The 144,179-nt window shown below is 37.2% G+C and overlaps 4 protein-coding genes across 4 annotated transcripts; 1 reads left to right on the top strand and 3 right to left on the bottom strand.

Moving 5' to 3' along the window:
- Positions 1-23,110: 23,110 nt before the first annotated feature.
- Positions 23,111-36,597, bottom strand: LOC140154482 (uncharacterized). Its single transcript, XM_072177050.1, has 6 exons — positions 36,558-36,597; positions 35,713-35,912; positions 34,125-34,307; positions 30,978-31,160; positions 27,907-28,098; positions 23,111-25,954 (listed from the first exon to the last, which is right to left on the bottom strand). Exons 1-6 carry the CDS (start codon positions 36,595-36,597, stop codon positions 23,111-23,113), a joined length of 3,642 nt encoding a protein of 1,213 aa, XP_072033151.1.
- Positions 36,598-57,801: 21,204 nt separating this feature from the next.
- On the bottom strand, positions 57,802-78,482 carry LOC140155331 (D-beta-hydroxybutyrate dehydrogenase, mitochondrial-like). The gene is made up of 5 exons (XM_072178123.1): positions 78,094-78,482; positions 64,815-64,949; positions 62,872-63,024; positions 61,509-61,642; positions 57,802-60,156 (listed from the first exon to the last, which is right to left on the bottom strand). Exons 1-5 carry the CDS (start codon positions 78,371-78,373, stop codon positions 59,767-59,769), a joined length of 1,092 nt encoding a protein of 363 aa, XP_072034224.1. The 5' UTR covers positions 78,374-78,482; the 3' UTR covers positions 57,802-59,766.
- A 2,758-nt stretch (positions 78,483-81,240) lies between these two features.
- LOC140155330 (tolloid-like protein 1) lies at positions 81,241-117,387 on the bottom strand. The gene is made up of 16 exons (XM_072178122.1): positions 116,997-117,387; positions 103,412-103,699; positions 102,985-103,099; positions 101,405-101,618; positions 99,967-100,153; positions 99,202-99,351; positions 97,622-97,828; positions 95,839-95,988; positions 95,173-95,418; positions 94,525-94,647; positions 93,719-93,844; positions 85,334-85,459; positions 84,220-84,355; positions 83,185-83,438; positions 82,411-82,606; positions 81,241-81,689 (listed from the first exon to the last, which is right to left on the bottom strand). The coding sequence occupies exons 1-16, from the start codon at positions 117,181-117,183 to the stop codon at positions 81,560-81,562; spliced, it is 2,835 nt and encodes a 944-aa protein (XP_072034223.1). The 5' UTR covers positions 117,184-117,387; the 3' UTR covers positions 81,241-81,559.
- A 2,632-nt stretch (positions 117,388-120,019) lies between these two features.
- LOC140155328 (lariat debranching enzyme B-like) lies at positions 120,020-135,799 on the top strand. The gene is given in 10 exon segments (XM_072178121.1): positions 120,020-120,145; positions 124,462-124,596; positions 125,344-125,427; positions 125,430-125,457; positions 125,877-126,001; positions 126,262-126,428; positions 128,132-128,356; positions 132,103-132,180; positions 133,223-133,365; positions 134,117-135,799. Coding segments are annotated over 9 exon segments (1,713 nt in total). The 5' UTR covers positions 120,020-120,145; positions 124,462-124,514; the 3' UTR covers positions 134,898-135,799.
- Positions 135,800-144,179: the final 8,380 nt, after the last annotated feature.

Genomic DNA, 144,179 nt, shown 5'->3' with positions numbered 1-144,179 from the left:
TTTGGTTTTGTTTGGAAGCAGTGGTTTAAAAACTCTGAAAAGTGCCCAAAGTTACCCCATTTTACGGTATCAGATAGGCCTACTGATCGATGTATGTAAATATTCAAGCATGCCAAAATACCATCAGATGAAACATCAGATATACTAATGACAAATAAAAATTATACAGAAAATAGACCTACTGTGGCTTTTATCATTATTAAACATGCCCGAAGAGAACGATTTAAAAATAAGCAGATTCATAGGCCTAAATACATTGATACAGAATGTGTATTACATATGTAGCAATGTTGCCCAAAATATGACAAATTATACGTAGGGCCTAAGTCACTGAAAACGTATAAAAATATAAAGAAGAAAAAAAATGTTATAAAAAACAGTAAGCGTAGAAAGAAAGGTCCAAATAAATAAATAAAGGGCCTACGAAGTAAAGCCTAAATAAGCATTTTCCAAAGTGAGGGTAAAAATACATCTTGCATAATAAGTACAACTTAGCCAACAATTTAACCTGCCCGTTTTGATCTTGACTTGCTTTTCACAGATTGCATTGTAAGGGCTCGGATAGCGACGTTTTTACGTATTTTTTTTGTGGCACCTGAGAGCAAATCAGACACATCCTTCTGATATCAAATAATTTAGATTTTTATTCGCGATACTATACACATTTTATGGCAAATTATTAAAAATTGATATTTTTGAAATTTAACAGTCCTCAAAGTAAATTGTATAAATCTAACGATATGCAGTAAATAGTAGGAAGTTGGGTTGAACAGCCGTCAATCATATGAAAATTGTGACCTTCATTATTAAAGATATAGATTTTTTCCTCAAAACACTTAAAAATGTAGGTCTTTTTGGAAAAAAAATTTTAAGTTCAATATGAAAGGTCAAATTTTCAATTGAGTCGGCTTTTCATCCCAGCTACATAGGCCTATAGTTTAATTACATATCATTAGATTTATAAAGTTTACTTCGAGGACTGTTAAATTTGGAAAAATATAAAAAATATGAAATTTTAATAATTTGTATTATATCGCGAATTTCACAAAATCAAAATTATTATTATTTTTAGATATAGGGACAATCCTCGTATTCAGCATGTAATTCGATGTCTGATGTGCTCTCAGGTCCCATAACAATACTGTGCAAATGTTGCTATCCTCTTCCTCAATTTATTGTATTAATGAAAATCATTTTCTTCTTGTTTTTTCGTATCATTGTTTTGCATGAATGAAGTGATGATAACAATACCGCACTTTTCGCAAATACTTGCTTTTCAAAAGTGCAATTGATATTAACATACATTCGTAAATGCCAGTACTTTTTCCCTGAAAAGTATTTGCTTTTCAGAGAAAAGAGAAAGGCATTTACGAATGGCGTGTTATTGTGATCATCGCTCCATTCGTGGAAAATAATGGAGCGGTAAAACAATAGCGCGACGTCATAGGTGTGTATTAACATTGTTTAGGATTCAATAGTTTGTCTCTAAGCCTCCATGCGCATTAACAAAGTCGCTCGTTTTTTGTTTTGTTTTGTTTTTTGCGAGCGCGCGTTACTCCAGCTGGATTGAGTACATTTCAATTTTTCCGCTGAAAAAAACGCATTTCGCATTAGGGTTTCAACTTGGGGAGGGCTTTGAGACAAACTATTAACTTAAGATGGCCTTATATACACGTTCTGAGTTATTTATATTTACTTACTGTACTCGTAGTCTAAGGGTAGAAATGCCACTTCGCATTTCTCTTTGCCACTAATGGACGCAATTTGCACCAAGTTATAGTCATCCAATCGTCGTAATGAGATGACGGGCGTGAGATGACAAAATCTTGTCGCGGAGTTTTGACAATTGGGTATATCAATCCACTGACCATTATTGTAACTATAGGAGAATAAAATTAAAATGAACCACGTAAAAAGTAGACAAGGGTTGTAGAATATCACGAAATTTACCCTGGTGATGCTATACTCCGACATACATGTATCAAAAGACAAAGGGGCAATTATTACTGAATAGACCTCTTTCTCTCATTGACAACCCAAATGATTGCTAATTTTGTGTCAAGTGGTTTGCTTTTGGCTACTAACAATAGTCTCCTTAATAAACCTATTCAAAAATATAACCTGACGTTAACTAAGCAAAATCGATGGCTCTGAAAAGATCTGGGCAACTAGCACAATTCGTTATGGCAGACCGCCGAATCTTTTTAATTCATGTTACGCATGATTATGTTTAATTACCGAACAGGGATCAATCAATGCTTTATAGCCATCGGGCAGAATATCACTTATTCAACGGTAATTCAGCAATGATAGTTAGCAGAGCAGTGCCACGCAAATGGTACCATGTTTGCTATGGGACGCATCATTTGACTTCGCGGGGGGGCTGAAAGTTTTGAAAAAATCCCCCACTACATGAGCCTTTAAGGTTATACGAGGTATTGTTGGTCAAAGCAGCCAAAAAATCGATATTTGAATTCTTCTACACGCTCGCTATGAATTGAGCAATGCAATATTTGCTAAAGCTCACTACCATTCGCAAGATACTGTGAACTACATTTATTTTTTGCGGCTTCGACCAACAATACATCGTATATCCTTAATACAAATAGACGCAGAATCAAAAGTTTCACTAAAAGCTACTCCAGTCCCGGGCTCCAGTCAGTGTATCATTACATTTTCTACATGACAGCGTCACCGTGGCATTATATTGTTGGATATTAAGACAAATGAGGCATCAAACTTTTGCCGAACGCAACTGGGTGTCTTTTTGCTATGGGCTAGTTAAATTAAGAAAAATGAAGGAATAACCCACCACTAATTGCAACAGAATCCATTTAATCACCATTCATTTCAGAAAAGTACATTTAAAGCAATATTATAACATTTTCAAACAAAATAGATTAGCATTTCTTTGTCATAAAATGTTAGCTTTTACTGTCAGATATATCCCTTTTATTTTTGAGCCGAACAACTACGGCAAAGCAAAGAAAATTGGAATTTACTACCAGCGCACATGTCGCCAATACGTACCACTCCTTCGGTCATGTTGTGGTACGACCCTTTGTTGTGTACATCACCGTCGCGCACGCCGTACATACTGTGTGTTATGAACATCGTGTATGCGTTCGACTAACAATTCCATCGTAATAATAAAGGGCTGAATCAGCCTTTTATTCAAAATCTCTGATTTTGACAAAACTACAGCACCTAGAGTCTTGATTTTTGCAGGCTATATTGGTTTAATAAAGTACAATTTAATCGTGTAAAAAAATGAATTAAAAAATTCAGTGAGGGCGTCCTCCTCAGCAAATGTTATAATATGGCTTTAATAACACGTCAAAAGTCCCCAAAAATCCAAGTAGTGGAACAGTGCCTAATTTGAATAAATCCAAAATGGCCGCTTATGCAGGGGTGGAGTTTCAAAGTAGGTCAAATTTTGTTAACAACCATTCCAATGTATTGCTCTCATCGTAAGAATTCAGAAAAAAAGTATAGGTTGACCAGTCTTTGACATATAGTCAAGGTCAACAGGGCTCAATGGAATTTGATCTTCTTTGCCATGTTACCAAGGTAACAAACTACCTGAGATATGGCTAACTATTCTTTTTATTAAATGCCTTTGCAAGCGGAACAATGAGACAATTTTTCACTTTTTGTCCCCCGTGGAGTCAAAATTTTGGACATTTGACCTTTCCCCTATAACTCAAGAAGTGTACATCGGAGATAGCTAGTCAAACTATACTTTTTTCTGAATCCTTATGACGAGAGCAATACATTGGTATATGTTTTTAGCAAGATTTGACCAAATTTGAAATTTCACCCCCTGCATAAGCGGCCATCCATTTTTGATCATGCAAATTAGGCACTGTTCCACTGCTTGGATTTTGGGGGGCTTTTGATGTTTTTGTGTTAGCTTTTGGGAGATAGACGCATGCGAAATGGATTCTATTGCAATTAGTGGTGGGTGATTTTCAATTTGACTAGCTTACTATATCAGTTTTAAAATATGAAGCACATTTTTTTTTTTAGTTGGCCTATTGTTTCGTAATGAAGGGGGGGATAATTAATACATTTTCGGATGTGTGTATTATGATTCTTGTGCAACAACGGGTTACTGCATTTATTGGAGAATGGATACTTACTATAGAACATTATAATTGATTGCATTAGCCGACAACGACTCCCATTCCAATGTGATATTAAGATTGGTGCTATCGAGTTTGTAAATTTCACTACTACATTCTTCTCCTGTACAATCAATAAATCAAAATTAGGGTCAACCAAAAGCTGTATAAGAAATACAAGATAATCCCAATTTGGTACTTCCTTTAGCTGTTGCAATTCAGAACTGTATTTTCCCCCACAAAATTTTACTTCAAAATTGTTATGGGTATTTTGTCAACTAAAATCACACACTATTTATACTTCGATTTTTTTTCGGAATACGAAGAATGTCCTCCTGATATCAAATTATTATTTTTTTTTTTTTTTTTAATTCGCGATATTATACACATTTTATGGTTTATGATTACAAATTGATATTTTTGATATTTAACCGTCCTCGAAGTAAATCTACTGATATGTACGTAAAGTGTATGTAGCTGGGATGTAAAGCCGACGATCAATTGAAAACATTGACCTTTCATATTAAAGATATGGATTTTTTTCCCCAAAACACACAAAAAATGTAGGTACCGGGTAGTTTTTGAAAAAAATGTATATCTTCAATATGAAAGGTCAACATTTTCAATTAATCATCGGCTTTTCATCCCAGCTACATAGTTCATATCATTACATTTATAAATATCAAAAATGTTAAAAATAACAAATTTTAATAAATTGTCATAAAATTTGTATTATATCACGAATTAAAAAAATAAAATTGAAATTACTTGATATCAAAAGAACATTCCTCGTATTCAGAATGCAATTCGATGTCTGGTGTACTCTCAGCTCCAACAAAAAAATACTGTGCAAACGTTAATGTCCGATTCCTTAAACAGTTAAAACGATATTTACTTACCAGTAAACACAGGAACACAATCAACTAATAACAGTACAGCAATATAACAAGATAAATTTAGTAATTTTATTAATCTCATCATTTTATCAAAACGTAAAACAGGCACAAAGTATTTTGCACTCCAAGGTAATATTGACATATACTGTAATACAACAATTATAATGCTTTATGTAATGGAGTTAAAGAGCCTTTTATACCTACCAATACCATGATTACACTGCTTTATCTGATAACAAGTTCAGAAAATGAGTTGATTTCAAAACCAAAAATGACAAGATAGCGTGCAACAGAACTAATTAAGAGAACATGAACCTTAGTGCAAACAGCATTCAAAAGTTCATCACATGTCATTGAATACTATTAAATTTTGCTCTTAGAAATATAACTCATATTGCAGAACCACTCCTAAAAGCAATTTTAATGAAATATGCTTAAGGAATCGGATAGCATCGTTTGCACAGTTTTTGTTGTGGGACCTGAGAGCACATTAGATACAACAAATTGCATACTGAATACTAGGATGATATCAAATAATTTGATTTTTTTAATTGATTTTTTTTTAATTTGCGATATAATACCAGTTTATGGCAAATTATTAAATGTCTAAAATATAAATTTTTAATAATTTGCCATAAAATTTGCATTATATCATGAATTTCAAAAAATCAAAATTATTTGATTTTATTTCCCATAAAAAATTCTGTGCAAACGTTGTTATCCGATTCCTTAACAATGTGATTTACTTTATACAGTGTAAAAACAAAAGGCCTTAGAACACAACTTTACAACAGGCTCAGCACTCTTCACCAAGGCTTCAGTACATTTTACAATTACAATAAAGAGTTAGAAGACACACAACTTTAAAAACGCTTATTGTTAAACATTCTAATTTATTACGGTGGGTAAAAAGTTGGCTGAATACTGATACAATGAATATTTTCATTATCAACTTGATTTAGGAAGCACCATATTTGGAGTTCAGTTATAAAATTATTACAAATCTTGGTGATAAAAAATCATGAGTAGGCCCTAGAGTCATTTTGAAACATTAGTAACATTTCCCAATTGTCAAACATTGAAATTTCTTATTTGATAACTTTTAATACAAAATTCTTAAAAACTTCTTGAAATGGAAGAAACTCTATGTCAATATCACAATATGCAAGAATGTTAAATGTTTAACAATCTATATAAAATATACCGATTATATCGAGGGGTCAGAGCCAAAAGGCCCTAAGTGCAAAAACGACATGTAATAATACTGGCGTTTTTGTACTTGGGGTTTTCTGGCTCTTATTACACATTTCATGCATAGTGTTGCACTTAGGCCTTTACATTTTTGCTGATAGTGATAACAGTTTCTTTGGCTATAACTTGTTTATGGTATACAATCATAAGGTGCCCAATATTGTGAGCATTATTTTGGTACCAGAGAGCCCGATTTTCAAAAATGCCATTTTGAGATACAGGTATTTTTGTACTTAGGGCCTTCTGGCTCTCACACATTTCATGCATAGTGTTGCACTTCTAAAAGGGCTTTACATTTTCGCTGATAAGTTTCTGTGGCTATAGCTTGATTGTAGCTATACAATCATATGGTGCCCAGTGTTGTCTGGATTCTTTTGGTACCAAAATCTCATTTTAAGGAATTTTGGCTCTGACCCCTCGATATATTTTCAGGAAGTATGCAATATGGGTTAATTCAATTTTTGTATCACATGAACATATTTACATAATAACTCTATACCATAGTACTCATAAAGGCTTGTTGTGATAGTTTTGCACCCGATTCGACTTTCTGGAAATATACTACCACTTTCAAACGCAGCCTCAACATGAGCCAAATTCTGTGCTTTCATTCAAGAACCACTTGGCTCTTAAGGAATCGGATAGCAACATTTGCACAGTATTTTTCGTGGGACCTGAGCACATCAAATGTAATTTGGTGTGTCCGATGTCTCAGGTCCCACAAAAAGTACGAGGCAAACGTTCCTATCCGATTCCTTAATTCTGATATTCCAATAAAATGCATCATACCGTGGAACTCTGCTATCACAAACAATAACACAAAGTGTTTTTAAAGTCAAGCACAAGCCCATATCAGGTTTGTTACAAAATGGGAATTGGATCCAATGTGATCACAGGTGTTCTGAAAATACAAGAAAAGGGACCTGTGAAAAGGCAAAGAAACTTAACAGAATGCATTAAACAAATGAGCATGTCTTATTGCTGATGCACTAGCAACTTATTATCGCAAGAAGTTAGTCAAATCACAGACGGAAACAATTTGGGGTCAACAATTTCATCAATTCTGTCGGCCAAAAAAGGGGACCTGTGTGCTCATGATAACCCCGGCATGTAACACCTCTCATTGGCTCTGCATATTTCACATTTCATTTATTGGATGAACAAATTATTTCATAATCTAACATATACCTACATAATAACAATATGTTTACTACAAAAACATTTTATTACCAAAGCATAATTGAGCAAATTGAATGAGCATTTAATTCATCAACTTGCATACCTACATAATAAAAACCAAGTTTAAGTTACAAAAACAATTAGATGTAGCTAGCAACAGCTTCTTGACACAGACTTTGCTTCACATATCCTGTAAAATATTGAGGCACAATTTTTTAACAAACTGGTCCAAGTAAACATTTCCTGAGTATAAAAGAACCCTGTTTTTCAAAAACATTCAATGCACTTCTTGAGATATAAGCCACTATGGGGAAAATTTATATATATAGGTCCGATGAGCATAAGTTCTTTTACCTCTATGTTTGAAAGACAAATTTTGAAGGTTTTATTTGAAAAATAAAATGCTCATTTTTAATTTGTGGCCATTTTACATGCAAGTCCATGAAGAGGGTGGTCAATATGTACTGAATATAAGACTGAATTCCTCTTGTATAATTGTGTTTCAACTATTTGCCACAGGAAAGGATGGAAAAAGGGCAATCTGTACCATTTTTTCTTCTCAAATTGGGCCATTCCGTTTAAAATCAACAATACCCTGTGGAAGATTTTGAAATATCTGCCACAGGTGGAGTATGAATTTCAAATGGAATTAGCACATTAGGCAGCTCCATTTGAAACTTGCCCTCCCTCTGTAGAAGATTCAGGTTAAATCTTTCTCAGAGGGTGTAGAGTTTCAAATGGAGCTGCCTAATGTGTTCATCCCATATGACATTCATACTCCCCTGTGGCAGATATTTCCAAAATCTTCCACGGGTAATGTAGGTTTTAAATGTAATGTACATGTATATGAAATTTCTTCTAGATCTTTAGGAAATTTTACAATTTCTCTACCTGACAAAATTGTTTTATATCCATGTGCATCTGTGACAGAATCATGCTTGCTAAATGTTTTGTTATGTCATGCAATATGAGTTTCTTTATAAATTCTGGCCCCATTACTTCAATATGCTACAAACTCCACCAAGACTTATGGACGGAAAACAATGAAATACAATCAAAATTAACCACTTCATTTAATCATATCCAAGTTTCAATTTTAGTGACAAATACTAAACTAAAATAGTAGGTGTCATGATCAACCTAGTAACTATCAAAGGTATTTTTTTGGTCCATCTTAACTGAAATATTATATTTTATTAATAAATTTTATTATTTTCTGTGATGTGAACATTATATCTTGAGAACCACACATCCAATTATGATGGTATTCTGCATATACATTGTAGTAGCCAGTAACATGGGTGAGATTGTGGAAGATTTTATAAAAACTTGGCTCAACAAAATAAATGATAATTTTCCACAATTGCCAAATATATTTACATTTGTATAAATTATTTTGTTTTTTTCTTGCACCTTTACTGTTGTGTTAATCCTTTGGCAGCTTTCACCTTATAAATACATGTTATGAGTACAACACTATTCTACTACCATAAAGATGTGAAAATAAGCACATGAGCCTTTAACAAATTGCTCGGACAAGAACAAATTTTTACGCTAGTTTGTTAAACTTTTCAATTTTTTTTCTTTTAATTTACAAATATCAATGTTACAGATATTTGTAAATTGAAAGAGAAAAAGTTTAACAACCCTAAAATTTTGTTCTTGTCCGAGCAACTTGTTAATAGGCACATGTGCTTATTAACAATTTTTACGGTAGTACTTCAATTAATGACTTCTTTATCATACACCAAAATGACTTTGTAACCTTGTTGATACCTAAAAACAACTAGCTTCATAAATATATTTTACAACAGAATAACTGTAACTACGAATAACTGACTGATATAAACTCCTCAACAAAAGTTCATATCGTGTTGCATATCAACGGATAGCTACAATACTCCCCTTTACAATGACACCCCATTTGAAACAATAACATTTTTCACGGCTGAGTACACGCCTTGTGACGGTAGTAGGGTCTCAAACAGAATTTGCCAAATTGACCATTATTCTGTGCAGCAAGCTGCAATCCCATATCTTCACAATCTGGGACCTAATGCAATCCTCCAAGATGACACCGCTCGCCCCACAGAGCCACGGTAGTCAACGACTACCTACAGAATATGGGAGTAGCCAAAATGGCCTGCCATCAGGCAGACCCGGGGGCCAGACCTCAACTCGATTGAACACTTGGGGGACTAGCTTGATCGTGCTGTACATGCCAGAGAAGCCCATTTGAAATAACATTGAATGACCTGCGATGTATCCTTGTTGAAGAATGGAATGCCATGCCACAGTAACGTGTAACCAGGTCGGTGAGCAGCATGAGGAGAAGGTACCTGACTATTGTGGCTGCCTGTGGTTTTTCCACCAGTTATTGAGGTTAGTGGCTAGCGTTGTTTGAGCACAGAATTTGGCAAATTCTGTTTGAGACCCCACTACATTCGCAAGGAGTGTACTCAGCCGTGAAAAATGTTATTGTTTCAAATGGGGTGTCATTGTTAAGGGGAGTATTGTAGCTATCCATTGATATGCAACACGATATGAATATGTCACAAATAATTTGAGATACAGATGCTTGAAAAAACTTTCCAAACTTTTGTTGAGTTGATAATTAATAAACATTGAAGGCACAATACAATAAGTTTATACAAATATATGTGACCGTACACCACAAATGACTAATTTATAATCAAGCATTGTGTATTGTTAAATGTACAAATTAAGATTTAATTTAAATCTGGTCAACCAGACATGCCTATTTTTGATGTATGAATTAATAATGTCGTGACTGAAATTACCTTCAGTCTTCAGCTGCATGGGTTACGATTGTTTTCAGTCACAATGTCGGTTCGTTCAACAAAAATAGGTATGGTACGTCTGGTTGACCCGATTTAAAATAAAATTGAAATTTTACATACTTCTCTACATGGGAGCACGGTGGCCGAGCGGAACGGGCTAGGACTCATAATCTGAAGGTTGCGGGTTCGAGCCCGGCGACGCCATCGTGTTGTGCCCTTGAGTAAGGCACTTTATCTCGATTACTCCTCTCCACCCAGGTGTGAAATGGGGAGCTGTTATGAATACTGTCCATTGAGCGCCGCCCAAAGGTATGAGCATGCCTTGGGCATTGTATGGCAGCTGACATATTCTAATGACGGCGGAATAAATGTAAAGCGCTTTGGTACATGTTCACATGTGAAAGGCGCTGTATAAATACCAACATTTAACATTTATTTACACAGTTTGTTATGTACAAATTTCATAAAACAATTTTTAACCAATAACACTAGAAAAAACACCCAACTACATGTAAAGGCGATATCTTGGGGTTAGCTTAGTGGCCATCAGGAAAGTATACAGAACATCGACACTTTACAATCAGCATGATGAGGGGATTGCGCTGCAAACAATAGTTGTTTTTACAAAAGGCAGCTATTACATTCTACTGTACTTACGATAGTGTTACATTCTGCCAACGATTTGTTATCAAAATACAAAACGAACCAACAAAACAGTTAGAAGATTCTATCCACTGCATGTATTAAAGAAATTGTATCTTTGTTACCTCACCAGGTATAACAAATGAATTGCAACCAAATAATTATATATGTGACATGATCAAGGGGAATAAGTCACATGTCACATACATATGTTTCTAAAGAGGACATTTGGAGCTTTCAGAACCTGAAAACCCCATGTTGATACGACTTTTCATTGCCAAGTTACGTCAATTTATCAATCGCTGAAAACAATATAAAACAAAAGAATTTTAACACTTTATTTGCCAATATCTCAAAATCAACATTAGCGACATCCCACTCATTTCCCTTGATCGTGTCACATATGTCCATAATAGACTAGTCATTCTAAGTAAACCACTGGACACACCTGGACAAAAGTGGTTTATTCTTACTGTCCTAAACATATTTCGTTGGCAGAATGTAACACTATCGTAAGTACAGTAGAATGTAATAGCTGCCTTTTGTAAAACAAGTATTGTTTGCAACACAATCCCCTCATCATGCTCATTGTAAAGTGTCGATGTTCTGTATACTTTCCTGATGGCCACTATAAGCTAACCCCAAGATATCACCTTTACATGTAGTTGGGTGTTTTTTCTAGTGTTATTGGTTAAAATTAAGTACATTTATTGAAATGTTGCAAATGGCAGCTATTGCATTCTACTGCACTTACGATAGTGTTGCACTCTGCTGACGATTTAAGAACATAACAAATGATTTGATCAAAAACACCAGAACAGGAAACATAAAAAGTACATTAAAATATAATATAATATTAATTGAGACAACTTTTTACAGAATACATAAGTTAGTACTTTTGTACAGAATCGAAAGAATTCAATTTGGCAATTTTTGAAAATAAATATTATGCATATTTCATAGCATAATACATACTGAATACACCTTAGATAAAAAAAACACAATACTTCTACAAACAAGGTGTGAAATTCTGTCTCCAGTTTAGGGCTGGATTATGTTAAGCTTTCAATTAAAAAACATAATATATATGGCACTTTTTAAATAAACATTCCAGCTTTCGCAATACTTGCTAAAACCCTGCAAATTAATACATTGTCGCTTTTTAAAAAGGTCTCTTTACTCAGAGAAGGCAGAGTGAGTCACTCCAGATTGCTCCCATGCACTATGTTCTGTGGCAATCTGCAGTAGTATGCTATCTAACAGAACTTTTGGGACATCAATTTTTAATCAAATTTTATCAAGTGCTGAAAACATATTGTGGTCTACCATGTGATGTGAAAAAACTTTTGAGTGGGTTGCATTGTAGTAGTACTGTATTGTAGTATGACATAATTTACTTTCTGTGGGAATGTTACCATTTCTGGTGATTTTTGTGCACTATACTGCCATAGATGTACATTACAGATGAAAATAATTGCTTTGTATAATATGACAAGAATGATCCCAATATTTTTAATATGACATACCAATGTAACTTATAAGCACCAGATCACCTACATGTAAACCAAATTTGTTTGATCTGTGGATCAACTGTCGATGCTGCTTTGATACTAGTTATTAATGAACAATCAAGTAATTAATCAACAGAATTAATATTAAATGTGTTGGTCAATATCATTGCATGCAAAAACACATTCTCATAATTATCTACCTGGGAACCAAAGGAGAACAGTGCCAGTGTATTGATTGGTCACCGCAGGTTAAATATGAAATCATTAATTTCATAAATAATAAGGAACGACTAAGCATCGATGGTCAATCAATCAAACTAATTTGGTTCTATTGCCTTACATCATTCACAACCTCAAGTTACTACCTACATTGTATAGTCTGTATACCTTCCTCGAGTCAGTAAAGTAAAATCAAATTCTAAGTTTTCTCAAAAACTATTAAATTTGCAGGAATCTGTTACGCTAGTTGGATTCCTTGCATATTTCCTTTCTGAAAATGTAACTTTTATACACTTCTCATCATTACATTTAGTGGTAGAATAAAAAACAATATCTAAATTACTGACTGATTTGAGGAAGGTATACAGACTACAGTCATCACGATTGATTACAATGTTTCAGGGTTTCAATATTTTTTTCATGAGTGTATAAAGGGCATATCATACAAGCAGTTGCAGTGGTGCGATTCATAAATCGTATCTCAAAGACCGCAAATGATCTAATGCTTTCAGCGTTTTCACAATCGCCAGCAGCATGTAATTGCTGCAAGCGTTGAAGGCAAACTTGAAGCGTCAAAGTTGCCTTGAAGTCAACTGCCTTGCGACTTGACTGTCTTGACATTAGGACATGCTAGCGACTTATTAATCAGATATCCGCAGTCCGTGGAAGTGAGGTTATAAAAGAACACTGTGCCTTTAATAGCAATTCTTAGTATGATATGAACTATAGGGCCGGTTTCTTGTAGCATGGCTAGTGGTCAGGCTTCATAAGCCATCAGGCTCAAGCCCAATTAGTCCTATATACCAGTGCTCACAATTTCACACCTTATCACCTAGAAAGATAAATCAATAAAATTGATCCACACTGGTAGGGCTATCCTGATGGCTTAGGAAGACTGCCCACTAGCCAAGCTTTGAGAAATTGGACCTTAGAGCCTTACAATTACAGTTGGGATAATCTTTCTATATTGCTTCAGAAAATGCTCACAAACATTATACATGATTTTAACAAAGAAATTAGTACAATATTATGATAAGCAGGGTTTCTTCATCATGGATACCAATGTACATTGTATTGTGCACCTGTACCAGATTCAATTACTAGGCACCTGAATCAAATGTGTTTGATCTTTGGATCGACCGTCGATGCTGCTTTGATGCTTGTTATTAATGAACTAGCAACTAATTAATCATAATTAATGCTAAATTCATATTGGTCAATATCGATACAGGCAAAAATTCATAGGTTATCACAATTAACATTCATTTTTTTCATATATAATAAGGATTGATCAAGCATCGATAGTCGATCGAAAGATCAAACTATTTTGTTTCAATTGCCTTATGGTTACCACACCATAAATATTTGCAGGTCTCATTTTGAGATAAAGGTCTTTAAAAATTACATACAACAAAATTTGTCAGTTTTTAAGAGTCACTGGTTGTGTTACCCGCAGTATTTATCAGAGCACAAAAGTATTCAGACAAAAGAGGGTCACTACAATACATGTATTTACGACTACAAATTGTGGGATAGGCTTTTACTACGGGAGTTCATAACAATTGGTAAGTTTTTAGCGGATTCACCGTCGGACAAGTATCTAATCTTGTCCAACGGCGAACCCGATAAAATCTTACCAAAGAGATTCGACCCATGTTTATTTGTGGCTCATTGAGGGCAAACTAGTGTACCTTAAATTCTGATATTTTGCAATATAGTTGACAAATTTAAGTACATTTATATTTCAGTGTGTAACACATATTATACACGTAACATGTCGTGCCAATAACTCACACTAAACGTTACACACACAAACCTTTGTAATGCTCATGCTAACAGGACCAATTATCATTCAATTTTGGACTTTAACAGATAAATGCTGCCGGTACACTATTTTACCAATGAGCAACAAAGTAATATGGTGGCTTTACCATCTAGCAGTATACATGGGGTTGAGTTGGTACTCTTTGGGTTTAATCTCTTTGAAGATAACAGTGGTTCACAACATTATATTGCTTTGTTTTCCTCAAACTGATGAATCCCACATAACTATCAACCGTTCATTTGTATTCTATTGATTTGAGAGGGCAACATCAGCACATTTCTTGCAATGCAAACTGTCTTTGGCATGATCCAAAAAGCATTCCACAAATCGTGTGATGACACTCCAGAACTTCCTGATCTTGGCCTAAGCCTGTAATGTAACTGTAAACTGCAAAGGAGTGGTTAAGCTTCTTATCTGTACACAGCAGGCCCAGAAATGGCGGCTTAATGGGTTGCCCAGCTCGATCTACTAGGTATAATGAAAGACAAAGATAAAGACAATTTATCGCGTCTGACGTCACCTGTCAATCAAACTCAAGCACGGTTTGTTTACAAAATGTTGTGATGATGACTTGCTGAACGCGGATTTATAACCGGGCGCCTTACTGTTAGTTTTGCACCTTTCGACATGCAAACCATCTCAAAAGTTAGGTCTTTATAGTGGGAAACTTTCTTTGGTGAAGGCACCATGTCCACAATGCCTAGAAAAGCTGCTTTTTGCTGATTAACCTGTGTAAACCAATCAAGGATCGTAATTGACAGTGACATCAGACGCGATAAATTGCTTTTATCTCTGTCTTTAATTATAGGCAGATTGTATCAATATTGCAGTGTGGTAGTACATGATTATAGACCAAAATTCTATATTTGATGCTTCATGAGCAACTGTCCATGTAAAGTCATTTTGAAGCAAGATTGACCATGTTTATAGTCTAAAGTCAAGTCACAAATTTATATCAAATATGAATGGGACAAAAGTGTTATTTTGCAGCGGGTGAACAAGAGACTGGATATATGTACACACCTGGTCCTGATGGTATTTCAGGAGAGCTAGACCTGATGGTATTCCAGGATAGCTAGACCTGATGGTATTCCAGAACAGGACCTGATGGTATTCCAGGACATGATCTGATAGTATCCCAGGACAGGACCTGATGGTATTGACACAGAAGGAAACTGATGAGCAGATTCCACCTGCGATGACATAACTCTTCCGGGCTTCTGTGAAATATGTGTGTGTTCATCTCCAAGGTTATAGATCTGATGCTAACTATTGCCTGTATGTTCTGCAAACTTGGTGATTAGTTCATTACGTCATCATTCACCAGCTGATTGAAAAAATAATCCTATTTGATGCTCAATATGGATTTGGGAAGCACTCATGTGATTTGCAACAACTGCTCCAGAAGTGTAGCTCAAGTGATTAGATAGGGGGCACCAAGCCTAATTGAGGGGGAACCAGCCATTTTCAGCAATTTTCAATGAGATTTTTCAAAATGTTCATTCAATTGGTGGTCAAGGACACTGAAGAATCTGGAAACCTTGGACTGGTATAAATCTGCCTCAAGTAAGACTTTTTGAGTGAGTACTGTCAATGAGAAAGATGTTTCACTTGAGTGTGTAAGCAGACGTTTATGGGCCACTGTTGATCCAAATTCATGCTTATGTCATTAATGCTGAGCAGTTCAGTGGTGTTGTGTTGCATGCTCATAAACTGCTTGCCAGACTTATAAACACATCTATAGGACATCTCTTTCTGTGTTGTCATTGCTTAAAGATTTGCCATTGTAAGACCTATGGAGCTTCCTTCCTCCACAGAAAGAGCCATGCTTGAAACACTCTCCATGTTCAATCCGTTCTGCTTGGATGCATTTCAAGATTGTGCACAGTAACTAAGTAGTCACATCAGCCAAGGAAGTGTCTTTTTTCAGCATACCATAATGTTCTTAGCCTGCACCTTTCTCTGGGCAATAGAGTCCACAGCTTGCGCACAAATGTAGCGTGATTATCTTCATGGAATTGAAGTGGTATTCACTGTACAAGTCATGACTGTTTGGTTGGTATAACAGTATATTTTGCTTTTGAAACCCAGCTACTTGAGTTTCTTTGAGACAACCTTACATGTTGCGTGTGTTTTGATTCCATCATCGTCGATCATCATCATCATCATCACCACCATCAACAGCACCATCATCATCACTATTAATGTGAGCAAGCATTTTGCTGCTTACAGTGCAAAATTACATGTGAAAAATACCACATCATGCTTTCAAGACTTGCAACTTAAGTTTGTGATTCTTGAAGTCATATACCATTCTATCCATGCTTTAAATACAACTGGATGTTACACATCTTCAAACTTTTCTGGGTGAAGTTTACCACCATTCTTTGTCCACTATTTCTTCAAAGCATCCTTCTTTTTGACACAAGTGCCCTGCCTCTTGTGTCTTAAGAAGCTACTCACACAACTGTAAATTGTTTTACAATGTTTACATGGTATACTTCCTTCTCCCTGCAGTTTCTTACGCTTCACAGCTGGTTGACGTTTGCCTTTCAATTTCAATGGAGCGCCGGACCTCTTTGATGACAATCCTTTTATTTTTACAGGGCGTTTCGGATGTTTGCTTATAACATGCTTCCGACAGTTGCTGGAATCTGAATATTCCTTTTTGCAATAAGCACATGAATATGGTGTTATTCCACTGTGCAGTCTCTCATGTCTTAGAAGGCTATATAATTGGCTGGAGACTTTCTTGCATGTTTTACACTGCAAGTTTGATACTCCTTTAAGGGGACTGGGTTTCCTCACTTCTTTCTGGGGACTGGCTTTCCTTACTTCTTTCTGGGGACTGGGTTTCCTCACTCCTTTCTGGGGACAGGGTTTCCTCACTTCGTTCTGGAGACTGGCTTTTCTTACTTCTTTCTGGGGATGGGCTTTTCCTCACTTCTTTCTGGGGACTGGGTTTCCTCACTTTTTTCTGGGGAATAGCTTTCCTCACTTCTTTCTAGGGACTGGCTTTCCTCACTTTTTTCTGGAGACTGGCTTTCCTCACTTCTTTCTGGGGACTGGGTTTCCTCACGTCTTTCTGTTTTGGTACTTCATAAGCTCTTTCCAAGCAGCTCCTGCTGTTAGCATCTATATTTTTGACACAAGTATCCTGCTCTCCTATGTCTCCCATGTCCTGTCTCCCATGTCTTTGAAGGCTATTTTTATGGGTGTAAACTTTCTTGCACATTTTGGGTAGTTTACCCATCTCATATATTCAAACTTTTTTGGGGTGAAGTTTTCCACCATTCTTTGTCCACTATTTCTTCAAAGCATCCTTCTTTTTGATACAAGTGCCCTGCCTCTTGTGTCTTAAGAAACTACTCACACAACTGTAAATTGTTTTACAATGTTTACATGGTATACTTCCTTCTCCCTGCAGTTTCTTACGCTTCACAACTGGTTGACGTTTGCCTTTCAATTTCAATGAAGAGCCTGACCTCTTTGATGAAAGACCTTTTATTTTTACAGGGCGTTTCGGATGTTTGCTTACAACATGCTTCCGACAGTTGCTGGAATCTGAATATTCCTTTTTGCAATAAGCACAAGAATATGGTGTTATTCCACTGTGCAGTCTCTCGTGTCTTTGAAGGTGACATGATTGGCTGAAGACTTTCTTGCATGTTTTACACTGCAATTTTGATACTCCTTTCAGGGAACTGGGTTTCCTTACTTCTTTCTGGGGACTGGGTTTCCTCACTTCTTTCTGGGGACTGGCTTTCCTCACTTCTTTCTGAAGACCGAGTTTCCTCACATCTTTCTGGGGACGGGGTTTCCTCACTTCTTTCTGGGGACATGGTTTCCTCACTTCTTTCTGGGGACTGGGTTTCCTCACTTCTTTCTGGGGACTGGGTTTCCTCACTTCTTTATGTTTTGGTACTTCATAAGCTCTTCCCACGTAGGTCCTGCTGTGAGCATCCATCTTGGTTTGACACAAGTGTTCTGCTCTCATGTGTCTCCCATGTGCTGTCTCCCACACCTTTGAAGGCTATTTTATGGCTGTAAATTTTCTTGCACATTTTGGGTGGTTTACCTATCTCATATATTCAAACTTTTTGGGGGTGAAGTTTTCCACCATTCTTTGTCCACTATTTCTTCAAAGCATCCTTCTTTTTTTTTTTTTTTTCCTGCCTCTTGTGTCTTAAGAAGCTACTCACACAACTGTAAATTGTTTTACAATGTTTACATGGTATACTTCCTTCTCCTGCAGTTTCTTACGCTTCACAGCTGGTTGACGCTTTTCCTGTCAATTTCAATGAAGAGCCTGACCTCTTTGATGAAATACCTTTTATTTTTATAGGGCGTTTCGGATGTTTGCTTATACCATGATTCCGACAGTTGCTGGAATCGGAATATTCCTCACTTCTTTCTGGGGACTGGCTTTCCTCACTTCTTTCTGGAGACTGGATTTCCTCACTTCTTTCTGGGGACTGGGTTTCTTCACTTCTTTCTGTTTTGGTGCTTCATAAGCTCTTTCCAAGCAGGTCCTGCTGTGAGCATCTATCTTTTTGACACAAGTGTCTTGCTCTCCTGTGTCTCCCATGTGCTGTATCTCATGTCTTTGAAGGCTATTTATATGGCTGTAAATTTTCTTGCACATTTTGGGTGGTTTACCCATCTCATATATCCAAACTTTTTGGGGTGAAGTTTTCCACCATTCTTTGTCCACTATTTCTTCAAAGCATCCTTCTTTTTGATACAGGTGCCCTGCCTCTTGTGTCTTAAGAAACTACTCACACAACTGTAAATTGTTTTACAATGTTTACATGGTATACTTCCTTCTCCCTGCAGTTTCTTACGCTTCACAACTGGTTGACGTTTGCCTTTCAATTTCAATGAAGAGCCTGACCTCTTTGATGAAAGACCTTTTATTTTTACAGGGCGTTTCGGATGTTTGCTTACAACATGCTTCCGACAGTTGCTGGAATCTGAATATTCCTTTTTGCAATAAGCACAAGAATATGGTGTTATTCCACTGTGCAGTCTCTCGTGTCTTTGAAGGTGACATGATTGGCTGAAGACTTTCTTGCATGTTTTACACTGCAATTTTGATACTCCTTTCAGGGAACTGGGTTTCCTTACTTCTTTCTGGGGACTGGGTTTCCTCACTTCTTTCTGGGGACTGGCTTTCCTCACTTCTTTCTGAAGACCGAGTTTCCTCACATCTTTCTGGGGACGGGGTTTCCTCACTTCTTTCTGGGGACATGGTTTCCTCACTTCTTTCTGGGGACTGGGTTTCCTCACTTCTTTCTGGGGACTGGGTTTCCTCACTTCTTTATGTTTTGGTACTTCATAAGCTCTTCCCACGTAGGTCCTGCTGTGAGCATCCATCTTGGTTTGACACAAGTGTTCTGCTCTCATGTGTCTCCCATGTGCTGTCTCCCACACCTTTGAAGGCTATTTTTATGGCTGTAAATTTTCTTGCACATTTTGGGTGGTTTACCTATCTCATATATTCAAACTTTTTGGGGGTGAAGTTTTCCACCATTCTTTGTCCACTATTTCTTCAAAGCATCCTTCTTTTTGATACAAGTGCCCTGCCTCTTGTGTCTTAAGAAGCTACTCACACAACTGTAAATTGTTTTACAATGTTTACATGGTATACTTCCTTCTCCCTGCAGTTTCTTACGCTTCACAGCTGGTTGACGTTTTCCTGTCAATTTCAATGAAGAGCCTGACCTCTTTGATGAAATACCTTTTATTTTTACAGGGCGTTTCGGATGTTTGCTTATAACATGATTCCGACAGTTGCTGGAATCGGAATATTCCTCACTTCTTTCTGGGGACTGGCTTTCCTCACTTCTTTCTGGAGACTGGATTTCCTCACTTCTTTCTGGGGACTGGGTTTCTTCACTTCTTTCTGTTTTGGTGCTTCATAAGCTCTTTCCAAGCAGGTCCTGCTGTGAGCATCTATCTTTTTGACACAAGTGTCTTGCTCTCCTGTGTCTCCCATGTGCTGTATCTCATGTCTTTGAAGGCTATTTATATGGCTGTAAATTTTCTTGCACATTTTGGGTGGTTTACCCATCTCATATATCCAAACTTTTTTGGGGTGAAGTTTTCCACCATTCTTTGTCCACTATTTCTTCAAAGCATCCTTCTTTTTGATACAGGTGCCCTGCCTCTTGTGTCTTAAGAAGCTACTCACACAACTGTAAATTGTTTTACAATGTTTACATGGTATACTTCCTTCTCCCTGCAGTTTCTTACGCTTCACAGCTGGTTGACGCTTTCCTGTCAATTTCAATGGAGCGCCTGGCCTCTTAAGACCTTTTATTTTTACAGGGCGTTTCGGATGTTTGCTTATAACATGCTTCCGACAGTTGCTGGAATCTGAATATTCCTTTTTGTCAATAAGCACAAGAATATGGTGTTATTCCACTGTGCAGTCTCTCATGTCTTTGAAGGTGACATGATTTACTGAAGACTTTCTTGCATGTTTTACACTGCCATTTTGATAGTCCTTTCAGGGGACTGTGTTTCTTCACTTCTTTCTGGGGACTGGGTTTCCTCACTTCTTTCTGGGGACTGGGTTTCCTCGCTTCTTTCTGGGGACTGGGTTTCTTCACTTCATTCTGGGAATGAGGATTCCTCACTTCTTTCTGGGCACAAGGTTTCCTCACTTCTTTCTGGGGACAAGGTGTCCTCACTTCTTTCTGACGACTGAATTTCCTCACTTCTTTCTGTTTTGTTGCTTCATAAGCTCTTTCCAAGCAGGTCCTGCTGTGAGCATCCCTCTTTTTTACACAAGTGCTTTGCTCTCCAGTGTCTCCCATTTTGATTTGTCTCACTTTTTTGTGACTTTTTTTCACTTTGGTTTGTTTTGGTGCTTTATAACCTTTTCCCATGATGCAATTCAACCTGTGATAATACATTGATCCCCTGGTTCTGGCGGTATAGGCACAGTTTGGACATCGGTAAGGCCTCAATCCAGTATGTATATTAATATGGTCCATAGCATCACTTCTCCGGAAGAATTTCTTCTTACATTTACCACAATGGAATACTGTTCTTCCACCATCTTGATTTACTCTTAGTAGCTTTAATGCATCTTGTACTTGTACTTTCCCTGTTTTGGGAAATTTACGACTCTTATTCACAGGCTTCACCATATTCGACTTCCTGCAGATTTTCTCATGTGTCTGCCTCTCCTTTTTTGCTACAAAGGACTCAGAACATTTGCTGCATTGGAAGGGTTTCTCAAAGGTGTGACTCCTTCTAATATGCTCCATTACTGCAGCCTTATCTGTTGTATGCTTTTGCTTACATCTAATGCAATTATAAGCTTCACTTTTCTTGTTCTTATTCAAGTACTTGAGAGTCAACGGTGTTTCTAAATTTGGTACTGGCGGCTCAGAAGCTGATGGCAGCTTGCATGGAGAAAGCACTACCAAAGGAGATCCAAGTTGTGGTGTGGATGGCTCAGAAACTGATGGCAAGTCCCTCAAAATAGTCAAATTGCATGGAGATAACACTACTAATGGAGATACAAGTTGAGGTGTTGAAACACTGCTGGTCTTCTGACACCTAGTTCCATGCGCATTTCTGTTGGATATGTCTGAAAACCTTTTCTTAGATCCAAGTTGAGGTGTTGAAACACTGCTGGTCTTCTGACACCTAGTTTCATGCGCATTCCTGTTGGATATGTCCGAAAACGTTCTCTTGCATTTTGAGCATGCATATGGTTTCTCATTGCTATGAATCCGCTCATGTCTTTTTAAATTTGTTTGTGAAAAAAATTTGCCACATGTTCTGCACTCGCCCTTATTTTTACTCTCGCAAATTTGAAGCGAGAAACATACTTCTTTTTCTTGCAAAGTTTTTCATGCCTTTTGCAAGCACCACGGTGTGAAAAACGTTTTTTACATGTTTTACACACATAGCTGGTGGGCTTTTGCTTGCGCGGTTGCTTGCGCTCCTTGCATACAGGCTCTTTCTTAAATATCAGTCCACTGTGGCTGTTATTCTCAGTAGTTCCTACAGCACCTGTCTTTGGTATATGTGCTTCATGACTCTCTGACATGCCACATTGCCTCACATGCTCAGCACACTCCTTATCACCAATAAAGCATTCCGTGCACTTGTCACATTTATATGGCTTTTCCCGGGTATGAACTTTTCTTATATGTTGCATGACAGCCTCCTTGTCAGATATAAGCGTCCTTTTACAAACTGAACATCCGTATTTCCGAGTCTCTTACTAAAATGTAAATATTGCATCGTCAAAGGCGTTTCCAGGTTTGGAGTTATCGATTTGGGCACCTCACTTTCACCTGTTGCACTTGACATACTACCGTGATTAGTGGACACAAGAAATCGGAGGTACTTTTCAACCCAACACTTCTTCTCATGTTGTATCCTGATTTGCTCATCTGGGAATGTACATTGGCACTGACTGCACTGGTTGATTTTGACATCCTCATGGGTTCGTTCATGTCTAATTGCTTCACATCTGGCAGGAAAAGTTTGCCTGCAAATTTTACAGCCTATTTGATTTTTCACGATATATGTCAGGTTCTCGGTGAATATATGAAGCATACGATCTTCGATGGCCAAATCTTCATTTTTGTCTTCAACGATGATGCAATACTCACATTGACACTTTGTGATAGCTACGTTAGCTGGGGAAACCATCGTGGGAGGATGTGATCTTTGTGACACGCTTTTCTTCCCTGCTCTCACACTCTTTGTCTGCCACCTGTCTGAGATCCTCATGCTGTTTTAATATGCCTGGTTGGGATAGTCGATTTGATGTTTGATCAACAAGACTACATGGTTGATTTGCAGTTTCATGAACGTGACGAGATGGTTGTTTTGACGCTTGATCAACGAGACTAGATGGTTGTTTTGTCGCTTGATCAACATGACTAGATGGTTGATTTGACACTTGATCAATGAGACTAGATGGTTGATTTGACGCTTGATCAACGAGACTAGATGGTTGATTTGACGCTTGATCAACGAGACTAGATGGTTGATTTGACGTTTGATCAGCAAGACTGTCGTCAGCTGAACCTTCTGAAATTCTGGTGGAATCCTGTACCATCTGTGCATCAGGTGTTGTTGGGTCTTCCAATGTTGATAGATCCCAGTCCATAGCATTCCAATCTATTGCATCTAGTAAAGGATCTTCAGGTATAGAAACCTTTCCCGTTGGCATTTCATATACACCTTCATCATCTGATGTAATATCTTCCGGTGTATCCCTTACCATTTCCAACCCATCATCATCATCATCGCCATCATCATCATCATCATCATCATTATCAGGTGTCCCAATATCACCATGAGGCTGTGAAAAACTTGGCAGATCTGCATGAGCAAGGCGGTGCTGTTTTTCCTGGTCTGATGGGACCATTTCATTGCAATACTCGCACTGGTATCTTTCCTGCTCATGTGTCTGTTCATGCATTTTAAGATACTTGTACGATCGCCAAATCGAATGACAGCTTTTACATTTATACCCTTGTGGGATGGCCTTGCCTGGTGATGATGTCAAGTGGCCTCTTTCATACGGGCTTCCTAAATGTTTAGCTTTAAGCTTGCGAGGACGTGACTTGGTTTCACTTTTGGAGTTGGTAGCATTAGAATCATCATTAGTTTGTAAACAAGCTGATTGATGCTTGCGCAAACTCTTGGCATCAGCATACATAGCACTACAGCGTTGGCAGCGATACTGTACATTACTATGCAGCTTCTGATGCTCCCATCTACTCTTACTCGTACAAACTTGTGCACATATTGTGCACTTGAAATGAGACCTGCCGATTTTCTCCCAATATGGTTCAATATCATCTTCCAAGTTAGTACCGACATGGTTGATATGTTCATCACTTGTTTTAGTTTTTTCTGGAATTTGTATCTTTAGGCGCCGTTTTACGAATCTTGCAGGCTTTTTCCTAACACCAAGGAATGAGTTTCTAGAGAATCGAAACTTGCTGTAATTTCTCCTAATATTGTTTCCCTTGGCACCTGCATCATCATCATCAATGTCAGTCCCTTCATCATCATCATCATCATCATCAGCCACATTATGATCATCATCAGCATCAGCAACATTATAATCTTCACCAATATTATCATCATTGGCAGGAACATCAAGATCATTATCAAAATCACTATTTCTCTTAATACTATTTCCCTGAGAAGCTGCATCATCATTATCAATGTCTTCATCATCATCAGCCACATGATCATCGATATTATCATCAGCAACATTATAATCTTCATCAATATTATCATCAGAGGCAGGAACATCATGATCATCATCAAAATGATCATCATCAAAATGATCATCAGCAGCAATATAATCATCAAAATGATCATCAGCAGCAGCAGGCTGAATGGTAGCATCAGAAAAACAAGGAGTACTGCCGGATGGGTGGCAACCAACTGCATCAGATAAGGTTCTGGACGGCGTTAATTTATGCATAGTCACCTTGACATTTAGGTTTCTCTCTAGAATTTTAAAATCTTGACGGCAGATGTAAAATCTTTGCCCGTAAAGAATTTTACAAATCCTCTCTGTGCTTCTTTCATGAGATGAAACACCACTTTGTTGCAAAGCTGTACTTCTTTCAACTTCTTCAAACTTCTTTCCTTCCACCACATCATCATTTTCCACCTCCATGTTATCATCATTATTAAAGACACCATTGCTTAGGTCACCAGCTCCTTCCTCCAGGTCACCAGCTCCTGCCTCCAGGTCACTATCTCCTGCCTCCAGGTCACTATCTCCTGCCTCCAGGTCACCAGCTCCTGCCTCCGGGTCACTATCTCCTGCCTCCAGGTCACCAGCTTCTTCCTCCAGGTCACTATCTCCTACCTCCAGGTCACCAGCTCCTTCCTCCAGGTCACCAGCTCCTGCCTCCGGGTCACTATCTCCTGCCTCCGGGTCACCAGCTCCTGCCTCCAGGTCACAAGCTCCTGCCTCCAGGTCATTATCTCCTGCCTCCAGGTCACCAGCTCCTGTCTCCAGATCACTATCTCCTGTCTCCAGGTCACGAGCTCCTATCTCCAGTTCGTCAGCTCCTGCCTCCAGGTCACCAACTCCTACTTCCAGGTCGCCAGCCCTTACCTCCAGGTCACTATCTCCTGCCACCAGGTCACTATCTCCTGTCTCCAGGTCACCAGCTCCTGTCTCCAGGTCACCAACTCCTGCCTCTAGGTCACCAGCTCCTGTCTCCAGGTCACCAGCTCTTTCCTTCAGGATGCCAACTCCAGCGACATGCTTGTCAGCTCGTACCACCTCTTCATCACCATCATCAGCCACTTCATCATCTTCTGCTTCCTGATGATCACCTTCTGGTTCAGCTCCTCCCTCTTCATCAGCTACTTGTACTGCCACCTGCCCACGTCTTCTTATTTTCTGTTCACCATCCACTTTTCGTTTCTTCCGGTGCCGTGGCTTCAAGTCCTTGGCTCCTTTTGGTCTGCCCCTCTTTTTCTTCTGTTTAACAACCTGTGAAAATCAACATAAGGTATAATGGTCACATAAGGTATAAAGCATATACAGTCATTTCCCCAGCAAATAGAATTCCATTTTGACAAACAAACCCCACAGCTTTTCACACTAAAAATTGAATTCTACGAGAATTGTGAACAATATTATAAACAAATTGCCCACGTATGATGGCAATCCTATACGAGGGGTGGTCACTGATGCATGCATTCACACATTCATGCATTCACACATTCTGGACTGATATTTTCAGATTCACACATTCTGGACTCATATTTTCAGAAATTGATGTGGGAAAACAAGTAAAATACAGACTAGAGTGTATTCAGGGGTGACAAAAACAGCAAATGTATGCATTAGAAGTAGGTAAAGTTTGATTGCCAAAAATTACCAGTTCCAAGGCCTACAGAAGTGCTAAACCTGCAAAAAATCAATGGGAATTCAAGTGCACTAGAACAAGTCCATCCCCATTTTTAGTATATCGCACATCTAGGCTTACACCTAGTTTGTTAGAGTACTATTATTTCATTATTTTGGATAAAGAATGAAAAAAAAATTAAAAGTTGACAGAAATCGTACCCTATGGCTTTAAAAGAGCTCTCTCTCAAAGTTCATTACAAGTATATGCCTTTCATTTATTTCAAAGTCCATTTTTTTATATGCATGAAATACTTCCAAGTACTAATAATCACATTGGGTCTGAAATAGTTATGCCTCAATCAATGTCCTTAATGTAACGAATCAAGATTTTCTACTCAGAAGCATATTGTGAGTCATTAAATAGGGAGCATCAAGCCTGATTGAGGGAACACCATGCCTCAGCAGCTATACAAAGTCCGAATCGGTAATTTCACACGGTGCTTATATTATGTCTCATATTTTAATTTTTATACATTTTTTGTCTCTAAATTACTGATGCCATATCTCACAAAAGTTCCCCCCAAACAAAAAAAAAACCTCTTTTTTTTTTCAGTTCATATGATTTTACTTTTCATTTACCTGAACGGTAATGCTGGTTTGAGAGCTGGTGGTATGGTTAGCATCAGGTCCCTGTTGGACTTCTATTTCATGTTTTTTCTGTAATATCTTCTTGATCTTTCTGGATGGAATCATTTTCTCACTTTGCTGCTCATGGTTTTCAACAGGTGCTTCATTCTGCTCTTCACTTGGTTGTTCAGGTAACCTCATTTCCTAAATCATGAAATATAAAAACATATTATTTGTGACATATCAGAAATGGGTGTGTCTGTGTTTTAACCTTTGTTCTACCTTTAACCCTAACACCCAAAAATCTTACAAAATCTTACGATGAAAAATTCTGTGCATGCATGAATCCCAGGGTCTGCGATGATGCAAGTGTTATATGCGCACGGAATTGCTGGCCGGGCAACAATAACCCGTGTAGCTACCGGTCCGTGATCGTGTGGTTGGCATGCGAGGGGGTCAAAGGTTCGAATCCCGGGGGTGACAAGTCAAAAATTATTCTTCTTGACTTTTTTGTATCTTCTTTGACTCCCGATATCAAAAAGCAGGGTTCAGTGTTAGGGTTAAAGGAGCTCTCTCGGAGTTCATTACATATGTGTCCTTCATATATTTCAAAGTCCATTTTTGATATGTATGAAATACTTTCAACTACTAATAATCACAATGGGTCTGAAATAGTTGTGCCTCAATCAATGTCCTTAATGTAATGAATCAAGATTTTCTACTCAGAAGCATATTGTGAGTCGTCAAATAGGGAGCACCACGCCTGATTGAGGGGACAGCATGCCCCAGTGACACTGCGCTACAGCAGCAACACAAAGTCTGGATCAGGAATTTCACACATCACTTACATTATGCCTCTTATTTTCATTTTATACATTTTTTGTCTCTAAATTACTGATGCCATATCTCACACAAGGCCCCCCCCAAAAAAAATTTCAGTTCATATGATTTTACTTTTCATTTACCTGAACAGTAGTGCCGGTTTGAGAGCTGGTGGTATGGTTAGCATCAGGTCCCTGTTGGACTTCTATTTCATGTTTTTTCTGTAATATCTTCTTGATCTTTATGGATGGAATCATTTTCTCACTTTGCTGCTCATGGTTTTCAACAGGTGCCTCATTCTGCTCTTCACTTGGTTGTTCAGGTAACCTCATTTCCTAAATCATGAAATATAAAAACATATTATTTGTGACATATCAGAAATGGGTGTGTCTGTGTGTTTTAACCTTTGTTCTACCTTTAAAGGAGCTCTCTCGGAGTTCATTACATGCATGTCCTTCATTTATTTCAGAGTCCATTTTTTATATGTATGAAATACTTTCAACTACTACTAAGGCAAAAAAAAAGGTTTGTCTCAAAGCTCACGCTACAGCATTTGTAAAATCGAGAGATTTGGAAAAAAGAAATGCGGAATGTTTTTTATTTCACTTTTTCTTTTTTTTTTAGTTTTTCCAGAAACTTTCGGCAAAAAATCAGTTTTTTTCTCCAAATACCATGTAAAAAGTCGGGAATAAAAAAAATTGCATTTCGCATTTGTTTTCAAACCACTTGTGAGCTTTGAGACAAACCATTATTTGTTTTTGGCCTAATCACATTGGGTCTGAAATAGGTATGCCTCAGAGTCCGAAGTTTTCTGTTTTGCGGAAAACTGAAAAAATCACGGAATCGGAGGTACAACACGGAAAATGACATTTTTGTATGATGTGACAAAAATTGTTAAAAGATAAGAGAAATAAATGTTTAAAACAATCATGAGTTGTGTCTGTCGATTTTTATGATAAAAATACTTTTTAATAATACCGAAATTAAGGTGTATTACCAAGGCATTAGCCCCCTATATCCCTCCAACATCGTAACAGTCGGCCCATTATCGTGACAATATTCCAATCAGAGCATATTGATCGCGATATTGAACACTTTATTGTGACATTAATATTGTTTTTTATACATTTTAAGCTTTATTCATGAAACACGGATTTGCAAATTTTACAACACGGATTACAACACGGAAAATGGATTTTAGAAAACGGTAAAGCATATTGTGAGGCATTAAATAGGGAGCATCAAGCCTGATTGAGGGGACAGCATGCCCCAGTGACACTGCGCTACAGCAACTACACAAAGTCCGGATCGGAAATTTCACACAGTGCTTATATTTTTTCTTTCTTATTTTCATTTTGATACATTTCTTGTCTCAAAATTATTGAAGCCATATCTCACACAAGCCCAAAAAAAATTTCATATGATTTTACTTTTCATTTAGGGGTCAAATCAAAACTCGACCGCCGGTTGCCCGCCGGTTCCGGGCAGTTCCGTCCGGTTCTAAATTATACACAGTAATGAGGTCAGTCGTCACACCCTGGTTCATATGGCCGGTTGGTATCATCGAGTGAATAAGTGGAGTGATTTCAAGTAGTTTCTTTTCAAATTGTGTACAATAGGAACGGGAATAGGAATAATCGATTTTCCTTCTCGGAGTTCTTCTCAATCAATGTAGCTACTTTAAGCATTTTGTTTTGATAAAATATAAGCAGAGACTTGGTCTATTTATTTCTAATTATTTTACATCGTGACAAGTTAGACAAAACCTATTTTAAAGTTTCATTTCCGAGGGGATAATCGCGATCACGCAATTCTGCATGTTTTAAAACACAAGGGTAATACATTTTTCATAAACTGTGTTTATAAGCGAAAGAAAGAAAGCAAAAAAGAATCAAAGAAAGAAAGAAAGAAAGAAAGATCGAGTAGGGAGTCATAAGATGACCAAAGAAGGGGAAGCGAGAGGGTGAGAGGAAGACGGATAGTGAGGATGGGGAAAGGTGGAAAAGGGGTGAGAGTATGAGATGTGTCGCTCACATCACATGGGAGAGAGAAGGGGGATAAAAACTACACTAAGTTTGTAATATAGGCAATATTAGGCCGGTATATTTGGCCTACAATGATGTTGGCCAGGCTCGTTGAGGTGATGTGCCAGAAGAAATGATTTTGCAAGATCGACAAAATATATGCGAATCCCATCACCCCTCAGCACCGAGCCCTTCATCAACAACAATGGAGATTAGCCAGGGGGCAGGGTGGCAAGTCATTCCCCTCCCATACTCAGTCGTCAGAAATGTAGTGACAAAATCTTTCTTTCGGTCTATTTTAGACCCAAATTCAACCCCATTTTGGGCTATCATTTTTCGGAGGGGGGAAGGTAGGTGTCCCAAGTATACCGGGAGGGGAGAGGTCATTAATGTTTGCAAAGAAAAATGGGGGGGGGGTCATAAAAACTTTGATGACCAAAATGTAGGGAGTCATAAGATGACCACAGGTAGTGTGTTTGTTTTCTTCAAATAGATTCAATACATTTTAGCTTGTTTAGGGGTGTGTCGGTGGTGGGATCATAAAATTGTCGTTGCCGAAATAGATGGAATCGTAATTTTATCTCGGCAATGCCATTCTGTGAGTAGATCTGCGAGAAGTCCCCTTGAAAATTCCTTTTTTTAAATCTCGAACTTGAACACGAATCTCAAAAATGAGAGCCTTCTGGAGGCAGATTTAAACTAATGACGTATATTATATGTCCATCACCAATACAGGCCTATGTGATTCATAAAATAATAAATTCACAACTTCTAAATTACTTAACCTATAGAAATCATTGAAACACTGTTCTGAATTGAAATTAACTGATCTAAACAATGGAGATATATTCAAGCAATTTTAACCATGAACAAGAAATCATTTTCAAAATTAATTTGCTTTGGTGGCAAGCCAATAGACACAAGACTAAGAAAAATCGATCATCGTGTAATACTTTCAAGTATGGGCTATTGTGACCGTGAAATTTCAAGTATGCGCTATTGTGATCGCGAAATAAACATATCGACATTTTGTTAATCTCTCCGGTTATGTACTTAAACCAACTGGCGGTTGCTACTCATGCATTCTTGAATATTCATATACAAATGACCTCTGTCAACCGGCCGGAACCGGCCGGAACCGCCCGGAACCGGCGGGCAACCGGCGGTCGAGTTTTGATTTGATCCCTTACCTGAAAGATAGTGCTGGTTGGAGAGCTGGTGGTATGGTTAGCATCAGGTCCCTGTTGGCCTTCTATTTCATGTCTTTCCTGTAATGTCTTTCTGGATGGAATCATTTTCTCTCTTTGCTGCTCATGGTTTTCAACAGGTGCTTCATTCTGATCTTCACTTGTTTGTTCAGGTAACCTCATTTCCTAAATCATGAAATATAAAAACATATTATTTGTGACATATCAGAAATGGCTGTGTCTGTGCATGTGGGGGTGTGTTTGGTGGGACATGGGCGTTTGTAACCACCCCCAACCGGGGACATACACATGAAAAACCACTGTGGAAATGCGGACACACAGGAACTGTGGTCGTCCTCGGTTGCTAGGACGTGCCCGGTTGGCCAGTTGCATGTTAAAGCATATAAAAAATGAGTCCGCAGTTACCCAGTCCCCGGTTGCATGGTGATTTCTCAAACGGTGGCCCGGTGATTTCTCAAACGGTGGCCCGGTGATTTCTCAAACAGTGGCCCGGTTAGTAACAAACTAAATGTGTGTGTCACCGGTTGTATATATTGTTTTCTCACATGCGTGTGTGAATGTCCCCGGTTGCCTGTGTTTACAAGTATTAGGGGTTGGGCATGTACATGTATGCTTGTTTGTGGGGGTGTTTGTTGAGATGTGTTGGGGTGGAGCAGGGGTGGTGCATGTGGGTGTGTTTGTCAGGGCTCTTATGCTATATAGATAACTTTTTGATCAATCTGCATGGTCAGGACACTAGTATCTCTTGGTCACAACTTCCCTGCCCACTTTTCAGCTTATAAACAGATATAATCATATTTTTTGAAAAAAGAAATTCAATTATCGTATGACCATTCAAGTTTTGTGAAAATTAATGGGTACCTACATGTAATATTTATAGATACTTTTCTGTGCAACACACCCAATTTATAAAAACAAATTGGGAAGGTGGCTCCAAATAGGTCGTCTAAATGTATGAGTAGTGAACACATACATGTGCATATAACAAAAGAAATGTAGAGCAATGCTGGTGACACCATAGACCCTGATCATGGCCTACTTCTAAGATTTGAATCAAAGTATTGCATGACAATACTGCAGATTATGAATACTAGGGGGTTACCTGTATTTCACGGTTTTCGGCTATCAAGGGTATTGGCTTTTGCAGATCTCAAAATCAGGGCGTGTCCTTTGGCTAGGATCACTTTCCTCACAGCTGAGCTCAATTGCAGCTTTTTGCAATTTGACCTGACTTTCACCCTCAGTTTGAAATTTGACCTGACCACGGATGACCTAACAAACGCAAACCTGAGCTTCCTTGGCCAAAGTTACACCCACCCACAAAGTTTGAGCTCCATTATATGAGCGATTTGAAGATTACAAACATGCAACATTTACCTCTTCAGTTTCTGCCACATTTGTCAATGATATAGGGGTTGGAGGTGGTTGTAAGTCCCATAAGCTTGTAGCATCATCACTTGGTTGACTGGACTCTGGTGGGACTGTTTGCTGCTGCAGAACATCTTGGTGCTGCTGAATATCTTGGTGCTGCTGAATATCTTGGTGCTGCTGAATATCTTGGTGCTGCTGAATATCTTGGTTCTGCTGAATATCTTGGTTCTGCTGAATATCTTGGTGCTGCTGAATATCTTGGTGCTGCTGAATATCTTGGTGCTGCTGAATATCTTGGTGCTTCTGAATATCTTGGTGCTGTTGAATATCTTGGTGCTTCTGAATATCTTGGTGCTGCTGAATATCTTGGTTCTGCTGAATATCTTGTTGGTCATTTGTAATCTCCTGAGATCTAGGTATCTCGTTATGAAGACATGTGTGACTGGGCTTATAATGCAGAACAATACTGGGATCTTGTGGTTGGGTCATCACTGGAATGTGCGAGTCTTTAGGGTGTGTGAATAGAAGGGTAGGCTGGTGTGGCAGTGGATTTTCAGGTTGATATCTTCTACATGTATGAATAGGCAGACAATCTTGTTGAATTTGCTGGTTACTTTCTGAAATCCTTTCACAAACTTGGTTGATTGTAGCTTCTTGCCGAGTTGGCTTACGCTGCACAGGGATTTGTGCTGGTCTATGAATTTGCTGGTTACTTTCTGAAATCCCTTCACAAACTTGGTTGATTGTAGCATTTTGCCGAGTTGGCTTACGCTGCACAAGGCTTTGTACTAATTTATGATTTTGCAGGTTACTTTCTGAAAGCCCTCCATAATCTTGGTTGATTGCAGCTTTCTGCTGAGTTGGCTTATGCTGCACTGGGATTTGTGCTGATTTATGAATTTGCTGGTTACTTTCTGAAAGCCCTCCATACGCTTGGTTGATTGTAGCTTTTTGCCGAGTTGGCTTACGCTGCACAGGGATGTGTGCTGGTCTAGGTTGTTGAGTACATTCAGATGACACTTGTGTATTTCTAAGACAATCTTCTAATCTTCTAATAGCTCCACTAAAAGGATAATTTGCATGTGCATGTATGGGAGGTTGCACGCTTGTACTCCCTGACTGATGACTGGACTGTGGCTGTGAAACTAAAATATGCTGTTGTCCTGAATGTTGTGGTGAATGCTGAAGCATTTGTGGCAATTGTCTTTGAGCTTGTATCCTTTTGCCATGAGCAACCTTTGATTGCTGCTGGTTCATAGACTGCTGTTTTCTCTGCTTAGACTGTGAACTCTTTTGAGTAACTTGTGACATTCTTGCAGCAGCTTTGACTGCAAGTAGAGTTTCTGTAGATGCCACTGAAGAAGTCATAACAATACTAGCATGACTAGTGCCCATTTGTGATGGTGGTGATGATGATGGTAGCAGTGAGGACATTTGTGGATGACTATGTGATGGTGGTGATTTTGCAGCAGCTTTGACGGCAAGTAGAGTCTCTGTAGATGCTGTTGAAGACATAACGACACTAGTGCCCATTTGTGATGGTGGTGATGATGATGGTAGCAGTGAGGACATTTGTGGATGACTATGTGATGGTGGTGATTTTGCAGCAGCTTTGACGGCAAGTAGAGTCTCTGTAGATGCCGTTGAAGAAGTCATAACAGTGCCCATTTGTGACGGTGGTGATGATGATGATGGTAGTAGTGAGGACATTTGTGGGTGACTATGTGATGGTGGTGATGTTGACAGTGCTGTACCTACCCAATGGGCAGATTCGCTGGAAGAAAACTGAGTTGTCATGCCCTGAACCACCTGTCCTTGTCTTGGCTGTCCTTGTCTTGGCTGTACAAGTTGTCTTTGTCCTGTCTGCAGTGGTTGAAACCCAATGAAGTCATTCTCACTTTCAGATTCTCCTGAGGAAGTTTGTCTTATACTTGTACCAATCTGAAATGATAAGACATGAACAACATCATGATGCAATTGCAATTATGACCACTGGACAATGAAATTTGACAAGATTGACAGATTCTATACCAAATGCCTTTAATCAGTGATGGTACATTATTTGGTACATTACCATTTCTACCTATTTTTTACTTAAACAAAGCTGAAAACCAAATAGCAGGACATGAATGGCTGCCTATCAAGCTTCCGGAAACAGCAACAGACTTTCAATCTCTCAAAAGCAAGCAAAACAATGTACACTTCCTAATAGTAGCAAATTTACACTTTTATTCTATGCGCATTGCAGGGGCATAGCCAGCTTTTTTGGTCAGTGGGGAAAAATACAAAATTTTGGGACAAACACAAAAAAATGTCTCAGTTTGTCATTTTGACTTGGTATTATCGGTGAGATATATACATATACTATTTTTTTTACTGAGAGACTACATGTCAAGTGTTTGCGCTTCAACAAAAAGTATCCATTTGGGATCATGTGTGCGCGTAGCTCTCAAAATTTAAGTATTTTACACTATTTTGGCCCATAATTGGAGTAAATTTTGGTGGGGTAATGGGCTACTTCAACCTTTTTTTTCCTTTGCCTTCTCAATTTTCTCAGGGGGCACTTTTCTCTCTCATTTTTTGTCAGGGTGGAACTCTGCCCCCTGCTGGCTACGCTACTGGGGCATTGTGTGTTACAACTTATTTTCTGCTGCTTTTTTAAGCGATATTTGGCAGGCCGAGAGAACGGCAAGCAATTTTGGCACGCCAATTGAAAATTGGGAGATCATAGTTATTGCACAGCCCCTTAAGGTCATCAATTCACAATAGCTGCAAAAACAAAATACTGTTTTTACAAATCAGTATCATGTAGGGCCGGTGTCCGCACCGTCTTTTGATGTCGACATACATTTGGGTTCCGAAAAAATACCAGGACTTTTTTTTTCATGATTTTAGGAATATTTTTTAAATGTTAACCTAAAAATATCTAGAAACACCGGCGGCAATTTCAGCAAATTTCCAAGATCATAGCGAGCATGTAGCGATGAAGTATACAATTTATTTTTTTACACCGAAAAACAAGGCATAATACTGCCAAAAGTTTGCCCCCTGAAGGCAAATAACATGAAAAATTGGCGAAATAGTAGGTAAAAGATAAGATTTGGCATTGCATTTTGTTGAAAATACATTGGAAATGGCCAATATTTTGAGTGAAAATGAGCTTGCCTGACGAAGTTTTACTGGGCCATTGCCTTAGCACTATGTCGCCATGGACAAAGTTCTGTCGATATGTTGACATAATTCACTTTGTCGACAGGATTCCGGCCTTAGTATCATGCAAGTCATTTTAAGCAGCAAACGGTGGAGAAAATTACTTTGAGAAACCCCAAATACTAACTGTTTCTACCTTCTGCTGTACTTTCAAGTACTGTCTGTTCAAATCTTGGAAACTCTTCACAACATTCTTCGATGCTGGTTTTGTGTGTCTATTTTGTTTCTTCAGTCTGGTTTTATCCACCTGCATACATGATGATGGGGATTTATCAGGCTGCATACATGATGGCAAGTAGTAGACTTCTCCCCCGTCTCTCATCTTGCTGATGATGCCTGTATAATGATAATGATGATAATGATAATGATAGGGCAAAAAAAAAAAGGTTTGTCTCAAAGCTCACTCGTGAGTGGTTTGAAAACAAATGCGAATTATTCCCAACTTGGTATTTTTATGGTATTTTGAGAAAAAAAATCTGATTTTTGCCGAATTTTTCTGGAAAAATGAAAAAAAAATATTTTCTGCATTTCCTTTTACAAATCGTGTGATTTTACAAATGCACGCACGAGCTTTGAGACAAACCTTTTTTCTTTTTGGCCTAATAATAAAATAACAACAACAACAACAACAACAACAACAACAACAACAATTTACTCCTAATGATAATGATAAGGCCCATAAAAATATGTTTTGTTCCTCAAATTAGAAATCTTCGGGGTTTTGTTCCAATTACTTTAAAAGAAACCTTAACTTTTGCGAGTATCAAGGACATTTTATTCACTAATTTTGCGTATTTGATTAAAAAACAAGAAGTACTTCCATTTAAATTCAGTCCAAAAACACATTTTTTTACCATAAATTCAAGCAATTGTCAATACTAGCCTTTTCAAAATAGAGGAAGAGTCCAAAAAGGATCAGCCTACCGACCCTCCAAATGTTTGTCTTGGGAAGGCAACCAAACAATTTTGAAAATAACTTACTTTTGACCCAGCAATTAACGTGGCTGTGTACTCTAGACATTGTTTCTTTCGCGAAATTGAGCTTTTTTGAAATGTATTTACTTTGTTATGTTTTTCATAATACAAGGAAAGAAAATCCAGATTTGTTAACTCCAACTGCACTATTTTATGGATTTTATTTCACTATTTCACTTGTTTCCGCAATTTAAAAGGAAAGAAAATCTTTGTTGTACCATCAGGGTACACGCGGTCGCACGCAACAACGCATCGCGTTTTGTAGTCGCGCAATTTGTTAACGCACAGATGCGCTATGCATACATGCAACGCTTATCTGCATGCGCCGGCGCATCTTATGGAAGCACCACGAAGCAGTGATTTCACAATAAACTAGCAGTCAAATGGCTCGTTTTAGCTGATTTAAACATCAAGATATGAATAGATTTACCCAAACTTCTTAAGAGCTCTTAAGGGGCTGTGGATTTACCCGATGTTTACGTAATGTAAGGTAGAAAAACGAGAACTGCCGCATTCTCCTGTGAGTAGGGTGGCCACAATGCTAGCTATTGTGTGTACCCCTGCCTACATACACAAATGTATGGTGGAAATTGTAACAGATTCTGCAGCAGTTGGAAAACTTTTGGGCATTTTGAATTCCATATAATTTGTCTCCTAGTAACTTTTGTGCAAACCCGACTACCTAATTAGATAATGAAGGTGAATATAGCATTTTTGTACGGTCACGCATAAAAAAGTTACGCACAAAATAAATTTTTGTCATCAAATAAAACTATTTTCCTAAAGATGTACAATTATGCTATATTCAGTTTTACAATCTAGACCCTCAGAGCAAAATCCTGTGCAAAAATCAGACAATTTGGTTGTGTAGTTTAGGAAATACAGGCCTTTGAAGGTCATAATTGGCACATAATAGCGCCCTCAATGGTGAAAATCACACATATTTACCTTAAAAGTCCTGGCAAAAGAGTTATTTTTGAGATTTCAGCATTTTTAAAAATGTTGTAAAGAAGCAAATATAGCAATTATGATCCTGGATTTTTAATATTTGCATAAATGAACATTAAATAAACAAAAACAATACATCTCATGCCTTCTTTGGCTTTATTCCCACAATTATCGCTTCATGAATATGCAAATTTATGACAAAATCAGGATTTTCCTAAAAATGGGGTAAAATGGCCAATTTTGTGAATCTTTAAAAGGCTGTATCTTCATAACGGATTGTCCGATTGAGTTGATTCAAAAGGTTTTTAAATCATTTTGCAGAAGGAACAATCCTGACAGAAAAAGTAATTCCAGGGGTGGGTTTGAAATTTTCATGTGACCACCCTACTGTGAGCTTCGATCAAAGTGCAAAATGTGACCATTTTAACTTCAACAGCCTTTATTTCAATGTTCATTTTCTCGGTAAAATGACGATTTAGGTACACGATAACTCAATAAATACAGCATCTATAGGTAAGCAATTATGCTCATCATAAAAAGCATAATCGACTTACATGTAGGGGCTGTGCAATAATTATGAGCCCTGGGGAGGGTAAAATTGGGGGAAGAAATTTTGGCGAGCCAAAAGGGGGTGCAAGCAATTTTTGGCAAGCCGAGAGGGGGAGCAAGCGATTTTTGGCACACATTCATGGGGTGCCTTTTTAATAAAATGCTCTACAAAGGCTTCGGAAAACAGTATGGAAACGTTTAAATATGCAAATTTTCCTGCTCGCTGCGCTCGCAACATACATAGAGACCATTTAAGGTTTGCAAATTGGGATCCCAAACATTTGGCATGTTCAAGGGGGAGGGGCAAAGATATCCCAATATCTCAAAAAATAAGGCCAATATCAAAAAACTAAACAAACTGTTTTTGAAATGGTGCCTCAAGATTAAGAAAAAAACTAATTTTGGGGAAGAGTGTTTTTTTGTTATGATGTACCGAACAAAAATTGCCAAAATTTTCTTCATAATTGTTGTTTTTACACCAAATCTGTATTTATACTGAGATTCACTGATGTCTTGCCTTTATAAAAATGTAGGCCTATACTTTTATATGTCTTGCCCCTGTGTTTTTGCCACCCATCAGTATACCAATTTTTCAACAAAAAGCACCCAAATTTGCCCTAATTGGGCGCTTTTAGGGGCACTTTTGCATTGGTCTCCACTGAAAAAACACCCATTGATATACCCAAATTGCTGAAAAGGTACCCCAAAACCGTGGCACATCCCCATATACCTTCAACCAGGGAGAACCCCCTCCGGCACTTTTACTACATGCATGTCTGAGAGTACACAGCTGCCTATTTACTTGCAAAGTGTTTGTCTGGTCCAAATAGGACTTGACTTGTCAAACTCACGAAGCATGTCCTTCACTGGCAAATTATGCACAATCACAAGGATGACACAAAAATCAGTGAGTCATTTGTTAATTAAATGTGATGCAGTGTGTGCATTCCTGACATGGCAGCTGGTCCTTCAGTTTAATACCATTTGATAGAAAGATCTGTCACCATACAATGACATTTGGCTTTCTGCCCTGCAAAATGGACAGATGAGTTTTACAGGAGATTTTTGTAAACTTTTGTCTATAACGGATGTGCACACCATTAGATACCAAGGGGGGCTGGGTAGTTTTTGAAAAAGCCAAAAAAATTTGCTCCACCTCAGACTAAAAAAAAAAAAATTTGCTCCACCTCGGACCAGAAAAAAAAAAAGATTTGATGTCAAGGGTGAAAAAAAAAATTTGTCACAGTTAGTGAAGAAAAATTAACCTCATAGGCCTAATAGGCCTAGCTTTTATATTGCAAAAATTTTCGCGCTTCACACAAATTTGCTCCTTTTTTCATCAACAATATTTATTTTAGCTTCGAACTGGTACATATTTTTTGCACAATTGTTTGTGAAAAGTAGTTATGTAAGCTGGGTCTGTGAGTGAAAACACTTAATTCACTCTACTTCACAGATTTTCACCAAATTCCATCCCAAAGTCAAAATTATTATAGAAATATGTGCCACATTCCGGGGCCACATGACTGATTGAGAGCATAGGCGTAAATCCCCCCAATATTTGCTAGGGGTGGTCCATACAATCATCCCCAATGTTGACGCTTTATGTGGGTTTCGGACGAAATTAACCTAAAAAACCCAGCATTTATTCCACATTGTACCGAATTTAACCAGTTTAGCTTCAATATGCCAAATATTTTCACGCCAAAAGAGGTTTCAAGAAAATTTTTACACATAAAAATAATGATGTTTTTTGTGGCACTCGAAAAATTTAGGTGCTACAAAAAATATGGACAAAATTTTACAACTCGACAAAGAAATAATTGAAAATTATAGGACTTTTTACGATTATGAAAAAAAAAAATTTGTCTCTCAAGGTGTTGAAAATTTTTTTTTGCTTCATCCAGGGGCGAGCCAAGAGGGGGGGGGGGCAAGCAATTTTTGGCACATTCATGGGGCGCCTTTTTAATAAAACGCTCTAAAAAGGCTTAGGAAAACAGTACGGAAATGCTTAAATATGCAAATTTTCCTGCTCGCTGAGCTCGTAACATACATCTAGACCATTTAAAGTTTGCAAATTGGGATCCCAAAATTTGGCATGTTCAAGGGGGGCAAAGATTTTTTTGGCGGGCTGAGAGGGGGCAAGCGATTTTTGGTGGGCGAGAGGAGGGGCAAGCAAATTTTGGCGAGCAGTTTGGAAATTTTACTCATAATTATTGCACAGCCCCTTCTTTCTCTTTCAATTTGACACCCTCAAGAAAGCGCACTTTCTTGGCATTTCAAGATATGAAAGGACCCAAAATATGTATATTGACCCAGGTCTTATGTATGAGGAGTGTCAACCCCGGTGGGGAAATTATTTTAAATATATTTCTTTCTTTTTACTCTTTCATTTAATACCACTCAGGGTCATACCTTCTTAGCATTTTGAGATATGAAAAGGACCCATATGAATATTGAACCGGGTCTTATATATTTTTATTAATTTTTATATTATTTACTTTTTCCTCTAAAGCCTTTTTCATTACAAACCGACTCTCAATTTAATACGCCAATCAAACCATTATTGTTAGGCCTAACCCCCATGTTTTTTTGTCCAGCAAAATGAACAGGGTATACATGTAGATTAAACCCATTTTCACCAACAAAATTGTACATGCGAAATCTTGAGCTTGAGGAGGGTAGGGTCAGAATTCCCATTGACTCCTGCATAAGAACTATAATACTGACCTCATTCAAATCCTACCAGCAGTATTTTATAGCCCATTCATCATATTCGAGCACCCACAAGGCTACATGTAGTGCTTTGTATTTTAGCCCATCTGGCTATTTGTGACCATTCAACTAGAAAAAAGTTCAATAATAATAAAATGACTGTGGTCAAGTGATCATGAGTTTTGATCTAGGTGCATTTTATACCAATTTGTTGGTGAAACCCCTTTGTCACAGAAAACAGTGTGACCTATTTAAATTTATAAACGGTCTCATCAACAGTCCCACCCCCATTTTTCTGACATCAAAATGTGGAATTTTGTTCTGAGCGTTAGTACATTGTACTTAGGACCATTCACAAACACTTGTTAGGGGGGGCCTGATGCAAAAAAAAAATCGCTCGCAAAAATTTTTCGGGACCCCTCCTTTTCAGATCTCAAAAATTTCAGGGCCCCCTTTTTGACATGAAAATTATGGGTCAACACCATAGAAAAGCATATTATAAACTTAATTTTACTGGGAAAATTTGTGGTCAATTTTTTCAGCCCCCCCCCCTTTAGGAGGGTCAAAACTTTCGGCCCCCCCTCATTTTGCATCAGGCCCCCTAACAAGTGTTTTTGAAGGGTAAAATGCTTAATTTTGTAATCCAAAATGTGTCTCAAGTGGAATAACTTTGTACTTATTTTGCTATTTTGCAAGGACACATTACCGTTATAATAATTAATCCATCCAGAAGGGTACATGTAGTCATGACGGAAGTCACTTGTATATCACCCCCTCTTTAGATTCTTGAGCACCTTGGTGAAAACAAATTTGGGTCAACAATTCAGTAAAATTGAGACACACATTGTTAAAAAAAAGTCTTCAAAAATAAAATACCACGTACCCCTGGCCAAAGTGTTATACCTGGTCCCCTTGTCCTTCAGTCCTATACTATGCGCTGTATCTGACAATTGCCATATTAGGGACGCACCATTAGACTTCAAGGGAGGGGGGAGGAAGTTTTTTTTTAAAAAAACCAACTTCCCCCACTACAGGAGCAAAAAAACTTTCCCCACCTACACTAAAAAAAAAAAAATCCCCAACTAACTGTATAAATGCATGAAAATTAAAAAAAAAAAAAACTTGCCGCTTTGGCAGCGAAAAAAAACATTTTCCCTGACCCCAACTTCCTCCACGCCCCCCTTGAAGTCTAATGGTGCGTCCCTTATCGCTGAATAGCAAAAGGAATGCTAATTTACTAGTGTTTCATTTTCCACTGCAAATGTCATGCAACTTAACGCTATTTATCCCCTTCAAGAAAATGTCAAAACTCTAGTCCCACCACATTTCTCAATGGAAACAGAATAGAATGCACACGTTAGCACAAAAGATTAATCCCCACAATGTTCATTTGGAATAACTGTCTTTCGAAACTGTTAAATACATGTAGGCCTACATACAGCATGGCCTTACTGCTATTTACATTGTACCCCCCCCCCCCCAATATCTGAAAATGTCAAAAATGGAATTATCTAGTTGTAAAAAATCCATTAACTATGTGTTGTGTCATTTTGTTAACTGTTGTCATGCAAAACAAGTAGGGTGTTATACTGTTATTAGGCTGAATATCAACAATGGCACAATAACTTACTGTCATTCACAGCTCAATAGGCTGTGCATTGTGCAAATTGATGATGTAAGAGGAGACACCATTACCTAAATCATAAGTAAATGTCCAATTGTCCCAATTACTTGCTTTGTCCTCATTTGATATTAGGCATGTCCACACCATGGCACACAGTGGGTTTTAAAAGCAACATGGTTCTTTTTAATTGCAGATTCATACGTAATGGTAATAACAATGAAAATTATTAATTTAAACTTCAACACTACTTGTTTATTTCGTTTACCGGGAGCGTGTTTATTTCGCTTACCGGGAGCGCTTTCGAGGAACTTTCTCATCATCAACCTGATCAGGTTGGTCTCTAGCCATTTCCAAGAAAACGTCAGAGTTAACAACATCGGCTGATGACGAGAAAGTTCCTCGAAAGCGCTCCCGGTAATCGTAATAAACAAGTAGTGTTGAAGTTTGAATTAATAATATTTTCAACATGATTCTTGATCAAGCAAAAGCTATGTGAACTGTCTCAAGGATTCCAATCTCCAAGTTTTCCCCCAAATTTATCCCAAAGAAAGTTATGGGATTTCATGATTTCCACAAGTGATCATGCTTGAGTGGTTCTCCAGTGCTACCTTTGTGTGTGATCAATACATTTTGCAATTTTCAAGTGCTATTAATCAAAATTTATGCTTAATTATGCCATACCACTGGATGGGTATAAGTATCCTGCTGTAATTCCAGAGCTGATGTCATCCCGGGATGTCATCAGGCATTGCAAAACTCTAGGATTCCAGGCTTGAGTCATTGTAGCATGGGGCTGACTTTTAAAAGAATCATTATTCTTGTGCCTGCCAATCCTTGAGCATTCTATGACCGTCTGAACACGACTTTTAAATGTTTCAGGCATGTATACAGAAGAATCAATAATATATTGATCACATAAAATGTCACCAAAGATGAGAAGACAAAATGCTGATAATTCTGCATTGAATGTGTGTATAGTGCTAGAACTCATTTATACCACTATAACAACAAGAGACTGGAAGGCACTACCTCAACACATCACCAGTAACAGCGCCAGCAACCTCTTCAAGCAAGCAATAACAAATCTCTACCTCAAATAATTCACCTCATAGCACAGTGGTCATCCGGTCATCCCGAAGCCCAGATTTGCTGGCGGATGACCAGAAATTCACTGCAGGTTATCCGTCGGATGCCCATACTTTTTTTTTTTTTTTTAATTTAATATTTTCCCTTTTGGAGTGTTATTTGACCTACAGCTAATTGCTAGGATCATTCATGGTTGATTTTTAACAAAATATGTTTTTAATATGCAAAATTCCAATTTAATTTTTTTTTAATTAAAATTTTAAATTTTAAATAATATACGGATTGACCAAAAAATTTGGCGGATGACCAGATTCAAGTTACTTAAAATGGGGGAAATGCCCTTAATGTTTCAGTGCATGAAATCAAGCTCTTAACCCTAATGCCCCAAGGGCCTTTGGGCAACTGGAAGGGAAAGAAGGAAGGAATGAGAAAAAAATAAAGAAGTTGTTTGCTCTAGGTGGATATTGAACGCGAGACCCGTCAAATGCCAAGCACTAGGTTGGCGATAGTGCCGTACTTTTACGATGACTTTCGTATTCGGCGAGGAGGACGATTTCGACCTCCTGGTTTGTTTACAAACAGAGAGGTAGACAAAAGACCGCTCCGCTTGTCCAAACACTCAAGTATCAGAAGGATGGTCCACAACAGCGTGATTCACGTAACATGAATAGGGATTAAAAAGCTGTCACGTAGAACCATGTGCTTCTATTGTCCAATTTGCCATCAAGATTTCATATGGAAACAGTTCAGACCCAGAACAGGATCATGTCAGAAATTAATATTTTGTTCTGGGTCTGATTATTCGGACTAGGTTGGCGACACTTACATGTATACACTGGTCTTCCACTGGCCTGGCCAACAAAAGCATGCCTATATATCACTATAGGTGATCATCACATCACGTTGGGATGCACATACGCCCAGTGCATATGGATATCAGTGTTAATAATATTTTGTAGAACCTGGTAGTGTTAGATTGATTAAAAATTAATAAATATCAAACTGATCATCTGGACTTACTGTTTGAGTTGGCTACAGTATCAAGTCTCATTCGAGACGCATCGTCAGGCCGAGTCACGGGTCAACACTTCAGCACCAGCCCATTAGGCCTGACGATGCGTCTCGGATGTGATCATACTGTAGGCAACTCAAAACAGTAAGTCCAGATGACCAGTTTGATATTTCATTTTTATTTTATCTATCTACCTGGAAGATTCACAAATATAATGGTAGCAGTGGCGGTGCCAGGAAATTTGGGGGGGGCATTAGGGGACAAAGTGAATTTCAGCGGGGGAAAAATCAACAAATTTTGCGCAAAATTACTGCAAAAAGTGACATTTTTCGTAATTTTGGGTTTTTTCTGGGGGGGCAACAGGGGGCAAGAGTTGGGGGCAAGAGTTGGGGGCATTCCCCTATGCCCCCGCATGGCGCCGCCACTGACTGGTAGTGTTAGGGTTTTATACATGTGTTGATATAGGCCTTAGAAAGATCACATGCCGGATAACAGACTGTCTGTATTAAATACATGTAGGTCCAGATAAGGGAGGTTGGACTGTACATATGTTGGTGGAATGGTGGTGCAAGAAATATGAACCATGGGATTTCCTTACTTTTTTCTTCTTTTCTAAAACCCTAGACAGAAAGTCCATAATTGTAAACTTATAATCAAGTTATACAAATTGCATGTAAATGATGTACATATGTACATGTTCAGTGGCGTAACCAGGGTTGGTAGCGCCGGGGCAAGAAACAAAATTGGCGCCTAACCCCCCAAAAAAAAAAAAATATATCTTAGAAGCACCACCACCCCCCAATTCTTGAAACAATTGTGCTTAGAGACTCTATAATTTTCAATAATTTTGGAATAAAATTTTAATCGCGATATAATACAAATTTTATAGCATATATTATTAATATTTGATATTTTTTATATTTTATATTTTTGATATTTTATAACAGTTCTCGTAAACTCTATGAATCTAATGATATGTACAATGTACTTAAAAGTATGTAGCTTGGATCAAAAGCCAACCATCAATTGAAAATTTTGATCTTTCACATTGAAGAGGTACATTTTTTCCACAAAAGACCTATTACCGGTAGATTTAAATACAATTTACTGTGCAGATTGTTAAATTTCAAAAATATCTATAACCTTTCCCCATAAAAATGTGTGTGTCTGATGTGCTCTCAGGTCTCACAAAAAATCTGTGAAAACGTCGCTATCCGAGCCCTTAACTGTTTTTATGTTATGTTTACAACAGTGTGATAACTTCGACTCAGGGTTTATGCTTGAAGAGGAGAGTTTATGAGTAGATGATTGATGAAGTATATCCAATTAGCCTAAAAACAGAGTCAAGATGCAAGGAATACATCGTAGAGATTTCCATAATATATCTTCATATAATAATATCAATGCATGTAAGCATTTATTCAATGTGTATATAATACATGAATCTTCAACATTCACTTCAGCTTATAAATATATGACTGCTCTCTCTTAACCCGAATCAAAGAATGCCCTTTTTCTTTCCCTCAAAACAATTTATATTATTCCAGTCGCGTCTCCCTTGTTAGACTCGCGTAAGCTTAGACACGCTGGACGCTGAAAGACCACGCAACAAATGGCGCGATTAAAAACGCTTGACAAACAGAGCTTGATAAATTAAAAATTAAGATCTAATGATCAATTGGATTGATCATGACAAACAGCAACACCAATTAATACAGACCTTCCAAAAGCAAAAGCATTTTTTCAAGAACAATGTTAACCAAAATAAAACTAAGTTACTAACCTTCACTAAGACAAACGTCCAGCTGTTTCAGGACTTGATTTTTACTGTAGACGTTAATGGCTCGTCGCAGGTCAATGCAGATGCGATTGAGTGTAGCATGTAATCCCTCCCTTGCAATCTTCTGTATGCAGTCTATAATACATTGATTATCCATTCAACAAACTTGTACAGCTGTTAGCTTTACAATGTACAGAACTTTAGATCCTGAAACAAAGCAGACAAAAGTGTTTCGAGTTTGCTTCCTGAATACTTACTAGAGTGCTCCAAAGCCAATGCCAACCTATATTTTGCCACCCAAACCCATCTGACACTAGTCCGAAACAGTGGTGGTGCCACGGGGGGCATGGGGGCCCCCCCCCAGTCAGAACTTTTCCCCCCAGTAAAAATCAAAATTAGCGAAAATGTTCACTTTTTGCAGCAATTTTGCGCAAAATATGTTGATTTTGCCCCCTGAAATTCACTTTTCCCCTAATGCCCCCCGAAAAAAAAAAATCCCTTGTGCCGCTACTGGTCCTAAAAGCAATGGAAGGGGACAGAGTGGGGTTTGTGGATAATGTTTGCCTGCTAAATTCAACATTGTGTTACATAACACCCTGCTCACAACCCGTAATAATTTTCTGTCGCATAAAAAGAAGTCAAAGTTTCCGTCCTACTGTATAGTAGGTTTTTTCCAATATGATTTCCTAATTAATGCTTTTCACAATTTCCTGAATATATCTCCTAATTATAATTAATTTTGTTCTGTGAAACAAATCACGTTTAATATTTGATATTTTTACACATGACTATAGGGTAATGGACACACAAAATATCCAATTATGGAGTATAATGGCTTCTTATGCAGCATACACGGCCAATTCGTTCCACGAAACCAATCTTGAATTAAAATAAATACAGATCATAGGGCCTTCTTATGGCATACACGGTTAATTAGCTTTTCGTGGCACGAAACACTTGTCAGAGAGTGTACAAAAATTGAAGTCACTCATCAGTCAATTTGGTCAAGAGCCTCATCCCAATGGCATAGTCCAATAACCTCAATTACATAACCATAGTGCAAAATTTGACCTCAAGTTGCAGAGTATGAGTTTTTGTACCCAAATCTTCAAAGGTCATTCAATGAATGTACATTGTACAAATGTATTGGGGTTTAAGAACTCTTCCCCTGATATATGAGCTTGTTGTGGATCATAGTGTTGCCAAAATGAAACCAACCATACAGTGGTTTCCAAATTGGCTCTGGACTGACTGATCAGGAACACATGATTAGATATCAAGGGGACTGGGTAATTTTTTGAGAAAAATCTTGTCTCCGCATTTGAGCAAAAAAAAATTGCTCCACCTTGGACTAAAAAAAAACATTTGCTCCACCTTGATGTCAAGGCTGAAAAAAAATTTGTCACACTTAGTGAAATAAAATTATCCAAATATTTGACTATTTCAGATTTTAAATTGCATGTTTTCTTGCGCAAAATTGTTCATCATATTTAATTTTTTACCTTCAAACTGGTAATATGTGCGCATTTGTTTGTGAGAAGTTATTCTGTGAACAAAAACACTTGATTCACTCTACTTCATGGATTTTCACATGCTCAGACTGATATTCTACAATATATTGGGATGTCGATATCAGGTCTGATGACATAAACACTCGTGAGGGTTTTGAAGCCCACGCTAATCAATGACATCCAAATCCAAACGACATGGAAAATATATGTGAAATTTTTTTTAAATCAATCATTAAATAATAATCTTTCTAATTTATGGAATCGATGCATACCAACAACAGCTTTCTTCTCCAGTATTAATACTGCATTTTGCAGGAATTCAGCTACATGTACCCCCCCCCCATGTCAAATCAAGGAAGCCATACATAATAGGAGGGGAAATATAATTTCATGCCCATATCCCCAGTGGGTTCAGTTTGTATTTAAAGGTAGGACGTCTGACCATTCCGGGATTTGAAAATGACCCCCTATTTCACAGGGAATCAAGGACATTTGCAGCAATGTTACCCCCTATTTTGCGCGAAATCAAGGAAAATTTGCCCCCAAATACCTCCCCTATTTTTATAATTTTGAGGATGCATTTTTATTTCACCCCCTTATCACGAGGAATCAAGGATATTTTTCACCACTTCAAGGACGCTTTTGAATTTTTCCCCTATTTCACGGGGAAATGAGGAAATAATTTTTTGAAAAAATACCCTTTCAATTTTTGTGTGGAACTACTAAAAAAACGGACAGAAAAAAAATACAACTAGACTTAGCTGTGGTCTAAGACCATGAACACAACAAATTTCATGACCAGGGGAACATTTTGCAGGGGTCAGATCAAAGGTCATGCAGAGGTCAAATTTTAGAAATGCATTTCCTGGACAACTGTAAGGGGTACAGGGGCTCAATCTTGGTGACAACAAACTTAATGATCCAGGGAATATTTCAGGGCTGTCAACTTTTTGGAATTGCTTGGTGTGAGACACAGGCGTACCGGGATATGCCGACTCCAATGTTCAATTTGTACAATGATTATTTGAGCCACGGCGCTCGGGAATGTGAAAAGCCGGGGGGGTGGGGTAGGAGCAACAAATTAATCATGACGATGCATGAGATTTTACTCATTTTCCAGCTTTTTGCGTGAGATTTACTACCTATGCATGAGATTATACTACCTTGGCGTGAGACCGTGAGAAGGTGACCCAAGCCGTGAGACTCACAGCCAATGCATGAGAGTTGACAGCCCTAATATTTTGGAACACTTTGCAGGGGTCAGGTTAAATGGGGTCAAATCTTATAATTTCATTTTCCGGATACCTGTAAGGGGTATGGGGTTCAAACTCAGTGACAACAAATCTCATGAACAGGGGAACAGTTTGCAAGGGTCAGGTCAAAGGTCATTCAGAGGTCAAATTTTTCAAAATGCATTTTCTGGACATCTGTAAGGGGTATAGGGCTTAAACTCTGTGACAACAACCTTACTGACCAGGGGAACACTTTGGAATGCTGTACAGGGGTCAGGTGAAGGGGTGAAAGGTTATCTGGGTCAAATCGTAGAATTTAATTTTCTGGGCATCTGTAAGGAGTATGGGACTCAAACTCGGTGACAAAAAACCTCATGACCAGAGGAACATTTTTTATTGAATTTAGTGGATGTTTTAATGTTGTAATTATTTCCAGATAAGGCCCTTCGCACTTGATTATTAGCTTCCTGTTAACAGCCCGTGTCCAAAACTGAAAATCTCAAGATAATTAATTACTTTATTTTTATTTTTTATTTTCTCCTTTAAAATAACTTTCAACTACTTCTACTTGCCAATGTTTAACTTTAAATAGATGTGCTATAACACTGCAGGCTTTCAAAAAAGGCAAACATGTAATAAGTTATGATGCTAGATGCCTATACTGAGAGTCTGAGATACAGGGTGTTCAAAAGTTGTACATAATTTTTATGATTTTTACAACATTATCAATCAAAATCAGACCCTACACAAAAAACAGTGACATATTTGAATTCCTCATCAAATTTCCATCAAGAAAATGCAAACTTTCACAGCAGTATGATAACTCCTTCAAGAAATATGATATTCAGAACTTTCGGAGGATAAATGAAGTATTATACCTAATGTACGGTATAGGAAAAGTCTAGAACCGGTCACATAATTTCAAATTTAGACAGAAATACCAAAACAATGGTACATACATTTTGTAATCCATCTCAATACATAGCTGGGTTAGGAAAGCTTCTAGGAAGTTACAGTAAAAAATATATTTGAGAGGCACAAAAAAATCAATATTCTGTATATATTTTAACCCCGGACTTTATGCCTCATCTGCAGGATCCTCATCCATAGGATCCGCCACCCCTGACTTAACATCCTTTGTCTTTGATTTGCAATATCTCAAAAAGTAGGCCTACAACTAGGTACAAATAGACACCCTCGACTACCACTTTCTGCAAAAGAAAATCATATTTTTTCCCTACACCACGGGTCCACGGTCATGTTGATACATCAGGGGCTGTGCAATAATTATAAGCCCAGGGCTCGCCAAAATTGCTTGCCCCCCCTTGGCCTGCCAAAAATAGCTTGCCCCCCCCCCCCCTCTTGGCCCACCAACAATTCTTTGCCCTCCCCCTCCCCTTGCACATGGCAAATTTTTGGGATCGCAAAATTTTTTACAAACCCTAAATGGTCTTGATACATGTTGCGAGCGCAGCGAGCAGGAAAATTTGCAACAAGCGTTTCCGTACCGTTTTCCTAAGCCTTTTTAGCACGTTTTATTTTAAAGGCGCCCCATGAATGTATGTGTACTCTCAGACATGCATGTACTATGTAGTAAAAGTGCCATAACTTTGTAATTATTCATGCAAGACACTGGGGCAAGACATATAAAAGTATAGGCCTATATTTTTATAAAGGCAAGACATCAGTGAATCTCAGTATAAATACAGATTTGGTGTAAAAACAACAATTATGAAGAAAATTACAAAAAAGTGAATTTTTGGCAATTTTTGTTCGGTACATCATAACAAAAAAACACTCTTCCCAAAAATGTTCGTTTTATTTTTTTCTTAATCTTGAGGCACCATTCAAAAAACAGTTTGTTTAGTTTTTTGATATTGGCCTTATTTTTTGAGATACCGTATTGATCATATAAGGCATCAAAATGAACTTTTTAAAATTCACAAACGCCTATTTGCACAAAATGATGCCTAAAATCGGAAATAGACCAAAATATAAAAAAATGAGAAAACCGTTTCTTAAGGGGCTGTGCAATAATTACAATGTATGAGCCCCCGGGGCTCGCCAAAAATCGCTTGACCCCCCTCTCTGCCTGCCAAAAATCTTTGACCCCCCCCCTTGAACATGCCAAATTTTTGGGATCCCAATTTGCAAACCTTAAATGGTCTCTATATATATGTATGTTGCGCAGCAGCTTAGCAGGAAAATTTGCAACAAAGCGTTTCCGTACCGCTTTTCCTAAGCCTTTTAGCACGCTTTTATATTAAACTTAAAGGCGCCCCATGAATGTATGTCAAAAATATTTGTAATTTGGCCGCCCCACATTAGTGATGGCCGCCCCATATTTTCAACCTTGCTACGCCCTGGCCCTGCCTCCCCCCACCTTTTGGCTCGCCAAAATGTCTTCCCCCAATTCTACCCTCTCCTATTGCGCAGCTCCTTCTTGATACATTGGCACCCATATAAAACATTAGTCCGAATAATCAGTCCCAGAACAAATTATTAATTTCTGACATGATCGTGTTCTGGGTCTGAACTGTTTCCATATGAAATCTTGATGGCAAATTGGACAAAAGAAGCACATGGTTCTACTACTTGACAGCTTTTTAATCCCTATTCATGTTACGTGAATCACGCTATTGTGGACCATCTTTCTGATACTTGTGTGTTTGGACAAGCGGAACGGTCTTTTGTCTACCTCTCTGTTTGTAAACAGACGAGGATGTCGAAATTGACATCCTCTCCGAATAGGAAAGTCAGCGTAATAGTACGGCAATAAATAATAAAACATCATCATTCACACTGCTTTTGCAGTGCCCAAGTTCTCTATTGTTGTACATGGCATGCTGACTATGCTGTAGTATACCTGATCTCATGTACCAATACCTTGTGTATTGGTACATGATTCGGCGGGTATACTTCAGCAATAGCGAATAAGTGGTCGTTTTTTACTCTTTTCAAAACGTCACATGTACACCAAATACAGCCCCGAAATGGTCTACTTTTAGCGTGCCTTAACTCCGAAACAGTTTAGTCAAAGTTAAAATGCGATCCCCAACCCTTTGCTTACCTTGGACGAATTTGCAGTATTTTCCGCTAGCTCCGTGTTGAAAAATGTCCGGTACTTGCCCGGTACAAACATAGAAATGGCCACATTTGCTTCAGTCCTGGTATGAATATTTCTTCCGTAATCCAATGGTTCCAACGTGGGCATCACGATGATAGTCTCCTACACAACCAGATTGTGTCGGCCTGACGCTCGTCGATCCTAAAGGTGAGGACAGCGTGAGCTCTTACCTGCGTAAAAGTCTGTTCGACAAAGGCAATAAGGATGATTGACAGCGCCGTTCATTGGGCGGAGCCATTATATTACAGCAGACAGGTTGCGCTGTTCTCTGACCTTGACTGTTAAATCACGTGACATACCGTGACCTGGGTACACGATACAAAGCTGGGGGATGCGACTGCGGCCGCCATTTTGACACGCGGTATCTACTCTTCAGAAAAATTACTTTTGGTGACGTTTTATATCAAACAATTTTTCGATAACGGTTTCTACTAGGATTTCAATTTTTATTAATGAAGGTGCATGTAGTTTTGAGGAATAACACGGGACGTTTGAGTTTTATTTCAACTGGTGGTGTAGGAAGGTGAGTGAATTCGTGAATGAGGCCGGGGATTGAGGTTTCGTTGTTTCAACGATCCGATAGTAGGATCTGAAACGTAGGCTAAAATGTCTAATGACGCCATGTTTACATGAAAACATTAGCTGTTGCTTGAGGTCAGTGTCGTTGAATTAGTTACCTAAATTCCTTTCAGGATATTCTGATTTCACTTATTTATGATGTGTACGAAAATTCACCATATAAACTCAAAAGTGTGAATGCAAGCTGTTATTGCTGACAATAGAAACATTGTTGCAAAGTCATTAAAAACAGGTATGTATTACAGACGACTTTGGCCGAAACGAGATACAGGCCAGTTAGGCAGTCTAATGCTGTAGTACAGCCCATTTTATTTACTGCACAGCACACAGTCACACACACACACACACACACACACCCGTGAGTCAATACTATAACTTTTAAAGAACAAGTCATACCTAGAATTTTTTTATATGTTGAATTGTATCCTTTCTTGACACCCCATATTGAAAACAATCAACGTATTAGAATAGATTTCTAAAATTGATATTGTAATATTTTTTTAAGCTTACCGGGCCGAGAGGTCACGAAGTCAACCGGGATTTGCAGTGTTGATTTGCGAGTATGTCTATCGCCAGTTCGCCACAGCTCCATTTGCTGCTATTCCATGTGGAAACAGACCTCCCAAATAAAAAAATGTGAATCAAGTTCTATTATTTATTGTTTACACGTAGTTTAGACAGAAGGAAGCACTTGCTCGGGTCAGCATTCACACCTCCACTCCAGTAGGCCTACAGTGACATCCTCTCCGCACTGCTCCGCTAGCTCTCTTGTCATGCTTGTCTAGACTTGACCAAGTCTTTTTTGACATCAGGCGATCAGGCGATTGAGCTATCTTGGTCTTTTTTTAATCAAGTTTTTTCAAGTTTAGACCAAGTCTAGGACGCTCGCGCGCTGGGGAATGCAAAAATTTATGCGGGAGTCAAAGGAAATCTTGACCCTCCACGGCGTTCCGCACGGCGTGGTTTCAACATGCTCAGGGCCCAGGCCTTTATAGGGGCGCAATATACCAAATCACTAGATGCAAAAGGTGCAATGGAACAGTGCAATGGTAAGTATATGGCTACTGGTGCAGACCTTTTTCGTTTGAAAATATTTTGAAAATGGACCATTGATCCTCGCCATTTTAGCCTTCAGTTTTGAAAAAAAATACCTTTTTTGGTTTTACACAGCATTTAATCCGCAGGTTTCTTCTTCTTTTTTTTAGAGAAGAGTATGGACACATTCTCAAAGGTTTTGAAAATTTGCAAGAATCCTGATACATGTGATACATTTAAAAAATCAACATAGGTTAGAATAACTATGGTTAGGCCTATCGCATTTCGGTAACCCCGCCGTGCTGAAAAAGCATGATGGGCAAAAAAATTAATGCAAAATCCATTTCTTCTTCTTCTTTTTTTTTTTCTTTCTTTCATTCTTTTCTTTTCTTTTTTCTAGGACTATAAAAAGTAAATTTTGAGTCAAAATAAATTTCAACCAAGGTAAACGATTTTACTTATTGCTTTTGTGTCAAACGATCTGCATTATGTTAATACTAAATCAAAGGCATAGCGATATTAATCATACTAATTACTATAAGCCTTCTAAATTTTGAAGGCCTAATGCCTTTCACTTTTATAAACTTTGAGTAAGGATATTCAAAGTTAAGTTATTTAATACGTGGATCACTTTTGCTTTATTCGACATCCCGGCGTCATATTATTGACTATAAGTTTGTCAAAATTATTTCTTCTTCCCAAGTTTTATTTTATGACAATACAAATTAACTAAATTATAATGCCCTTTAAGCACGTAATTATTGTTCCAGAAGACAACTACATGGCACCAAAAAAGTTCCATTGTAATCGCTTTGCTTATCACCATTGAAATGATTTTGATGTCGACCTTTGCTATAGACTATATGCCATAGTCGATTTTTGATAAATAAAAATATGTTATTATTCATGATGAACGCATTCAGTTGAACTCGAAATTATACTGATATTTATTACATCAAAATACTAGTATAAAATGGTTATGAAAAAGTTTATATAATTATATTTGTGACAGTAAAAGTTAAGTAGGCTTATATTATTGAATGCAACATAAGCTAACATATCATAATGGCATAACTATAATGGTACTTCAATACTGAACAATTCTAATTTTAGAATCTGCCAGTTTATTAATCGCGAAAGCCCGAGTTAAAAATCACTTGGGAAGCTAACAAACAGAGGGAGTACGGTGACTGAAAAGATCAGATGTGCACGAAAATCTATCAATTATTACCTAAATAATTACCTGTCCTTCTGTGTTTGACCAAATAGGCCAGTCAAATTAAAGGTGGGTAACCTGATTGACAACCTCATCCCCCACTTTACCCCCATCAAAATGCAGATTTTTCTCATTAACATATTGAAATTGGGCGTTCCAAATCGGTATATTTCCGGAGAAATCCTCAAAAAACTGTCGAATTCGTCTCAAATGTGATACCACATTTGAGACGAATTCAACGGTTTTTTGATCATATCTTCGGAAATACACTGATTTGGAAACCCTTATTTCAGTAGGCCTGTGTTAATGAGAAAATAGGATCTCTCATTTGATACCAATTTATTACATGATCATGATGAAACACCCCGGGGGGGGGGGCACTTCCATAACAGATATGCATCATGTGCCTCGGGATAGACCCCCTTTTTCAAACCGGCTTGTACCCAATGACCCCCTTTTTTTTTTATGGTCCTTCCTATTACTCAATGACCCCTTTAAAAAAAAATTCATGTACTCAATGACCCCCTTTTTCTATTTCCTGCTACCCAATGACCCCCCTTTTTAATTCCCAAATTTAGGTGGTATTTAATTGTGTTCTCCTTCAGAAATAATGAGATTTCTCAAATTTCCAAGGTGGCCAAGTTGTTTTTCGCAGTTTGGCACTTATTTATGTGTACTTAATGATACTCTTTTGGCAATCCTGTACCCAATGACTCCCATTTTACAATTTGTTACCCCAATGACCATTCTTTTTCAAAGTTTCATACCGAATGACCCCATTTTTTTCACTGTGTGTACTGAATGACCCCATATTTTTGTCATTGTACATTTGACCTGAATGCCCCCTACTTTTAACATGGCCGAGGCACATCCCTGCCATTTCAGATAGGGAGTGCCAAAATCACGCTGTATAAAATGTCAGTAATTCCATAAGGAATTAGTCACAGTTACAAGGAACATTTATGTGGGTTTTTTTGCATGAATGTTTGAAAGGGACAACATTTAGGCATGTTTAGGTAAGTTTTAAAGAATTCGATTTTCCAAATATATCAGGTCACCTTCCTTAAAGAAAAAATAAAGGGGTTAAGTCAGCATTAATTACTATAAATTAATTATTACTATAAAAATATTATCATGATTTGCCAAATGAAGCATAAAACATAAAAGTCCAATTTTAAAATTTTTGCAATTTGACGGGAAATGGTCCAAAACATGCAATTTTGCATGTGGAGTAATCCAAAATTGCCGCTTATGCAGGGATTTTGTGTGCACCCAAATGAAGTATAAAAGGATGGTGGGTAAGTTTCCACATCACACCCCCTGATCAACTTTATGACTAATTTTGCATTTTTCTCAAAAAATAATAACACACTGGTAACCAAAATTATGTATATTATAGGGGCAAGGAATCCAGTTACTACAAACAAAAAATCAGGTTCCCCCTCAAGAGCCCCCAAAAAAATCAGATTTCATTCAAAATTCCCACCCCTGGTGTAATTGTATTGCGCCAACATGTAAATTGATTATTCTCGTATACCCGGCACACATAGGGGTCGCTGTAACGCACACAGGTGTAAATCAGGCTGGTGTAAATCAAGATGTTGTATGACACAAACGTTTTATCAGGGGGGAATGTTAATTTTTAAATGCAGAACATTGGATGACTTTGAGGACCAGGATTTTGACACCTTTGATATTTTCCTCAAGTAATTTAATACTGGCCCTCAGGGTCCCTCGTTACACTTACAGTATTTTGAAAAATAAGTCTCCCCCTGAGAGAACATTGGGGAAAACAAGGGGGAATCCAACACTTTTGAACGGATGCGAGGGGGAACGCAAAATATTCCGGGAGGGGGCACTTTAATATAAAAAAATTTTTAAAAAAACTTGCGTAGCATGATCGGGAGGTTGTGGTCAATAATAAATAAATATTATTACATGTAGGCCTACCTAAATTATAGAGGAAAGATTTTAAGTACGACAAAATGAGCTAAAATGGTGGAAGGGCAAACACTTTTTGGAAAGGAAGGGGAAAAGCATTTTGGCAGTTCACAATGGGTGTAACCACAGACCCAAGAAAAAGGATCTGTGATGTAAGCTGGTATTTTTTGGGTAGGGGTTGGCACCGTTTAGATAATAAAAGTTATAAAACGATTTAGAAAACGCTTTAAAATGTTCAAAAAGGCTTTAAAAATTTCCACTTCGCTGCACTCACATCACATTTAAACAAAGTTTTAATTTGGGCTCTCCATGTCTGGCAAAACTTGGGGGTGGGCAAGAAGATTTTTCGACCACGTCGAGAAGAGGGAGGAAATATCTTGGGACGGCCAAAGAGGTGATCAGCGATTTTTGGCAGACCAATTTGAGGATAGAACTGATAAACTGATAACAGGACAATTACCCGGGCAATTACCATTAGATCATACTGACCTAACTGATGCCATATAGCTAGGCCTACACACCTTTTTCGTACAATTGACCACTTCGCTGCGGGCAGCGCCGTTTGGATCTGCTAAACTCCGATTAGGCCGGAATTAGCGAAGTGGAAAACTGAAAGCGAGGCCAACTTGGTGTAATTACATACGCCCAACATGCAAAGTTAATTTGCCATGTAACTATAATGACTTTCTAGCTGAGACTTGGTGCATATGTAATACAAGCACAATAGAAGTATATTGTATTAAGCATTTTGCTAATTTTAATCTGAATAATTAATTAGGGTTAATTTCTTGACAAATTAAAATGAACTCTAATAGCCTCTCAAATGCTAAACGTAATTTACTTCTATTTTACGTGCACTACTAATGTATCAAGTCTCAGCTAGAAAGTATAGTTAAACGTACTTGCTAAATTAACTTTGCATAGGGCCTAATTGGAAGTAATTTATATCTTTGGCCTCGCTTTCAGTTTTCCGCTAAGCTAACTCAGGCATATTAAATTGGAGTTAGCTGAGCCAAACGAACGAAGTGGTGGTCACAAGTTACGAAAAAGGTGAATATTCCACATAATTTCAACAAAAAAAGGCTAAAATAAAAGACACAGCATCATACGTTTTCCCTAAAATTCGTTGCAATAATTTTATTTTTCCCATATTTTTTTTTCAAAATCAAAAAAAAAGATCTAATGAATTCGACTAGGTTCCTATAGCGAAACCAGATCTCTTTGATTTCCACGTCAACTTAAAGCAAAAACTCACGTATTTTTTAAATGAAAAATTTAGCAAAAACAAACAAACAACATGAACAAGGAAACAGCAGGATTGACAACTAGTTGAAGCCCCATTCAAATGCATATAGCTAATTATTTCTCTAGGTATTGGAGGCATATTGGAAATGCTCTAAGCATGTTTACAGATTAATTGAGTAGAGCAAAGCACACTCAATATGCCTTTTGTTTGAAGTAATCGGACATACGGTTTTCAAAATATATCAATTTATATTTTCTTTGTACCTTATTGTTTTTATCAATAATCAATCAAGTTAATGAGCTAAAATGACTGGAGAAGCTCATTAATATGTAATTTTTGCCAATATTTTGCTAAAAATCCATGCATAAATGTTCAGGGTACTTTTATTTTGCATACTTTTGCCTTGAAACATGGTCAAAGTGTTTCTAATAATGTTCTAATGTATAGTGAAACCGTCCTCTAATTTGCATATTTGCATAATTAATTAGCATTTATGCAAATTAGCTCATAAAAGTACCCAGTCATTTTTGCTTATTAACTACACTGATTATTGATTAAAAAAACCAATAAGATACAAAGAAAATATAAATTGATGTATTATGATGTCCGATTTGCTTCAAACAAACGGCATCAGTGTAGGCCTACTTTGCCCTACTCAATCTATTGAAATCATGAGCAAATCCTGATCTCCAGAAATATCCTCATATACCACCTTATGTAGAGATATCGTTTCATGTTGTCTCTCGGTTGTTTGACGTGATCATTTATTAAGTTTCATTTATTAAGATTTCTTACAAGAACATTATATGTTCAATTCTAGACTATACTTCCTGGACAATACCAACAGCTATCACACTAAATATACACACATATTTTTTTAGCTATTTTCAACATATATTTTCGTTTCTATATCAAATTAAATTCACTTTTATCTGCTTTTTTGTGGTACTATTTATTCTATAAACAGTTTGTGTGCAAAGTGAGGGCGCTATTTACAAATTCTAAAAGAGTTTAAATTAGCCAAATACATTTCATGATTAGCAGTTTTTTGAAAATGTCCTTGCCATTTCTTCATCTTTTTCTGACATTCGAATACCATTAAATAAGAATACCATTAAATAAGTGTCTACTCCTTGTAAAGATGCAAACAAGATTTAAGATAAATAGCGCCATCATTATTAAAATTTACTATAAAATGACTACAGTTTTACAAGCCATCAAATAACCACTTTTTCGTCGGGCTTTCGGCTTAACCACAAGCAGGCTGTGTTAGCCACTACTAGGCACAAAAAACGAATTTGACTTTTTACTTTTTCCGAAAGAGCAGATCATTGAATACGGTATGTCTTCATTGTCTGCATAAATACTCGTTTGAAAGATCAATTTAAGGCCGATCAATTTAAGGCTGAACTTGATTCAAAATTAATCGGTGGTACATGTATTTGTGTACGTGTAAATGTTCGCGCGCTCCGCGCTCCACTGTTTCAAGAATGGGCCGCCATTTATGTCCCCTTCATAGACATATCACTTGTACTTGTTTGTCTGGGGTCCCCTTGGCCCCGGGCGCCACAACCCCTTCCACCGCATATGCCTAAATACAAAATAACCATATTTTCAATTTTGCTTTATTTTACTAAGGATATCCGGAAGTGGAAGACTGTCGAAATCCTTGATCGCTCTGTAATCAGTAAGCCAACTTGGCAATAATCTATAGGAATAGGTAAGATAGTACGTGGTCCACGTTATCATTCCGCCCACTAAATAACGGTGCTTTGGACTCGATGACGTCACTGCATCCACCATGGCATTCACAACGGGAGTACGGTCCTTGTTTGGTGAATTCTTCACGTAAGTTGTCATTTTTTCGACAAATTTGTGGATGTAATTCCGCCCATAATCTTGTCTGCTAACGTCATCCATGTTGTCCCATATCTCACTTTCGATTGTTACCGAGTCGCCCACGTTTGTAGATCCCGTGAAATTACCCGGTTCTATCATTATTACCTGTGAAAAAAAACACCAATCATTGATACATTTAGCTCAGTTTCTTCTTTTTCCCTCGCTGCCTTACCATGCAGAGGATATTTGATTCGAGCGAACATGAGACTTCATCAGAAAGTAACACGGTCCTAGGAAATGATTAGAGCCTTCTTTATCTGAACTTTATACCGAATTTTATTTGTGAGTTTTAAGAACTGTTTGACATGAAATCAAAACTCGACCGGCGGTCAACCGCCGGTTCCGGGCGGTTCCGTCCGGTTGGAGCCGGTTCAGATTGTTCTAAACAATGTAACGCGGTTCAACCGCCGGTAAACGCCGGTCAACCGGCGGTCGAGTTTTGATTTCATCCCTTGCAGATTTACTGAAATGTTGATGTTATTGCTTGTTGAATTTATATCATGAAAATTGATTTATCATCACTCGAATAACAAAATTTATTCGATATGTGTTATAGTATACATCGCACACCGACATCGCCTGGTTAATAATTACTTTGTACAGCAGAGACACTGAAATCAATACCCGGGATCGATACACGTGAATGTGCTATGCACGATACCGGGGTAGAAAATGATGAATATCTCCCGTAATGTTTTTATTCTAAAGAAGCCATATTTTTTTGCTTGCACTTGATTATATGTGTTGAAAGGAAATTATAGTCGTTAGCTTGCGTATTGAGAAAGAACCGTGCATATTGAGCTCAAAAACTGAAAAAAATTCTGATTTTATACGTGCCGAACTATAGCGCAGCGTAGACCACTCGTGGAGGCAGTCTAAAAGCAGATGATCTCATGGCATACCATGCTCACTCACACACAGAGAGGTCAGTCACCAGGCTATTGTCAATAGCCTTAGTCGGATGTCCCTCGACCCATTATGTGTCTCAAAACTATTAAACAGGTCGGAACAAAATGGCCCTGCGAGGCTGTGGATTCAACCTACCATGGCGATTTCTGCCATGAAGATATCGGGGCGATGACACTGTGCATCGTCAGCGTTATAAAGAACGATTATCATTGGCTGGAGTATACCAATATAATTATAAGGTTAATTACCTCCAATCGAAATGTATTTTTATTTCCGTATTTAGAGGGAGTTAGCAAGGACTGTTCTAAAACGGTCAGTGATTGGATCATTTTCGCACGTGGCTCTGATATGATGTGTGACATAATTTATTAATTTTACCCAATACAAACATTTTGCACAATTTTATAACATTCTGTTTAGAATGTTTTGCATCAAGTTTTCAAAAACAATTTTTGAGTGTTATTAAAATATTTTTTGATACCCTTTCTGTAAAACGCTTTGTGTTTGATGCATGGTTACCGTCCATCATGCTAGCTTATGCCCCTTACCTTAACACCGAATCGATACATTTCATAACGGAGTGCATCAGAAAGCGCTTCTATACCATATTTGGTCATACTGTAAGGTCCTCCTGAAGGACATGTCCATATGCCGGAGATGCTGCTCACACTGATCACTCGACCTGTTTATAAAACAATCATCAAATTAGTCAATGTCAATGTCACATCTCTGGGCACAACGACAACGACTGGTAAATAATTTTATTGTACAGACAGGGAAACTAAATCAATACACGTGTATTGATTTTCAGACAATGAGATCTTTGGATACCGGTGTAGAAAATGGTGAATACGAGTATCTCCCAACATTTTTGGTTTCTAAAGAGCCCAATTGTAAGGCTTGCACTTGAATATATGTGTTGAAAAAAATGACAGCTGCCCTCATTCGTAAACACTCGGGTTATGGAACATAAACACGGTATAGTGGAGACCAGTGGTGGGGGCAGTCTAAAGCAGATGACGTACCAGGCTCACTGGTCTACAGTCAATATCCTTATTCAGAGGTCCCTCGGCCCATAGTGTCAAGACTATTTTAATAGTCTTGACACTAATAAAAAAAGGGTCGAAACAAAATGGCCATGCGTGGCTGTTAAAGAACTAGTGGATTCATTCTACCATCATGGCGATTTCTGCATGAAGATATCGGGGCGATGACACTGTACCGGCACTACCGGGTGGCATCCTGCGCAAAACGCAATTTCATCTGGAGGGGAACGGGAGTTTGGGACGGGTGGTTCAGAACTCAAAATTGTAATCCAATTGAAATGATAGTCGGGTTAAGGTGGGCGTACACGAGGCAATTTCAATTGCAAGGCCCATTACTTAGTGGGTGAGATTATGTGCTTACTGACCATGAAGCTGAGCATGTGTTGTCCTGAAAGCAAAAGATTGCCATCCTCTCCTGAATATCTATACAATTTTCCATAAAGAAAAGCTAAGGAAAACTAAGATTAAAAGGGCTAAACACCACCACCAACAACCACATAGGCCTACAAGTGTATAATGTACATTATCATGTTGTGGATGGTGAATCAAGCTGGTCCCTACACATTCCCAAATGAATGCAGTGACCAGCCGGTGTTCACTCAGCTGATTGGCTGGAGGAGGTTAGATTGTATGCAACAACCTTGAAAGTAGAGCATGTTTCTACCTTTTTGCCTGTTGCTTGGGGGATTAATTTGCCTGATGCACGGGGGATTAATTCCTTGCAAATCCAAAATACACGGAGCAATCTTTTTACAAGGTCTGTGCAACAGGCAATTGCTTGGAAAATTGCCTCGTGTATGTCGGCCTTTACTGTATTGAACCAATACAACCTGAATTGCTGTAAATAATATTATTGATTTCGTACCTTTGGATTGACGAAGCATAGGCAAAAACGCCTTTGTAATCCTTATAGCACCATAAAGATTGACTTCCATCAGAGCTTTCAACTGTTTCATTGAAGTCCACTCGATTTCAGCACGCCGCCATATTCCTGCGTTATTCACAATTGCCCATAATCCTTTTAGTTAAAAAAGAAAAAGAAAGAAAGAAAGAAAGAAATAGCACATGTTAAGTTGTTTGGTTATCAAAAACTTCCTTCACCCAATAGAACTTGAGGAGCTGCAGAAAATGGGTGGATCCATGTTACAATGTAAGTGCGGATATTGATGCGATCTGATTGTGATGATTCACCACGCAGCGAAATTACAGCGCTTTGAATCCTCTGGAAAAATGCGCTATATAAAATCCAAAATTTATTTATTTTAAGGTGGTATATGAGGATATTTCGGGTAATTAGGAAATGCTCTGAGCATGTTTTAAATGGATTAATTGAGTAGGGTAAAGTACACTGATCACTATAAACCTTTTGTTTGAAGCAAATCGGATTATTCGGTTTTCATAATAGGCCTACATCCATTTATATTTTCTTTTCATTATATAGTTGATGAGCTAAAATGACCGAAAAGGCTCATTAATAGGCCTATTTAATTTTTGCCAATGTTTTGCCAAAAATACATATGCATTTTTTTTAAATGTTCATAGCACTTTTATTTTGCCTTGAAACCGAAGTGTTTCTAAAAATGTTCTAATGTATAATATTTGCATAATTGCATGGTTAATTAGCTAATTTGCATAAATGCTAAAGGGTCAATCCCAGCTAACACATTCGCGGACGTAACACTTAGGTTTTCATCTACGTTGTAAATACGTAAATCTGTGAACTCGTATTCGTGTTGTGACTACGTTATTTTCGACATTGACTTTTGGACGTTAATATAACGTCATTATGACGTTGTAATGACGTTGTTTTGACGTTGATGCAATGTGTTTGACCAGACCTGGTGACAACGTTTGAATAATACGTTCAGAAAACGTTACAAAAATACGTATCTGAAACGACATGGAATAGTTTGGATGTTGACACCATGGAATGTAAATTCTTCCATTACAAGGAGATGGTTGTCCAGCCATCGTGTCGTCTGACGATTTGCCTTTAGGCGTGAAACTCAGAGTAAAGACTTCTATTCCTGAAGTTCTTAACTTGAATTTTCATAAGCTCTCCCTTTTTGGATTGAGCATCATTGTTGCCGGATGTTAATATAATATCATAATCAAGTTGTCTCGACGTGTAAAGCACGTGGTTAAAACGTGGTTAAAAAGTCATGAACTGACCCTGATACAACGTAATCTACGGACGTCAAAATTACGTTAATTTGTGAACTCGTATTCGCGTTGTGATAACGTTATTATCGGACGTAGCTGTAACGTCGTAGTGACGTTGTTTCGACGTTCACAACTTGACGTCGAAACAACGTCAAAATGACATTACATTAACGTCCGTGAATAACGTTGTCATTACACGAATACGAGTTCACAGATTTCCGTACTTACAACGTCCATTATGTTACGTTTATTCCACTTTATATAACTTTTAGACGACGTTTTAACAACGTAAAATTGTTAGCTGGGATTCAACAATTCAACAAGGGGCGTAGGCCTACGCCATACCTCTTAGTTTGGGTATTGATAGATATGAATGAGAAATAAAAAATCTGAAAATCTGAGCCTCTAATTCCGTTTCATTTTCGCACAGTGTCAATTTGAAATTTAGGGGGTCGGCATAAAAAACATGCAGTGTTTCTGTATAGAAATCATTGAAAATTACTCGATCTCTGCCATCTGTGGTAGCGTGGTAGGCTACACTTGCAGGATTTCTGGTAATGCTTAATTTGGGGTTTTTTTCTGAGAACTGAAATTATGGGCGTACAACCATAATACTGAAATCATAAGCTCTATCTATCATCTCACCTAAACTTTGTTGTTGGCAGATTTCAGCTACACGATTCCTGACGTCTTCAACACACTCATCGGATGTGATGTCGCATCGTAGAATCGTCACTCTGTCGGACGTTTCCTTGCAAAGTTGTTGAGCTCCATCCCGCTCTTGAATGAAAACATAATAGACGGTTATTACATAATTCAAATGTAGATAGAACTTCACCAAACCGTGCCAACGACAGTTTGCTGAAGTATTCCCTATAAGAGCAAGTAGGCCTACCCTAGTAAGCAAAAATCATAACATTAAAGACCATTTAAAAAAACCGGAGAGGTTTTTACTATTTGTTTATAGGTTTTAACCACTGTGATCAAAGCCGTAGCCAGGGAGTTGGGGTGACGCCCCATGCCAATAATGTTGAAGGTCCACTTTTTTCTTTAAAAACGGCAGCCCTTTTTAATTGAAAGGAGATATTCTGCAAGAAAGCGGGAGAAAATCATAACTTTACGTACTTATTTGTAGTTATAGACAGTGTTATCAAGGACTCTCGACCAAACAGCTATATGACTTCCATGCACTATCTTTTAAAATTATGTCGTCACTTATGTTGTCATTTATCTCATCATCTCGAAATTATGTTGTCACTTATGTCGTCATTTATCTCATCATCTCGAAATTATGTTGTCACTTATGTCGTCATTTATCTCGTCATCTCGAAATTATGTCGTCATCTCGAAATTATCTCATCTCGAAATTATGTCGTCACTTATGTTGTCGTTTATCTCATCATCTCGAAATTATGTCGTCACTTATGTCGTCATTTATCTCATCATCTCGAAATTATGTTGTCATTTATGTCGTCATTTATCTCGTCATCTCGAAATTATGTCGTCATCTCGAAATTATCTCATCTCGAAATTATGTTGTCACTTATGTTGTAATTTATTTCATCATCTCGAAATTATGTTGTCACTTATGTCGTCATTTATCTCGTCATCTCGAAATTATGTTGTCACTTATGTCATCATTTATCTCGTCATCTCGAAATTATGTCGTCATCTCGAAATTATCTCATCATCTCGAAATTATGTCGTCACTTATGTTGTCATTTATCTCATCATCTCGAAATTATGTTGTCAGTTATGTCGTCATTTATCTCATCATCTCGAAATTATGTCGTCATCTCGAAATTATCTCAACATCTCGAAATTATGTTGTCACTTATGTTGTAATTTATCTCATCATCTCGAAATTATGTCACTTATGTCGTCATTTATCTCGTCATCTCGAAATTATGTTGTCACTTATGTCGTCATTTATCTCGGCCTCTCGAAATTATGTCATCTCGAAATTATCTCATCATCTCGGAATTATGTCGTCACTTATGTTGTCATTTATCTCATCATCACGAAATTATGTTGTCATTTATGTCGTCATTTATCTCGTCATCTCGAAATTATGTCGTCATCTCGAAATTATGTCGTCATCTCGAAATTATCTCATTATCTCGAAATTATGCTGTCACTTATGTTGTAATTTATCTCATCATCTCGAAATTATGTTGTCACTTGTGTCATCATTTATGTCGTCAAGTCGTCAACTCGTCATGTCCCCTCAGAGCTCTATGTACTTTAGACTTAATGTAAATACATAAGCGCATATATGCGAACAATATTAATTTTGAATTTGTTTTCTCGGAATTCATACAATTTTACCCCAAGCCAGGTGTAACATACAAATTTTGCTCTGTAAATAAACACCTTTTTTATAATATTGTTATAATCAATGGGAGCTAATATGATTAGGGGCGCACCATTATGTTTTGAAAAAAACTTCGCCCACTAGTAGGACGAAAAAACAACTTCGCCCACTAGTACTAGTGAGATAAAAATAAAAGCCTCACTGATGAGTAAAAAAAATTCCCTACTCAACTCTGTATAGGCCTAAAGGTAAACATTAAAATTGAAAAAAAAAGACAGCTTCGCCTGACTGACCCTAACTCCCTACCCCCCCCCAATAATTTCTAGTAGTCCATCCCTTACCTTTCATGTCAAAGACATACAAAATAGTCAGTTGTGCAATCAATCAATCAATCAGATTTATTTTATTTCCATCAAAAATTACAACAAAATACAATAATTATAAAAAGTACAACACGATGGAGGAGGTACAACGATAAGCGAAGCCTGTAAATGCTGCACCCCTGTATAATTAAATTACACAAATTAAAACAGAACAAAAACAAAACGAGGATCTGTAGCCAAAAAATTTAAACACAAATATAATGAATCAATCAATTTAAATATAATATTGTACTATAATCATGAGTATTTAAGGGGTATAATCCACGCGTCTAGAACGCACTCATTTCTAACTGAAATTTCTGTGAAATCTTGTCCGCGCAGTTCTTGCCGCCACGCGCGCGTCAAACTAAAAACTGCGTGGAGTGTGCGCCAGGCGCTGGTAAGTTCAGCTACGCGAGAGTACCGGTTTTCATCGCCATTTACCAATGATTTTTGTAAAAGAAAGAAAGATAAACAAAAAATAAAAGAAGGAAAGAAATAACTAAATAAATAAAAAAAAAAAAAAAAAGTTCAGGAGTGAAAGAAAGAAAGAAGGAAAGAAGGAAAGAAAGAAAGAAAGAAAGAAAGAAAGAAAGAAAGAAAGAAAGAAAGAAAGAAAGAAAGAAAGAAAGAAAGAAAGAAAGAAAGAAAGAAAGAAAGAAAGAAAGAAAGAAAAAAGAAAAAAAAAAAAAAGAAAACTAATAAAAGGAAGAAAGAAAGAAAAGAGAAGGAATAAAAGGAAGATAAACAAAGAAAGACAGAGTGAAATAACGGACAATTTAAGAATAAAGGAAACTGAAAAATTAATGTAATCAATCAAATAAATAACAATGACAGATCACAGAAAGAAGTGAGAAAGAATAAAAAGAAGAAAGGAAACGAAAACAAAACAAATACAGAAGAAGGAAAGGTAAGAAAGAAGGAAGACAGAATTAAACTAGATGGCGCAGCTGTGTTTGAGCAAACACGAATATCTATTCCCGTGGCCCACTTTCCATGCTCACAAACGAAAACTTGGTGACCATCATGTAGAAGCCCTTGTTAAATGCTTTAATTGATATCATAATCATCCTCATAGCTCTATTCCAAAAAATTGGTAACCATCATGTGAAAGCCCTTGTTATAAACTTTAATTGATATAAGTATTATTCTCATAGCACCTAAAATAAAAAAGCGCCCAATTGGGAGCCAAATTGGGAAAAAGAAAGAAAGAGTGTGAAATGATCATCAAAGAAAGGATGAAAGCACGAAAGATTGAATCATCAAAGAAAGAAACCGTAAGAAGGAAACAGAATGAAAGAATTAAATGAATAAATAGATAGAAAAAGAAAGAAAGAGAAAAGAAGGAAGAAAGAACGTCAGAAAAGCGGGGCTGGACAAATTGAAATGCAAATAAAATTGTATTATAACAATCAAGCTATCATAAGACGTACTTTTTATAAAACCATTATTATGAAACATTAACATTATTATGAAGCAATAAGGCTTAGAAAAGAAGGTTTGTTTCTTGTAATGAGAATGATGATAATGATAATAATTATGATCCAATGTTGATAAGGTTGCATTGCAACTCGAACTCGAAATTCGAACTCGAACTTGACACTCGAACTCGAATGTGAAACTCGAACTCGAAACTCGAAAATTGTAACTCGAAACTCGATAAAAAGTAACAATCAGCGACAGGCAGTGCTCATTGCTAGCTGATAGTAATTGCTCTAACATACATCAGGGGCTGTGCAATAATTATGAGCCAGGATGTAAAATTTGAAAACGGCATGCAAAAAATTGCTTGCCCCCCCCCCCCTCTGGCTCGCCAAAAAGTCTTTGCCCCCCCCCCTGCACATGCCAAATTTTGAGGATCCCAATTTGGAAAGCTTAAATGGGTCTAGATATAGACCTACAGTATAATGCAAAGGTAGCGAGCATATTTCTGTACTGTTTCTTCTTTTTAGAGCATGTTTTAGGTGCCCTGTAAATGTGTGCCAAAATTGCTAACCCCCCTTCCACCAGCAAAAATTGCTTGCACCCCCTTTTGGCTTGCCAACAAATTCTTGCCCCCCAACTTATGCTCCCCAGGGTTCATAATTATTGCACAACCCCTAATTGACTTTGCAGATGTAGATCATTGAAGGACACTCAGTGATAAAACTAGAGCGATAACCGCACCATAGCTGAACCATGTGGCTTCGGCAGTATATTGTGGTAGGCCTATACCACTGTCACCCTGAGTCTGTAATGGACATAATCTCGAAATGCTACGAAGGTATGACCGCCCGAGTGGTGTTAATGAAACAGGAAAAGTAAAGAATATAAAATAAACTAGAGCAACTGTGCCCTTTGCAAGGGCACGAGGTAAGTTAGGCGGATGACTGTGACGATCTGATCAAGCAGCAATACTGTGCAGGATAGTATTAATTTTAATAAGATTGTTTCATTAATTGCCGTTTTAATATACCTTGATCGTGAGAAGCTGGCATTTTGAAAACTTGACTTTTGACCTCTGTATGACCCCTTAATGACCTTAAAGGAATTTTAAAATATTTAAAACATGTTAAGAATGTCATAAGGATCATTGCATTTAAATTTCAGCTGAATTGAAGCATTTTGAAAACTTGACCTTTGACCCCTTTATTGCCCCTTAATGACCTTCAATGAATTTTAAAATATTTTCAACATGTTGAGAATGTCATAAGGATCATTGTGTTTAAATTTCAGCTCAATCGGAGCATTTTGGAAAACTTGACCTTTGACCCCTTTATGACCCCTTAATGAACTTAAATGAATCTTAAAATGTTTTTAAAATGTTTAGAATGTCATAAGGATCATTGCATATAAATTTCAGCTCAATTGGAGCATTTTGAAAAACTTGACCTTTAACCCCTTTATGACCCTTTAATGACCTTAAATGAATTTTAAAATATTTTTTTAATGTTTAGAATGTCATAAGGATCATTGCATTTAAATTTCAGCTCAATCGGACCATTTTCGGTTAAAATGACCTTTTTTGACCCCTGTGACCCCTGGATGACGTTCGACGTTTGGAAATATTTTTATTATATTCTTTATGTTTTCCTCTTTCATATGACACCACTCATGGGGTCATACCTTCGTGGCATTTAGAGATATGTCCATTTCAGACCAAATGGTTAGTCAGTTAGTAAGCTAACATTCACTCCTATAGGCTGATACCATTTCATGGTTCAGCAACAATATGTATAGGAAGTTAGGACAGATGTAAACCATGAGATAAAATCAACCGGATGAAATGTTTCTGTAGTCTTTTATTGGATTTTGTCTATCTGGGCCAACGATCAACAATGATATGCCATTTCATGTCTATGTTGTAAAGCATAAGTATTAAAGTTACTAAACTCTGAAGTGTAAATGCTCTGCAGTGTCGACTGCTAACTATGGTTACTCAACTCTGCAGTTTAACTCAGAGATTGAGTTGAAATTTTTTTCACCAAATTTTTTTTAACGTTAAATTTAACAGGTGTCACACCCCCCCTAATAACCCAAACGGCGCCTTGCCGCCCACTAATTACAGCAACCGCTCATTGCCGCCCCTTGTCGCCCATTAAGTCCCGCCCTTTTTTACTTTTGTTCATCTTTTTGCCGCCCCTTTATTTTCCGCCGCCCCTTCTTTTTTGCCGCCCCCTGCTTTTACCCCGGGGGGCTGGCGCCCCAAAGCCCCCCCCAAATACGCGCATGATGTTTCACCGTTGTTCATCACCATTTAAAAATTAATCTGGCATGTCTGCATGGTTTACTTAGCTGCCCTCGTGAAGTAAATCACGCAGACTATGCAGACACACCATTGTTGAATGGTGACGTACAACGCCGGTTTAAAAACATGATTGAATCCCTAAATCACTGTTCCAAAAGCAAATATCTGAATTTTGATGATTTTCAGGGTGTTTCTGATTTGGCAAATCATAATAATCCCTTTAATATAGCGGGTGGGTGTATCGAAACTTTCTTGTTTTGACTTGTTTGAAACATTTCCTTAATATATGAATGTAAATATATTTAGAAGGAACCCACATCCTGTTTGTTCGCACAATAACCTTAGTTCATTTCTTTTTGTTAAAAGCCCACTTATTTCCGTCTCTCTTTACATGCATCATACACCTCTACTTGTAAATTGTGCCAACTGTGGACCCCCTACAATTTGTTTTGTGCAAAAATGTTCAACCGTGAACCTTTTTTTATTAGTCCAGGTCTGGATCTTCAAAGTGCTCTAGTTTTAAAATTAATCAAAATCAAGAATAACATCAAACAAATCCTCCTTCTTGCACATTACACTTGATTCATACCTGTATTGTGGTTATAATAATAAGCCTAAACAAGAATGAATTGTCTTTAAAAATGACAAAGTTCATGGATCAGGTGTATTTGTTTAACTTTCAATTTTCATATCATAACCTACTCTGCACTGGTTTTACAATTAGTGATTTGAGGCATAATGATACCTACATCCTGACTCTGGAAATATATTTTTTTGTAAAAAACATCATTTTGCATTTAGGTTTTTAAGCCTATGGGGAACAAATTTGGCATTTTAGCACTTTAATTTATTCATGGTGTGCTACTGGTCCAGAGTGACACATTCTGTGTCTATATCACACCCATGATGCCCATAAAGATTATTTTTTGACCTACCATCTTTATTCTTTCTTGGGGATATGGTCAGGGCCATCACTATGGGGGAGGGGGGTATGGGAGTGAGACACCCACCAATTGTTAATTTTGTCGGTAGAAAGAATGTTGTTGGCAAAAGCATAGGATTGTCAGCAAATTGCAAGAGCCATATAAAAATACAGGTAGCTAACAAAATGCTACCTAAAGCGCTACATTGTGTTAATAGGTCGTACCCCCGGTCGTACCTATTTTGCTTTTTAGAACCTTCGAACTTTGACTTGTGGGGTTGCTGCTACCATAGAATACATCTAAGGACATGGACCATCATTGTATTAAATATAGACCCTGAGGGCCGGCGCCGTAGTTCGTGAGCTAGAGCTGTTTGAAATTTTACACATATTGCTCCCTGTAGCCCATGACCTTTAGCCACTGGGGTCGATGTTACTGCAGGAAATATTTATGGGTCATGGGCCATCATTGTACCAAGTATGAACCCTGAGGGCACTACAGTCTGAGCTAAAGCTATTTTAAAAGTTTACACATGATATTGCTCCCTGTAGCCTATGAACTTTGACTTTTGGGGTCGTGGCTACCATAGGCCTAGAATACTTTTAGGGGTCATGGGCCATCACTATACTAATTATGAACCCTGAGGGCGCTTTAGTTCTTGAGCTAGAGATGTTTCAAATTTTAAACATATTGCCCCCTGTAGCACATGACATTTGACCTCTGGGGTCGGGACTACCCTAGGAAATTTTTAGGGGTCATGGGCCATCATTATACCAAGTATGGGCCCTGGGGCTACTTTAGTTCTTGAGCTAGAGGAATGCAAAGGACTGGTCTTGAGAAGGAGGAGAACCTGAAGACTAAACACAACGAATACAATATCTATGGCCCGTTGCACGGGCATAGATAATAATGAGGGAAAAGAAAGATAAAATAATAACCAAGATAACAAAATATATAGACCTAGGCCTAATTAGACTAGGGCGAGCCCATTTCAGAAATCCAAAAAATGTATTATTTCATGGAAAAGAAAATTATGATGTAATTAGCGTTACATGCACATCTCTCATTTGGTTACCTATAAAGTGTAACTTCGTAATGTAATGTAACACAATTTTAACTCAATTTTGGTAAAGGTTGGGCAAGAGGAAATCAATAACACGTAAAAATAATATAGGCTGTAGGTTTATAATTTATATTATATTAATAAAACTAGGTCTATATTTGGTTTCTTAGGCATACTGTCCATTTAAACAGGCACAGTAGGCCCCGGGCAGTAGGCCTACGAAAAACTTACTATATAAAAGGGTAATATCAAACGGCCTTTTTTATTTGTCTTATTAACTATATAACTTATTTATTTTAAAGTAGTTTCTTATTTTACTGATGAAATTATTTCAATAGTATTTTAAGGTAAAATTCTGTAATTTGAAATATATATTACATGAAGTCAATTTTTTTTTTTAAATAAAATGCCTATTTTCACATCTGACTTACTTCGCGTGCAACTGACTTTATAACTTAATGATAAAACAAGAATGATATTAGATCGAACCAAGTTGTCCCAGCAAACACAAAAAACGTTAAAACGTTTTAAACATTTGGGTTTTGATTTAAGTAAATTAAATGTCGGGTTATATAAAGGTTATGAAAACGTTTTAATACGTTTTGTATGAAAACACACTACAATCATATTTCTAAAGTGTTTTCAAAGTGTTATTGTAAAAATATGTTTTGCAAATAGTTTTTACCATATATTTTGTCAACACTGAAATAACATTATGTTAGAATGTTTACAGTATAACGTTTTTGAGTGTTTTGAAAACGTTTTATACCCTTTATAATCCTTTACATAACCCGACATTTAAACGTTTGCAACCTTTTCTAACCTTTGCGAATGATGTCGAAAATGTTTTGTGTTTGCTGTGTACATGCCTAAAATGAGATGATATTTGAGTAATATTAATATCATTCTAAACATGATAAATAAACGGGATCCGCTAATATTTAAGTTAATAATTAAAGGCATATTAATTAAAAAATTAACATTGTTTATAAATCGCATAGCTGGAGTGAAGGATAAGTCATTAAAGTTGTCATAGGTAGACCTACAAGTATTTTTGCTATATGCAAAACAACGAGAAAAAACAGCAGTATTGACAAAGTTCAAATTCAATTCAATTTGAAATTACAGATTCATGTAAAATATCTCATTGTTTGTTGGCTTAACCACTTTTGGTTTTCGATTTTTGAAGAACTTCATATTGGGTGAAACTATGTAACTTAATGGATACTTTGGAATCAAGAGGGTTAATAAAACCGAAGAAAATCACCCCACTGTCATGTTGCAGGTGTTTACGATATCACCCATAGACATACCACCTAGACCTATTACTGCCCATCCTTTACCACAGCGGGAGGTGAAGCCCCGTATCCAAGGTGATATTGACGGATTGACGGGGTTACTAGGCGCGGAGAAATATCGCATACATGTTTGACGCGCTCGTTTGCGTGATTACTGCGCCGTTATAACCGCGTCAAATGCAACATGTTCCATAGACGCGAACTTGTCTGCTTGTTGCGTCCAGGTATGCGTCCTTGTCAAATTCGTTGCTAAGCAGTGTCGGCTTCACTACGCGAGTCAAAGTTATTGGTCTAGGTTCTCGTTTGTCTGGGATATCACCTGCATACGCGGACAATTTAGCGCGTATGAGCTGCGACAAGTTTTTGCGAGTGACGCGCTATGATATCGCACTGGTATTTTGAACCAAAAAATATGCCATTTCTGCTCAAATTGTGAAAAAAGTAACTCGGTAACCCCCATTTTTTATTAGCTTTAATGAAACATCCTATCAGTGCGCATATTATATATAAAAATCAGCAAAATTGTTGGGGTAGTTTTTTTGGTTATAATCGAAAATATGTCTAAATTTTCCATTTTTCCATAGACGCCTGTACTAATTTGTCCCAAAAACAGCCTTTTTAAAATGGTTATTTCTCAAAAACGAGCTCGGTGACCCCTCTTTTTTATTTTAGATATTCGCAGTATATCGATGAAAGTTAATTGGTACGAAATTTAAGAAAAATTGTTGGACGGGATCTTGTATGGACTATACCCCTTAACATTAACTTATAGCAAATTACAAACACTGATATAAAGCATAAAAGCAATGATAAACAACTTTGAGATGACATATTAAGTGGAGGCAATGATTTAACAGAATGATTAACAGAATTACACTATAATAATGAAGCAAAACATGCTTGGATCTACTTGTCATTCAGTAAGGCATGTACTCCTCTCTTAAAGAGAGAAATGTTGGTAGCCTGTCTAATCTCATAAGGTATTTGATTCCAAATTTTTGGACCATTTGAGACAACAGTACTTGTTTTGTGCAGTTGGTAATTATGCTTATTTCTAGTATTATAACTGTGAATATCCTTAAGACTCTTAAACATAGCATCAAATGATTTTGGTAACATACCTTGGGTATACTTATACATAAATATAGACAACTCTTTCTTGTACATATCAAATATATCAAGAACATTGTATTTATCAAAAAGTGGTCTTGAATGGCTTAAATACGGACTATGAGATATTATTCTTAAAGCTCTTTTTTGTAGCTTAAATAATTTGTTCAGATATGCCTTGTTTGCATTTCCCCAAAGTAAAATACCGTAATTAAAATAGGGTACAACTAGTGAACAGTAAAGCAATTAACCAATAAATACCGCCCTTATGAATAAAGCGGCCTTGTCACTTTTTTGAACCCTCTAAAAATGTTTAACAATGCTACTTGAATATTGTTTTCACCAAACAGTAGAATAAAGACCACTCTTTCAATACAGTACAAAGCATAGACCCTGGCACCTTGACCAAAGCTCTAAATAGTTTAAAGACATCCTGATGGCATAGGACTACACGTACCAGATGAGAAATCGTCAGCGGCAGCAGTACAAAAATGTACTAAGGCCTACGCTATTGAATAATTGCCCAAGTCATTTTTTCAAGTTGTAATTTAGTACATGTACAAAATATGTTAACATGCATTTAAACATTTATTCACCAATTTTTGCACAAGAACACATGATAATGGGTCAAGTTAGAGGGAATAATCAAAAATAATTTAGGGTGATTACGTAACTGATGCACGCTTGAACCATAGTTTACATGGTTTGTAAAGTACTTTGTTCTCAAAATTACAAAAAATGACTCAAGCAATTATCGTAGTATTGGGCCATATACTATAAAAAAAGGTTACGGTTCGCTATCTCTAAGGTTCGCTATCTCTAAGGTTCGCTATCTCTAAGGTTCGCTATCTCTAAGGTTCGTTATCACTAATTACGAAAAAGGTTCGCTATACCTAAGGTTCGATATCACTAATTTTGAAAAAGGTTCGGTATTTCTAAGGTTCGATATCACTAATTTTAAATAAGGTTCGCTATCTCTAATTTTAAATAAGGTTCGCTATCACTAATTTATTGAAGGTTCGCTATCTCTAAGGTTCGCTATCACTAATTTAAAATAAGGTCCGCTATCTCTAATTTTAACAATCCCGGTATCCCTAAGGTTCGCTATCTCTAATTTTAAATAAGGTCCGCTATCTCTAAGGTTCGCTATCTCTAAGGTTCGCTATCTCTAAGGTTCGCTATCACTAATTTCAAATAAGGTTCGCTATCTCTAATTTTAAATAAGGTTCGCTATCTCTAATTTTAAATAAGGTTCGCTATCTCTAATTTCAAATAAGGTTCGCTATAGCGGTCCTTATTTAAAATTAGAGATAGCGGACCTTATTTGAAATTAGAGATAGCGGACCTTATTTAAAATTAGAGATAGTGGACCTTATTTAAGATTAGTGATAACGAACCTTAGAGATAGCGAACCATAATTAATTAGGGATAGCGAACCTGAAACAAAATTAGTGATAGCGAACCTTAGGTATAGCGGACCTTTATTGGAATTAGTGATAACGAACCTTAGAGATAGCGAACCTTCAATAAATTAGTGATAGCGGACCTTATTCAAATTTAGTGATAGCGAACCTTATTTTAAATTAGTGATAGCGAACCTTATTTATAATTAGTGATATCGAACCTTAGAACTAGCGAACCTTATTCTAAATTAGTGATATCGAACCTTAGAAGTAGTGGACCTTTTTTTAGGTATAGCGAACCCTTTTCTCTATTAGAGATAGCGGGATTCTGATCTCCATAGACTTTACACGTTAGTGATAGCGAACCTTAGAGATAGCGAACCTTAGAGATAGCGGACCTTAGAGATAGCGGGATGTCACCATGGGGTGACGATATCCGAAGTAACTGTAACAGCTGGGCAGATTCTGATGTTCAATGTTCAATGTAGACTTGCTTCAAGTCCTTTGGCGTCCATAGTTAGTGAATGTAAAATTCATGGAAGCTTTGCCACATCTTCCAAAAATGTCTATTTCTTTCCAAAATTTTGAAGTTATTCTTTCAAAATAATTATTTACCATCATAACTTTGTAAAAATCTATTTGACATTTGAATTGCTAGATAGTGGACTTTCTTATCATACTTTATAGGCCTACCGCTACCCCATTCATACTTGGCACTAAATCTCTTCTTTTTTTTCTTTTTTTTGGTCCGAGGTCAGCTGGTCCGAGGTGGAGCAAATTTTTTTTGGTCTGAGGTGGAGCATTTTATTTTTTATCTCAGATGGCGAGACAATTTTTTTTTCAAAAAACTATATACCCAGCTCCCTTTGATATCTAATGGTGCGTCTCTTAGCCCAGATATAGCTGTACAGCCTTGACCATGCCTTGAACGTTTTATATAGACCTACCCATTGAAATTTTTTTTGTCTGTCAAACCATGGAAATGGTCAAATAAAATATTCTTTTATCCCCCTTCCCCCACATTAATTCGTAACTGTAATGTAACACCGCGTGTGGCCAGTATAAAGATTATCTTGTATGATGATGAATGTGAGTTGAAAATTACATTGTCTGGGTTTTAGTTGCCAAATACATGTAGTATTATTCATTGATATCCAATAATATAAGTATTTTCTTGAATTGAGTCACTGTCCCGGATTCTGTCGCCATATTAACCATGATGAAGGCCCATGATAGCAAATAGGCATATACGCCTTATACTAGTCCGAATAATCAGACCCAGAACAAAATATTAATTTCTGACTGACATGATCGTGGCCTTTATAGGCTACCCCGGCCTTATACGGGTACTTCATAATTCAGTATATGTGTCTGTCTCAAGTTGCACAGTTGCCCAGTCTCCTTTTGTACATAGTTCTGTCGCTTCTTGATGTCTCTCATTTCTGTTGTATTAATTCTATTATTTACGTAAGTTTAGGCTTTTCATATATTTTCATATAGGGTGGCCAAAAACCTGTACGAGTACGAGCCTTGTGCTCTTTTTTGGTCAACCCTCGATCCATTGCATTATCGTACAATTTATGTATTGGGACTGATTACGGTCTCTGACTATGATATCATAAACTGAAAGTGAAACGATCTGAAACAAAGAGATGACAAAACATGACAATCGTGTCCATCAATACAAGCCTATAGTAGGCCTATCATATTGTTTTGATACATACCTGGAAAAAGACAGCCAGCAAAAACCCAATATCCAAGTTTGTCCAAAGAAACTGCCAATAAATGTCCGAATCCAGTATCACAGCCAGAGATAAACACCGCTTTCTCTTTTGGATTGAGTCTACTACGAGGAACTAATTTACTTCCAATGTAGATAGCACATAGAATCAATGTGGAACCAATAATATTAGTCACAAAATAATGAAGGAAATTCAAATCTAGTAAAATGATTGATCCTAAAAGGAATAAAACCAAAGCTGATATTAAATTCGGGTCCGCCATAATTATGATTTTAACGGCCGCCGCCGTGTAAAGCGCCTTTAATTTCGTGCTCCGTGTATGTACGTGTATGCACAGTGCACTATCGACCGTGCATGCCTTGGCCGTGCAATTCAACAATGTTCAAGGAAAACATTATTTTATTACGTAATATCTGAATACTAGTATATCATTACAGCAGTACTCGCCGTACGCCAGAGTTTCTAGAATGCTGCTAAAATAAGAAAAGTCTTAATGCTAATTTATTGCACATTCTAGGGAAGCGTGGTTACCTTTTTGAAATCGCCGAGTGGGAGGGTTTTCAATGAAATATTTTTTGTGTTAAAACTGAAGCATCCTATGTATAAAAGAATATATGAATATTAACTGCACATCATATATAACGATTCGTAATACCCAATCGTGCTCAAATTTATATGGTTTAGGAGACAGAGAATTTTAATTCAATTTTATATACGCCAAAATATTTTCTGATATTAGTCAAAATTAACACTCAATTGATGGCAAAAACTTTATGTAAATTTTACGTAGGTCCCGACTAAAGATTACTGTTTCGTCTTTATGGGAATCTAATCTCCAATATCTGGAAGAAACTTTTGGGGACCTTGTTGACATCATCGTGAAAATATAAACATAGCAACAACTTCATTACTTCAACATACCACGTGACAAGCAAAGACAGAAAACGTACCATATTTTGGAATTTTATTTGTTTAAAAACATTAATGTGTATTAATAGCGCTCAATTGTTGATAACTGCGTGTTCTATACCGGGTTTCTATATACAGAAATCCGACAATAAATGATCCTATACATGCACAATAGTTTTTTCATACATTATATCGATTTTGACTCGCCCGTGGCTATATGCTACTCGCCGTATATGTCGGTCAGTATGTGGCCTACCATTTTCTTGTAGCTTCTTGTATACACGTCGATGTTTTTATCACTTATACAAGAAATCCACATTAGGCCCCTAATTTTATTTCAGGAAATAAAAGATTAGATTACCATAAAAACGAAACAGTAATCTTTGGCGGGGTCTAATGTAATTTTTACATGAATTTTCAATGTTTTTTCTATCGCCATTCTCGCTCAATTAAAAATATATATTGGCGTATATAATGATTGAAATAAAATACAATTGGGTATCACGAATCTTTAGATAATGATGTGCAGTTAATATTCATATTTTCTTTTATACAGAGGATGCCTCAGTTTTGACAGGAAAAATATGTTATTGAAAACTCTCTCACTCGGTTATTTCAAACAGGTTACCACGCTTCCCTAGAATGTGCAATAAATTAGCATTAAAAATGTTCTTATTTTAACAGCATTCTAGAAACTCTTGGCGTTTGACGAATAGAGGAGTAGTAGTTCAAGTAGTAACCTTGGTTCGAAGCGACTGGTTAGCATGGTTAGAGCGCTGGCGCCCTGCGGTCGCCCCCCCCCGCCTCCCCTGCGTGCGGGCCTGAAAGTACCAGTATAAATACCAAAATAAACTTTCTTTGGTTACGCACCACATGCCTAAAAGACCATTTTGTCAGTTTAAATTCAAGAAATTGGAGGAAACCAATTATTAATGCTATTATTTTGCTATCTTCGGTAGACAGCAAGCGGTTTTCCAAAAGATTTGAAATACCAAGTAAACTTTCCTGTTCACCTCCCCTTTTGGTGAAATTGAAAAAGACACGTAGCACACAAATTGCCTATTTTATGTCTGGTCCAACTTCGAGAAACCAAAATGGACCTTTCCTTTGAAAGGAACTTAGTTTATTCATTTCAGAAATTATAAAAATTAATGAACTTTTCCCTTTAATATAACTTTATTCATTTTAGAACAAAATAACGTTTTATTACCGTACATACCGGAAAAATTAATTTTATTCCGCAAAGGAACAAAGTTGGTACTAAGTCTGCAATGTATTTCCTTAACAGGATAATTATATTTCAATACATAAAGGATATACCTTAAATATTCCGTTTCCATGGCAACGGTCACGCTATTTAAGGAATTTTGTCATTTTTTTGCTCACATTTTTTGTCACATTTGAAATAGCCATTTCCATAAAACTAAATGATGTAGAAACTTATTCAATTTATTTATGGGTGAAAATCTCATTTGTTGGTGATTTGTGTGTAGTTTGTTGACTTGGTCCCAGACCCATACTGGCTTGTGAAAATCACTGCGGGCCCACCGATACAGGGCCCGTCGTATTTTGTCACTAAAGTCAATTGCGAGTCTCAAGTCTTATATAAAGTGATTTTTGTAACATTTAAATTTTCAGCTTTTTCAAACTAAAATTTTACACAATAATTGGGTCCTTATTTTGCAAAGTTTTTAAGTTCTGAGCCCTTTATTTTGGCTAATTGCCCTGCACGATTAATTACGAATATCGTGTCAAAGTCCTACCTAGTTCTGAAAGTCTTTTTAAACAAACAATACATCCAAACCCAATGAGAAAAAATTGAGCTGTAGTAAATTAGACACGTCAAATAGTCATGATAGTAAGCTACTGCTCAGTGCCAGTGCCTGTGTGTATATTGTCAAATGTTCACAGGGCAGCTATTACACTTACGCAAGGGGCAGATTCCCCCTGTGAGAAGTCTTGCCCCTCTCTTGCCTCTTGTGTGATGCTTTTTTGAACTTTTTAGCCCATTTTTGACAAATTTTCCCCCTTAGAAGTTGCCCCCCTTTGACTACCCTCCTGGCACTGAGTAGTCAAAATACGGTAACCACAAGAGTCAGCCGACCATGCTCAAGTCACAGCTATTGTTATATATTTATTAACATCTTAAAAATTAAGGTATAAATATTATGCCCAAAACACCCCCCACAACCCTCAACCAATCCATCCCTTCCCCCCCACACACACACAATACACACTACACATCGAATGAAGAGTCTGCATCGAAAGCGAGTACAATTATGGGTAGTATTCCTCACATATCTGTGTTTTTTAGACGATTTTCACCAGAAAGCCAAGAAAAGATCTTTGATTTTGACTGTTAGCAGCTCAAAAAGACCCCCTTTTAATGCTTTTACTGCATGGTACGCCGTCAGCTCCCAACGACCCGGGGCGCATATGCCATCAAAAGTTTATGATCCTCCCCACCACCCCAACATCCCGGGCAAATCCAGTGTTTTAATAATTTAAAAACGATGAACGAGTATTTGCGGCTGATAGTCTATGCATTTTCTACTTCAAATACAGCACGAAAGCCTCTACCCTGCACGGTAGCGTCAGATTGGAATTTGATATACAATGCTCCAGTAGATGACCTCAATTCTGACGGTGGTGATGCATCGCCACAAAACCTACAGAAAAAGTGGAATAAAAATACAAATATACGATGAATATCAAATTTAGTATCTACAATGTTTCCACTTAGGGCAGGCCCTCTCTGACATTACAAAATACACAATTCCTAGCCTCATTGGCCGCTTTGCGCGCACCTCCAAGCGGGACCCCCCCCACCCTCGAGGAACTGGGACTAGTTCTAATTTAGGGGCAGAATGCCGAAAAATTAAAGGCGTTCAAAATGCGAAATAATGGATTTATAGACGCTATAAATGGCCCAATCACAACGGTCTCATCGTATTAACTATACAAACAACCTCGCCAACCCATTCCCCCATTTATGCAGTTATATCTATTTTAAAGGCAAAAAACAAAAAGCAAGGTAGCCCGAAAGTAGGCCTATATAATATAACTTACTTTGTTATAGGCCTACATTGACAAACAGGTAGTATTGGTATAAGGCACCACATTCAATTTGGTCCTATAGAACTATCGGTGCCCGGGTAGGTACCGATGACTCTTAACATCGCTCCCTGGAGAAATAATATATTGTATCAACTATCAAGCATAGTAATTAAGAGTTGCATAGTGTTATTGTTTTTCATTGAAATAAAAAAACAAATGCACTGTTCAAATGTTCAAGGTACGATAAAAAGTGTCATCGGTACCTCTTCGGGCACCGATAGCGTTATAGGACCCAAAACAATGTTGTGCCTAACTGCTTGTCATCTGACTTACCGTCCTATATGCCTTGATGATGGTTCCCGATGATGCCCGTCCATAATATCTAAGAAATCAAACTGACACCTTTCTTCTTTCTCTAGATCAAAATTCTCAAAGGATAGTTTGACACCTTTACCAGTGATTTTCCATATGCAATCTACTTTATTTGGATACACGTTTGGATATCCAGGGGATTCAAGTGTGCCTGTACCTGTAAATAAAGACAAAATTATATCGTTACCACCATAAACAGTGATTTTAACCAAAACTACTAAATTGCACACTTAAGTATCCAAAGGAGCCAATAACGACGAACAGCCCTCCAAGGAAAGGCGATGATCGATACCACCCTCGCATTTCAAGAGTCAGGAAGAGCAACTTGAAAATGTGTGTGCCTTTTTAATACTTTAGTACTTTTTAGTATACGTGATAGCGTCCTCAATATACTATTTCTAATGAGCAGGAATTATACACTGTTAGTTTTCTGTATATATACGAATTGCGCTTTGAAACTGATTTAGCCATTAGTGCATATTAAATATGATAATCCCAAAACCGAATTAATTGTTGTATGGCGCAATTCTGATCACGATTTTGTCTACCGAAACACATAATAAATTTGGTGATTAAAAAACATGCATGCTATCGAATACAAAAAAATATAATATTTCATTCGCGCAAATGCGTGACCTAAGGCCTGTTTAGTGTTTACGATACAGCCCTTCCTACGTTTGATCCTTGCGGAACACATTATCATTTTACCATAACAAATATTCATTTTTGTCATACCATTAAGTTCACCACCGCATTCAATAGTACTGTTGTCTTTCATTTGTGTGTAATAATCAATTTGGAATATCCCTTCATGGGCAGCTTGTGAGTGATAATGTACCCAGATAATATTAGACGTTGTGCGGTACATGTCCTCTGTGTTATCACTGTCATCGCAGAGTCTAAAGTGTCCACTTGTAGGGCCTCGTCCTTCTAACACATCAATATAACTATGGCAGTAATCGGTCGCCGGCCAATAGTCAAAGAAAAATCTGATGATAAAAACAAATAAAATTAAATAGTCAACCATGCAGTAGGCCTACACTCCATGAAGTAGAACTACACTCCATGAAGTAGAACTACATTTAAAGTATTACCACACACCAACATCGCCCGGTTAATAATTACAATACACAGCAGAGACATTGAAATGAATATCCGGGATCGATACACGTGAATGTGCTATGCACGATTTGATATTCAGACGATAAATCTTTGGATACCGAGGTAGCTAGAAAATGATGAATATCTCCCGTAATTTATTTAGTCTAAAGAAGCCAGATTTTGTTCCTTGCACTTGAATATATGTGTTGAACAGATATGATAGTCGTTAGCTTGCGTCTTGAGAAAGAAGCTTGCGTCTTGAACTCAAAGACTTACAAAGATTTTATATGTGCCGAACTATAGCGCAGCGTATATAGGCTAGCTCCACTCACTCGTGGAAGCAGTCTAAAAGCAGATGACCATTGACCTCATCATGACGTATACATGCTCACTCACACAGAGAGAGGTCGATTACCAGGCTATGTCAGTAGCCTTAGTCGGATGTTCCTCGGCTCATTGTGCGTCTCAAAGGTCGGAACAAAATGGCCATGCGTGGCTGTGGATTCAACCTACCATGGCGATTTCTGCCATGAAGATATCAGGGCGATGACACTGTGCCCCGGTAGGGTATAAAAGCTCCTTTAAAAGTATCAGCCCATGACCATCTTCACTATCATTTCCAGGTGAATGAATGATAATCTTCTTCAAAGAAAATATATTAATACATACCGAAGAGAAATTATGAAGTCTTCATCAACTGAAATTTGCCACACACAGTCGAAACTATTGTTGTTGTCTTGTGGAACGACTGGTGACAGAAGACTATCTTCATAGTCATTTAAGTAACCACCGCAGTAAGATAATTCTGACAATAAAAATTATTATGGAATATATTAAGGGATCTGGAATGAGCGTTTCGACAGTATTTTTGTGGGACATGAGAGCACATCAGACATATCGAATTGCATTCTGAATACGAAGAATGTCTTTCTGATATCAAATAATTTTCATTTTTGAAATTCACGATATAATAAAAATTTATGACAAATTATTAAAATTTGGTGTTTTTCACATTTTGATATATTATAACAGTCCTCGAAGTAAATTTTATAAATCTAATGATATATTCTTAAAGTGTATGTAGCTAGGAGGAAAAGCCGACGATCAATTGAAAATTTTGACCTTTCATATTGAAGATATGGATTTTTTTCCCCAAAAGACCTATTTTTGTTGGTGTTTTGGGAAAAAAAAACATATCTTCAATACGAAAGGTCAAAATTTTCAATTGATCGTCGGCTTTTCATCCCACCTACATACACTTTAAGTATAAATCATCAGATTTATAAAGTTTACTTCGAGTACTGTTAAATATCAAAAATATCAATTTTAATCATTTGCCATAAATGTGTATTACATTGCGAATTTCAACAAATCAAAATTATTTCCCACAATAAATACTGTCCAAACGTTCATACCCCATCCCTTAAGGAATCGGATAGCAACGTGTGCGCAGTATTTTTTGTGAGACCTGAGAGCACATCAGACACACCAAATTGCATTCTGAATACGAGGAATGTCCTTCTGATATCAAATAATTTTGATTTTTGGATTAGCGATATAATACAAATTTGATGGCAAATCATTAAAAAATTCATATTTTTGATATTCAACAGTCCTCGAAATAACCTTCATTCTTCATAAATCTAATGATATGTACTTAAAATGTTACATGCACTGGGAGAAAAAACCGTTCATCATTGACCTTTCGTATTGAAGATATACACCCCCCCCCCCCAAAAATCCTATATTTAGGTCTTTTATCTAAAACTATCAGCATCCTTACCTATGCAACTCATGTTGTCTGTGTCCAGGATAAAACCAGAAGGACACGAGCAAGCGTACCCACCGAGTGTGTTGTGACAATGCTGTTGACATCGGTTACGTGCTGGATCATCGCATTCATTTTCATCTAAATAAGAGTTAATAAAATATATGTAAGATAATATAATTAATTAATTGGATTTGATACAGCTACATAATGCTTTACAAATCTGTTTCGTAATAATTTACCCATAATTTGAAATCCGGAAAAAGTGAAAAATGTCTACAATTTTATATACGTGATCCAAATTGGCGATCTATTCTAAAATTAACGGTTATATTACGGTCCGCCTTGGTGAAATATCTTCATGCTTCATTTCGTCAGCCTACTGCGCTATTGCCTAAGTCATTTTTTGTCATTTTGAGACCAAAGTGCAAAATATGGTTCAAGCATGCATTTAAACATATTTATTCACCAATCTTTGCACAAGAACAAAATGATAATGAGACAAATGAAAGGAATAATCAGAAATAATTAGTAATGATTACGAAACAGATGCATGCTTGAACCATGTTTTGTACTTACAAAAATTACAAACAAATGGCTTTGGTAATTATCGTAGTAGGCTGACAATATAATACTGTTCAGCTTCTATAACGTGTCAAAATTTATACTGCGGATAAGATCAAAATTATCCGATGTTATTTCAACTTAATATAAAAATAGTCCATAACCCCACAAACATATAGTCTACTATTTGACCCAAAATTGTGGTTCTAAAATCAACCCTGTTTAAAGTGACTATAATTATTATAAGTCAAATCTCTTTTTTAAAAAAGAACCCTTTTTAGGTCAAAAATTACTATGTTTAGGCTAAGGGTGCTAAAATGGGGACGATAAAGAAAATGACCCCTTTTGGGGTAAAAAAAAAAAATGCCTAGGCCCTATAGGAGCCTACTTAGGGTAATTTTAAAATTATAATTTCATTTTCGGGGGTCGTTTTAATATGATGCATACAGACAGGAAAGGGCCCGACCGACCAATTTTTTTGTCGCCTTATTGGTCATTTATACGACTTTCTAGCACTACATAACACGACGACATAATGTTCTCCTATTACTGTTCTTCTTTGTGTAATTGAGTCTAGAAAACGACCTCCGCAAAGATCACGATGTATTTTTGTTTTGGGTACAGGGTAATGTTTCATGCACACTTGGTCATGGCGGTGTTACTTAACCCTCAAGATAATTAAGAACCCAGACTGCTCAGATAATCGTGTTGCTCGCATGAACACAAAATTATCTCTTTTGTCCATGGCAGAGACTACTACCAAAACCGTCATTTTGCGGACGCATTTGAGACGCGTCGAAAACGCGAATCTACAGCAACACGCGCGTACGCCATAGTAACTGTTGCCTCCTCGACACACGCAAACTAACCGGTTGCTGTGACTTTAAAGAGTTGTCAACTTGAAAGTTGAAACATTAATCTGTGTGTGCATTGGAAATTATTCCAGACTATAAAGTTTGGGTCATGATCAAATAGTTGTTTAACATTGCTTTTTCTTTGTGAACAACATCATCTCAACTAGACATTGTTAAATTCAGAAAATCAAAATGTCGATGTCACGCTTCGACTGGGACGAAACTGAAAAACATTTTGAAACCGCTAAGGAACAACTGGAAAATCTTGTGAAGGAATGTGCATCATTTTGCCGTGCTCTGGAAGACAAAGGTACATTCTTAGATAAGAGACAAGACAGACTCAAAGGACTAAGAAGAAATTTTTCTTCCATATCAAAAGACTGTGCAAAGCTTCAACATGATCTGAAGGTAATTAAAGCTAAAGTTGATGCTGAGACGATTCCAGACACCAAGATTCCGCCAGATGGATGGTGGTCCAAGTAACCAGTACTCAATCTATACCACATTGTGACATTGAAACGTTTCTTCTTCTTCTGGGTTTACCGTTTAGTCGGTTTCGACGACAGATGATATGCACTTCAACGTCTCTCCTATAATAATGGATTAATAAAGTTCTATATTAAACAGTTAAATAAAGTTTTTCCTGAATTTTCAAACTTCGACTCATGCAGTTCAATTTCGGAGTTTTTTTACCATATATGTAGACCTTTTTATTGACCGTGTTTGATCACGATGAATGTGAATTCGGAATTTTTAAATACGCTTTGTATAAAGACTGCGACATCTTTGCATTTTGATGCATTTTTTGTGTCCGATGGAATGTGACTGTGTAATTTATCTGTAGGATAATAAATGCGCCTCACTTGTTATGAGTGAAATAATTGAACAAAATAACGTACTCAGATTTTGATGCGTGTAGTGCATGCAAGAGCCCCGCAGGGAGAGTGCATTAGAGACGTATATAATCTCAGTACTACAAGTGCATGCTATACAATTTCTTTGAGCAACAACAAAAAATCCGTAATATTTACTATTTTAAAACAAAATTGTCATTAAAAATGTTGGAAAGTGCGAGCAAAGTTTGTAGAAAATAAACGAAAATAAAATAAAATTTATAAAATAATAAAACAATAAGTGTGTGATCAGCTTATTTTTTCACGTTATTACTTCAGTTTCAATAAATTCAACAGTCTATTTTCAAGCTTCTGCGGTCAAGTATAACTTCTCAAAATGTTACTGACATAATAACCTCCGTGCACATTTCATAAAAATTCTCAATTTGATTTTTAGCAATTTCTTTTTTTTTTAAAAGACTTTCAAATGTGCAAAGCTTAAAAGACAAAGCTTCTGACATCTTTGGACTTTGGACCTCATTATGCAGAAACCATCCATAGCTCATTTTTCTTTGTTCTTAATTACAGCACATACGGTATATTCCAAAGGTTTCAGATGAGAATAGAAACCCTACAAGAGGTAGATAATTATGCGATTATTTTGGAGCAACCTTTTTTCGACTGCCTCGCGACCGATTTTTTATATATGTATTTCTGACGACTTCCGCAAAATATTTAACCTGAAAAAACCCAAGAAATGCAGTTCAATGCAAATTTCTAAAGCCATGTGTGCGATCTTCTGAGACAACGCCGATTTTAACCCGAAATATTTTAAAGGCGTGAAATTTTTCATAAATCGTTGTGCTTTAGAACTTTTGAATTAAAGTGATAACATTATAGGTCACAAAAGTACACTTTAATACACACCTCGTAATTCGCGTAAATTACACTAAATTTTGGAAGATTTTGTGTAATTGACGTGAATTACGATTAAATTTAGAGATTTAAAATAAATCTGAAAAAAGTGTTTATATTAAATCAAAATCTACTAGTAATATATTTGAATTGAAATACATTTTTCTCTATATAAATCTTAAATTCATTGGTCCTTTTGCAATCGCTTATGATTTATTTTAATCTTCCAAATTAACCTTGTAGGCCAATGCAAATTGTTCATCCGAGGTGTTGCGGGTTATGGAAAGCTAACCATGCCAACGCTTGTTGCATCTAGTTTGTGTACATGTATACTCCTTTATACGACGTATGTAGCAAAGCGACCCTGGAACGAACGGATATTCCCTGTCGGTGATTCATGGTGATTTCCGTGTATCTTTTGAACTAGAACTGTGTTGGTTTCACTTGTATAAATTTGTGAATGGTTTCTACTTGCACCTGCAGCGCGGTTCCGCCGGATAGTAGTAGGTTAATATTAACTTTTTTGGCAACCTTGAACAATAAATTTATTAACGGGTTTTAATATTTTTCTTACCACAATTATGTCAGGTTTTTTTAGGAAAGTGGAAAAATTACATTCACCCAACATATTGTTCTCTTTCATTTAATAATAATTGTTAATTGTGATTTGCGCATAATTAAATTGATCGACACACAGTATTATTAGAAGTACAATGTAATTATGTTGGTTTCGATAATGATTTTCGCATTAAAGGGTTATTAAAGACCATCTCGTCTATCAAAATGGTCATGATAAGACATGCGTAATAGAGTGTGGGCATGCGCAAAGGAACAATATAATATCTTAATATCAAAAACGGAAAATTCTATTAAATATTGTGTCTAACATTTCACGACAGCAGTTAACGACTGTGTCTTTGGTTGTGTCTTTGAGCAAGACTAACAGTACGCACAAAACGCGTCATATGACATCATAAGTGGTTGACGCACCTCGCGCACTACGCAAACTACGAACTATACGCAATATTGCCATAACAACAAGTTGCAGAGGAATTTTTCTTTATCAACAGCATGGGTTTGCCGAATTCTAGTCCGCCATTTGAGCACATGGCAAATATGCGTGGTCGTCGTAATTATCGCTTATTAGATGGTTTATATTCCGATGTAGAATTTCGACTCCACTCAGTAGATTCTGGAATCAATGTTGTCCGAGATCGCATCCGTGAATTCGAGCGTCAGATGGATAATCATGCAAGCCGATGTGAAGCCGTAGAACAAAGAATCAAAGCATTGCGAGACCAGTTTGCTGATATAGACAAAGAAATTTGTGAGATGCTACAACAATGTCAAGATGTAGAATTGAATCAAGTTAATATTGCAATAGAAGAAGATGAATGCCATGAATTGTTTGATATTATCGAGGAACCACAAACAACAAAAGACGATAATTTTGACGAAGGAAATGTGAGTAAACATGGTAAATATAAAATGACTTCCACGAAAGAAACAGAAACATGGATTAAGAGTGTAGTTTCAGATATTCTTGATGAAAAAACAACTGACAAAAAAATCAAAATTGAAAGCTCATCCAACTTTTCAGATAGTAACTTGAGTAACTGGAGACAAAGTAGCACTAACAGCAAAATAAAAAGTGGAAATAGTGCTAAAAATACAGAATATTCATATTCTGAACTGTGTGACCATCAGATTAATGATCAAACTGTGAAAGACAATAGTGAGACTGAAGAGGGGAAACGCAGAGGTATCCGGTTTGGTGTAGAGAACAATACCGACACACCTGCTGTATCTGGTGATGATCAGGCCCGAGGTCATTCTAGTCAAAGTATCAATGATCCTGATGACATTTGCCATTCTACCCGTACCGGTAATTCATATGGTGCAGATGGTGACCGTCAACTTAAAACGTGTGACAGCGTCAGCAAACGCGATTTAAAACAAACTCAAGAAAGTAAACAATCAGACATAGTTCACCAGAATGTATTGGATATTATAAGAAAATACACAGAACAAAAATGGTTCAATGCTTCTGATGAAGAATCAAGCTCCAATTTTGTAATGTCAGAGAACACTGCAACTGCCGGGCAAAATGAGGAGCGCGAGAATGCGGTAATTTCCGATACACGTATTAACCAGTCGCAAGAAATTACCCAATCTGAAACTACGCGTTTCGTGGAAAGCAGATCTAGATTTACGGAATCTTCGGTTAATGATTCAAACAATCATTTTCATCTATCCTCTGAAGCAAGCACTGCTGGGGGTGTGGTCAGATCAGAAACCCATATGTCGAAGGTTGTTGGTGTTGACATCTTGGCAGCCAATGATGTTGATATTGCTGTGCGCTTCCGTAAAGATAAACACGGTCAGATGGAGCATTATGGTAATCTCGAAAGTCATGCGCAGAATATTCGATGTTCACAGACAGAAGTTGTATCTGAGAAAATATCTGAATGTATATCCACAGGTATCCAGACATATACTTCTTCTGTTCAAAAGCAAATTCAAACAGACACGTCATCTGTTCCTAAACAGATTCAAACAGATACGACCACATCAGTTCCTAGAGGAAGTCAAACGGATGACAAGACATCAATACCGAAGGCGAGTCAGACAAGTGCTGCATTTGAGACTATGAATGTAAATTCTCAGACATCAATGATATTATCATCAGATACAAAATCGGGTGCAGACGCAGTTCACCTATCGGACGATACGAGCAAGTGGTCAAGTAGGTACAGCAACAGTAGTTGCAGTGAAAGTGACGATGAAAATAATGACAATGGTAGCAGCAACAGCGATACCGACTCCTGTAAGTCAGATTTATCAACCAATACTTACACTATCGAAACACATTACTCATCAAGTGCTTTAGAAAGCACCATTAGTGCTTCTGACGACCAACTGGAGTTGACTTCGGCACACAGTTGTGGGCATTGCGGTAAAGATATCGAATCATGTCATGCAATAGCACCGTCAACATACTCAGATTGGATTGCGCGGAAGACTATGTTGAACCACCAATTCCAGTTAAATAAGATTGACGCGACCAACAATGAACTGTATGGTATTGCTGAGACTGATTTGTTTCATGTAGATGTTTCACAGGACATTAAACTAAAACACAAAGATACGACTTATACTGATGAGAGTTCCAATGAGAGTAGTGTTAGCAATAATTGTAATGTGCGCCATTTTGATTCTGCATTGCTCACACAGGTCATGTACACAGCACGTCCTTACGATGAACCTGGCAGGTCTTCCTCAAAGCGTGCTCAGGAGATTTTTGAATACAGAAGAAAGGGATCCATGGAAGCATCTGAAGATTCCAGCCATAGCAAAATTGAGGATGAGAACACAATATACAACCAATCTCCAAATGTGGTTAGGGTATCCTCAATATCCGATGTGCAAGTCTGTGGGAATGTCACTACAACCACACAATCTTCTACTGTGAAGAGTACTAAGAAGAGCACCAGTTGCAGCAAATCAACCACAACTGGTGTTGGGGATATCTTGTCTTCAGATATGGACTCTCGAAGTTCTTTTCAATCTTGCGCCAGTCCATTGAAGGTTGATGGTCCAAGTGTAGCACAAGACATTAGTCCGTATACGAAAACTGCTTTGCTTCAAAGATATTCTGACGTCGGATGTACAGGTGACGATCACAAAAGCAAGCCGGCAATTTTTCATGATACGATACATAAGCGGTCAGAAAGCCTGGTTGAACGTGTGCGCAAAGGAAAAGTGATATACCCAAAGGTGTTGAAAGCTTACGTTAACAACGTCAAAGACACGATTTCGTGTCATGATATGTCTAGAAAGAAGGCGAGACCTGAAAGCGATGACCTACACTCCCTTCAGCGTGACAAGATAATCATTCAGCAACATAGCGATGACAGAAAGGAGATCATTTCTGACATCGCCAAGAACGTGAGAAGCGATGTTGGCATGACACATGACAAAACTTTGTTTGTCCCATTAGGCAATGAAGAACGCCAAGATGTCTGTATTGGCTTTGCCGGTGTGAAATGTACCACACATAATCAGCCCCATCAGGATTGCAGCTGCATGAATACTCTTCTGGCAGTTTACGTTGATCGCTTCTTGAATATTTTACAAAAGCACACAGAACGAGAGGTATCGAGAAAGTGCACTGACAGAGCTCGACCCAATGATGTCGATGACCCACCGTCGGCATATTTCCCAAGCACATTTAAAGCAAGTATCCAGGAAATGGATAATGCTGATAGGGACCGCATTAGGAAATCATTCTGTAAACGCCTGGGCTTCAAATCTGGAATGTTACCTTTGATTGAAGATTTTCACGATTCACATTGTATTTACGGCACGTTTGAACCGCGTCATGTGACTAATGAAGAGGTGAAAAGACTTCTAACATCTTTGGAGAAGGTGTCAAGAAAGAAAGAATTACATAAGGCATTGCGTATTGCTGTAGCAACTGTACATGTTTTGGTGTCGAATTCGTCGGGTTTGCAAAGTTAGATTGATTTCACAAAACATGCAAATGTTCTAAGCTACGCAGTATTTGCTCAATGTTGCTGTAGACATTTGGAGATATTGACATTTCAACATCTTACCTGGCACTCCATCCACGGGTATATAAACACACCCCTCACCCCGCGTACATTCAATTGGAAGGAAGGTAATATGTAAATAACATGCAAAACACCGTAATAGTGTAGTTTTACTACTTTTCGCGATACCATTCTTTAACTTTGTCCAAACAGTGCAGGGCAACTTGCGTACATATTATTAACATATATGACCCATGTATATAAAATGGGCTCAAAAAGAAACTTAAAATTTGTCACAAGGTCATATCTCAAAGTCCTGTCCATCAAAATGAACATACAGAATTACTTCAATACTCTAAACACATGTCAGTAACAAAACAGTTGCCGAACTGATACAACAGCAAAATGCACTGACATGGAACAGCTTCCTGGACCACCTGTCACAACCTAATTGATGTGTGTGTAAAGCAATTGTGACAGCAATGTGGACTTTCCCGTCTCAGGGTTGCCTAAAAAAACAACACTCGTACGTACCCAACGAACATAAGTTTCTTTTTGAGCCCAGTTTACAATGTATTGCGAGCAGCAGGGGTGTGTATGGGTGTGGATGTGGTGGAGGAGGTAATTGTGTCCGTGCAGATGCACGGACGCACGTGTCGCTTACCTATGCAATTCTCTTACCTATGCAATGTGTCTTATTTTGTGGTGATAAGTAATATCCATCCGGACATGCGCAATGATAGGCACCTTCAGTGTTAACACATAGGTGTGAGCATCCACCATTATTAGCTAGGCACTCGTCAACATCTGCAATGAAGAATAAAACAATCACCGTTTTCTTACTGTAAATATTTATTACAAAATACACGAAATACGGTATATTAGGTTATACATGCCATGTACTTTCTTGAAAACTCCTCCAAATCCATGTTATTAATAGAATTGCGTATAAAAGAAAAAGAAAATGTAATAAATGTCTCCTACTTAAACGCTGTTAAAGTGGTCTTATCAATTATAGTGTCTCGCAATTATAGACAACTCTTCAACAATCAACAATAGCAAAGCTACGAAATATAATGCGTGTCTTGACCGACAACACAATTATTTAAGACACGCCATGGAACGCCAGTTTTGAGACACCTCCCATATAATGTGTCTTATCTTGTGTCTTTAGCCAACTTGTGAGACGTATAGAGCCTACATATTTCAATAATTGCAAGATTAACATAATGGGTAAAACGGGAAACACGTGGCTCCTCCCATCCCACTCGCCTTGTTATAATTATAGAGAGGTTACGATTTCCAAACATACGTATCATACGCCCGTGCATCTATTCAAAATCACTCTCATGTGACGGGATTTTGAATAGATCTACGTGCGTACGATACGTATGTACGTGCGTACGACACGTACGTTTGGAAATCGCAACCTCTCTATTAATGTCTAACGTTTGGGAATCGCACCCTTTCTATTAATGTCTACGTACCTGTGCAATTTTTGTAGTTTGAATCAATAACATAGCCGTATTGACAACCACAAACGTGTCCACCAAACATATTAAGACAAGCTTGCTCACATCCACCGTTGTTATTTCGACATTCATTCACGTCTGAATAGAAACAAAACCAGATAATGTTGCAAAAGATGAAACGTGCAAGTCAGAAGATCAGAAGGTGACCAAAACTAATTTTGACTACTGCATCGTTATACCAGATTATGTCCAGGGAGCACTAGGGCCTTTTGACCGTGGCAATCCCAAAACACCAGCGTTATGTCCAGAGAATGGCTAAACCTATCATGGTCGAACCCCCCAACCATAACCCTAAAGCTGGTTTCATACTACCCTGCCGCTTGCCGCTGAGCGGCGTGGCGCACGTGCATTGCAGACAAACGGACACAATCAAGGCTTGTCATTGGTTGAAACGCCCTGCCGCTGGAAAGTATGCTGGGGGCATAATTTCGTGCAAAATTACACGAAGGAATAGCCAAACCTAGTGACAATTGATAAACCCTCCTTTTTTCGGGTGGAGTTGTCACTGGGTGTTTAGCGGTTCTTAAAAAAATGCTATATTTTTAGGTCTTTTGATTTTAAAACTTAAGTGAATTAAATCTGAAAATTGACGATTTTACATACCTCTAGCAGAATAGCTTGCGTGAAATCGCGTTGGTGTCTCATTTGACAGTCCTATTTCATGCATCTGTACTGAATCGGCAGAGGTTGTGGGTGGCCCAGAATGCATTTCGATTCTGAGATTAGGTCCACTAGAAGCCACGCCTACCCTCTTCTGTGATTGACAGAGTTTTGTGATCATCGGTGATTGGCTGCTTGGTCCGTCTATGATCATCAGATAGTCGCCGAGACATCCAGTTTTAGACGACCCTATGGTTAAGAAAAAGTTGATGTTATAAAACCCTTCAGAGTTTTTTTTATAGTTTTCAAACAAACTACTGTACAGTAGGTCTACATATTTAAGGTTGAGGCCCTGTAATATCAGACTTTAAACCATATGAGACATCCTCATGATGTTGAGGTTCTCTTACCATCCATTAAGCTTGTCTGAGTGGTGTTTTTGATTTGGGTATTGTTATCCACTCTTACAAGTTACATTAAATTGGTATGACCCACTGGGTATGACCCACCAGCACGAATACAGCACTTTTTTTTACCTCTATGCACTCTATATATCGTCAACGTTAATCATATTTAATACGAGACGAAAATTGTAATTAGTTTCTTATGTTTGTTAAACAAATAAGTAAATAATAATACGTATAACTGAATAACGAAATCCTATATTACTTGGAATCAGCAGTTCATCAATCCTGAGATTGACAATGACTCCTTCCTGGAGAGTGATCTGCCAGACGGTGTCGGTACCCGGAGGGAAAGACAACGGATAATTCAGACTCTTTAATACACCTCTCAGATCGCTCAGTTTTTTATGGAGAGCTGTTGAGGAAGGGTAAAATAATTATTACAAACATGTCAATTAACACACATCTGCTTGTAAAAATATCCGTGATTTTATTATACTTTTGTGCCATTTAAAGGAGCATTTCGTGATCCTCAGTAGATATCCACGAAAAAAGCTTATTTCCAAAATTTCAGTTGATTCTGATTGTGAGTTTGCGAGTTATGGATGATTATGTGTATTACACTGCTCCATAGACCATGTATAGACAATGTGTTGTAATTTCGTTCTGGTAGCCTATACCAGAACGAAATTCAAATTTCACGATATCTTTGCTAAACGAATTAATCTGCAAGACATCTTTTGAACATAAACATTATGTAGCCAGAGGTCTCCAGTGATATAAAAATCTCAACTTTTTTTGGGAAAAGTGGGGGGATGATGCTGTGGATCACGAAATGCCCTTTTAATGATAAAAAATTATGTTTAGGCCTACTCGCATTTTAGTGACAGTTCACTACTATACTTTACCTCTATACTCAGTAAACATTAATTCGTCAAAAAATGTCGTTTGTTCAAAGTAAAAATTCGTCATTTAAATTACTGTTACACTGAAAATTTATAATATAGGCCTAATGATAAAAGAACCCTTGATATTTGTCCAAAATAATTCATCATTTAATTGTTCATAATATTAAAGGAGTATTTCGTGACCTAGCATCCTCTTATTATGGCATTTGTTAGATATACACGAAAAAAAGCTTATCAGTTCCCAATTGATTCCGATTTTGCGTTTGTGAGTTATACATGATTTTGTGTATTACACTGCTCCATAGGCTTGTGTTGTAATTTCGTTCTGAACGAAATTCAAACTTGGAGGGATATTTTTGCAAAACGAATCTGCAAGAATTTGTTGTACATAAACAGTAAGTATAGCCAGAGGTTTCCAGTGGTAAAACTCTCTACTTTTTTTGAGAAAAGATGGGGATGCGGCTGTGGATCACGAAATGCCCTTTTAATTTGTCATATTTACAAGTGGAATATTTATCGAAAAATATCAGAAAACATTTTATTGTACTGAAAATAAATTTGAAATAACCTTATATGAAGAGTTCTTTCATCATTATAAATAAATTAATTTTTTCAGTGTAACCCAATTTTTTGGCGAATGTAAGGACATTGGGTAAAATGCTATAAGTAAATATGCAATTTTTTAGTCTGTGGATGTTTGAATAGGCCAGTTTGTCACTTTTCAATGGGCATTCGTCCATTCAAATGCTTTTGACTTTGCTTGTAGAGATATCAGCGGATTCAAAGAAGTGATAAAATGCGCAGGATATAAGGCAATAGAAATAAGTTTGTTCGATCTTTCGATCGAGCATCGATGCTTGGTCAATCCTTATTATTTATCAATGATATGATATTGACCAATATAAATTTTAATTAGTTTTTATTTCAATAATAACAAGCATCGAAGCAGCATCGACGGCCGATCCAAAGATCGAACACATTTGTTTCTGGTGCCTAAGATGTATCATCTATTGAAAAAAAATACCAAAAGATTGTTTATTTTGAAAATTATACGTTCTTTTCCAAGTGTAAAGACGCTTTCAAGTTTATACAATGCAATTAATTCCCAACAATATACCACCACCTTCTTAGCATACTTACACACCGATTTAAAACGGATCACGAATCCCGACATATCCAAGTTACGTCTGGTTCCTGATTTAAATCGGATCCATGCATTGCCATTGTCTAATGTGATCGGAGACGGCAAACGGTTACCACAAAATCGACCAATCAGCGGCGAGAGCTCACCCAAGCCTTCACGCAATTCCACAAAAGCATTCGTTTGGCATTTGCTATCGTCATCAACTAAATATAAAAATAATAATATCATGTGGTAGCCATATCATCATGTCGATATGAATTTGAAACTGCGGTGTATAAATGTCTGTTAGTAGTAGTACATTACCTAATTTTAGAAGTCAGATGAGAAGTTAATCTTGCCAAATATAGATGGCTTCTAAAGCTACCTATATGGAAGATCGGGCTAACGAAAAATTTTGATCATCATGCAGAGAGAATATTATATGAGTCGAGAGCAAAACCTTTTGACTATACTCACTATTAAGGTTATACGGGGTATTGTTGGTCGAAGCAGCCACAAAAATCGATTTACATTATCTGAATCATGAATATATTATTGAAAAATAACACTTTGGTGTTTTGCAAAAATTCATTCTACAAATCATATACTTTGAAAACTTGCTTAATTTATTGTTGTTAATGAGTTATGTGCGTTTTACAAAAGTGTTGTTGTTTCAGCCCTCTTTACAACATAACTCAAGAACCACAGGACCTACAATGCAATTTTTGCTAAAGCTCACTGCCATTCGCAAGATGCTGTGAACTACATTTTTTTTGCTGCTTCGACCAACAATACATCGTATACCCTTAAGTATATGATACATCGTAACATTTGATATTTTGTGCTTTCATTAGACTATCCCGGTGATGTGTGGATTGTTATTATCTCATATGTTTTAAAACTTAATGCCAAACCATTTGCAAACAATATGTTTGATGTCGCATGCCATTTCTTTTTGCGCGCTTTTCTAGTTTTGCATGCACGCTATAATCATTTAGGCATTTCTTCGTGTCTCTAAACTACATATCCAATTCATTAAATGTGTCTCCCATCTGTGATACTATACATCGTCCATTTAAAAAAAATCCACTTAAAATTTATTATACGATTCCGCTTTAACAAGAAAACTAAATTGTTCAAAATTGCGTTAAGTCCACTTTTGCATGTAAGCAAATTTATTGTGGAATAAGCTGCGCATTTTTGGAAACTCCGCACCCCTCAAATATGTTTTTATTCATTGTTTGTTGAACTGTCCAAATTATATACACATTCCATATTACTAGTACCAGAAAATAAATTACAGTTCATTACACTTTGATGAATGTAATAAATATAATGTATGCCCCTATAATGAAATAAAAGGACTAGACGTATGAGACCACCATATAGATGTACGAGAAAAGTTCAGGGGTGAAATCAAATCTCGACCGCCGGTTGACCGGCGGTTCACTGCGTTCATTGTTTAGAACAATAAAAATCGGCTCCAACCGGGTAAAACCGCCCGGAACCGGCGGTCGTTAGCCAGTCGAGTTTTGATTTCATCCCTAAAGCAATACATTTTTATCAATTCTCTAGATAATATGCGTATTCCGTTTACCTGGTAAATCGATGTCTATAAATTCTAATTTTAGAGCAAAGCCATCTTCCACACCAATGGACCAATCACACGTCGTATTAGGTGCAGAGGGTGCTGGATAATGCGGTGATGTGATGTGACCGTCTGCTTGGAATATTGCACCACCACAGCCTGTATGATGAACAAATATAAATGGTCTTTTATATATTGTCACTAATCATCTAATCAAAGTATTCTATACTTTGATCTAATTATATAAACTCTTTATGACCATTTTACTATTGAACACTTTAATTTTGACATGTTTAATAAACATCAGTATAATTTTGAGTTCAACGGAATGCGTTCAACATGATTAAATAATAATAGCATATTTTTATCAAAATTCGACTATGGCATAGCCTACCCATCATTTTCAACAAAAAGCACCCACAAATCATCCAAATTTGCCCTAATTGAGCGCTTTTAAAGGCACTTTTGCCAAAACCATTATTGGTCTCCACTAATAAAACCCACCCACTGATATACCAAAATAGCTGAAAGGGTACACCAAAACCGTGGCACATCCCCGTATACCTTCAACGCGGGAGGAGAACCCCCACCACCGGGAGGGTATTATATTATACACGAATGGGAAGTTCAACCTCTAATGGGCTCCCAATCATCCTATCGTGTTCACGCGGTCGGACATAAAGTCACTGGTAATAAGACACTATTACCGGTAATAAGTCACTTATTATCGGTAATAAGTCACTCCGACCGTGTGAACACGACTTAAGTACCTACCTCCAATCATTTTGCTGCACCTGTATAACAAGTTAGCTTGCAAGATGTCTCCCACACTAAGAACTCGATGCTGGCCAATCTCATTACCGCGTAGGGGAATAATTGTTTTCTGATAGTTTTTACTGAATGATCTGGAACCATAATGCATGATAGATTCGAAATCATACGGCTGTCCGAGAGAGTCGATCTGGAAACAAAAATGAAGAAGATATGGAAAAGAAACGATTATGGATCTATTTTAACTATGAACACTGATGAAGCTTTATATGCATTGTGGAATGAACGCAATCATTCATTTTTGATGATTTGTGTATGGCGCCAACCCATCAGCGCTATCACATTGATAGCAGTTGTTAATGCCTTGCATATATCATGTATATAGTTCAGATTTAAAAAATAAGTGTATCATAAATGTACGACACAGCATACAAATACATCATACATAAAAGAAATAACCACGTCCCGCTGAATGGAACATGGCTCAAATGGGACATGACGACCCAGTGCAGGACATGTTCAAGTGGGACATGGCCCTATAGTGGGACATGACCCGAGTGGGGGCATAGACCTATTATAGTGCATGGACATATGGGCCAAGTGCGACACGGGGCTAGTGGAACATGGACCAAATGGGACGTGGCCTAATGGCCCAAGTGACTAAATGGGATTGGACTAAGTGGGATTGGACCTAATGGTATTGGACCAAGTGGGAATAAACCAATGAACCAAATACTAATATCGCTTAAAGGGCAGGTCTATTGCAAAAACAAGTTTATCTCTATTCGAAGAGAATAATTATTACATTACAAGTTGACACTTGTTGCAATTTTTTGTGCGTATTATTAACAATATGCACACTATTGTTCTCATTTCGGGAACAAAGCACACACAGTATTGTTACTATGCGTTTGCTTGTAATATTTCATCCAACTGAAACTATAGCATTGCAATATACAGGGAAATCAGATACATAAAAAAGAAGCGGCTGATTTTATCCATATGTTTAAAAACCATTAAATTTGTAATACTTAATTTGATTTTTTTTTCTGTGAACAACAACCATGACAACAGTATACGTTCTGTCCATTGAGAGCGTTTATAGTCCCTTTTCTCAAAGCGGGCACATCTCATTTCATGACGTCACCTTTTTTCTAGGCCAAATCTGTCTCGTTCGAAGGAACTCACCGCTTAAGTTGGTTTTTGCGGAATATCAATTTTAAACGTCTTATTTTCTCAAAAAAGGAGTCATTTTCATTGTCCTCATAATATTAGCTTGCCAATGATATGATGTTGTTTTTGCAATAGACCTGCCCTTTAACGCTTCGACTTTGTGACGGTAAGTAATGATAATTTAAAGAAAATAAAATATAAATGAATAAATGCATCTTTTTTTTGTTTTTCCATGGTTTTTTTCCATGAAATAAATGCGTCTTCATACCACGTAATCGTCATACTTCCGGAAATTATGTCGCACGATGTTTGGTACATTTTCTTCCAAGACAGATACATGACTGTCTCGATCTGGACGACTCTGTTCATGCCAAAAGCCGATGGCATGACCAAGTTCATGAACCATGGTTCCTAATGTTTCACATCCGGGACCTATGGAGATGAGTTGCTTTACGCCGTAGTAACCAACCTGGGAACAGCATCTGTAACCATGGTAACAAGAAAATAATGATTTTACACCACTTTCCGAAATTAATTATTTGATCACAAAAAAAACGAAGACCCCAAAAACAAAAACGAACCACCTGGTCTGATATGCATGGAAAAACATTCAAAATGGGGTCTTCGTTTTCGAGGTCTTCGTTTTCGAGGTCTTCGTTTTCGGGTCTTCGTTTTCGAGGTCTTCGTTTTCGGGGTTTTCGTTTTCGAGGTCTTCCTTTTCGGGGTCTTCGTTTTATAGACACCCAAATCTTTCCCTCGGCTCGAGTTGAACAACATAGGAAAAAGAACCGGGATTTGAACCCGTGACCTCTATATCTGGGCTATGATTATCTCGTAGATGGGGTCTAATCCACTTATTTCTTCCCGATACTTTTTACGACGACTTCGCCTTCACAACTATACATAACTTTGATACATATTAAGGGATCTGGAATGAGCTTTTCGACAGTATTGTTTGTGGGACATGAGAGCACATCAGACATATCGAATTGCATTCTGAATACGAAGAATGTCTTTCTGATATCAAATAATTTTCATTTTTGAAATTCACGATATAATACAAATTTTATGACAAATTATTAAAATTTGATATTTTTCAAATTTTTGATATATAACAGTCCTCGAAGTAAATTTTATAAATCTAATGATATATTCTTAAAGTGTATGTAGCTGGGAGGAAAAGCCGACGATCAATTGAAAATTTTGACCTTTCATATTGAAGATATGGAATTTTTTCCCAAAAAGACCTTATTTTTTTTGGTGGTTTGGAAAAAAAAATCCATATCTTCAATACGAATGGTCAAAATTTTCAATTGATCATCGGCTTTTTATCCCACCTACATACACTTTAAGTATAAATCATCAGATTTATAAAGTTTACTTCGAGTACTGTTAAATATCAAAAATATCAATTTTTAATCATTTGCCATAAAATGTGTATTACATTGCAAATTTCAAAAATCTAAATTATTTGATATCAGAAGGCCATTCTTCGTATTCAGAATGCAATTCGATATGTCTGATGTAGCCTACTCTAATGTCCCACAATAAATACTGTCCAAACGTTCATACCCCACCCCTTAACCATCTTAATCATATTATTTTTAAATAATGAAGAAGGAGGCGACCTATAATGCTTCACCCTAGCAGGGCGTAAGACAATGCGAAACACAAATTAATATATGCGAGGATCGGAAATAAACATGCAAGCTCGAGAAATTATGACTTAAATGACGTGTTTGGCGCTCGAGCAAACTGGCATATGAACATTTTGAGAAAGAAAAAATCAGGACTCAGCGGGGATTGATCCCCGGTCGCTGGATTACTATATTATTTTAACAGTCTTACCCGTCACTGGCTACAAACTCAATATATCCTGATTGGTCTGTATGAGGGATAAATCGTAGACACGTATATTGCTCCCAATGTTGCATACTCAGGTGCAGTAAGTTCCTGGTTTTGTCTGTTGGAATGATAAAACAAAATATTGTCATGCTACTACAAAAATCCAGTTTTGTAGGAGTGTTCCACCAGCTGGTTGTTATTTTAAGTCAATAGGCCTATAGCAGACAATTGAACGAAAGTAGAATACCAGTGCCTAAATGAAGTAGGCCTAAGCACTGCAGTGGCGGCGCCAGAATTTTTCGGGGGCCATGGGGGAGGGGTGAATGTCAGAGGGGGGCATTAATATATAATCAACCAATTTTGTGTAAAATTGCCACAAAAAGTTGAAAAATTCGTGTATTAGAATTACTACGATGCCTGCTGTACTTACTGTCAAACACGTCATCAATTGTGTATGGGATGATTTTATCAGGCCAAAGTCGCCTTTTGTAGGCAGTAGCACCTCGTTTTACACGTAACGATTTCTCCTGAGTTTTCCGTGCATCCCGCGCAAGCTGAATTCGTTGTACCTTTTTACTGCGGAAACCATGTGGCTGGCCATCTTTTGATGAGTGTATATCGTTTTCTATTACAAGACTTCTGTTACTTCTTTCTGCTGAAGGGAGACCGTGAATTGCGATGAATCTCTCGTCGACGATTATGTCACCCTGATATATATCTGGAAGTTAAAAAACAATTTTAAGTTACAAAGAACATTTGTGAATTTATTGTTTTACAATAATGTCGTTTATAATAATTATTTAAGGGCCATGGGCGTGGAAGTTGCCCATGATGTCGTCCCCGGCACCGTCCATGAGAGGCATCCAGTGTATGATATTTTGCATTTTCTTTTGATGCAGGTTGCAACTCATGAACTGAGACGAATATTCGTCTCAGGGTTGCGCGGTAGGTTAAGTTGGTCACAGTGTCAGTAGAACGCACTGATAGAGGCCGTCAGCCTTTCGCCATCTTGTGGGTACAAATGATCTGTGTGTTCATGCGTCGGACACTACGCGCAGGGCGCAGCTTGCCACGCAGAGCTGTTAGCGCGCATTAACGCGGTGATTTTGCTGCTCACGCACGGAGATCGAACGACCATCACAGCGTGTACCCACAAGATGGGCATATGACGTCACGCTGACCATAGACATACCACCTAGACCTGTAACTGCCCATCCCTAACCATGGCAGTAGGTGAAGCCACGTATCCAAGGTGATTTTGGTCGGGTGGTCGGACGCGGAGAAATAAGCGTTCATGTCTAGAACGAAAAACGCGATCGTTTGCGTGATTGCTGCGCCGTTATCGCCCGCGTGAAATGCAACATGTTCTGTAGACGCGAACATGTCTGCTTGTTTGCGTCAGGGTTGCGTCCTGGTCAAAATCGTTGCTAAGCAGTGTTGACTTCACTACGCAAACCAAAGTTATAGGTCAAGGTTCTTGTTTGTCTGGGACGCTGACGGCCTCTATTGGTTGAAAGTTCCTGGTTATGTAAGAGGGCGCTATTTTGCTCTGTCGTTGGTCCAGACCATGGTTGGCCAGGTTAAAAGCAAGGCTCATTAAAGTTATACGATGGCGAAGTTACGTAATAAATCAGATTAACTACCATAGCAATATTATAGGTGAACACAATTTTGAATATATCGCGCTGCACTACAAGCAGGTTCACCTGTGGATGTCTGCAATCGTAGATTGAATACATTTTTAAAAACTGACCACTCCCCAGCTTTGGCCCCGGGCCGGGGGGCACTCCAACTTTGGAGGTGACGCGTATGTAGGGCTGTTAAGACCCCTTTTTCAGCATCGCTGTCACCCAAAGACCCCATATTTTTTACGAACACATGCTCTGTCACCCGAAGACCCCTATTTTTCTATTTGATCTGTCACCCAAAGACCCTTACAAGTTCAATTTGAACAGCAACTTTCATTTATCACTGATTTTGTTACTTATTTTGAAAAAACAATGAAATTTGAAGCCATTTAGAACTAGAAATTCGATTTTCGAGGTTTTTGCGTCACTGTTTCGGCTCTCACCCAAAGATACCAATTTAAAAAAAGATCATGTTCTCACCCAATGACCCCATATTTTTTACATTTTGCTCTCACCAAATGCCAAAAATCATGCTCTCACCCAATGACCCCATATTTGTTACATTTTGCTCTCACCGAATGCCCCTTAGTGCGAAAGTGCCAGCCCTACACCTATATCCATTTCATATTGAAGTGCCCCCCAGGGGCCCCAGGCTTTGACCCGTCATGCGTCAGAAGCCACCATCCGATAGTCGGAGTGCTCTTGGGCCATCGCAGCTCTAGTATATCCACTATATGGGCGCACACCACTAAATAATCGTTCCATTGAAATACACGCGAAAATACAAGTAAGTTTGTTTTTCTACCCCATGTAACAACATTTTTAATATTTTGAACGAACCAATGTCTTAAATAAAGATTAAAAGTTTTATTTAAATTTAATTTTTTTTGACAAGTTAAGGGAAGGGGTATGAATGTTTGGACAGTATTTATTGTGGGACATTAGAGCACATCAGACATATCAAATTGCATAATGAATACGAAGAATGGCCTTCTGATATCAAATAATTTTGATTTTTGAAATTCGCATTGTAATACACATTTTATGGCAAATCATTAAAATTGATATTTTTGATATTTAACAGTACTCGAAGTAAACTTTATAAATCTGATGATTTCTACCTAAAGTGTATGTAGGCCTAGGTGGGATGAAAAGCCGACGATCAATTGAAAATGTTGACCTTTCGTATTGAAGATATGGTTTTTCTTTCCCAAAACACCAAAAATAATTAGGTCTTTTGGGGAAAAAATCCATATCTTCAATATGAAAGGTCAAAATTTTCAATTGATCGTCGGCTTTTCCTCCCAGCTACATACACTTTTAGACTATATCATTAAATTTATAAAATTTACTTCGAGGACTGTTATATCTCCAAATGTGAAAAATATCAAATTTTAATAATTTGTCATAAAATTTGTATTATATCGTGAATTTCATAAAATGAAAATTATTTGATATCAGAAAGACATTCTTCGTATTCAGAATGCAATTCGATAGGTCTGATGTGCTCTCATGTCCCACAAAAAATACTGTCGAAACGCTCAAAACGCTCATTCCAGTTCCCTTAAGACAAACTTGAAAGATAACAACTCCTGAACAGCGCCAACCCGAATTTCAGCCGACACTCTCGCCTCCTTACCAGTTCCGGCCATGATCATATTGTTCCGAGAGCCTATCACCTATGCACATTCGATTCGGAACATTTTCTGAACAGATTTGTACTGTTGAGCTCCTATTCTATCGTTTTTATCAAAACAACCAAGAGTCACTCAAAACAACCAAGAGTCACTCAAATTTGGTTCTATCAGGACGCCGATATACCGTATTTCGCATAGGGGCTATTTTTTTACCGGAAATATGAAGGGTTACACCACATTTAGTGTAGTACATCCATATTCATGATGGTATTCTCCTTCTTCGTTCTAGTTCTACTAAACTCTTTTTGACCTGTTCCAAAGAATCGACTGAAACCATCCGTGCTGAAATATCCATTAATTTTCTCTCCTTCATGTATACATTAACTTCTTGGAGCAAACACAGCTGCCAAAACGATGTAGCTATGTATAATAAAGATTAAACACTGAATTAACACGGTTAGTGTATCTTTCACTGACCGTTGAAAGTGACCAATGGCTATTTATATTTTACCACTATTTATATTTTGTCTTTGGTCACCCTCGCGCGTTCATAAAAAAAATCGTGCAGAAAACCGATTTTTTTTTCCTTCTTTTTTTTTTTCTTTTTCCACTAAAATCATCAAAAATTTCGAAAATGATTGAAAAATCATTCAGAAAAAACCGCATAGACCTACTGCATTGCATTTCCATTCGGAAAAATCCCCGCATACAATAGGCCTACCGCCTTGCATTTCAAATCTCCCGTGAGACCAAAGAAAACTAACCTTTTTTTAATGAGTTATGCAACAAGAGTTTCAGCTAAGTTTTTTTTTGTTCCAAAGAACTTCAACAATTTCGGAGCAAACATTTAAAACAAACCATGTGAAAATATACAAATTGTGATGCGGTACCTCTAAGAATCATGACAATCATCAATTGAATTGACAACAACTTGTTAAAAAATCATCTAAAAGCTTTCACCGAATTTGCCCGTTCTCATTATTGTGTGCATGGATGCAAAGTAAACATGGTAAATACCTCAACGCTTTGTAGCATCTCCTGATCAAGCTTTAGCCATACAACTGACACATTTTGAAATGCTGTGTTATGTTTGCAATTTTATGACAAACTGGAATTTTGTAAGGCAAGCATCCATTTATAAATTAGAAGTATAATTTCTATAATATAATTATGAATAATAATGAATAGCTCCTCTATAAGCGATGGTCCATCAGCAGGAAAAGGGTCATAATTTGCAAATGAGAGAAGATGTTAAAGCTAACAGTAACACAGCTATACATAGGATAGGATCCACAACATGCTCATCTATCAGGGCACAGTTCTTTAACCCCAATACATTTGCACATTTTATTGAATGACCTTTGAAAATTTGGATACAAAAACTCATACTCTGCAACTTGAGGTCAAATTTTGCACTATGATTGTTTGATTGAGGTTATTGAACTGTGCCATTGGGATGAGGCAATTGTGGTCCATAGTGACAGTACATGTACATGTCAATCTTTGGCATTAAACATGATGAGAGAATGATGACAGATCTATTTACCACTTGAAATATATACATATACACTGGGTTTCTTAATTGACATCTTTTAACATGTTTAAAGAAATTTCCCATCAAAAGATGATGTGAATAAAAGCTATAAATAGCACCAAGGGGGGCACGTGAGTGACGTATCAATATTTGAGTACCCAGATTATCGTATTAAAATACGATTATCTTTGAACCAATAATGAGCTTTCTGTGCGAAAAACATACACACAAGCGGCGGACAAAACGCGTAAAATATATGCAAAAAGTTACGTGTCAGCATTTTTCCCTGGCCTCTATATGCATGGTCTGAGATATACACAGCCGTTTTCGCCAAACGTTTGACAAACGTTTATGAAAATGTTTAACAAACGTTTGGCTCCTTATCCGTTTATAAACAGTTTGATCATAAATGTTTGACAAACGTTTGTGATCGGCAATTGTTTGACAAACGTTTTATTATTATGTATGTTAAATGAATTAAATAAATGTTTGGCAAACAATTAAAAAAATCCATTTTGAAACAAAAAATCACATATTTTTTTACCAAAACTCTCATTTTTGTCCAAAAATCAAATTTTTTTCCAAAAATTAAATTTTTTTCCAAAAATCACATTTTTGGGAAAAAATGTGATTTTTGAAAAAATTTTGATTTTTGGGGAAAAATGTGATTTTTGGAAAAAAATTACTTTTTTGGGGAAAAATGTGATTTTTGGGAAAAAATTTGATTTTGGAGAAAAAATGTGATTTTTGTATAAAAATGTGATTTTCAATCTAAAATGTGCTTTTGTTTCGAAATGTTTATTTGATGAAAATTGACAAACATCAATCTGATGATTTTATGGAAAAACATTAACAAGACGTATTTATTAATTGTTTGCCAAACATTTATTTAATTCATTTAATATACATCGCTACTAAAACGTTTGTCAAACAATTGTCGATCACAAACGTTTGTCAAACATTTATAATCAAACGGTTTATAAACGGATAAGGAGCCAAACATTTGTCAAACATTTTCGTAAACGTTTGGCAAACGTTTGTGATCACTAAATGTTTGTCAAACGTTTGGCGAAAACGGCTATGTATACAAATGACTATTTATATACTCTCAGAAATAAAGGTATATATTAAAGGCTTTAAAAAGACCCTTTTTCTTGATGTTTTAATATCATGATGAATGTCTTGACACCGCATATACAAAATCAGAATTGCTCCCCTATATACTAAGGGTTAATAAATAATTTGCGACTTTATGTGGAAATGTATGAATTTAACATACATAATGAAATATACTGTACGATTAGGAGATCAGTAGTTCATGGTGGGTGTGTCCTATCAGATTGGCGCAAACTTTTCAGAGCGAAAGTACCGAAAGTATATGAGACGTCTATAACGTGCGATCGCTGCCATTAATAGGCAAATCGACATATGTCAATTTCGCTGAAAGAAAATGACATATGTTGATTTTGTCCAATAGGAGAACTTGTAATTGACATAAGTAAGCTAATTTACATAAAATCGACATGTCATTTCCAAGGATGGAAATTGACATATGTCCATTATTTAAAACCACTTGTGCTGTGTGCGTCAACTTTACGTAGTGTAATTATAGCTGCGTATTGCTTCTGCATATCTGATTGGTTGAAATTGTTCACAATCATTTTTATGGTATAATCGACATATGTCAATTTGAAGATATGTGATTTGTTGCAGAAAAGAATACACCCGAAAAGACATCCAATATACGCCCAACTGAATTCGATGCATCTTACTATAAATAGGGGAATGTTGTATGTATGTATCTATCTATCTATGTATGCTATAAAGGCTCCGTCAGTTTCGATCCAAATGTCGCCAAATTCATATGGGAGATCGATGAATATACGGGAACGTGTTTAAACTTTATTTGGTTGAAAACGGTCAAGAATTGGCCTCAAAATCAGTGAAAATGTGGTCCGTTGCTATCCAAGGTAAACAAAAAAAGGAGTCCGTTACTAAGCTATAGGCCTGCGCGTCGCACGTGCGTATCTAATGCCAAGCCGCTCGCGTAGCGCAGCGATACCGCGCGGGTAACGCAGCACTACGCCATGGCACGCGTAAACGACGCAGAGTCACGTAATGAATGATATTACGGGTGAACGACCGTAGCGTAATAAATATGGGAAACAGAATGTGTGTTAAAAAGTACAAACAACATGAAGAGGTAGGCCTACTATAAATAAAAAAAGAAAACAAAATGAGGACAAACAGGCTGTACGAGTATGTGGGTTATACTTAGTCACAAAATGAAACCGGGAATAAAATAGGCTAAAGAAGGAAAGAAAGAAACTCTTCAGGAAATGTAAGGGGAAAAAGCTATAATAAAATCAGGAAGTTTAAATAAAAAAGCTATTAAACTGAGGACAGAATTAAATAAATAACATGAAAACGGGAAATCACAAGCTATGCAGCAAATAAAATAGAAGCTAAAATGGAAATGTAAGAAAGGACAGATTTAGAAAATAACGGGAACGGGGTTGAATAAATAAAAAAACATGGTAACGGAAAATCGGAAGCTTAAATTTTTTTTTAAATGGAACAAAATTGGCCCATGTAGAAAAAACTAAAAAGAAAGAAAGAAGTTAAAATGGAAACGTAGGCTTAAAGAGGGTCAGGTTCAGATAAATATAATTTACCTTTGCAATGATTCTACCTGTTCAGTAATTCCTCCTGTTTTAGTGAACGCTCCCATTTACTCATCTAGCGGGGACCCGCGCGTAGCGCGGGTGTCCCGCTAGTCTTACTATAAATAGGGAAATGTTGTATGTATCTATCTATGTATGCTATAAAGGCTCTGTCAGTTTCGATCCAAATGTCGCCAAATTCATACGGGAGATTGATGAATATACGGGAACGTGTTTAAACTTTATTTGGTTGAAAACGGTCAAGAATTGGCCTCAAAATCAGTGAAAATGTGGTACGTTGCTATGCTGGGTAAACAAAAAAGGGAGTCAGTTGTCAAGCTAGCCCGTGCGCGTCGTACGGGCGTATCTAATGCCAAGCCGCTCGCGTATCGCAGCGATAGCGCGCGGGTAACGCAGCACTACGCCATGTCGCGCGTAAACGACGCAGAGTCGCGCAATGAATGATAATACGGGTGAACGACCGACCGTAGGCGTAATAAATACGGGGAAAAGATGTGTGTTAAAAAGTACAAACAACATGAAGAGGTAGGCCTACTGTAATTAAAAAAGAAAACAAAATGAGGACAAACAGGTAGGCCTACGAGTATGTGGGTTAGCCTATAGTTAGTCACAGTAAGAAAATGAAAACGGGAATAAAATAGGCTAAAGAAGGAAAGAATAATAAAATCTAATAAAATTAGATGATTTAAATAAAAAAAGCTATTAAACTGAGGACAGAACTAAATAAATAACATGAAAACGGGAAATCACAAGCTAAGCAGCAAATAAAAAATGAAGTCAACAGGAAATGTAAGAAAGGACAGATTTAGAAAATAATGGGAACGGGATTGAGTAAATAAAAATCACGGTAACGGAAATTTGCAAGCTTAGCAGCAAAATGTTTTTAAAAAATGGAACAAAATTGGCCCATGTAGAAGAAACTAAAAAGAAAGAAAGGAACTAAAATGGAAACTTAGGCTTAACGAGGGTCAGACTCAGATAAATGAAATTTACATTTTCAATGATTCTACCTGTTCAGTAATTCCTCCCGTTTTAGTGAACGCTCCCATTTACTCACCTAGCGGGGACCCGCGCGTAGCGCGGGTGTCCCGCTAGTCTTACTATAAATAGGGAAATGTTGTATCTATGTATCTATGTATCATGGAAAGGCTCCGTCAGTTTCGATCCAAATGTCGCCAAATTCATACGGGAGATCGATGAATATACGGGAACGTGTTTAAACTTTATTTGGTTGAAAACGGTCAAGAATTGGCCTCAAAATCAGTGAAAATGTGGTACGTTGCTATGCTGGGTAAACAAAAAGGGAGTCAGTTGTCAAGCTAGCCCGTGCGCGTCGTACGGGCGTATCTAATGCCAAGCCGCTCGCGTAGCACAGCGATAGCGCGCGGGTAACGCAGCACTACGCCATGTCGCGCGTAAACGGGTGAACGACCGACCGTAGGCGTAATAAATACGGGGAAAAGATGTGTGTTAAAAAGTACAAACAACATGAAGAGGTAGGCCTACTGTAATTAAAAAAGAAAACAAAATGAGGACAAACAGGTAGGCCTACGAGTATGTGGGTTAGCCTATAGTTAGTCACAGTAAGAAAATGAAAACGGGAACAAAATAGGCTAAAGAAGGAAAGAATAATAAAAAAAAAAGCTATTAAACTGAGGACAGAACTAAATAAATAACATGAAAACGGGAAATCACAAGCTAAGCAGCAAATAAAAAATGAAATCAACAGGAAATGTAAGAAAGGACAGATTTAGAAAATAATGGGAACGGGATTGAGTAAATAAAAAACATGGTAACGGAAATTTGCAAGCTTAGCAGCAAAATGTTTTTAAAAAATGGAACAAAATTGGCCCATGTAGAAGAAACTAAAAAGAAAGAAAGAAGCTAAAATGGAAACTTAGGCTTAACGAGGGTCAGACTCAGATAAATGAAATTTACCTTTTCAATGATTCTACCTGTTCAGTAATTCCTCCCGTTTTAGTGAACGCTCCCATTTACTCACCTAGCGGGGACCCGCGCGTAGCGCGGGTGTCCCGCTAGTCTTACTATAAATAGGGAAATGTTGTATCTATTTATCTATCTATCTATCTATCTATGTATCTATGTATGCTATAAAGGCTCCGTCAGTTTCGATCCAAATGTCGCCAAATTCATACGGGAGATCGATGAATATACGGGAACGTGTTTAAACTTTATTTGGTTGAAAACGGTCAAGAATTGGCCTCAAAATCAGTGAAAATGTGGTCCGTTGCTATCCAAGGTAAACAAAAAAAGCAGTCAGTTACTAAGCTAGGCCTGCGCGTCGCACGGGCGTATCTAATGCCAAGCCGCTCGCGTAGCGCAGCGATAGCGCGCGGGTAACGCAGCACTACGCCATGTCGCGCGTAAACGACGCAGAGTCGCGCAATGAATGATAATACGGGTGAACGACCGACCGTAGGCGTAATAAATACGGGGAAAAGATGTGTGTTAAAAAGTACAAACAACATGAAGAGGTAGGCCTACTGTAATTAAAAAAGAAAACAAAATGAGGACAAACAGGTAGGCCTACGAGTATGTGGGTTAGCCTATAGTTAGTCACAGTAAGAAAATGAAAACGGGAATAAAATAGGCTAAAGAAGGAAAGAATAATAAAATCTAATAAAATTAGATGATTTAAATAAAAAAAGCTTTTAAACTGAGGACAGAACTAAATAAATAACATGAAAACGGGAAATCACAAGCTAAGCAGCAAATAAAAAATGAAGTCAACAGGGAAATGTAAGAAAGGACAGATTTAGAAAATAATGGGAACGGGATTGAGTAAATAAAAAACATGGTAACGGAAATTTGCAAGCTTAGCAGCAAAATGTTTTTAAAAATGGAACAAAATTGGCCCATGTAGAAGAAAAAAGAAAGAAAGAAGCTAAAATGGAAACTTAGGCTTAACGAGGGTCAGACTCAGATAAATGAAATTTACCTTTTCAATGATTCTACCTGTTCAGTAACTCCTCCCGTTTTAGTGAACGCTCCCATTTACTCACCTAGCGGGGACCCGCGCGTAGCGCGGGTGTCCCGCTAGTAATCCTAAGGGCTCATATACGTTGACCGCTTTTGCCCTGCCTAAAAATCTTGACCACCTACACCCCCTTAAATCACTACCCCGGGGTACCCATCATTATTGCACCACTCCCAAGACCTGCTCAGGAAATCCATGTAGAGTCTTACACCATAAACACGTTATGTCGTACATGGTATTTTTAAAAGCAGGCCTTCTATTTAGGCCATCATTTACTTTCTAAGCTAATACTCAATGGGAAACGATATTTACGCATTCTAGAACGGAATTCATGTTGAATTAGTTACAGAATGATGTAAAAATTGCAACAAACGACCGGTTGTACACATATAACGATGACAAGAGGGTCATAAACGGTGATAGAGCTCGTACTCCAAAGTGTATTTTGGGCGCATTCGTAGTATAGTGATTTGAAATTGACATATGTCAATTTCTAAATTAACATATGTCAATTACAGTTTAAATCTTTGTGGTGGTTATTTCAGCCAATGAGAATGAAGGCCGGTTGCAGCAACCAATAAACATTAATAAATTCGACACTAGTTTTTAAATAATGAACATATGTCGATTTCTCCTAAGGTAATTGACACATGTACATTTTACGAAAATTAGCTTACTTATGTCGATTACAAGTTCTGCTATTGGATGAAATCAACATATGTCGATTTCACTGAAAGAAATTGACATATGTCAATTTGTCCATTTATGGCAGCGATCGCACGTCATAGACGTCCGTCCAAATAAATAAGTTTTTAATAAGATCGTTGGAAAAAGCCTATAGAATCTGTATTAAATTACATAAAAACAAGAAGCGACTTCATATACATTGTACATGTTTTACTAAGTCATGCCTAACATTTGAATAAAATGATTTTCATACAACCTAAATTCTTACAATCAGGGGTAAATCACATATTTCTGTTCTGATCTTACGAACTGACCTGGACCTGAAAATGATTATCATCAGTTTATATTTATTTAGCAAGAATTAACGATCCGTTGGTATTTTTAGTTGGTGAAATACATTAATGCAGTAATATTTTGCTTATAAAGTTCCCACAAAAGTACAGGTTCTACAGTTTGAGATACAATGTATATTCGAAAAAAAGAATTATGGTATTACCATCTTTTGGCTGCTAATCAATGTACATTGTACATGATGTATGTCTGGCTCGAGTCTCGAGTCGAGTCCGCGAGCCGAGTCATTGAAGTGTTTAAGTTGAATGAACTTGAATCGAGTCGAGTCATTGAAGTGGGATTGGGATTTGGGACTCGAGTCTTAAAGTTCGAGTCCGAATCTTTTGGGGATTTGGGTCAAGTAATGAGTCCTAAAATGTCCAATTAAGTCCGATTCGAGTTCAGTCGAGTCATTCGAGCCGAGTCGTTACAAGCCTGATGATGGTCGTGACTTTGACTCTAATGACGCATTAAATGATGATGACTGCTTTGAACATCATAGAATTCTAAAGAGACTGTATTCGATAATTATTTGTACCCTGGTGGTGTAGCAAAATCTCAAAATGGTCTTGCCAAGAACCCCCCCCCCCTGCATGCCACATTTTTGGGAACCCAAATTTAAATATAGGCCCTAAATACTGTCTAATCGTGGTCAATGTGAGCAGGAAATATTGCATATTAATTTGACCGGTGTCCCCAAGTTTTTAGGGCGTCGCAATCAAATAAATCTTTAGTAATATCAATATTTCAATATTTTCCTTCTCCTAAAATGAGCGATATATATTTTATCATCATAACTTTATAGGTAGGGTTTTGTTGGGAAATCGGTACAAATAACTACTGGCAATGATCATGGCCATGAACATGTACGTGGTCTTCCATCGATGCGCGATTCAGAAGCGAATCCACTTTATAGCAGGTCAAGGGTTAATGAAGTTAAGGTTACAATGTATCTCATTATCTGACAACTACCTCATTAGGAATACATTCAGGCTATTGTCATAACAAGTGTATTACTGACACTATCACACCTTACTCCCTCGGGGCGTGACTTTGACCCTAGTTTGACTTGAAAATGGTAATTAAGGTTATCGTCGTCAAGAACAACATCCCGGTAACAACAACGTTTCGAGGGGTTTCGAACATCGAGTCACCTCAAATGAAAGTACAATGGTCACACTAGGATCCACGACATGCTCATCTATCAGGGCCCAGTTCTTTAACCCCAATACATTTGCACACTCATTGAATGACCTTTGACAATTCGGGTACAAAAACTCATACTCTGCAACTTGAGGTCGAATTTTGCACTCTGATTGTTTCATTGAGGTTATTGAAATATGCCATTGGGATGAGGCTATTGTATATAGTCCATAGTGTCATGATGGTATTAAACTTGCATGTGTATTTTTTTTCTTCAGAAATGCGATTAGGATGCCATGCAAGTTTCTCTAAACGTCAGTAAAAAGTTCCTTTTACAAATCATATACTTTGAAAACTTGCTTAATTTCTTGTTGTTATTGTTAATGAGTTATGTACGTTTTTACAAAAGTGTTGTTGTTTCAGCCCTCTTTACAACATAACTCAAGAACCACATGACATACAATAGCTGTAATATATGATTCCTTCTAAACCATGTAAACACTTGCTATGAAATGATCAATGCAATTTTTGCCAAAGCTGACTACCATTCGCAAGATGCTGTGAACTACCAAATCGCAACAGTTTAAAATAGTTGCTAACCCTATAAGTTGTGGAAACTATAAGCGTTGACAAAGTGCGAGGAAAGGAGAACATCAAAAATTGCCTGTTCTCCATATATATAGGCCTACCTTTGTTAACGTCTGATTTTTATATCATATGTTTTTTGCTTTACGTAAATGACCTATTTCAGCATTGCTTTTCCTTGGCCGCATTATACTTTGCACTGCATTGATCGTTTTGCATGTGGTATTTTAGCTCAACATTTAGTAAACTTACAAGTTTGTCTGGTTTGAGATTTATGATCAGCAGATGTAAATAACATGTATTTTTTTCCTTTTTACAAAAATTGAATGATAGACAATAATAATGGTATAGGGGAAGTGGAATTTGCAAAGATTTTTTTTTTTGGAATAATGATTCGCAGGTAGAAACACTGTACTGAATAGTAGCTAATAGTGTTGTATAATGATACCAACAATATCATGAATATATTAAACTCAATATCACCAATCAGTTAGGCCTATATCTTGATGAACGTTTAATGTTCTTCAACTGGATATTTAAGTAACGTGTGAAATATTGAAACGAATTCTGAACATGATAAAATAATCTCAGTACATTCAAGAACGGTCTCTTTAGACAGCGAGAAATAGGGCTAGGACGGTGGTGTAAGAGGTCAGGAGATGGGCAGAGATATAACATGTATAAATAGGCCTACTCCGAGACAGCAGATGGGCAGAGACAAGCTGAGACAGATACTCCGAAACCGCAAAGAGAATCTGAGAGAGAAAAAAGATAACTTTAGTAACATACCATCTCCAAAGCAAACCCCAGTCTCAGAAGCTTGTCCACCATGTTGCGGTATCATCTTAGCAACACCAACATCACCAGATCTATCAACATCTCCAGGCTCCTCTTTAAGTCGTATTGCACTGCACAAAATGATGATACACGTAACACCAACAATAATCCTTAACCAAAATGATGATAAATTGTTCATGATGTCCGAGTTGTTGAAATCTTTTAATATGATGGTTTTCGATTTCCTGACCTGCTTGTTGATAGGTCTTGTACCCTTCGATTGTAGGTCCGTGGTATCCCGTCTGACCTAATCTGGAGAAGACCCCAAGCAATATCGGCAAAAAAGATGACTCACCAGCAGCTCACTCCGTTGCCCATGACACGACTCCAATCATCGTAACTTTTAATCCGCTGTGACAGTTGAGCGAAGGGCGGGCGCACTTGCACAGCAAAAATGTTGGGCAAAGTTTACCCAACATTATGTGTGGACTGGGTAAATAGTGAGTTATGGAACGGGTGAGTTACTGAGAGTTTATGGTCAAGAGCAACAGGCGAGTTGTGGACAGGTCAAGGGCGGAACTTGAGTTGTGGACAAGGGGACAAAGCGACTTAGGGACGCACCATTAGACTTCAAGGGAGGGGGGTGGAAGTTTTTGGGAAAAAAACTTCCCCCACTACATGAGCAAAAAAACAAACTTTCCCCACCAACACTAAAAAAATAAATCCCCACCTTACTGTATAAATGCACGAAAATTAAAAAAGAAGTCTAATGGTGCGTCCCTTATAGTCATGGTCAAGGGCGAAAGGTGAGTTGTGATCAAGGGCGAAAGGCAAGTTGTGGTCAAGGGCGAAACGTGAGGTCCTGGATCCCGGGTCCTGGACTTGATCAATTTCAAACATCTTTTCAATTCTTAAAGCTGATCCAGTAAATTTGTAGAGAAAATCCGGATCAGTGATGTCAGAAAGCCTAAAGCGCTTGCTTATATTGCTCAAACCCTACATTTGCTTGCATATTATATATTAAGATTCGGACTATTGACGGGTATGTACCTACCGGGGTCGTGAAGTACATGTAAGGACCTATGATCAAAAAATGGGTCATTTACAGTGGCGTAACCAAACCAGACCTGGGGGGAAGCAAGATTTAAAACTTTCCCAATTTCTGATCAAAAGTTGTAGTTTTTAAGTGCGAGCGGCTTGCCGCGAACCGTGAAATGGGCAGGCCCTAGGCAAAGTTTCTATTCCCTCTTTTTCTTTCTTGTTCTTCCTTCCCCTTTCATCTTCTTTCATTTTTCTTCTTTTCTTTTTCTTTTTCTCCCTTCCCCTTTCTCTTCTTCCCTCTTTATTTCGCTTTTTTTCTCTTCTCCCTTCCCTTTTTTCTTTCCTCTTTTTCTCTCCTTCAGGTACAACATCCCCGGACAACATCATATGGAAAGGTTTGGCTACAAAACGATTCTCTTATAAACGCACTCTAAACGTATACAATCTCACATTACACGGTTAAGTGCGGGTAAGAGCTGTGTGGAGGTATCAGCGGATTAGGGGGTCAGATTTAACTCCCCCTACATGCAGGGACCCATGTGCAGTCGATTGATAGTTGTCCACCCTAGGGATGTTGCTTATGGTCCATAGAATCCACTCATAGGACAACCTTGTAAACTCGACATGTTATAGTACTTCATGTTCATGAAATGTCTTTTTGCTCCCTAAGTATTAGGTATTTACTCTGAACCAAAAATCTTATCAAAATGAATAGTTTCCGTTTTATTTTAACAAGACTAGTATCTCTTAAATTGAAAAGATCTCCAACTCATTATTTGACAAGATTATCCATTTCAATTTGAACATGTTCTATTATATCCCTCTCAGAGAAGATAAACTATTCTAATTTCATTTTTTGGTCATTTTTGATAAGAAGCTATTCATTTTTGACCAGAACCTATTCCTGTTATAAAATGACAAGGCAATCTTATCAAATTTGGTGAGTTTCTTGTCATTTTGATGAGAATATCCATTTCATTTTGAAGAGAAATCTTTTTATATCCCCACTTGTCAAATTTGACAAGTTTCTATTCAAAAATGAATCGTTTTAAGGGATCTAAAATGAGCGTTTATTGAGTTTCGACAGTATTTTTTGTGGGACATGAGAGCTCTTCAGACCTATCGAATTGCATTCTGAATACGAAGCATGTCTTTCTGATATCAAATAATTTTAATTTTTGAAAATCACAATATAATACAAATTTTATGACAAATTATAAAAATTTGATATTTTTCAAATTTTTGATATATAACAGTCCTCGAAGTAAATTATATAAATCTAATGATATATTCTTAAAGTGTATGTAGCAGGGAGGAAAAAGCCGACGGTCAATTGAAAATTTTGACCTTTCATATTGAAGATATAGATTTTTTTCCCAAAAAGACCTTTTTTTTGTGGTGTTTTGGGAAAAAAAATCCATATCTTCAATACGAAAGGTCAAAATTTTCAATTGATCGTCGGCATTTCATCCCACCTACATACACGTTAAGTATAAATCATCAGATTTATAAAGTTTACTTCGAGTACTGTTAAATATCAAAAATATCAATTTTTAATGATTTGCCATAAAATGTGTATTAAATTGCGAATTTCGAAAACCAAAATTATTTGATATCAGAATGACATTCTTCGTATTCAGAATGCAATTCGATATGTCTGATGTGCTCTAATGTCCCAAAACAAATACTGTCCAAACGTTCATACCCCAGCCCTTAAGACCACATAATCAGATTAATGCCCTGTACTATAGTATATAATTAGGCCTACCATGCTAAGTATATTAACCCCCGGGTGCCGATGATAGTGTGTACACATGTGTGACTATGGTGAACTTCACAACTCCCCTCCCCACCCTCCCACATACACACGCCCCATCTCACCCACCCACACTCACCCCGTCACCCACTGCCCACCCACCCCCACCGGTACCATCTCTACACTTAGTGGTATGCACCCTGAATCTTATTTGCTGCGTGATTGGTGACGGGCTGTAATTAAGAACACGAAAAAAGAAAAAAAAAAAGCGGCGTGACCATCTTCAGTATCTTGTAATTTGAAGAAGAAATAGCATCAAAATACACTCTTAGTCGGAGCAGGGGATTTCCATTTAGAAACAGAGGTTTGTTTATTGTTTGGGCATCACCAGAAATATTAATTTTGTTGTAATTTGCATTCCATTCACGATTAATATAAGCTTAAACTACCGTACTAAATCATGCTATTAAATTTATAAGCTTACCGCTATACAGTTAAAGTTGTTTTCTTTAAACTTCCGTGGTCGGGGTACGCGCTGGTGAATTGCGATCGCGTAAAAGTGACAAGGTCGCCTACTACGCGCCGAACAGACAACCAATGGGTCAACCGACTTGTTGTCAAGTGCATTGATCAGCCAATCAGCGTGATTGCTTATTTTTTCTGTATGTACGCTCGTAGACGCTTGGCGCACAGCTCGGACCACGGAAGTTTAAAGAAATTAACTTTACACATTCAATTCATCGTCATGCATGCATGACATTGTTTATATTTGAACATGTGAAGTACAAGGTCAAGGAACTTAATATGTTTTTCTCATTCATAATCTGATACTATCGGTCCAACTTACATACAGTGGGTGGCGGCACCAGCAGGGGTAGCACTAGGTTTTAAATCCAGGGGTTCTCAGAACCCCTGAACCCCCTGAAAGTGTTAAAAATATGCGCTCAAATCCTAAAATGAGGGGTTCTCTAGTCAAGTATTGAATGCCCGTTTCAATATATCAGTATCAGATTTTGTGATTTTGGTTATGTGTAAATAGTTTATGGCCTGGCAAAAACGCGACCTCCCTTTCACGCCGCGATTCTCGCTATTAAAGGCAATGTCATGTAAGGACGATCGTTATTTACGGCAGGGGGTAATGGGCGCTTTGGAAAAATATCGACAAAAAATTTCGCTCCCCCTCCTGGTTCAACGAAAAATTTTGTGTTCCCCCTCAGGCTCAAGACCCAAAAAATTCGGATTCCCCCTCAAAACGCCCATTACCCCCTGTCGTAAATAACGATCACTCCCTAACCAACTATCTGGCTTTTAAAGAAAGTTCCCACGCAGTGTACTTGCTATAAAAGTGTTGCTTAATGCCATAAAAGTTCGCCGAATTCCATAAAATGCAGTTCAACTTTGGCAAAGTGCAGAATTCAACAGCATTGCAAGTCACATGTGACGAAAAAAAAAGCCATGATTTACTCAATAAAAATGACATTTCATTGCTAATGAGTTCAAGTTTAGGCCAAATATCATGATATTTATTGAATTACTGGAGTATTTTGACTATAAAACATAATTCAAGGGCAAATTTTTGTCACCTTTTCCTTCTACGGCTTCGTATTTCACCGCTGGCATATCTCTACACACCACCCTTGAAGCATTCCTTACCGATCCCTAGAATTAGAAATTACCAACTCACGACGTGTCGTCATTCAGTACTGCAATAAAACTCATCAGTGATTCTATACAATATCACAATCTGTGTTAAATTACGCTGGAGGTGTGTATTTTATTTTTAGGTTTAAATTATGTTACAATGCTACGGCGACTTCACTTCAACATTTATGTTATTGCATTTTATGTTACATAATTTCTGGACAGGTCGTAAATATTGGAGATCGAAGCTTTTATTTTTCTTTCACATGTTTTCATTTTTCTGCCGCATGAAAACCCCGAACTGGTATGCAAAAATGAATAGATGCGCTCAAACTTAAAAAAATGCGCGTGGCGCGCAAGAACGCAACTTAGCGCGACCCTGGGCACCAGGAATTTTTTTCGGGGGGATTTTGCGCAAAATTGCTGCAAAAAGTGGAAATTTACGTAATTTGGGGCGTGGGTGTTGTGCTTCAAAACTGGGGGGGCAAGAAAAATAATTGGGGGACCAATACCACCTTGCAAATATCCCTTGCCCCCCCCCACCCGTTACACCCATCGAATGTGTGTCATCAGCCCTCAGATCGGCCCTCAGTGACTGTAGGAACCCATGGATTCGATCCGTGTACCCACCCGTAGCGCCGCTACTGACTGCCAACATATTCTGTTACCATATCATAATTCATATGGGGAACATGTCTGTTGAAGATATTTAATTTATAGTATTACACAGTAAAGAATATATATAGTGGGAATTCCAATTGAATGAACGCAGCTTTCAATAGCGTGACGAATGTTTGCGTACACTGCGCGATGTACGCCAGCGTGTGCGACTGTACGTGAGTAACACGGAAGTGATCCAACCATGCCAACGCACTCGTGATTGGATAGCATTGTATCCAAGTTGTGCGTTCGCGTTGTAGTTTGAAATACGCGATATATGATCGCGGTTGGATCGAGTGCAGCTGTTGAAAGCTGCGTTCATTCAATTGGAATTCTAGTATAGGTATACTATAGACTAGTACTTGTACACAGCTCATTTCATATGAGCTGTGTACTAAGGCGAAACTCTTTCGTTTTCAGTGAATATGTTCACATTTCACTCAATATTAAAAACGTACATATAACTGCATATGTACACTAAATACAGCCCCGGCCGAAATGGTCTACTTTTTAGAGGACCTCAACTATGAATCCCCAACCGTTGGTTACCTTCGAACAAAATTGTAGAAGTTTCTGTGCCAGAAATTTCCCGGCACTGCAAACATGAAAATTGCCGCATTCATTCAGTTCCGTTAATAAATACCGGAACTTCTTCACTCCAATGTAAATTTTAATGACTTGATATAATTACGAGAGTTACCGAGCATTACCGAAGAGCCGAATGCAAGTCACATGTGGGGTCACATGATTACAAATTATATTAAACTGGGTACCGGTACAATATTTTACATGTAAAAAGCCCATAATGAACAATGAACGGCTGAAACCACTGAACAGTGCATCTAATTATAACCATCACATCATCAGCATAAATTACCTGTAGTCAACCGGACGCCATAGTGTATTTTTATGAATAAAATTGACCCCTTTTCAATGATCATACACATGTGTGATGGTGGTCTTTGAGATTGGGAGCTGCCATTTTGGCCTACACATATGCGTTCTACTCGCTAGATACAGCGGTTTAAAAATCACAGATACCGTACTTAAATACAATACAATGTGTTTAAGTATCTATGACATAAATCGAACAAAATTTTCAGTAAGGCTAATGAAAGCTGATTCCAAGTTTCCTGTCACATCACCCGCGCGAATCATCTTTTCATTTTGGCCAAAACTTTCATTATTTTCAATTTCATAAAAAATTCAATTATTTGAATATTGAGACGGAAATAACATTTGAAACTCCCAAAAAATCACCAAAATCTGTTAATAATTTGCAATTTGAGAAAATATTTTTTTTTAAATTGTTTCTGAAATTTGGGTTGGCATTCATTTGTACAGGAAAAATGTTTTCCCCAATTTGTTCAAAATCTGGATCGGTCGAGCCCATAGAACAGGGTTTGATGAGTAAATGATAGCAAATCAGTGAAACCGGAAAAATTGAGCGCTACGTTATAAATGTAGCAGCGCTATACAAATATTTAAAATGTATGTATGTATGTATGTTTTCTTTTTTTTTCGCCTAATACCATTTGACTTTTTTACGTTTCATTAAATATTTTTTCCATTTATTTCAAAAATCGTTTGGGGGAACTTATTGTAAGTTGTGGATCTAATAGCTTTAATATAAACTGGTCCCAAAAAGTAACTTACCAGGTAAGAAATTCGTCTGTCAAGTTCAAACGACAAATCGTATTATACTGAATAGCATATGAGTGGAAGCGGTGTACATTTACTGCGAGTTTGACACCTCATTTGTCGCAAACAGATCAAAACTTTTGAAGTTATGCTCATTTGAACAAGCCTACTATCAAATTTGAAAGTTGCAGGTCCGCCCCAATGAATTCACACAATAAACAGACACATGAAAGGATGTTCAGAACTTTTATTCTTTGTCAACTCACACTTGTTGATTACACCTGTATACTGCCAACCATCTCAAGTGGTATGAGTGCAACTTTCATTCCAGTGGATAGGTTCGGTTAAATAAGCATAACTTCAAAAATACTCATCCGTTTGCAACAAATGAGGTGTCAAAATTCGTGTAAATTAACACTGCTTCCACTCATATCCCATTTAGTGTAACACAATTTGTCGTTTGAATTTGACAGACAAATTTCTTACCTGGTAAGTTTCTTTTTTGGAGCAGTTTATGTTTCAAAACAAGTGAGCATGCTCAAAGAAAAAAAGACAAATGAATGTCAATGCTGTTAAATAAAAAGGTCCTTTCTTACATAATTTTGTTTGGTTATTTCATCAACATTTTTGTGGACTTTTTTACCCATAGAGCACAACATTCTAAAAAATATTCACCCTTGTGACTACTGTACAATGTGAGCTTATCCACCTCACAAAAATGTTAATTTCTTTTTACAGATAATAACACTTCATTAAGATCTTCAGTAGAAGCTTAATAATTTGAAATCATCATGAAGATTGCTGTGGAGGGATGTGGTCATGGAGAGCTGGACAAAATCTATGAAACGATACAATTTCTAGAACAGAAAGAAGGTACTGTATTTAATTAATACACTATTACAAATGTATTTGAAGGTAAAAAATTAAGCTTCAAACATTGTGGGTGAAATTTTTGATGTGAAATAGATGAGACAAGGTTTTTGATTTTAGAGGGAGTTACAAAAAAAAATGTAGGAGCAGTTGGCCCCAGGGGGTGCTCAACTTTCATCATACATGAAGCACCGAACTGGTGGACTTTATGAACAAAGTGCCAACCCAGTTGGGTTTTGTTTTCAAGTTTGCTCAAATTTGAAGCTGAAAAATAAACATTTTCTCAAGCTTATGGTTTGTGGGACCTAACATTTTTAGTCACAACTCTTGAGGCCGCACTCTGCGTACTAATCCAAAAAGTGCGAGATATTTCGAGTGATAGAGGTGAAGTTCAGGATGTTGTTTCTTGCAAATTTCCAATGTTTTTCATGTTCAAATGTATTGGGAACTTTCATAATGATGGCATATTATCATTTTGGAAGAAAAAAAGAAAAATCTAAAAATTTAAAAGTATCCAGAAAATTACCTTGTTGGGTATGAATTCACATGGAAATTTGCAATTTCAGTGCCTAAATGGGGCAAAATTAGAACAATTGTGGCCAAATCAAGCCCCCCCCCCCTGGAAATTTGGCCCTGTTTTTAGTAGTTGGGCAGTTGACTCATAGTGAATGAAAAAACATGCAAATAACTAAATTTTTAATGATATGATGATGTATTGGTTGAATTCCCTGATGATCTTTCCAATTCCAGGCATCAAAGTTGACTTGCTTCTGTGTTGTGGTGATTTCCAGTCAGTTAGGAATGAATCGGATCTGGAATGTATGGCAGTACCTAAAAGTACAGAACCATGAACACATTTTACAAGTAAGTGTAGTAGGTTATCCTTTTTCTATATCTCCATCTGATAGGACTAGCGATAGTATTGGGGTCTCAGGACCATTGCAGTTAAATTAATGACCTAGAGATAATAATACCCTTGTCTCGTGACATCTCGCAAGAAGCATCACAAATTATTCATGTAAGTCCTATACGTTGTCTATTTTCTGTGTTGTAATTTTGTTCTGGTATACCAGAACATGATTAATCTGCAAGAAATATTTTGTACATACACATTATGTAGCCAAGAGGTTTCCAGTGGTATAAAACTTTTTTTTTTTTTTTTGTGAGGATGAGGGTGTGATTGACGAAATGCCCTTTGTGCAGTCATTTTAAGCTATAATTATTTTTGTATGCCTAATTAGAACACCTTAAATCATTTTAAAAAAATTTGATTTGCTATCTAGATATTATTCCGGTGAGAAAACAGCACCAATTCTTACCATTTTTATCGGAGGAAATCATGAGGCATCCAACTATCTTGCTGAGTTACCATATGGAGGCTGGGTCTGCCCTAACATCTACTACATGGGTAAGTATTAGGATTCAGAAACTCATGCATACAATTGCATACATCTTATTTATATTCTATAAAATAATATATCTTATTTATTTCCGGTGTGTGTAATATGTATTTCGTTCACACCATGCTTGGTGGTCAGTTAAGGCCCCAGTTGTCGATGTTTGTTGATTTTCTTTATTCCTTTGAATTTGTATGTTTGAATTGTTTGAATAAAGATGATTGAATAAAATAGAGTCAAACTTTATAATACATTTGATATATTCTCATAGGTTATGCTAGTGTGTTGAATTATGGAGGCATCAGAATAGGGGGTATGTCTGGTATATTCAAGGGCAGAGACTACAGGAAAGGTCATTACGAGAAACCACCTTACTCCCAGGACACCATGCGTAGCGCGTACCATATACGTAACTTGGAAGTATTCAGGCTGCAACAGGTAAGTACTTTGGTCACTTCCTTGGAATACTGTTACATATTCCTGGAGTTAAAAACAAATTTCTACAACAACTTTGTATTATGTGGTCAAGGGCTTGGATAATATTATCAGGACATTATGTGGCCCGTTCTGACAAAACCAGGAACAAGTCGCATTTTTGACATAGCCCTACTATAGGGCCTTTTAAACACACTATACCTGTGAACTGCTAAAACCCACTAAGCGCTCCACCCGGTTTAGCAGTTCTCTGGATACATAGCCAGGTTTTATGATAGTCCTGCCAGCAAGACTTCAGTCTTTATCATAAACATAATGACATCTACGGACCTGAATCTAGGTATGACGAGTTACAGTTACTGGAACTTGGTTTTATGATATAGCATGGTTTTGGATCACCACAGTTAAAAGGCCCTATACTAGTAGGGCTATTTTGAAATTTCATGATTTGAATAAAAATGTAAACACTAGACAATCAGCTTTAAAATGAAACCAAAATTATATAAATACTTAAAATAACATCAATACTTTTCAAGATATGGATAATTTTGTAAATGATGCCTTGATATTTTTGCCACATTGCTATTCTGAGTAATGGGACAATTAGTTTCCTTCCTTACAAAGGATTGAAAAGGGATTATCATAGTTCAACTGATATTTATTGATTAAATAAACCTCTTTTTAATAAGTGCTTTCAAGGATTTGAAAGTCCCTTACATGTAGTCCTACAATCAATACCATGAAATTAAGAATTCCAAAATGTCATTTTTTTTATGGGAATGTCATCTTTAAAGGCCAATTCAAAAACCTGTCTGGCAACTTGTTCCGGGTTTTGTTGCAGCTGGTCACACACTGTATTATACAGGGTCAGAATTTCGGCGTGAATCAGAGAATCGATTCTCGCAAAGATTCTTGTAAACAGATTGATTCCCGCAAACGTTTGTAGTTTACACAGAAGTTGAATCAAATGATTCCCGCAAATTTATTCTGCAAGAATCAAGATTGATTCTCGCACTGTGAAACTAAATTCTGACCCAGAATGCAATTTGGTGTGTTTGATGTGCTCTCAGGCCCCACAAAAATACTGTGCAAAGGTGGGTGACCGACCTCTAAGGGAAAGTTACTTGGTAACTAATGTAAGCATTTCTCTGAAGTGAAACTTCTAATTTGTGCACAAGGTGTGGGTATGTGATTACTGACAGGGAACAGCAATTTAAATTTAGAGAGCAGGTGAACAGACGACAGGAGAGGTCTGATGGCATGGTTTTGGGATGTGTTGTTTTTCTGTTTCCAATCAGCCTCTTTTGGTGGCCCTGTTTTTATGTGACACGATCTGGTCCATGGAGGCCAAAGGAGGCAGTTTTGAAAATTGAATTACTATAATTATCACCTTTTACAAACATTAGGCTATCATAAACTGAAAACACCAAAGGTCTAGCATAGTTTGCCTTCATCTCAATTTCAAATTTGCCACCTTTGGCCTTCATGAACCAGGTCATGTCACATATGTACGTTTGTTTGTTTCATTAAATATTTGAATCAAGAAGTAAATGTTTCGGAAGATCTGTTTCCTTTATTACTAATGTGGGGATTACTGAAATTCTACCAAAGATGGATATTAGATTTCAGATTGCATTGTTTTTAATTATTAGTTATAAGTCAAGTTTTCATTTTACTTTTTTTCTCTTTGTTGTTACAATTCAAAGATCAAGCAGCACATGGACATCATGATGTCACACGATTGGCCCAAGGGTGTATATCGTCATGGCGACAAAGAGTCGTTGATTAGAAGGAAACAGTTTTTGAGAGAAGAAGTGAATAGCAATTCATTAGGGAGTGGTCCCACAGAAGAGGTACTGACTGCCATGAAACCAAGCTATTGGTTCTCTGCTCATCTGCATGTCAAGTTTGCAGCACTTGTCCAGCATAAGGTAACGGACAAAATCAGCTATTCCATTTAAAATCCACACTACCCCTGTGGAAGATTTTGGAAGTATCTACCAAAGTGGGAGTATGTTTTTCAAATGTAATTGGCCAGGGTTAATCATTGTGAAACCTATACTCGCTCTGTATTATGGCTTTACCTATATCTTCCACAAATGGAGTGAGTATTTCAAATAGAAGTTATCCAACTCTCTATTCTATTCAAAACTCATACTCCCTCTGTGGAAGACTTGAGCTAAATCTCCCACAAGGGTAGTGTGGATATTAAATGGAATAGATCCAACTCTCTATTCTATTCCAAACTCATACTCCCTCTGTGGAAGACTTTAGCTAAATCTCCCACAAGGGTAGTGTGGATATTAAATGGAATAGCCCAATGGTAGTTATATGTATTTCTGTATTAGAGACTTTCTGTAAAAATCATTTCCTCAAATTACTCTACCTAATGAAGCCAAAAAAACCAAAATTTGTTTGCTTGCCCTCCAGTGGGATTTTTGAGGTGGGTCAGTCGGTGGGCAAAATATCATTTTTTTTAATGACTCACTACTGTATAGGCCTGTAGGCAATGAACATTGTTCATGTGGAAACATACAATGTGCATCAATAATACTTCACTTCAGACCTTCAATACGCAAGATACACCATAGCAATGGATTCAATTAGAATGACTGCGATTATTGGAAACTTTGATGTAGGAAAGCTCAGGAATGGACAGTTTTAAATGTTATGAGTTTACAGTAAATGATTTTCTTCTTAAGAAAAATGTTATTGGCTAAATTAAGCTTTGAAATGAAATTTAGACATAGAAAAAGTAATAAAAAACCATTAAAATTAAAAACTAGAAGGGCCAACCCTGATTTTGGGTCGGTCGGTGGAGGGCAAGCAAACAAAAAAAATTTGGTCTGATCTACAAGCAAAAATAGTTCACTTGATTATAATAGGGGATGCTTAATTGTGATGTGATCAAGCAAAATCAGTCAGAAGTCAGAAATATTGATTCCCAGATATACATGTAAAAAGGAAAAAAAAATCTTTGTTGTCTATTGTTTTGGAAACGCTTCAACTGTTCATATCTTTAGAATGAAATGTTCATTGCAATGGGGTTTTCTGCACAATGTACTTTTGAAAATGCATTACACAATCATGTAGAAAACTGAAAATTGAATATGCCTGACTTCAGACTGATTTTGCTTGATCACACCACATTTGTGACCCGGCAGCACAAACGAGCCGTAAATTCCCTAAATTGTATTCTGTGTTATGGTGTAAAATGTCGTATGCATCGATAACTTAAGCTGGCCCGACATCCGTCTTATTTTGATAGTCAAAAACTAATCAATAATCCTATTGTTGAAGTGGATAATAAGCTTCTACCTTAGATGGCCGGCTATAGAACTTTTAATAGCTCTGGTCTTTGTTTGCTTTTGCTAAATCCTGTTCAAGTGGTGGGTTACCAGGCATTGTATTTTGTACAGGTATGCATAACCAACAATTAACAATGAGAGAACTTTCTTAAACCTCGTTGACTTGGGGATGATTTGAAATGACCGCCAATTATGACTGTTTGATATATATTGCCAGCAATGTGGAAAAAGAGACAGATGTAAAAAGCGTAAAAGCTATAATTTTGTTGAAGGAGCAAAGTTTAACAAACCATAACCCCGCTTCTGGATATCGCTTTGAAGTCAAATGATATACCATTTTAAGTTTATGATGTTTATTTTTAAACACGAAATAAAACAAAATTGACCGGGAGGAATTTACGGCTCATTCGCCGTGGATCGGTCACATTTGATAAATCATTGTAAACTGAGCTCAAAAAGAAACTTATAATTTTTCACAAGGTCATATCTTGAAATCCTGTCCACCAAATTGAACCAAAATTACAGATTTACTTCAATACTCTACTCTTAACACATGTCAGTAACCAAGCAGTTATCCAACTGACACAACAGCAAAATGCACTGACATGGGACAGCTTCCTGGACCACATTCACAGCCCAGCCCTGTTTCATGAAAAAAGTGTATGAAAAGCTGAAAGCAGCACCGTTTTATCATCTGTGCAAGGATCTTGTGTGCATTCTCACAGATCTTTTGTCCTGGGTGCCAAATGTTGGGCTGTGAAAGTGAAGGAAGTCCAGGAAGCTGTCCCATGACAGTGCATTTTGCTGTTGTGTCAGTTGGACAACTGCTTGGTTACTGACATGTGTTTTGATTAGAGTATTAAGGTAATCCTGTGTGTAATTTTGGTTCATTTTGATTGACAGTATTTTAAGATATGACCTTGTGATTCACAAGTTGTACAAATTATAAGTTTCTTTTTGAGCTCAGTTTATATAGCTAATTTTGTAAGTTTTCATGGCTATCACATGGTCAACTACTCAGTTGTTTGATAATAAAAGTTTTTACATGCTTATATCGTACATCCACATAAAATAACAGGCTTTGACTTTTTTTAGATATCAATCATGTTTGCTATTTGTGCCAGATTAATTAGCAAATTAATGAGTGTTCCTAAGGCCCCCAAATCTGAATTGTGATGAACATTAGTTCGGCAAGTCACTGATTGTCTCATACTCAGGGTTAGGGTTAGGTATTGTTGGTCGAAGCAGCCAACAAATTGAATTTCATTATCTAAATCAATCAATTATTGAAAAATAACACTTTTATGTTTTGCAAAAGTTCATTCTACAAATCATGTACTTTAAAAACTTGCTTGATTTATTGCTGTAAATGAGTTATGCACTTTCTACGAAAGTGTTGTTGTTTCAGCCCTCTTTGCAACATAACTCAAGAACCACATGACCTACAAAAGTATATCTGTGATATTTGAATTCTTCTACACACTCGCTATGAAATGATCAATGCAATATTTGCCAAAGCTCACTACCGTTCACAAGATGCTGTGAACTACCAAATCGCAACAGTTTAAAATAGTTGCTAACCTTAAGAGTTGAACACAAGTCAGAAATAATCAATTTTGTTTAAGATATTGATGGGTACCTTTGCATTTGCAGATTGTGACTGATATAACAGACTAAGAAAGTTGAAATTAAAAACAAGGAAAATATGATGCAACATCCAATGTGGGAGTAACACAAGACATATAAACAAAGTTAAATGTCTTAAAGTTTTAACTTTGTTTATATGTCTTGTGTTACTCCCCCATTGGATGTTGTGTCATATTTTCTGTGTTAGGGTTTTTAACTTTGTTTATATGTCTTGTGTTACTCCCCCATTGGATGTTATGTCATATTTTTCCTGTTAGGGGTTTTTAACTTTGTTTATATGTCTTGTGTTACTCCCCCATTGGATGTTGTGTCATATTTTCTGTGTTAGGGTTTTTAACTTTGTTTATATGTCTTGTGTTACTCCCCCATTGGATGTTGTGTCATATTTTTCCTGTTAGGGGTTTTTAACTTTGTTTATATGTCTTGTGTTACTCCCCCATTGGATGTTGTGTCATATTTTCCCTGTTTTTAATTTTATCCATTGCTAGTGTGACACTGTTGTATCCTTTTGGATCCATCCTTTGGTTCCCCGCTGGTCAGTTGGAACAGATTTTCCCTGTTTTTATATAAGAAAGTTGAGCTTCCATTGGTATCAATCACTAGTATTTGATTTACATATAGTTTCCCTGCATGTATGTGTACAACAAACAATTTATTTTTATATTTAAATAAGTGCACCACATCACAAACAGTCTTTTCCTTTTTACTTTTCCGTAAACCAGGAAGAAGATAATGGTGAAAAGAAGCAAACCAAGTTCTTGGCATTGGATAAGTGTCTTCCAAGGAGAGACTTCCTACAAGTAAGTGCCTGTAATTGTCTTTCATATGATAAATGTTGAGTGTATATAGAGTATAATGTCTAACCCAAGTTGCAAGTTGTATCAGCATTTCTAGACGTTCTAAAATTTATTGGGATATTGTCCAGGCAGGGGCGTACCTGGCCAAGGGGGACAAAATTTCCAATACTAAAATGATTCTATTGGGATAAATGCAATACTAAAATGGGCCAAAATTAGGGCAATTGTGGCCTAAAAACCGGCCCAAAGGAAGATGCACATTACAGTTTTGGTCAAGTATTTCGAGCCAGGAGGGGATTTTCCCCACCCCTCCCCCGGTCAGTATGTCTCTTGTGTCCAGGGTTACAAAAATAAACAGTGACCATAATTGCTAGATGTGGATACAGAACAAACTAATAATTATTGAACCGAGCAAGTAAAATTTGTTGTGATCAGTTAATATATTCATGTAGGATATTCAACTCAAATACAAAACTATTCTTTAGAGTTGCCTGCCCATTAAGTTTGACACTCACATGGAATCCATGTCTTGTCCATGTAAAAGACACTATCATCACTAATTTGTTTTCATGAAAAAAAATTATGTGCCTACTCTGGTCTCTCATATCCTGAGGTATTTCTCATGGTGAAGGCAAAGGACCAAGAAATGTTTGTAGAAAATATTTATTTTGGGAAGTTGAGTGTTTAAGTCCCTGAAGCTTAGGAGAAACAACTTGGAAAAGACTACTTAAGTTAAGGGAATTCATACAACTTCAGAGAATTAACACTTCTATTCTGTACCAATTTTAATATTAAATAATGAAGAAGGAGGCGGCCTATATCATGCTTCACCCTATGACAGAACACGTAATTTTAATAATAGAAACATTTCAAGTTATGAACAACCCATGTGGGAAGAGGGCAGTACAGGGCACATGTTTTTGTTTTTTCAATTTGCAGAAACAACATTTATTCTCAATGTGAATGCACTATGAAGTCAATTAACTGGTGTTAAAGTTGAGAAGTTTCATGCCTAATAAACACTCTTGTTTTGTATTTCACCCAGGTCGTTGATATTCCACATAAATCAGAGCCACCGTTTGAGCTCTCCTATGATGCAGAATGGTTTGCTATTCTGAAGGAAACCAACCATCTCCTGGACACCACACCTGATCTCAAGCATATGCCAGCACAGTTCTTCAGTGACAGGTAAAAGAAATCATTGAAGAAATCGGTTGTTTTATAAAATCAAAATATTGCATATCAAAACGGGGAAAGTCTGTTCGAACTGACCAACAAGGAACCAAAGGATGGATCCAAGAAGAAATACAACACTATAGTAAAATTTGAATGAACACAGCTGCCACTAGCTGAATGTGATCTGATCACAACCGTATGTTGCGTATTTCAAAATACAGAGCAAGCACACAACCTTGGATACAATAGTTTACCTATCCAACCTTGGCTTGTGGATCAACGTCTAGGCGTTGTGCCTGTGCGTAGCGCACTATAAATCACTGCGCTTTCATTTTTTAGTTAACCAGTAAGTAAGTAAGATATGTAATGTAATACTGGCTCCTGTGAATGTGGATACAAAAAATACAAAATTGAAACAGCAGGATATAGCATAAATTTTGGAATAGATATCAAATAAGTCTATGGGTATACAAACTTGATGACGGGAAAAACAGACACAAGATTGATCTGGAAAAATAAATGCATGATGAAACTTTGGAAAGAACCAAGTACAATTTAGAAGTATTTTAAATAGTATTTGGAAGAAGTCTATGGTGCTAGCACTATAGCCAAAAGATTCTCTAACACTAATGCCAGCAAAAGCTGATAACTACATCAACTTGTTGGCTATTTAATTAACTGATGTTATAAATCATGATAACATTGTGTCTGTAGGTTATGGTCAGAAGACTCTCATTTATTTATTTGGTGTGCTTTTTTTCAGATGGGACTATAGTGTCACAATGGAACAGATATCAGCAGTGAAATCAGCATTTGATGATGACTTGAAGGTGCCCATGAACTTCCGTAAGACCGTCCCTGCCTTTGATCCGGCCAAACCAATCAGAAATGCACAGCAACCCAACATGTGTATCAATCCCCAAACCAGAGAACTTTGCACCAAATTAGGCATCACTGATCCATGTGTGATACTAAGCAGCAGCAACAGAGCATCCTTTGGTGGTAACCAAGGTGATGTTTCAATAGGGGAAGACGAAGACGATCCAACATACACAAGTTTCATGTTAGATTCCTCCGCAGCTAATCCAGCCGAAATCTCGTTAGATGATGGCGATGAGGACAGTGGAGCCGAAGACAAACCCAAAGAAGATAGTGATGCCACACAAAACAGGACACGATTAAGTCTGAGCTTACCGCCTGTGAAAGGAGGAGAAAGTAGTAGCTCATCAGGTGATCAGCCTTTTGGTGATGCAGAGTCCCCTCTGAAGAGCATCTCCTTTCCTGATCCCCCAGATGGCTCATTGAAAGGTGAACTAACCACATCCACACCGTTGGTGCCACGAGGAGTCATTAAGAGGAGAAATTTGGAAGCTTACACCTCATCTCAAGATGAGGATGTTACTTCTGAAGACCAGGGAAGTAGTGAAGTGGACAGTAGTAGTGAGCCTTTAAACAAAGAAGTTGTACAAGGATCAGGACCGGGTAGACATATGAAGATCAAAAGACGGAATCAGGCTATTTACACAGCAGATGATGATGAGTAAAGAGTAATGATTTGATATCGGAACATGCTGGTCTTCTTTATTAAACCTTCCAGCAAACACAAAAATGTTTTTAAAATGTTATAAATGTGTTATAAACGTTGTTGTTTTTTTGGTTTTGGTTAAAATGTTTTCATAACATTTAAATGATGGGTTATATAAAGATCACAAAAATATTTTTATTTGAAAAAACACTACATCATAATTTTAAATATTTTTTGGCAATACTTTTTTTGCAAAATATTTTATATTTACATTCAAGTTTTCAAAAATTGTTATTAAAACGTTTTCTACCTTTTATATAACCTGTCATTTAAATGTTTTCTGTAAAACATGTTGTGTTTGCTGGATTCCCACAGACTCCCAACATAATGGAGTTTACCATTCTAATCTCTTGGCATTTAAAGACCAATGTTAAGATGGATACTTAAATGTGCATTTTCTAACATGACATATGCTGCATGGTCGGTTTTCTACTGTGATTTGCCATTCATCTGCTTAGCTTTGGCAGGCAGTGGCGTAACTAGGGGTTGTGCAGCCTGGGGCAAGGATACAAAATGGCACACCAAACCTGTGAATGTACCGACGGAAATATTTTTTGCTCGCAAATTACTCATTATTGTCCTCAATTTTTTTACCCAGAGCCTTCAAGAATCTAAAGTGTGTGGGGGTGTCAATATTTTATTTTTCCAACATTAGTTAACGCACGTTTAACATAGCGATACAGCAACACATTAAGACGCTGCCACTGTTATATACAACATTCATAACAATGCCTATTTTATTATTCTCAATGCTGATGCAGAAAATTCCACTACCATTGTCCATGCAGACGAAGTTTTGAACTGTATACTTTGTGTTAATGGCTTACTCAGCTAAACACTTGTCTGCTTTTGTAAGACAAAGTGCATTTGAAGACCCCATAATACATTGGGTAAATGAATGTGTTAATGTTAAATACTGTTTTTCCATTCATAGGTAGTAAGGGGGATGATGCGGAGATGAGGCTGCTAATTTAGCTATTCTAGTTGCGATCCATACACCCCTATGGAAAACATGACCTTAAGTCGCATACCGCTCATTCTACAAAATCCGGTGCCAATAGCCTTTTTTCCATTCTTTGGTCCACAAAAACTTTGTCGAGCATTTAGGGCATCAAATATGTTGTTTTTCTGGTAGAACTCAACGAGATCTACACGGACATATATAGTTTTCCATACTTTAAATGCTTTCTTCAGCCTGATTAACCCTTGCAAAGGCTCAAAAATCGCTAAAAATGCGTTTCCACAGCTCAAGTGTCACATCTAACCCTGAATATTTTCTTTGAATAAATGCGATTTCTTTACATATTTGTTGTTTTTTAATTAGATAACGCACCATCATATTGTTTATCAACATTATTTTTTAGTGATTAAAATGTCTTTGTGTAATTCTAAAATAAATTGCACTTTCCACCAAAACGCTGTGAGCTACGTTACTCCTTTTTAACACACGTTATTGGAAAGAAGTAAAACAGAGGTATCAATGTAATTTGCGGTTTTTGAAAGGAAACACTTATAGGTTTTTTAAAATCACAGTAAAAATCGTGATGCTGTAGCATTTTTGGCATAGAAATGTTGTAAACATTGAAATTTCGACCGACCATGTTAAGATTGGTGAGCTACGTTACCAGAATTCTATAGTATGCACTTGTATTACATGTACTTCCTAATAATATGTGAAAGCTACCAGTGGTCGAACCCCATTTATATTAGAATTAACCGACATAACATTCTAACGTTCGCAAATCACATTAAAAACATTAAAAACCAGTGAACTACGTTACTGTGAGCTACGTTACACACTCATTTACGCATCTTCAAAACTTCGATGAAATGGTGAAATCTGTTTTACATTTCACTCAAGTGATCTTTAATTTGCTTTTTATGTCCTTGGATTGAGTAAAACCAGCCCATTTTATAGTCGGTAACGTAGCTCACATTACATTGAGTTTTAGTGTTAAAAACATCATGACTTCCTGAAAGAAAAATATGCAAGTGGTGTTGGCAATTTTTTACATCTGAAAGTAGTGATACATTTGCTCTTAAAAAACACAAAAAGCAGGTCTTTTTGAACAACTTTTATTTTTTCTATTTTTTTAGTGGATTGGCACCGGTTTTTGTAGAATGAGCGATACAGTGATCCCAGCAAAAGTATAAAAAAATTAAAATTGTGTATAAATCTCTTAAAAGTGAAGGATAAGTCATTCAAATTGTCACTAGATATTTCTGAAATGGAAAATTTGGGCAGACAAATTTAGGAAACAGCATTATTGACAAAGTTGAAGCCCCATTGAAATACATGTAGCCAATTTATATACTGTCAGTATATAAATTAAAGATTCATGTAAAATGTCTTATTTTACCTTTCATGCATATAAGCTTTCGGATGAACTACTAGCAGGCTATGTTAGCACATCTATGACAATGACAAATGTACCAAAATCTGAATTTTGATTATTTTCACAATCGTCCAGATGAGCAAATCACTGAATGAGCCTTTAGTCTCCCATACATGGGGAGTAGGTTTCAAATGGAGTCATCCATTCAGGTAACCCCATTTGACTACCATAGAGGGTGTACGGATTTCAACTGGAATTGCGTAATACGCATATCCTCCTTTAATTGTAAATATAAGACAGAATTAATGTCAGATTAATCTTTTCTGTGAGCATCTCCCCTTGTCTTCTTCTTCTTCTTCTTAAGTACGTCGACAGGGCGGCTTTATTAATATGCCACATTTCGTCAACCTAGTGTATGTCTTGTCCTGTCTTTTGGCTATCTTTTCTACCGTTGCTTTGTTTTGTTAACTTCATTTGACTATAGGGAAAGGCTAACTTTCAGGCCTTTTTGGTCTTTTTAGCCTTTTCCTGTATATGTATTGTGTTTGTATATTTTTTGATGTCTTTTGTTATAATGATTTTGATTTTGTTGATTTTTATGATAATAAAATATGAATATATGAATATGATCGAAAAAAGTTGATGGGTACATAACAAGTATTTGCCCAGTCTCATCATTTCTGCAATCTGGTTGAGACTTTTGAGGAAACTTATCATATCGTTTATCACATACTGATGCATATGAACAATTGAATACCTGAATACAAAACCCACCCAAGTCCATACTTTGCCCAAATTGAGTTAAACATGGGAAATTGTTGCATAAGCCTATCGTATGTATAAAAGTTGAACCCAAATCCACCCTCTACGTGCATCTTTTGAGCATGTGAAATCCAGCATGTATGATACACATTTGTTTTTTAGTTTTCTCAAAATTACTTTCCATGGACTTGGGTGGGTTTTGTATTCAGGTATTCAATTAGCTGGATCGATAGCATGCATCCATTGTGTCACATTTTGAGATTTCATGAAAAATGGTTATGTATATATCTTTGGCAATCTATTTCAATATGTCATTTTATAGTAAGATTTTACAACATATTTTTGCAATAAGTTTCAATTGTCTACTTTCAATAGGCACATGGATTGCTGAACATTAATGGCATTTTTTTAATCTAAGCCTATGTACAATTAATTCACCTAGATGTGATTGTTGATTTTTTGATTAAATTTGCAATCACTATCCATATTTATATGACTTTAAAAAAATAGAAGAAAAATGCCAAATAGTGTTTGTTTTAAAAATAGGCAAAGTCATAATTTATGTTCACTTCACTTATAATATATTTTAAAACACTTTTAAAATACATTGATTTATATGCATTTCTTATCTTTAATAGATTATGAAGTGAACACAAATCATAATGTTGTTCTATTTTGATAAAAAATTGGAATTTGTTGGTGATTTTTTTCCAATTTTTTTAATCAATAGTGAATGACCCTAGCAATTTTATTATTTTGCATTTTTTTGGAGGGAAAATGTGGAATTTCTCGGATTTTGGAGGATCAAAACGGGGATCAAAAGTATGTTGTTTAGCCAAAAAATTGCATATTTTGCCAGGCGCTATATAGACATCATTGATGCAACATAACTGGATGCCCACTAGCACAAAATGTTAATTTTTTTGAACTGATTTTACTAAAGAATAATGAAAATGCTTCAGACCGTTTAAAACACTTTTGTATAGAAAGTGCTGATTTTAATTATGTAGAATTATTGAGAAAAGGATCTAGACAGTTGCCAACTCTGTGTGTGACAATGGGCTATTCCATTTAAAATCCACACTACCCCTGTGGAAGATTTAGCTGATGTCTTCCACAGAGGGAGTATGAGTTTTGATTAGAATAGACAAATGGGTAACTTCCATTTGAAATACTCACTCCAGTTGTAGAGGATATAGGTAAAGCCATAATACAGGGGGAGTATGGGTTTCAAAATGATTAACCCTGACCAATTACATTTGAAAGACATACTCCCTCTGTAGAAGATATTTCCAAAATCTTCCACAGGGGGAGTGTGGATTTCAACCGGAATAGCCCAATCTGATCCAATCTGGCCAAAGGAAGCAAATTTGAAAACTGTATTCATCAACTTATCCAATGGCCAAGTAGTATTCGCCCTTTGCACGGATACACCATCTTGCTACCAAATCGAGGTTCTCCCTGCAAACGCATGCGCAAAATATGCAATTACGTTTCTTGTACTTTAGCAATGCACCAGAAGGATTTTGCAACATGTACGCTGTAGTTAAAGCATGCGTTTGACAGGCATATGCATACGCAGCACACACTTTTGCGGGTAGAACCTCGTTTTGAGATGACCGTGCGATCGGCGAATACTACTTGGTCTCAAAGTTAAATCTTTTAAGTTCCAATTTCATTTAATATTTGCTCTGTGTGTTAAAAAAAAAAAGTTCAGTGATTTATAGTTTGCTACGCCCAGGCATAAACTCGCCTCAGCGCACAAATACAGGAATTTGCTGAGCAGATGTTGTGGAATTTAAATGGGGTCCCCACTCCCCAGAACTCAAATGGGGTCTTGTTTTGCTTTTTTGGCAAATATTTCTCAGAAATAAGTGGTTGGAGCTCAATTTGAAGATAATATGGGGGTATATAGAAGAAAATGTAGCCAATAGTCTCTGGCACTTCAAATGGAGGGGGGTTTCCAGAACGGAAAACGAGCTCGATTGGGGGGGGGGTGGTCTTTGGAACAGAAAAAGAGGGTCTTGAGGACAGCACATGCCTGTATTGCAAGGTATATTAGTTACTACATATAACCCTTCCTCCCAGAGTTCATTTCAATGTGACTGTGGAATAAAACAATGTAGGCTAAAACCAAGTGTCTCGTGTTTTTGTTTCTTTACTGAATTTACAAATGCATCACTACAATATGACTGGGGTTGCTGAATGTGAGATACTTTTGTGTAAGCCCCAATGAGGTAGAACCAGAGTCAGTGGCGTACCCAAAGAGGAGGGGGGGGTAAGGGGGCAGCTGCCCTCGATTTTCCCTTGGAATGCTGGCCGCCCTGATGTTTAAGATTTTAAGCCTTTTTTGTATTTTTTGACCATTTTCGTCAAAGTTTTCCCCCTAATAAAAGTTGTCTTGTTGTCGATGGTCCAGACAGGGAACTTTGATATCCGGCAATTACGACTAAAAAAGGCCACAATTCGTTGCAGAAGTATTTGTGGGACCTGAGAGCATATCAGACACCAAATTACATTCTGATTACGAGGAATCGGGCGAGGAATGTCCTTCTGATATCAAATAAATTTGATTTTTGACAGTTAAAAGTCCTCGAAGTAAACTTAATAAATCCAATGATATGTACTTCAAGTGTATGTAGCGTAGCTGGTGAGGAAAAGCCGTCCATCATTTGAAAATTATGACCTTTCGTATTGAAGACATACATTTTTTCCCAAAAAGACCTAAATTGTTTGAGGTCTTTTGGTGAAAAAATCTATATCTTGAATACCATGAATACGGACGGTCAAATTTTCATAAGATGGAGCTCCAGCTCCTATCTGTGAAATATCAAAAATATTTAAAAATACCAATTTTAATCAATTTTGCCATAAAATTTGTATTATATAAAAAATTAAAATTATTTGATAACAAAAGGACATTAACTCGTATTCAGAATACAATTTGATTTGTCTGATGTGCTCTCGGGTCCTACAAGTAATACTTCCGCAAACGTTCCTTAACATAACTAATATGGGTAGTAATGTAGGCTTACCTATAACCGGGTGACCGTTTAGTTCGAATTGTAATATACGGGAAGCTACATGCCGCTGCGTGACCAAAAACGAATGAAAAGGGGCGTTTCTTTTGCGACGAGATTACAAACAAGTAACTCGCGTGACAAGTTCAGGGGTTAAAACTTGAGTTTTAAGGAAAATTGTTGGACAACTAGTAGTTTTCCCAACAAAATTAATTTCAGTTCAAGGGTACTGGCCGCGGTAACGTGCTTAGGGGAAATTTGTGTGTAAATATTTCTCGCCTATAGGTATTTTTGCTGTCAGGGTGAAACTCGTTTTGTGAAAACGGTCACGCATGTGTACATCGGGGTGTACTCAGACTTAAGTATTACCCACCACCCCACTGGGTTTACTGTGCAGCAGGCCAGCAGTGTGAGTAACATGACACTGCTGCTATGCTGTGCTGCATAGAAGTGCATGGTTAAATTTAATTTGTACAGTTATATTTACATAAAAAACGATGTGAAGATGCTAGTCGTCAGTCGATTTCACATTTTATGTTATCTACAGAAGGTGTGAATTATCCTTTAAACACACATCACTTTTGTTCTGAAATTGACCAAGTAATAATGACACACGCACAATTCTAAAACAACATCTTTTGCACAGAGTTCAATGGGATTTGAAAAGTAAAGTGGTAGTTGAAACTCTAGTGATAACACTTTCGCAGTGCATGATGGGGCTTCCTTAAATCATCCTCTGGGGCACAGTGTCATCGACCCTATATCTTCATGGCAGAAATCGCCATGGTAGGTTGAATCCACAGCCACGATTGGCCGTTTGGTTCAGACCTTTGAAGCTCTTTGAGACGAATAATTAGTCGAGGACATGACTAAGGCTACTCACAATAGCCGGGTAATTGATCTTGGTTGTGCGTGAATAAGCTTGTATACCCCATTGAGGTCAATGGTCATCGACTTTTATACTGCCTAGTAGTGAGTGCAGCTGTACAACACGATGTAGTCCATCGACCAACGCAATATAAAATTAGAGTTTTGGTCCGATTTTGAGTTCAAAGCGCACGGCCAATTTTCAAAGCGCATTCTAGCGACCATCATATCTGTTCAACACGTATTTTCAAGTGTATGAGACCACATCTGGTTTCTTGAGAAAAATTCATTTACGGAGATATTCATCATTTTCTAACCCGGTATCCGAAGATTTTCGTCTGATATCAAAATCGTGCATAGCAATTCACGTGTATCGATCCCGTGTATTCATTTTATTGTCTCTGCTGCACCAAATAATTATTAGCCAGGCGGTGTCGGTGTGTGGGGTGTACTAGTACATCCGGGTGTGTACGTGAGTCGCCACGGTAGCAGAGGGGGACCAAGGGGAAAAGGTAACTTACAGGGGGGGGAATTTTGAGGAAAGTGGTCAAATATTGTCAAAAAAGGCCTAAAAGTCCAACGGCCACCATCCCACGGGGTGGGATCTACGGGGGCAAACTGACAATTACCCCCCCCCCCGCCACCATTGGCTACGCCATTGAGTGGCCGTGTTGCTTAGACAAGATTTTTAGCATCATCAAAGGGGATTTTACGATGATAAAAAAATGAAGTGAAACAAATATGAATTCACGCACACTATAATATGTATTTTATTTCATGTACCAGCCATCAATACATATAATTTCTTTTTAAGTTAAAATATTCCAAGTTGCTATACTATACTGATAATAATAAAATACAGTATGAAATACATATTTTAGAATAAAGCAATGTATGTTTTCAGTATATTAAAAGGGCATTTCGTGATCCACAGCCTCGTCCCCCACTTCTCTCAAAATAAGTTGAGATTTTATACCACTGAAAACCTCTGGCTACATAATATTTATGTACCAAAAAGTTTTGCAGATTAATTTAGCAAAATTTCGCCAAATTTGAATTTCGTTCTGGTATACCTCAACCAGTGGCGGCGCCACGGGGGCATGGGGGACAAAAGTCAAACTCTTGTCCCCCCCTTGTTGCCCCCCAGTAACAACCCGAAAATGTCCACTTTTTGCAGCAATTTTGTGCAAAATTTGTTGATTTTGCCCCCCTGAAATTCACCTTGCCCCCTCAATCCCCCCCCCAAAAAAAATGTTTTTACAACTTTTTTTATATGAAAAAGAACTACAACATTTTAAAAATGTTTTCAAAATGATATTGTTAAATATTTTGTGGCAAACATTTTTGCAAAATATATTGCAAAATATTTTGTCAACACTTTCAAAAGTAACATTATGTTTGAATGTTTTGAATTAAATTTTCAAACACGTTTTTTAATGTTATTGAAACGTTTTATACCCTATATAGGCCTATAACACAACATTTAAAGGAAGGTGACCTGATATATTTGGAAAATGGAATTCTTTAAAATTGACGTATAAAGCGCGCTTCAGACTCCGAGTATTGTACGTACAATATTGTATGTACAATATGTACGTTATTTAATCTATTGCCATTCTATTTCCAGTAATGTTTAAGTTCTAACGAATGTTTGATGACGAAAAATCGATAATATGTTACATACAATATCTTGCAGAAATATGTTATTGATTTTACGTCATCAAACATTCGTTAGAACTTAAACATTACTGGAAATAGAATGGCAATAGATTAAATAACGTACATATTGTACATACAATATTGTACGTACAATAAAAAGTCTGTATACTGCTTTACATAAAAAGTAAAAAGAACACGTTGATGTTTCTTGTAAATTAGACTAATTCTAGCTTATGGAATTACTGAAAGGTATGCAGCGTGATAATAATGATATCCTTATAGTCTACAGTGATTTTATTAATGATATTCATGTAATTAATTGATATCAAATGAGAGATCCTATTTTTCTCATTAACATACTGCAATAAGGAGTTCCAAATCGGTGTATTTCCGAAGATATCATAAAAAACTGTCAAATTAGTCTCAAACGTGGTATACCATGTTAAGACTAATTCACCAGTTTTTTGATGATTTCTTTGGAAATATACGGATTTGGAACGCCAAATTTCAATATGTTAATGAGGAAAAATATGAGCTTACAACTGATACCAAACTCTGAATTTTGATGGGGTAAAAAAAAGTGTGGGGGTGAGGCTG

This window comes from Amphiura filiformis, chromosome 6 (assembly GCF_039555335.1).
Source record: "Amphiura filiformis chromosome 6, Afil_fr2py, whole genome shotgun sequence".
Taxonomy (NCBI): domain Eukaryota; kingdom Metazoa; phylum Echinodermata; class Ophiuroidea; order Amphilepidida; family Amphiuridae; genus Amphiura; species Amphiura filiformis.
This window is presented reverse-complemented; position numbering and strand designations above follow the sequence as displayed.

Bases quoted from the DNA above. Each gene is read 5' to 3' on its own strand.
- LOC140154482 (XM_072177050.1), bottom strand. From the start codon at position 36,597: ATGTCTAGAGTACACAGCCACGTTAATTGCTGGGTCAAAA. The intron at 28,099-30,977 runs GTAAGGGATCAA...TTCATGATTTAG, and splicing joins CAACCAGCACTATCTTTCAG to GAAATGAGGTTACCTGAACA. The intron at 25,955-27,906 runs GTAAATGAAAAG...TGATTTTCACAG, and splicing joins AAACCGGCACTACTGTTCAG to GTTGTTAAACAGAAGAAAAA.
- LOC140155330 (XM_072178122.1), bottom strand. From the start codon at position 117,183: ATGAACAATTTATCATCATTTTGGTTAAGGATTATTGTTGGTGTTACG. The intron at 103,700-116,996 runs GTATGTTACTAA...TTTAACTTCCAG, and splicing joins TGGGGTTTGCTTTGGAGATG to ATATATATCAGGGTGACATA. The intron at 83,439-84,219 runs GTATGTATTAAT...TTTTATCATCAG, and splicing joins GACTTCATAATTTCTCTTCG to ATTTTTCTTTGACTATTGGC.
- LOC140155331 (XM_072178123.1), bottom strand. From the start codon at position 78,373: ATGGCGGACCCGAATTTAATATCAGCTTTGGTTTTATTCCTTTTAGGA. The intron at 64,950-78,093 runs GTATGTATCAAA...TTTTCATTCAAG, and splicing joins TGCTGGCTGTCTTTTTCCAG to AGCGGGATGGAGCTCAACAA. The intron at 61,643-62,871 runs GTACGAAATCAA...TTTTATAAACAG, and splicing joins TATGCTTCGTCAATCCAAAG to GTCGAGTGATCAGTGTGAGC.